This window comes from Podarcis vaucheri (genome assembly GCF_965113315.1).
Source record: "Podarcis vaucheri genome assembly, chromosome: 14".
In the NCBI taxonomy this organism is placed as follows: Eukaryota; Metazoa; Chordata; class Lepidosauria; order Squamata; family Lacertidae; genus Podarcis; species Podarcis vaucheri.
In genome coordinates this window covers 25,881,314-25,991,212 of record NC_138752.1, presented here as the reverse complement: position 1 = coordinate 25,991,212, position 109,899 = coordinate 25,881,314, and the positions used below count along the sequence as shown (strand labels likewise).

At 45.1% G+C, this 109,899-nt stretch overlaps 7 protein-coding genes across 14 annotated transcripts in view; 3 read left to right on the top strand and 4 right to left on the bottom strand.

The window, feature by feature from the left end:
* The first annotated feature begins 8,503 nt into the window (after nt 1–8,503).
* SLC51B (SLC51 subunit beta) lies at nt 8,504–16,119 on the top strand. Its single transcript, XM_082198892.1, has 5 exons — nt 8,504–8,739; nt 10,973–11,063; nt 13,520–13,669; nt 14,767–14,857; nt 15,573–16,119. Exons 2-5 carry the CDS (start codon nt 11,024–11,026, stop codon nt 15,793–15,795), a joined length of 504 nt encoding a protein of 167 aa, XP_082055018.1. The 5' UTR covers nt 8,504–8,739; nt 10,973–11,023; the 3' UTR covers nt 15,796–16,119.
* A 401-nt stretch (nt 16,120–16,520) lies between these two features.
* On the bottom strand, nt 16,521–33,755 carry RASL12 (RAS like family 12). The gene is made up of 6 exons (XM_082198832.1): nt 33,276–33,755; nt 28,812–28,936; nt 28,047–28,103; nt 22,579–22,652; nt 20,815–21,005; nt 16,521–19,983 (listed from the first exon to the last, which is right to left on the bottom strand). Exons 2-6 carry the CDS (start codon nt 28,927–28,929, stop codon nt 19,599–19,601), a joined length of 825 nt encoding a protein of 274 aa, XP_082054958.1. The 5' UTR covers nt 28,930–28,936; nt 33,276–33,755; the 3' UTR covers nt 16,521–19,598.
* A 6,838-nt stretch (nt 33,756–40,593) lies between these two features.
* KBTBD13 (kelch repeat and BTB domain containing 13) lies at nt 40,594–59,710 on the top strand. Of its 3 annotated transcripts, none has more exons than XR_014213420.1 (2): nt 40,594–44,057; nt 59,666–59,710. XR_014213420.1 is itself a non-coding variant. In XM_082198659.1 (1 exon), exon 1 carries the CDS (start codon nt 41,132–41,134, stop codon nt 42,491–42,493), a length of 1,362 nt encoding a protein of 453 aa, XP_082054785.1. In that variant the 5' UTR covers nt 41,005–41,131; the 3' UTR covers nt 42,494–45,984. The 3 variants fall into 3 exon arrangements, 1 of the variants encoding a protein (XP_082054785.1); XR_014213421.1 differs by lacking the exon at nt 59,666–59,710 and adding an exon at nt 48,564–48,668; XM_082198659.1 differs by lacking the exon at nt 59,666–59,710 and having other exon boundaries at nt 41,005–45,984.
* UBAP1L (ubiquitin associated protein 1 like) lies at nt 46,395–68,236 on the bottom strand. The gene is made up of 6 exons (XM_082198647.1): nt 68,172–68,236; nt 63,319–63,473; nt 59,637–60,428; nt 53,561–53,770; nt 48,698–48,796; nt 46,395–47,934 (listed from the first exon to the last, which is right to left on the bottom strand). The coding sequence occupies exons 2-6, from the start codon at nt 63,448–63,450 to the stop codon at nt 47,800–47,802; spliced, it is 1,368 nt and encodes a 455-aa protein (XP_082054773.1). The 5' UTR covers nt 63,451–63,473; nt 68,172–68,236; the 3' UTR covers nt 46,395–47,799.
* Nucleotides 68,237–69,642: 1,406 nt separating this feature from the next.
* PDCD7 (programmed cell death 7) lies at nt 69,643–75,983 on the bottom strand. Its single transcript, XM_082198620.1, has 5 exons — nt 74,303–75,983; nt 73,581–73,719; nt 72,209–72,445; nt 71,287–71,374; nt 69,643–70,675 (listed from the first exon to the last, which is right to left on the bottom strand). The coding sequence occupies exons 1-5, from the start codon at nt 75,209–75,211 to the stop codon at nt 70,558–70,560; spliced, it is 1,491 nt and encodes a 496-aa protein (XP_082054746.1). The 5' UTR covers nt 75,212–75,983; the 3' UTR covers nt 69,643–70,557.
* A 1,797-nt stretch (nt 75,984–77,780) lies between these two features.
* Nucleotides 77,781–106,493, bottom strand: CLPX (caseinolytic mitochondrial matrix peptidase chaperone subunit X). Of its 3 annotated transcripts, none has more exons than XM_082198503.1 (14): nt 106,280–106,493; nt 103,121–103,245; nt 101,796–101,913; nt 89,291–89,445; nt 88,614–88,773; nt 87,226–87,267; nt 85,681–85,857; nt 84,410–84,574; nt 84,096–84,184; nt 83,193–83,357; nt 81,164–81,463; nt 80,782–80,874; nt 79,093–79,199; nt 77,781–77,901 (listed from the first exon to the last, which is right to left on the bottom strand). In XM_082198503.1, the coding sequence occupies exons 1-14, from the start codon at nt 106,347–106,349 to the stop codon at nt 77,811–77,813; spliced, it is 1,857 nt and encodes a 618-aa protein (XP_082054629.1). In that variant the 5' UTR covers nt 106,350–106,493; the 3' UTR covers nt 77,781–77,810. The 3 variants fall into 3 exon arrangements, with proteins under 3 accessions (XP_082054629.1, XP_082054628.1, XP_082054630.1); XM_082198502.1 differs by having other exon boundaries at nt 103,121–103,281; nt 106,280–106,492; XM_082198504.1 differs by lacking the exon at nt 87,226–87,267 and having other exon boundaries at nt 103,121–103,281.
* A 3,048-nt stretch (nt 106,494–109,541) lies between these two features.
* Nucleotides 109,542–109,899, top strand: part of SPG21 (SPG21 abhydrolase domain containing, maspardin) — a 22,998-nt gene continuing 22,640 nt past the window's right edge. Inside the window, exon 1 of one of the 4 annotated variants that reach the window (XM_082198784.1) lies at nt 109,542–109,839. In XM_082198784.1, the coding sequence (XP_082054910.1) occupies nt 109,822–109,839 (18 nt within the window). In that variant the 5' untranslated portion in view covers nt 109,542–109,821. Of the gene's footprint in view, nt 109,883–109,899 lie in introns of all 4 variants that reach the window. The other 3 variants (XM_082198786.1, XM_082198785.1, XM_082198787.1) reach the window with 3 other exon arrangements.

The window sequence follows — 109,899 nt, the reverse complement described above, 5'->3', positions numbered from 1 at the left end:
TCCCCCTCCCAAGAACTAAGCGACAGCTCCGCGGCTTCCTTGGCATGGCCGGCTTCTGCCGGGCATGGATCGCCGGTTACAGTGAAATAACGAAGCCCTTAACTGTCATGACGCGCCAGGACCACCCAGATACCTTAGTCTGGGAAGATGAAGCTTACAGCTCTTTTGAACGACTAAAACGGGAACTCAGATCTGCTCCTGCCCTAGGATTACCCGACTACCGAATCCCTTTCAACCTGTTCATCCACGAGCAAATGGGGGTAGCCTCTGGGGTCCTAACCCAACCATTCCGCGACCAAGAGAGGCCAGTAGCATATTATAGTCTACAACTTGACAATACTGCCAAAGGGGCTGTCAGTTGCCTCAGAGCCATTGCGGCCGCCGCGGTCCTCCTCGAGAAAGCCCAAGAGACGGTTCTGGGCCACGAAATCACCCTCCACGTTCCCCATTCAGTCTCAACCCTCCTAACCCTAAAAGGATGTCACCATTTCTCAAACTCCCGCCTCAACCGCTACGAAGCCCTCCTACTAACTCCAACCAATGTCACCATTAAACGTGTCAACTCGCTAAACCCCGCTACCCTACTACCCCTTCCCGATGATGGCACCCCGCATCATGACTGCACCACTATAGTCCGGCAAGCCGAAAAGCCCCGGGAAGACTTAGATCATCTTCCCCTGGAGAACCCGGACCTAATATTATATACTGATGGTAGCTCTAAAGTAATCGACGGGGTTAGGAAGACTGGGTACGCGGTGGTCTCCGACTTCGAAATACTAGAGTCAAATCCAATTAACTCTCAGTACAGTGCCCAAGCCGCCGAGCTAATTGCGCTGCTGCGTGCCTGCGAGATTGGTGAAGGGAAGCGGATAACCATTTATACGGATAGTAAATACTGTTTCGGCTTGGTGCACACAACTGGCCAAATTTGGCTCCAAAGAGGCTTTCTAACCGCTGCCGGGTCTCAAATCTCGCACGCCGCCCTGGTTGAGCGACTTCTCACAGCGATCCACCTACCTGCCGCCATAGCCGTTGTCCACTGCAAGGCCCATACCAAGGGCAGGGACTCAGTTTCTAAAGGAAACAGACGAGCCGACAAAGCCGCACAGATGGCAGCCTTACGCACCCCTAACAACGAATCCGAGTTCCAAGCCCTCCAACTGCCAGCAGACCTAGACCTCACAGAAATTTACAAATCTGCCCCAGGGGATGAGAAGGCTACGTGGGAATCGATAGGTGCCACCGAACAACAAGGTATCTGGGTCCTCCCCGATGGAAGAACCGTCCTTCCAAAGGCCTGGACTCCAAAAGTAGTGAGGTTTCTTCACCAGCGGACACATTGGGGAAAAGGGAGATTAATGGAACATGTAATTAGATTTTGGTACGCACCCGGGATAGCTGCTGCTGCAGCAGCAGCATCAAAGAATTGCATTACCTGCCAGCGGTTCAATCCTAAACGTGAACCAAGGAGGCCGCCAGGAGCCAGACCATGGGCCTTTGTCCCCTTTGAGAACTTGCAGCTTGATTTCATTGATCTGCCCCAATGCCAAGGCTTTAAGCATGCTTTGATTATAGTTGACCAATTTTCCTCGTGGGTGGAGGGATTCCCTTGCAGAAAGGCCACCGCATCCGTAGTTGCCAGGGCCCTCCTACAGGACATTATTCCCCGCTATGGCATACCCCGTCGCCTAGACAGCGATAGGGGGACCCACTTTACTGCAGAAGTGGTGCAATTAGTGGCCAAATCACTCCAAATCAAATGGGACCTCCACACCCCATACCACCCACAATCTTCTGGCCAAGTGGAACGTATGAACCAGGAAATAAAGATACAGCTGGGCAAACTTTGCGAGCTCACTGGCCTAAAATGGGTCAATGCACTCCCACTGGTTCTTCATAACATCCGCAGCGCCCCAACCGGACGTTTGAAACTCTCCCCATTCGAACTCTTATTCGGGAGACCTCCTCCCGTCTACAACACTCTATTCCCACTATCGGAACTGGAGCTCGGGGAGGCAGAACTTACTAATTATGTTATTCAGCTCCAGACACAGCTACAGCGTCTCCACCACTACGCGGCCATCGAGGGACAGAATCTTCCCATCGACGTCCACGCTCACTCCTTTCACCCGGGCGACTGGATCCTCGTCAAGGTCTACCAGAAAGAACCACTCCAACCCGCGTGGGAAGGTCCCTACCAAGTACTCTTGACATCGCCAACCGCCGTGAAAGTAGGTGAGAAGAATTCCTGGTTACATCACACTAGGTGCAAGTCCTCACCCCCTCCACAGGAGACGGAAGAAAGCAACGGCGAGGACTTCACCTTTTCGACTCCACCGGCTTTACCGACCTCATATATTGACGACGACGACCAACAGACCGGACCAGCGGATCGGGGCCAAGGTCGGGCTCAACAGACCGGACCAGCGGATCGGGGCCAAGGTCGGGCTCAACAGACCGGACCAGCTGATCGGGGCCAAGATCGGGCTCAACAGACCGGACCAGTTGATCGGGGCCAAGGTCGGGCTCAACAGACCGGACCAGACACCGCGACACCCAACTGGACGTCCGAAATCATCCCAGATACCAACACCATCAAGCTACGTTTCAGACGCGCCGACAACCACGCTTGACAGCTTGCTTCGTTTGACAGCTCCATTGACAGCTTGCTTCGTTTGACAGCTCCACTGACAGCTTGCTTCGTTTGACAGCTCCATTGACAGCTTGCTTCGTTTGACAGCTCCATTGACAGCTTGCTTCGTTTGACAGCTCCACTGACAGCTTGCTTCGTTTGACAGCTCCATTGACAGCTTGCTTCGTTTGACAGCCCCATTGACAGCTTGCTTCGTTTGACAGCTCCATTGACAGCTTGCTTCGTTTGACAGCTCCATTGACACCTTGCTTCGCTTGACAGCTCCATTCACTACTTCCTTCGTTGACAGCTTCGCCTTTGACAGTTCATCTGACAGCTCCGTTCAACAGCGCTATTTGATACCTTCGCTTTGCAGCCTCACCCTGTCAGGCGCCTTCGTTCGTTCACGCATCCGAGCCATGCGCCTGGTCACCACCGCCCTTCTCCTCGCCACCTTATCCTGGGTCACGTCTACCTCATCAGACCATTGCACAGGATTACGAACAAACTACCACTTCTTGGACTATCATGAGGTCGAGACGGGAAGGTCTAACCCTGATCGAATGGGGGACTTTGATTTCTGCCTTCCCGAGTCCCGGACCTTGCTACGCCATTCCCTAGTTCCCCAACTCGCCGAAAACGAATATTGGGAACTTTTCATTCGAAACAAGGATTTACATCGTATCGGCTCTGCGGCTCTCACTCTTGACCACTCCTCTTACCGGCTGACCTGCAGAAATGGGACTTACCTTCTTTACGAGAGTGGAGAGGTCTCGCAAACCCCAAATTGGACCGAAGTCGAGACAGGAGGGGCTACTCACGCTTATACGGAATCAAGCCACCCCTCTGGAAACTTGATTTTCGGCTTCCAGTGCCTCCGCTCCACCCCAGAAACCCGGAAGCCCCAACTCCAAGGACTCTGCCTACGGCGGTTCTGCTGTCTATGGGACTTAGGGGTCACTCATGAGTGGAGAGGGGCTGAATATCTCGAAGGGTGGCACCATTCTTTACACCCCTCGCGCTCCCCCTCATGGGACCACGTCGGACCCCTGCGATGCGGCGGTATCGCCAGGGATAGGCGACTACTGAACACCACCGACCCCCTCCATCCGGTTGGCACAGCACCCCGACAATTCGGCGCCGACTCGGCACTCCCGGGAGAAGACCTCCTGTCATCCTGGGAGCAAAACTCCTATATTAAGCTTCTCAGCCAGGTGGCGAAGGAGTCACCCTACCCGGACTGCTGGATTTGCGCTCACGCACCCAGCCATCTCCAACAGAGCCTCCCACTGGTCCCTGTACCAGTGACCTTAGAACAGTTCCGTTCCGGAAATGTTACCTCCTGGAACCTGACCGCACTCAACTTAACACATCAATACCTCTACCTCACCGGCCCTACGAAGGGACCCCTTTGCCGCAGCTTCTCAGGGGAAGGAACCTTCATCGGATCCAGTACATGCACCAACACTCTGGAAATCCTACCAACTGGACTGGTCACTGTCTCTAACACAAGGGACTCCCGAACTTTTCCTAACCTTACTGTTGCCTGGGCCGCTGCGGTTGGACACCCCTTGGACTGGAAGCCACAACCCGCAGACATCATGCTACTACAAACCTTTGCTTCAGGCCGAATGGAATCTTACCTCAGCGGCCTATTCTGGGTGTGTGGGCACCGCGCTTATACATGGGTGAGCCCACACATGTCCGGATCCTGCTTCATCGGCTACATCGTTCCCGGAATTAGAATATTACCACACCTACCGCCTGGAAGACAACGAAACAAAAGGGAGCAAAAGGAGCTGTCAGACCTGTCAGACGTTGCTGCGAATGGAGAGACCGTAGGCCGAGCACTCTTCCCCGCCTACGGTGCCGGTTCAAACCACGTGGATATTCTCCGACTCACCGACATCCTCCTTAAGTTCATGCAGGAGGCGACCCAGATCACAGACTCTCTCATGTCGGAACTATCCGAGGTAAGACAATTGAGCCTACAGACGAGAATCGCGACAGACTTCCTCTTGTCCAGTCAGGGAGGCACCTGCGCATTAATAGGCACAGAGTGCTGCACATACGTGACTGACCAGACCTTAAATATAACTGGACATTTGAATAATATCCATGAACTAGCAGGGAAGCTCCACGACATCCAGCATGAGGGGCTATCCGATGTGGACTTATGGGGATGGTTGCCCAAGCTGGGATGGCTCAGACAACTATTGAAAGTCGTGTTGTTTATCATTTTAACTGTCTTCCTTTGTGTCTCTATCTTGTGTTGCACTATGCATTGTATTACCCCTTGCTGCTCTCTCCTCCGACATTCTGCTTCTCCTAGTTCCTTTCCTCTTCGAGCCTATGCCCGCTCCCGACATGCTCCCACTTTCCCAGACTATGTACAGATGAGGCATTTAGGAGAAGGTGAATACGAGATCACCGAAATTTAGCGCTCAAATGGTGCGGAGAAAGGATTTGCAAGTTCTTACAGAACTTTAATGCAAATCTATCTCCGAATGGGGGACTGATACGGACCGAGGGGGGGTACCTATTTCCCCCCTTCTTCTTTGCTGTCCGAGGCGATGACCTCAAGGGTACCACCGCACACCCACCCTCGAACCCCCTTCACCGTTGCACAAGCACCACACGTTTCCCAGACCTTTTCCTGAGCGAAATAAGCTCGAATATATATATATTCCCTATCCTTTCCTATGCCTATCTGCGCTCCATACTTAGAATGAGTAGACCGAGTGTTTCCCTTCTCCGCTTATTCCTATGGCCGCGCTTTGGCCAATCACAGCCATGCATTCGTCCTGCAGGAGCTAGCTCAGGGAGCTCTTGCACGCCTCATTTAACCTCCTGACGAGCTGCTGACGGCCCCCCACGGCGAGAACAATAGAACCGAAACTCCCGACCTCGTAAAACTGTCAAACCCTTGTTACAATGTATCCATTTCTACAAGAATGGATACATTCTGCTTCCGCTTTTGATCTAGGCTACGGAACGGACTGAAAGTCATCAGAACCTTTCAAAATTCATATAAAATCAACCACAGCTCCAATTTTCTTGCTCTTGGTGTCATTCGACTCAGTTTCCCCAGGACTCCATGATGTTGGCCGACTCCATAATCCTCGAGACGGCAAGTCACGTACACAGGAACTCCTTAATCCTGTCAGATCGCTCTGCCCAGCCCGTCCCCGGGCAATACCAGGTGGCAGACAGCGCATATCAGCAACCCATTGTCCCACCGCCACCGGTACTCATGAAATGTGTATTTGTGTATGACCCTCGCTCTGCATATTCCCCCCTCCCTTCCCTCAAATGTAAATTAGTGTAACCCCACCTTTCTCTGAGATATTCATGATGTGTGTAATATATTCATGATGTAATCTATGAAACCCAACCTTCCCATAATGTATTCATGACGTTCCGCGCACTGTGTTATGGGACTTGGAGGGAACTTTTAAAAGTTTATGTCGCCCCATTCTCGGGGTTCAATCTCGCCTTGAACCTGTTGCGCAATAAACTTGGATCTTCGCATTTTGCTCCTGCGTCCGGCTGAGCTTCCTTTTCTTCCGCTAGAATCCACGGACTTGGTCCGATTGGCTGGGTGGCAGGGTAAATACGCACCCAGATTTTCCGTAACAGCAACTATGTTTCTGGTGAGTAATCTTTCACGCAAGAATACGCAGGCCTTTTGCTTGCAGTAAACTTTGCCTGGGCTGGTATTTAGAAAACACAGTAGGGAGTGTGCCAAACAAGGCCAGTGAAGGGTGTAGGAAGAGGGGATGTGAGCTGAGTGAGGGTCCCAGGGACCAGATAGAGGCCCAGACCTGAGGTTTCCCACCCTTGATTTAGAACATTTATATAACACTTTCCCACAAAAAGTTCTCAAAGTGGTTAAGAGTGTGAAACAGGGCAACAATTGAAATGGGTAGTCAGCCCAGTGCCCTCCAGATGTCTTGGGCTACAACTCCCATATTTCTTTAACATTGCCAATTCTAGCTGCGGCTGATGGGAGCTGTAGTCAACAACATCTGGAAAGTACTACATTTACTACATCTGGCTTAAAACCTCTGAATTCTAATGGTTCCATTACAGCAGCTCTTCTGAACTTTGTATCCTTCTAGAATTCAAAGCATTCAGATGGTTTGAATTTCAACTCCAATAAGCCCCCACTCAGCATTGGGATACCAGCGGTCCAACTAGCCTTGTCTTTCCTCTGCCAACAATAAGGGTTTACCCACACTTACCTTTCGCTTTGCTTAAAAGCTCAATGTCCAAGCCATGGGTGAAGCCAGGATTTTTGTTAGGGGGCGAAAGGAGCTTTCTTTAGGAAATCAAAGTTGCCCCCCTGTCCCCTCCCCCTGGCTACGTCCATGGGTACAGAGGATGGGGAGGAAAGGGGGAAGAAATGAAGCGATAAGCAGCCTTTCATGTGAACAACTCCAAATCCTTACCTAGTTTGGGGTGAGGAGTCGCTTATTTTTATTTTGGGACTGCTCTTTTGTGCACTCATGGTAGATCACAAAAGGTGTATGTGCACATGCAAACAAATACCCAAGTATCTCAGCTTTCCTGGCTTGGAGCAACACACACACACACACACACACACACACACACACACACACACGGCTGCTGTTTTGTGCAAATCTGCTAGATTGAAAAAGTTGTATTAAAAAAAAAAGTAAAGGTATGTGCTTACAGGTAAACAGATAACCCGTGTGCAAAGCCAGCCCACCTACGAAGTGGCATGAAATAGCTGCCTCATGGGTGCCTCCTGCCATGCCCACACTTCTGCTAGAGAAGCAGTCCCAGTATAGGTGCTGATTTCCTACTGATTTCTTGCAGGATCTTGCAAGATCTCATCAAAGTCTTGCAGGAGCAAAAGGAGAGCAAAGGATCTTATGAGATTTGGGTGAGATCTTGCAAGCTCCTTTAGGGAATCAGGGCCAATGCCAGCACTGCTTCTCCACAAATGGCAGAGGTGGCACAGCTTGGTGGTATAGCTGCAGTGCCACCGACAGGTGGTGCCGTGGTGGTGAGTGTCTCACTGGTGGTGGTGGGGCAGAGCAAGGTAACATTTCCTGTTTTGCCTCAGGTGGCAAAATGGGACTTACCACCTCAGGATTCCAGAACTTACAGTTGTCAGTTCTAAGGGAAGGACCCAGGTGGGGCTTGCTAGCTCAGGAAGGAGGTGTGTGATTCCTCAGCTGGAATAGGCTCAGGATAGGTGAGGGTCACATGCCTCATCAAGCCCAAAATATACAAAAGGAAAGCTGTCCTGGCCAGGCCAGTGTCCATTGACGCCAGTATCCATTTAGTCCATGGGTAGGCAAACTAAGGCCCGGGGGCCGGATCCGGCCCAATCGCCTTCTAAATCTGGCCCGTGGGTGGTCCGGGAATCAGTGTGTTTTTACATGATAGAATGTGCCCTTTTATTTAAAATGCATCTCTGGGTTATTTGTGGGGCATAGGAATTCATTCATTATTTTTTTCCAAAATATAGTCCAGCCCCCCACAAGGTCTGAGGGACAGTGGACCGGCCCCCTGCTGAAAAAGTTTGCTGACCCCTGATTTAGTCCATTGACTAAAAGGTATGCATTGTTCATTACCGCTAGCTGAAGGACTTTATGCTGTATAGATAAGTGCCACTATTATCCACAGTGAGAGAAAGATAATGCACCAGTTTGCTTTCCTCCATGGTTTCATTTCACGATGGCAGAAAAGTAATTTCTTTTTCCCAGAGGGAAAAAAACCCCCACCGTGGACTCTCTTAAGTGAGCAGGGTAACAAGTCAATAAATTATGAAGCCCCAGCTTTTGGCTTGGGGATGAGTTTATTCACCTTTGGTTTGGAGCTGTGGGTGTGGACAGCTCAGGGACTTTACAAATTCCTCTCTTCTGTGCTTAGCTCCAGCGGTCCTTGGCTATAGCACAGGAGAATGAATGAGTGTGTGTGAGTAACAGCAGCCTTTGCAACCAAAGAGTCATTGCTGAGATTCTCACAACAGACCCCAGGCACTGAACAGCCCAGAGGGGCAGCATCTTCAGAAAGCTGATTCAACATAACACTATCTTCTCATTGATTCCTGAGCACAAAGGGCATACTTTCTGGTAAGATCATTCTTAAATGTTTGCAAAGGGGAATGGGATGAAACCAAGAAGGTGTGTGAGGGAGGGGAAGAAGGTAGTTGGTTTCTAAGAGGAGAACACTATTATTTCTGTATATTATGGTTACTTCTAATTGCTTAATATACTTTTGAATTGTTATTCATTTGATATGTTCTGAGCTACCTAGGGGAATAATTTTCTGGGAAAGTGGCATACAAATGAACAGATGGTGATGATGACAACTAGAGCTCAGATTTGCAGTTTGGGCCCCCAATTCCCAGATGTCAAAGAGATCACTCTGACTCCTCAGTGGGAAGGTAACGCATTTTGCCAAAGCTTAGAGATGTTTCTGTCCAGAGTTCCTTGAAATGTTCTTAAGCTTTATAACAGGGATGGGGGTGGGGGGCAAGGTAGTGCCCTCCAGATGTTGGTGGACTCCAACTCCCATCATCCCTGACCACTGGTTGTGCTGGCTGGGGTTGATGGGAGTTGTAGTCCAGCAACATCTGAAGGGCACATCCCTCTTTGGTCCAGCTTTGTCTCCTCCTTGAGTGTCTTTGCCCAGTTGGACTGTGTCTTTGTACTGGAGAATCCCTCTTGCTTGCCTGAATGGAGGACAGAGAGGGGTGTGGTGAGTGAATGTAAAAACTAGCCCCCCAAAATGTAAAATTTACATTTGTTGCCCCACCCACCCCAAAAGGCTGGCCAGAAAGGAATGTGGCCCTCGGGCTGAGGACAGCTCCTTTCGTGATCTAACTTTTTGGTGTGCTCCTCTTCTTTTGCACTTAAGTCTCCCTGATTGAGAAAGGCATTCTGAAAACCCACACCATATATTTTAAGTACATTGTTTCCCCCTCTGAATCCCGGGACTGGTAGCTGCAGTTCCTTAAGGGTGCTGAGAACAGTGGCTCTGTGAGCAGTAAACTACAGTTCCCAGGATTCTTGTGGGGGGGCGGGGTAAGCCATGACTGTTAAAGTGGTATGTATGCTGTGGTTGTCACTACACAGACATATAGAGCCATGCACAGCTTATAACACTCTTTTCTGTCTCTATAACTGCAATAGCCTCTTTTGGCCATGAAAGGTGAACTTTGACCTGCTATGAGATTAAATCCAGGGGAATGTAGCAAGAGGGAAAGTGATAAAGGAGGTCACTAACCGCAAGGATGCGTGTTCTTTGCCCTGGGTAGAAACTCCTTGATAGTGATGACTCAGAGCCAGCGGGTAGCAGCCAATTGCAGCTTTCTGTGTTTGTGGCTCAGCTTGAGAGGCAATGATGCTTCTGAATACCAGTTGCTGGAAACCACAGAATGGGAGAGGGCTCTCGTGCTCAGGTCCTGCTTGCTGGGTTCCCAGAGGCATCTGGGTGGCCCCTGTGAGAACAAGATGCTGAACTGAATGGGCCATTGGCCTGATCAGCAGGCTATTCTTATACTGAACATCTTTAAAATGAACCTGTGTCAGAAATGTTGCTGTGGATGGGAGGAGTACAGATTTTAAAACTTAGTGGCTGGAGTGCTTTGTGAAAATTTGATTGTGTACCCAGAGGTGTAGCATAAGGTTCCAGATTTTTTTCAATGAATCCGGGGACACTTGTCAACTTCCTACTAAATACAGTGGTCCCTCTGGTTGCAAACGGGATCCATTCCGGAGGCCCGTTCACAACATGAAAAGTGTGCAACCTGCAGTGATGCGTCTGCGCACGCGTGGGTTGCGAATCACCGCTTCTGAGAATGCGTGTGACGTCATTTTGCGCTTCTGCGCATGCGTGAGCGGCGAAACCCAGAAGTAACCCTTTCTGGTATTTCCGGGTCGCCACGGGATGTAACCTCAAAGAACATAACATGAAGCGGACATAACATGACAAAATCCATCTACAGTCATACGTCATGTCCCTGTAAATCCGGGGACTGTCCCTGGGAAACGGGGACATCTGGTAACCTTAGTGTAGCAGCCTCTGCCAGTGCCTAGGGTAGACACAAGTTGTTGTACACTACAAACCTCCATGCCACCCAAAAGACCCCCATGGTGCCCTATGGCCCCCCAGTGTGGACCGCCCCCTCCCCCCGGCTACTGTGTGTACATGTGTGTAGTGGAATGGAATGGAAACATGTTTTCCTCTTCAAATCTCATGGGCTTTGCTGCAATTGGACCCTGTCTCTTGTGATGCTGTCCATTTTCAGAATATCAATAATCTGTAAGCATATAAGCATATTGGTTCCCCTCCCCCATCTAGGTTCTATTTGAAGATCCTTTGAAAGAAGACTGGAAGAGTTCCTGCTGCATCATGAACACTTTCTGGGCAATCCTCTGTTTTGTGGTGTATGGTAAGTATAGGGGTGTGTATAGAAACTAGGAGAGGATATATTTCTTAGGTATCATCCTTCCTTACTCACGTTTGTGAGTTCAGCAGAGTACACCCCTTTGCCAGCAAAAATAAGGAAGCTGTTGATAAGCTAGCTTTCGCTTTTTCATTTAAGTACCGTATTTTTCGCCCCATAGGGCGCACTGCCCCCTAGGACACACCTAGTTTTTTTGGGGGGGGGAATAAAGAAAAAAATTTATTTCCCCCTCCCCCAGGCACGGGTCTGGCGCGGGGGAAGCCCAGCTTCCCCCGACCCCAGCCCCCAGAACAGCCTGCTATCCACAAGCCTAGGGAGCCGCGCCGGTCTCCCCAGGTTTGCGGAGAGCTGTGCGAAGCCCGTGCGCACTCTTCAGTGCACCCCAGGCTTCAGAATGCAGGCAGCTCTGCGCAACCTTTGGGAGCCCGGCGCTGCTTCGTGCCGGGCTCCCTAGGTTTGTGCAGAGCTGCGCGAAGCCTGGAGAGCGAGAGGGGTCGGTGCGCACAGACCCCTCTCGCTCTCCAGGCTTCAGTGAAAGCCTGCATTCACCCCATAGGACGCACACACATTTCCCCTTCATTTTGGGAGGGGGAAAAGTGCGCCCTATAGGGTGAAAAATACGGTATCTAAAGCCATTTGCACATTACAAAGTATGTATTTTATCAAAGTAATTGCTGAACTGAAATACAATTAAGAAGAATTGCTTATTAATAGTGATTTTGGGGGGGGGGAGTCAAGAGAGTGGGGACCTAAGCTATAGCTTGTTTAGCTTATACGTAAATCTGGCACTGGCCTTAGAGCAAATGATCTGTTATCTGTTTGTGATAAAATAGATGCCTTACACAGCACTTGAAGGTAAATCTTTACTCATATTTGTGTGTGTGTGTGTGTGTGTGTGTGTGTGTGTGTGTGTGTGTGTATGCAATGTTTTTCTCCCTTGAGTCCAAGAGAGGGTTTAGTCATTTTGCTTTCAAAACTCCTCCACAGCAGTGCATAAGTTATTAATCCAAACCTTGCCTGTTCTCAGAAACTCCTCCAGAAGGTGTCTGCTTGAAGTCACCCCACTCAACATTCTTAGTCAAAAAATCAACTAACGGAATAATCAACCAACTGCCAACTGCCAACTGCCAACTCCTGTCTTTAACACTATTCACTATATGTGTACAATGCAATAGAGTACAAATACTAGCATGATCTGTCTCTGTCGCATCTCAGCCTGGTCCAATATCTTGTACTGGGATTAAAGAATGTCAAGTGAGACAGCTGGGAAAGGCACTTCCATTTCAGGATCTGAAGAACCTCACCCAACCTGAAACAAAGAGTCCAGGCCAGTGAATGAAACAATTGTCAGAGAGCTCTATAGACGCGCAGGCACTCACAGCCTGGGGAATTATAAACTGTCCAATGCATTAACCAGATTTAAAACCCAGTCACGGGTTGTGTGTCCAATGTAGCACCAAATTTATGTCACTTAGTGGTATACAGTAAACCCACAACTTACGCAGGGGTTACGTTCCAGAGATTGCACCCAAAGCTAAAATTGTGTATAGTCAAAACACATCTGGTTCGGTGGTGGGTGATATTGTCCAATTCATTCCCCCCCCCCCCGGAACTCCACTCCCTTTCTGTTTTTTAATTTTGTGCCACACATGTAAAGCTGAATGAGCACAAGTTAAATTCGCGTAAGTTCTGGGCTTACTGTAGTTGCTCTGTTGATGTCCAGTGGTACCTCGGGTTACATACTCTTCAGGTTACAGACTCCACTAACCCAGAAATAGTACCTTGGGTTAAGAACTTTGCTTCAGGATGAGAACAGAAATCGTGCTCTGGCGGCGCGACGGCAGCAGGAGGCTCCATTAGCTAAAGTGGTGCTTCAGGTTAAGAACAGTTTCAGGTTAAGAACGGACCTCCGGAACGAATTAAGTACTTAACCCGAGGTATCACTGTACTGTTTTGCACCAGTGTAACATTGTTGCACAAGACGTTGCACCAGTAGGTTGTTGTTCACCTTGTTGCACAGTAGAACACACAATCTATTGTGCAGCAAGTTTCCATTGGCACTGCTGCTGTGTTGGAGTCCTCTGCTGCGTGACATTAAAACTCATCTGTTCACTAGCACGAAAGCCCTGGCGCTAGCGGACAGAGAATATTGGGCACAACTCCATGTCATGATGGGCCGGTTCCGATTACATTCCCATAACCTGGTGCCTTCCCAAGGCTTTGGATTCCAGCTCCCATCAGCCCCAGCCAGCAGGGCCAGTGGTCAGAGGTAACAGGAGTTGCAGTCCAAATAATGTGGAGGACTCTGGGTTGGGAGGTGGCTGAGTTACAGTGTTGTTTTAAAGGTTAAATACAGAACCAAGGGACAGTGTTTGATAGTCATTACAGCTCAGGGTTAAAGCTATGACTGGAAACTCATTTTGTGCTGTTCTCTCACCCAGCAGTGAACACAGACCTGAGTGGACACTCTGCCCTGGCCATGTCTAGCCCACACGCTCAAGATCCCCCAGAGATCAGCGGTAAGCCTGAAACAGAAGAGATGCCTTCAGCGATGCTGCAGGAGCTGCTATGGTTCTTTCGGAGAGAAGAATGTGAGTTCTCACAAAGATAGCTGTGGCGTTTGCCCTCCTAGGTGACATCCTGCTGGGTCATAAGGAAGGGGTTAAATGAGTGTCAAGTGATTGGCAAGTGGGAACCCAAGGGGAGGAGTTAGAGTTAGTGTTGTTAAGGAGTCAGTGGGTGTTAGAGAAGAGAGAGGGAGGATAAGTCTGTGGGTTGGGATAGTTTGATGTGAGAGAGTGAGAGAATCTGTTAAGAGGAGTCAGATAGACAGTTGGGATAATCAGTCAGAAGTTATTAGGAAGGTATAGGCCAGTAAAGAAACTAAGATTAAGAAACTGACAAGAAAAATTATCTGAAACCATAAACTTGTTAATGCTTATAAAATAAACTTGTTTATTTGGTTTAATGTTAACAACTGTCTGGACTCCGTGTGTACCCGAGAGAAACGGGTTGGTGACAGCGGGGAAGCAATCACAGTGGTGGCACAGGGATCAATAGACTGTCAAATGTCCTGGGACCCTGTGTGATCGCCACAATAGGCTTGTTGCAGAATTGTCACTGATGAGTGTTGCAGGCCCTATGGCAGTTCCCACATCACACATTCTGTGTAATAGCTGAGTTTCACACTTACAGAGCTTTTCACATGTAACCTTCGACGTGTGCACAGCCTGTGCATGCAACAGTTGAGCTGAACAAGTTACCAAATGTATGCTCCTCCACACATGCACCCGTCGATGTGTAAGAGAGAGCTTGTACCTGTTTTCAGTGCAATGTGTGGACAGTCTTTCTAAGACTCAGAGCGTGGAGACTGAGAGCCCAGGGTGGAGCTTAGAGAGTGAATTAACAGTCAATCTCTCTTCCCAGGGAACTCTGGGAATGGTAATTCTTGAGGGGAACAGGTGCTCCTAGCAACTCTCAACACCCTTAAGAAAACAAAGTTCCCAGAATTCCTTGGTGGAAGCTGTGACTGTTTAAAGTGGTACAAAGGTGGTTTAAATGTATAATGCAGAAGGAGCCCATGTTGGAAAGGCAGAAAGGGTGGGACAGGCTGTGAGAGAGACAGCCGGACAGCAATTCCCAGGAGCTATTGACCCATATTATCATGGCTCCCTGTTTTCTCTTGCAGCAACTACATGGAATTATTGCATTCTCGGCCTTTCAGTGCTGGTTCTGCTTGTAGGCATAGTCCTCTTGTGGAAAAATATTGCAGCAAACAGGTAAGGATAATGCCAGAATGGAGGGTTCTTATGTAATTCTCTCCTCAGCTGGGCACGTCGGCTTGCAGAGTTGGAGCTGGAGATGAGGAAGAAATTTGGTTCAGCTTACCGTATTTTTTTGCTCTATAAGACGCACCAGACCATAAGACACACCTAGTCTTTGGAGGAGGAAAACAAGAAAAAAAAATTCTGAATCTCAGAAGCCAGAACAACAAGAGGGATCGCTGCACAGCAAAAGCAGCGATCCCTCTTGCTGTTCTGGCTTCTGGGATAGCTGTGCAGCCTGCATTCGCTCCATAAGACGCACACATATTTCCCCTTACTTTTTAGGAGGGAAAAGTGATTCTTATAGAGCAAAAAATACGGCACCTTTCAATACAAACTTACCTCATTTACACTTCCTGAAAACAATACTTGAAAGGAAATGCATGTTTCTGAACTTTTTCATATGTTTCTCAGGATTCTTTGGGAAAAGCCATAACTTTTCAATGTGGTGTGATAGTGCAGAGGGGTTGCAAGTTGGAGCTGTGCAGAAGCACCAGCCATGTAGCCTGAATACTATGGATGTGTCTCTGCTACAGACTTAAATGGGTTTGAGCCATTTTCTATCCCCAGGAAACCTTGAGAAATATAGTTTTCATTCTCTTCCTGCCTCAAAATTAATCTGAGCCTGATGAATTTATTTTATTTATTTCTTCTCCTCCCATCCTGCTAGAGCCCAGAAGATTGCCCTCATGCACCAAGAAGGGTATGCAGCTGGCCAGCCTGATGAGACGGAAATGAAGCAAGCTTTTGTGCCTTTGAAGGAAGATAACAACTCTGGTTCCCCCCCTGAGAACTTCCTTCCAAAGGTAGAAAATGCAGGGCAGGTGATGATCCATTGGAAGGATGGGAACGTTACAACCATGTTTGCAGATGCGCCTGAAGAGGATGCATAGGGTTACACAAGATTGCCATTAGTTTTTTGGAAATTGGGTTTCTAAGCAAAGCAAAATTCATCAACTGGACCCAAAGTAGCTGCAAAGGGGGGAGGTATTAATGTTACATGTGGTGCAAGGTACCAAATTGACTATTTCTATTCATGCAGTGGGTGTAATTATAATTTAAAAGTGCTCCTTCAGATTTTCTTTACAAGGGGTTTGAGATGAAAAGAGAAAGTAACTCAAAAGTTCCATGGTCTGCTGTACATCAAGGAGTGGAGGGCAGGTATTATTCTGTACATCTGTATGATCAATAAATGCTTTCCATATTTTCTTAATTTACCATTTGTCCCCTTGTTACATTTTGTGTGTGTTCATTTCTCTAAAAAGGCACATTGCCAAACTTTTTGGTACTACAGGTCAATATTGTTTACATTCCAAAGGGTCTTCCAGTTCTGAGCTACATCTGCTTGTGCAGGAGGAAAGAAGCGTTAAGATGATCAGCATGTATAATGACTGAGCTATCTTAAGCCCGTTATGTCAGTACCCCTTGCATCTGTTTTGCTTTTCTTTCTCTTTAATTTGCATTTTCAAAAAAGCTCAGTAAAGGGGAGAAAGGGGGAGAAATAAGAATTTAAAAGTGCAGTTTAAAACGGTGAATTCTGAAACTGAACTGGAGAGAGTGACCAGAATGTCCAAGAACATGGAATGAATGAATAAATGAACACATTTTCATTACAAAGTTACATATATAGCTTTTATATACGCAAATGGAACCAGGAGTGGTAATTAATCCCTATGAATGAATGCACAAGGCTTTGGTATTACAGGATCCTAGGGCTGAATAAATCAAACCCTAAACAGAGAAGGGGAGGGGGAGGGGAAATTGCAATTGTGCCAACAAGCAGAATGAAACAAAAGATTCCACACTTGGCTTTCCCAAAGTTTCCTTCATCAAAATATTTTCCGCACCAGTTGGGTGAAATAGCAATGCTGGATTTAAAGGTCACCGCTCCCCAAGAAGCATCAAGATAGAAGCTAAAGTTGGTTCTGCACACACAGCCCACTTCCTTCCTACTCCTCTTGCGGAAAAAGAGAACAGATGGGGAAATAAATCAATGGTCTTTATTATGAAAGTGCCGCGCTGGTTTTCTTCACTCTTAGTTTCTTGGTTACCTTTAGAGCAGCATTGCTGCATGTTGTCATTTGATTGCAAAATAATTTGGGGCAAGTGGGAAACAGATCAGACTTAGAAGGGAAAGAGAAGAAAATGAAGGCATTCTAAGCTAAGGCACCATTTAACTCATTACTTCAGTTGAACAGGCAAAATGATACTGGGTGTTTACCAAGGTCAGATCTAACTGATGCTGGTTTTGTACTAGTTTAATTGCCATCTCTTTCTCCCCACACCCTTCCACTGCCTGATACTGAGAACTGGAGTTTCACCAGGCTTCTGTACATAAGGCTATAATGGAGGATAGGACTATCAATGGCTATGCTGTTCCTTCAAAGTCAGAGCCAGTTGCTTGGAATCATAGACGTGAAGAGTGCTGCTGTTCCTCTAAGGCAGCGGTTCTCAACCTGTGGGTCCCCAGATGTTCTTGGACTACAACTCCCATCATCCCTGAGCTTTGGGTTTGCTAGCTAGGGGTGATGGGAGTTGTAGTTCAACAACATCTGGGGACCCACAGGTTGAGAAAGGCTGCTCTAAGGTCTTACTTGTGGATATCTTCTAGGTTGGCCACTGTGAGAACAGGGTGTTGGATTAGAGGGGCTTTGGCCAGATCCAGTAGGGAAAATCTTATGTCCTTATTTTGAGAGCACTGTTGCACTCAGGTCCTGCTTGGGAGCAGCTGGTTAGCCAGTGTGAGAACCAGATGATGGGCTAGAATGGGCTTTTACCTTATATTCCCCTATTAGAAACCTCCCAGCCTCACTCACAGATCCTTCTCTGGACCCCAAAACTAGTTTAAGGACAGAAATAGATGGGACCTCAATGGCACAGATGCAGTTGGCATCTTTGTTCTTGTGAGGTGTAAGCAGCAGCCACAATGGAGCCTGACCAGCTCTGGTCTGTTACAGGGTGGGTTTGGGGCATGCAAAGATTGTGAAGTTTTGTTCTCTCTCTCCCTGCCACAGTCCACAACTGCCCCTTAGAAGCTGCTATTTGCATTTCAAGGGAAGCTCTCTTTGCCTTGCACAGCAGGAAAAGAGTGGAACTTACCTGCCCCACCACTGCAGTATTGAGGCTATTCAGGTGTCTTTGGGGCTGTTTTGTTTACAAGACAAAAAAAAAAAAACTTTTTTGAGGTGGGTAGCAGCAATGTGGTCCAATGATGCTTGTTGTCATGTCACACCTCACCCACTGTTGTGAGTGAAACTTAGCGCGGCATGCAGGGGTGCCAACTTGAATAAAATATTTCAAGGGGGCCCGGGTAAGCCCTGCCCTGCATAATCAATCACAAGATATGGCACACACAAACACCATTTGAATGGCAATGCCCATTAACTTGGCCCCTCAAATATTTTATTGGGGAGTTGGCACCTATGGTGGCAGGCCTGTATCTTAGCCATAAAGCCAGAGTTCTGTGACACTGCAGTGTGAAAGGAACATTAGAAATCAGTTCAGAAGGGCTAGCAGGAGAACGAACACAATACTCTCCGCTTCTGAATGCACTTTAGGTTTGCAGTGTGTACTTGAATGTGCTGTGTGTGTGTGATGCCCAGGACAGATTCTCCGGTTTGCAAATGTGCCCATAGGCCAAAAAAAGCTGGTGACCCCTGCTCCAGGAGCGCTGACGGAAAATGTATGCAAGGAACGATGTGCCATTCTTTCACCAGGGGGCTCTGTGTCCCTTTAGCCTGTTCTTTGGCAGTGCGTTGGAAAGCTGGACGTGGAGGCATCCTCAATACCCAAACAACAGGCACTTTTTGTTTTAACGGCACATGCATCATGTGCTCCTTCCCACACACCCCAGCACATTTGCCTGTCCTCCTGCTATCTCCATCTGCTATCTCCATTTCCTAGCCTATCACACACACAGAGATTGGCAGTTACAAAATGCCAATCAGAATGCAGACAAACTTTGTAAGAGCGACAAAAGTATGCAAGTATGCAATGCAATTTCTGTCGGTTGTAAGGTATCCGTGCGTTAGGTGCAGAATTTGAAAAAGGTCTTGGAGCAGCGTCAATACTAATCCTGGTCAAGCTGCATGCAGCACAGTCGCTTAATGCCGTTAGCCCTGCAGTTTTGGCATCGGCATAGCAGGCTCTGATGGAGGAGGGAGAAATGGGGTGCTGACCTGGGTTGGACTTCAGTCACTTTGGAAGGGGGAGCAGGGGTGTCAGCTCTTCCCGTTTGACCTTCCCGAGGAGTAGAGAGCCCCAGTGGAAGCTGGGGAGGATTTTGATCAGCCGGGTTGAGGGAGAGCAGAAAGCAGCACAGCAGTGACTGAACTGGAGCCTGAACAGGAGGGTGCAGCCTTGTCGCTGAAAACCACTATTGTTGGAGATGTTAGGTCCCAAAACAGCAGCCGCTGGGAATCACAAATAGGGAGAGTTGCTGTTCCGCTCATGTGCTACTTGTGTTTTCCCCATAAGCATCTGTTGGTCACTGTGAGAACTGGTCACTGGACTAGATGAATCTTTAGCAAGGCTCTTTTTATGTTCCCAGCATGCTTTGCTCTAGTACGAGAGACCACACGGAAAGCAAGGAAGGCCAGTACACCAGCCTTTAAGATGGCTGCTGAGGGTTAATGCAGTCACGCAAAAGGGCCCCAACTTGCTCTCCCATCCTGAAGCAGCCCTTTGCAGGCTCCCTTCAAAAGATCTTAAATCCCTTCAGTAATGTCAACGTTGGAGCCTTCCTCTTGCTCTGGGCCCTGGAGGATTTTACCGTGACCAGCTTGGCCTGGGCCACTGAAGGGATTTCCTTGAAGTTCACGGTGGAGAGAGTGTTGTAGGTGCAGCTGGCCAGGCCGTGCTTGGAGGCCATGGCGGCTGGAGGGACAAGGTGAAGGGACGGCTTCTCCTCGATGATGAACAAGGGGCGGACCGCCATGTGCCTCTCCATCTCCCGCCTCACCTCACGCACCGCCTCGTGGAACATGTGCTGCACGGATTCAAAATCCAGGCAGGCCGAGACTTCGTAGAAGGAGGAGCCATACTTGGAGGCCAGAGAAATCCCCTCAGCTTTGGTCACCTGCCTGAGAAAAGAAATCAGAAATGGTCACTCTCCAACAGACCATTTGACCTACAAATAACCCCTGCTCAAATGGTGCTCTGGGGGTCTAGGCACTGCAAGGCCTGGGCTAGGGACTCTGATGGTGGGTGAATCTGGCCATTTTTGTTTTTCTGTTTCTCATTTCTCATTAAGTTCAGTTCTCCACATTTCAATTTCTGAGTTTGTTTTTTTGTTTTTGTTTTAAAGTCCTCAAGACAATTCATAAGATTTTGTGTGAACTGCTCCTAATAACAACATTTTTGCAAAGCATGCTTTCGCTAATATATTCCCTTCTTTCATGAATTTTTGTATGTTATTTCGCATGCATTTTTATGCACACTTCATGCTAGCGTATGGAATTTTGCACACTTTTCTCGGCTGGGGAACTGCATGGCAAATTCAGAGAAGTGAGAATTTTGAAAGATGTCTGAGTTTCAGTTTGCATATTTCAGAAAATGCAAATTAAGTATGCCACTGCATAGGTCTGGCTGATAGATCGTGGGGTTCTGGTTTTCTTAAACTAGATTCAGAAAACCTGAAGTCCCCCAGCCCTGATATAGGGTGCTCAATTTTACATCATCATTTGAACTAAGCAGCCTGTTTGGGGGGCGTCAGGCTTCTTCATCATTCTCATTTATGGGGAAGGGCCATAAGTCCATGGTACAGCGTCTTGCCTTGTATGCAGAAGGTCCTAAGTTCAATCCCTGGCATCTCCAGGCAGGGCTGGGAGTGATTACTCCCTGAAACCCTGGAGAGCTGCTGCCAGTCAGTGTAAACAGTAATGGTCTCAGTAGGTGCCTGCTTAAGGCATTACCTGTATTGTTCCATGTCCAGCTTGTTCCCCACCAGGAAAACTGGAGATTCATGCTGGGCATTTTTCAGGTGCAGTGCTATGATGTCCAAGTATTGCTGGCTTCCCTCAAAGCTCTTCCGGTTGTCAATGCTGTAGACCACCATGAATGCGCTGGCCCAATTCAAGTATCGCTCACAGCTCACTGGCACATCCTAGCAGGGAACCAACCACATGGGGATCATTAGTGACTATCTGGGTGGTCACTGAGGACAGCATGTTGGACTAGATGGGCCACTGGCATGATCTAGGAAGCTCATCTTATGTTCTTAAATTGCATTTGAAAATTTATTTACCAATCCCATGCATATCCTGCTCTTCCTCCTCAAAAAGGAGAAAAAAATTAAATGAAATTTTCATGGGTGGCTGAAAGTTGTTTGTGATTTCATTCTACAAATCATCTTTCCAGTGGTCCATACTCTGCAGCCTTCCTGGGTATCCATGATGAGAAGGCAACATGAGACAACTCCTCTCACTGGGCTGTTTCAGAACAGGAAATGCAGGCACCTGGGGAGGCTGCAGAATGCTGCGGTATAACTGCCTCAGTACAGATGGTAACTCCCATCTTCATTTTAACCTCACAACAAACCTGCAAGGTTGGGTAGGCTGGAAAACGGTGACTGGTCCAAGGCCATCCTGTGAACTTAACTGCTGTGTGAGATTTGAACCCAGGTCTCCCCAAGCCTAGTCCCACACTGCACCAAGTACGCTGAATGGCTCTTGGTGTAGTGGTTAGAGTGTTAGGCTAGGGCCTGAGAGACCAGGGTTCAAATCCCCACTTGGCTATGAAGCAACTTGCACGGTACCCATAAGAATTTCACAGCCTCTTAGCCCAACCAATCTGACAAGGTTTTTGTTGGGATTCAAGAAGGAGGGGAATCCATGTAGGCCACCTTTGGCTCTTTGCAGAAGAAGGTGGGGGGTATAAATGCAACAAATAAATTAAACTTCATAGCTGTTTCCTCCAGGAATTTGTTTATCCCCGCCTCCCACCCCTTTAAAAGCAACTAAGGACAGCAGCACAACTTATAACAGCAGTGAGTTCTGCAAGTTGGTCACAGGAGTTGTTAGAAGGGCTTCCTTTTCTCTGTTCCGCCTCTAAACCAATGAATGCCACTGAGTGACCCTGCATTCTAGTGCTACGAGGGAGAAAGAATTCTCTCCATCCCCAGACACCATGTATAATGTCAAAAATCTGCATCGTGCCTTGTTATTTCTAAACTGAAAAACTTTCAAAATGCTTTGGCTGTTACTCACAAGAAAGGTGCTGCAGGCCAGCTGCTAGCAGCTCCCCTCCTCTTCCTCCCGCTTTTGTCCATTGTTTGCAGCATTAGAAACAAGAGCCATTATGCAATTTGACTCCTGGTGTGCCTAGGGCCAACTAATCCTCAGAGCCTTATAAGAATGGGGCATTTTGTTCCTGTGCTAAGATAGGCTTGCAGGCTGGCTTTGGCATTCATCCATTTAATCTGTCATTCTGCCTTTCAAAAGAAGGCAATTAAAAGAAGCTTGGTTTTAAAATAAACCCTACTCTATTTACCTGACACTGTCCCTAATAAACTTTAAAAATATTCCAGGGCAATGAAGAGGAGAAAGAGGCAACTTGACTCCAGTGTCCAAAGCAGAGTGTGCCTCTGGTGAACAGAAATGCTCAAGTTCACAGTAAGATAGTGCATGAATGGTGCAGTTGCAAAGGAGCCTTTGTGCCAGGACTCAGTTCTCCATTACCTGGTCGGCTGTATCCATGACCTTCAGTAGAACTGGTTGTTGGTCCACCACCTCTTCTGAAGCATATGTGTCCTCTGCAAGACAATGTTTTTTTTTAAAAAATGGCATTAATCTAGAAGCAGACCAGCTTCTAAACCCAAACCCAAGCCATTACTAGGGTGGTCAACAGGACTGCAATACCTCAATGACTTCCTCTCTCCATATAAACCTACCCAGACTCTGAGATCATAATCTGAGGCCTTTCTTCATGTGCCTCCTCTATTAGAGGTCCAGAGGGTGACATCGCAACAATGGGCCTTTTCTGCAGTGGTCCCCCATTTGTGGAATTCTCTCCCTAGGGAGGTTCGCCTGGTGCCTTCATTATACACCTTGAGGCGCAAGGCAGAACATTCCTCTTTAACCAGGCTGATTGACATCCAATGCCCTTTAAAAGTGTGTTGGGGGGATTATTAGGTTGTTCTTGTTCTTACTTTTATTATGCATTTTGTGTTTTTATCTTATGATTTTATCTTGTGAACCACCCTGAGACCTGTGAGCATAGGGCAGTATATAAATGCAGTAGTAGTAGTAGTAGTAATGAGGAGGAGGAGGAGGAGGACTGGGCTCCTGCACCTTTGATAGTTGCATGACCAGCTGGAATCTTCCCTTCTACACACTATTAAAGGTTCAGGAGTCCCATCCACTTTTCCACCCGGCTACCCTCAAGCAACATGCTATGTCAGAATGGAGCCTTTCTGTCCAGGATTCATCCAATACTTTTTTCTGCTTGAGGCTAAGTGAGATTCCATCCCATTCCATGGGCAGAAGCCAATTAGGCAAGCAGTTGATCTTATGTCAACACTGGTGATGGGACAGAACTGTGGGTTCCACACAGCTCTGTTTTCCAAAATGTTGCTACTGCCTGCTTCCCCCAGCCTCTACCCCCTGAGTGGACCCCTCCTTCTGCTTCTCATGGTAGGGCTAGCCCTGCTTCCATCCCACCATAATCAAAGCTAGATGAGCAATTGGCTGCAAGGAGAAGCCCTCAATATGTCTTTTGTCTCCTGCCACCTGGAAGGCACCAGTGATGTGTCCTGGGCTTACAGGCTGGAGTGGCTGCCTTCTGCTGCGTCTTCTGTGCTTCAAACCTAAACTGGCTCCGTCACGTTAAAAATGCAAAAGTAGAAAGTATCAAGTGCTTGACAGTCATCTCGGTCCCCTTTGGACCGATTGGCCAAAACATTGGGATCTGGAATCTGCTTCTTGCTGAGAAAGCAGGTAGAAATATTGCCTGAATGTTTCCTCTTGAATCAAGAAAAGAGATGAGGGGGTAGAGAGACAGTTATAGTTAGTTAGTTAGTTAGTTAGTTAGTTAGTTAGTTAGTTAGTTAGATGATGGACGGACGGGTGGATGGATGGGCAGGCAGGCAGGCAAACTGGCAAACATAATCTCTAGCCCCCTTTCCTGGAATCTCTACATTCAGGAAAGAGATTTGATAGGTCCAGACCTTTGCCACCTCTCACACACACCCGGCTCTCTGGCTTTCTCCTAAATTTTCCTCTCCCCATCCCAGGCCTCTGGGCTTGACTCAGAATAGTCACCTGCCAAGAATTTCTGCAAGATTACATCTCAACTGTCTTGTCACTGACACACAGATGAAGCTGTTGGCAGCCTGAGCTCTTGTTCTCTGCAGATGCATCAATTAGCAGGGGAAAAAATCCCAGGTCTGATTCTTGGTCCATCTTGTTCAGTATTGTCTGCTCTGACTGGCAGCAGGGTTTGAGACAGAGAGTCTTTCCCTGCCCTACCTGGAGACGCCAGGGAATGAATCTGGAAGCTTCTGCATGCAAAGTGTGTGCTCTTCCACTAAGCCTTTCCTCCAGAATCAAGCGAGATCTCCCTGCTTGTATACATACATACAGCCAGATCCTTGGTCTATCTAGCTCAGTATTGTTCACACTGACCAGCAGCAGCTCTCCTAAGTTACAGCTCAGAGTCCTTCCCAACCACTGGACCTTCTTCATGCAAAGCAGATGCCCCATGACCAAGCTAAGGGCTATCCTTTGCCCGTCTACAGTTTCCCTGGTTAACTAAGCAGTGCATGGGGTTGCAAAGTTTATTCTGCAAGGACAAAAGAGCCCCTAGCTCCATCTTTTGAAGGGTTTCCCCCGCAGTCACCAGGGACCATTTTCATCTCAGAGGATGGGCATCCCAGAGGACAAGAAACCACACTGGAAATTCCACCCCACCTCTTTTCTGGATTGCCCCAGAAGCTGGACAATAATGACCTTCAAAGCAAAGGGAAAACTCTCTCGGTCCAATTAAAAAACATTTCCATGCCCTTTTCATTGCTCTGCTAAATGAATGCCCAGTGATTCATCTAGCAAGATATTTCCGCAGAGTAATATTTTCACAGAGACTTCAAAACTGGTGCAGCGGCATCCTCCACTCCTTTTGTTGAAAACAAGGTTATAATTGCCGACATTTGAAGAATGAATATTTGGGAACACAGAACCCATTAAAGTGAGGAGGCCTTCAGATGAGTTCCTGGGTTTTGCCTGCATGCATAACTCGCCATAAATCATTTGCGGCTCGTTACCGTCCCCTTTGAGGTTGGCCTATTAAAAAAAGCAGCCCTGTTTGCTTGAATGCAATCAGTGGGAAAGTATGCTGGAAATGTTTAACATTGGCAGCATAAGGTAATTGTGAGCGCTGAATTCTGGCCCAGCCAGACCCATTTGTTTTTAGAAAGAAGACCCCTGCCAAAGTTAACACATTGCAGGTTTGTGCATTCAGATAGAGCTGTTTCTGCACCATTTAGACTATGTTTAAAAATAAAAAAAGGAAGAGAGGGAATCAGGTATCTATATTAGTGTTTAGGCTGCTTTCAGAAGCAAACCCATGGAAATGCATGGCAATCGCATCCTTAAAAGTTGCATAGAAAAGGGACTCCGTATACCGCAGCTTATCACACTGCAGAATGTCAGAAATGCTGTACCCTCAACCCTTAAAAACACACTTTCAATGCAATGGCTTGGAAGTAGCAAGCAAACCACAGATTGGACATTTGATCTGAGACCCCATCTGGACTATAGATTTAAAGCAGTATCGACCCACTTTAAGCAGTCGTGGCTTCCCTACCCCCAAGAATTCTGGGATCTGTGGTTTGTACGTAAAGGGTGCTAGGAAGAGGGAATTGATTGTTAAATCATTTGGGGAATTGAGAGTTGGTCTCCAAACAACTCTCAGCACACTTAATGAACTATGGCTCCCAGGATTCTTTAGGGGAAGACATGGCTGTTTAAAGTGGGATGATACTGTTTTAAATGTGTAGTGCAGATATGGCCTGCGTCCCATCTTCTGGTACCTTTCTTCTTCCTGTGTCTTCTACGCACTGGCGGAAGAAGAGGAGTGCGGGAAGAGTGCTGGGCGCCACGCCCCTGCAGGTGGTGTGCCCCACCCCCGGGACACATGCCAGCCCTGCCCCCACCTGCTCCCCGCCCCCGCCCCCCAGTACTGGAGCATGAAGCTCTGCCACTGCTTCTATGCACACCCCTGATTTACTGGTTCTTGGCAAAACATGAGAGGGTCTGTGTCTGTGGTAGAGCAGCAGAAGATGGCAATTTCAATTCCCTGCCATTTCCAGAAATTGCTGGGAAATCGAAACCTCAGAGAGCCCATATCAGTCAGTGTAGCCACTATCTGGACAACCCTGTAGCACAGAAGTGACTGAGATGTGGCCTCCCAGATGTTGCTGGACCGCAATTCCCATCATCCCCAGACAGGGATGGTCAGTGGTAATGGAAACTGTAGTCCAACAATCTCTTCAGGTTACCAGGTTGGGGAAAGCTGACTATCGCTGCCTCAATGAAATGTGCATGCCGTCCACAAGCCTCCCAGCTCACAAACAGTAAAAGAGAGCAACACAGAGATATTTAGAGGGTTTCATTTTATATCCTGGCTGCCTTGCCTTTGCTTGCTACACAATCAGTGTTTTCCATCTCTGCTTCGTCCCTTGGTATGTGCTCTAAATTTGGCAGTTTGTTTTGAAACAATGGCGGGGAAAAACATCGCAACTTAAAATACCTTGGAATATTTCCGGACAAGCTCTCCCCACCCCCCCCACCCCATCTCGCCATTTCTCCGAGAAGGCAGATGGAACGGTGGCTGATGTCCCACAGAGACCCAACAATTGGGTCTCTTTTCTGCTTAATTATTACTGGACACTTCTAGGACAAACAACCCACCCCCTTTTTTGTGTCTCTGATGAGTCCTTGTGGGTGAGAGTTGCAGGTTTGACCCAAGTGATCTCAAAGTGCTATTGCTCTGTTCATCCAGGAGGCAGATAAATTGTCTTTGCATAAATACTGTTACGGGTTCAGGGTACCCTACCCTTTCCAATTCCAGGATCCAGCAGGTGTTAAAATAGAAGTCAGGCCAGTTTCCTGATGAGATAATCACCTGAGAGATGGGCCATTAAGAGAACAAAGGAAAGGGGACTCTGTGCCAGATGCCAAAAGGCTGGGGCCCCTCCCTCAATTTAGGGATTGTTAGAGGGACAAAGCCTGAATTTAGGGTTGAGTTTTGTTGTGATGTGACTGAGAAGCAAAGCAGCAAGCTGCAAAGCCGGAGAAGCAGAGCAATAGTTGATCCAATAGTTAATGCTGTGAACCCCTCCATTGTAGGCTCAGGTAAACCATTTATCATAAAGACACCATAGTCTCCGCTGTGCCTCATTTCCAAAAGGAAATACGAACCCTGGGTGGTAAGCACCTGGAATCTCACACCGCTCAGAGACTGGAGTGGCATGCAACGATACTTATTCTCAGAGGCACATTTAGAAATACAGTGGGGTGGAAGATAAGTTCCTCTGAGGGAAGGGAGGCACTTCCACCACTGCCCTCCTTTACCCAATTGAAAAGCAAACTTTTCTTGCAAAGAATAGAGAGAGCCAGTGTGGTGTAGTGATTAGAGTGTTAGTCTAGGATCTGGGAGAACAGGGTTCAAATCACCACTGGGTGACCTTGGGCCAGTCATTGCCTCTCAGCCTAATCTACCTCACAGGGGTGTTGTTGGGATTCAGTGAAGAAGGGGAGAACCACCTTGAGCAACTCGGATGAGAAGGTGGGATATAATTGCAATAAATAAATAAATTTGCACAAGCAGATCTTTGGATTTTGAGCATTTGGAGGTAGATGAGCCCCATGCCTGACTCCATATAAGGCATTGTTTCTAGGAGTCCTAAGGTTTCAGCCAGGGACCTCTCCCAGTCCTACCCAGAGATGCTGGGGGTTGAACCTTAGGCCTTCTGCATGCAAAGCATGTACTATATCACTCATCTATGATCTTTCCCCTAATGATAAAGCAAGATTCTAGGCCTCATGGTTCTGAATAAAGGACTGATTTAAAAATGAACATAGGAAGAAGGGGAGGAGGAGGAAGGAGGGGTGCAAGGGGAATCCATGAGATCAGAGCAAGGTCTTCTTACCTAGGTTAGGATCATATTCGCTTATAAACCTCTTGGTTAGAAACTTCACTGTCAACGCTGAAAGAAGCCAGAGAAAGAGAGAGATACTTAGTTCCAGCAGTGAGTCCTCACCAGAAGAGGAAGATTATTATTTTATTTTATTGCTGAAATGGATGAGAAAGACCTCAGTTTTGCACACAAGGAATGGACCCTTCTGCTTGGGACCCTATCCTGCGAAGACCTACCTTCTAGCCTGCAAGCAGTAGACATGAAGAGAGAGCAGTTCCGCTTTTGAGCAGGTGCATGGGCAGTACCACAGCTGGGACTACTGCGGCAGATGGTCCCAGGGCATGATGTGAGAGCTCATGGGACCATCACTTTGCTAAAGCTAAAGCAGATTGGGGTGTTTTTGAGGAGTAGCTAGCCTGTGGCCTTCCAGGTGTTGTTGAACTACAATTCCCATCATCCTTGACAGCTGGGTGCACTGGCTGGGGCTGGAAGTTGATGGAATCCAACAACATCTGGAGGGCCACAAGTTAGACAATCGTAGTCTTATCAGTGCCTGGTTAAGTGAGCTCCTGGGAACCACATGAACATCACTTTGGGTTCCAGGATGGACGAAAGCTGTGATATAATGGGGGGTGGGGTTTTTGTCCCTTTTCACCACCTGAGGAGAAATGGGAATGTGCTGCTCCCTGTGCGAATTAAACAGGTTCAACTTTACAAGTGAGCTGAATTACAATTTCTTCCCCCTCCCTACTCTCAGGTCCCCCAACATCTCCTAACCTGATTTTCCAGATCCTTGACACCCCAATATGGCCACGTTGCATTCCTGGGGAAAGGTGTGGAGATGGCGCTCATTCGCACAGTGGGCCGTCCGAGTCTTGCTGAACATGGAAGACATCCTCTGGCTGTGGGAACAGAAACAAATTTGGGGACATCCTCCGGCAGTAATCAGTTCGTTTTTTCTCTTTCCAGCCTGTCCCGTTGAGACAGCCTCAAGTAACAGTCACACTACATATTAAAGCACCAGGATACCATTTTAAACAGTCATGGCTTCCCCCAAAGGATTTTGGGAGCTGTCATGTGTTAAGGGTGCTGAGAGTTGGTAGGAGACACCTGGTCCCCTGCTAGAGCTTCAATTCCCAGAATTTCCTGGGGAGAGGGATTGATTGTTAAACTACTCTTGGAGTTGTAGCTCTGAGAGGGGAATAAAGAGACTAAGGTCTCCAACTCTCAGCATCCTTAACAAATTACAGCTCCCAAGATATAGGGCTGGCATATGTCCGGGAATCAGGCTCTAAAAATGGCGTCCGTGTTGATTTTTGCTGAATCTGCAAAATGTCTGGGAAAACCTGGACATATGGGCGAGTTGTTGTTGTTGTTGAGTTGTTTAGTCATGTCTGACTCTTCGTGACCCCATGGACCAGAGCACCCCATGGGCAAGTAGAGCGATTTAAAAAGGGAGATGTTCCCAATAAAGGCCAACAACTTTGACCAGATTTTCACTTTGGGGAATATGGCAACCCTAGGACACACTTCTAATAATTTTAATAATTTGGTTTTTCTTAATTGCACAATAAGCAGGCACGCTGCCAGAAGCACAAGCATGTTCACTAATTCCTTGGTGGATATGAAGTTCAAGGTAGAAGTAAACTGGGGGCAGGATACCTAGTGGACTGCCCCCCCCGTAGTACATACCAAGCTGGTTTTGAATATATTCTGAGAAGTCCCTGCAGATCATTCCACAACCAGCCAGTGGTCACAGAAGCCGGCCTTCTCGATGACATCATGCGCCCTCTGGAATGTTCTCCCTCAGGTGATTAAGGAGGCAGATATGGTAATGACCTCTGAACACCTCATGAAAACTTATACCGGTATGTTGTTTACTCCAGATTTCCTGGACTTGGACTCTTAGTTTTTTAATTATCTGTTTTGTAAGCTGCTCAGTTTAATCTGTGATTTGTACTTCGGGTCTGTTTTTCCTTAGCTTTTAGGAAAGCTTGTACTTTTCTACAAATTGATACCAATGTTTTGTTTGATTGCCTCAGAGATAAAAATTTTTATTAAGTGATATTTTTAAATTAAATAAATAAATGGTATGATTTACTGTTTTCTAGGACAATTTCTTTCTTCTGAAATTGTGAAAACCAAGCTGTTACAACATCCCCCCAAGGCCCTGCTGTGCACTGTCAATGAAGACTAGAGTTTGTCCACAGAACTGGCATGACATTTTCAAAGTCTGTGATGTCAGAGTAGCCAACGTGGCAAACCTGTAAATCTTGTTGAGCTACAATTCCCATCAGCCCTGTACCCTTGGCCATTCTGGCCAGGGCTGATGGGACCTGTAGTCCAACAAGATATGGAGAGCACCATGTTGGCTACCCCTGCTGTGGGGTGTTCACAAAATCCCATTTGTGCTTCTGCTCAGCGGGCACGATAGGTTTCTTGATAACTTCCAAGCCTGCTTAGAAACGTAGGAACTGCTTTCTACCACATCAGACCATGGTCCATCTTGCTCAGTGCTGATTGGCTTCAGGGTTTGGGGCAGGAGTCCTTCCCAGCCCTACTTGAAGATGTCATGGATTGAACTGGCGACCTCCTACATGCAGAGAAATGTTCTAGTGTTGAGTTATGGTCACTCCCCATTTTGTCCATCTAGCTCAGGATAGTCTGCATCAGGGGAAGTGAACCTGGTGCCCTCCAGGTTTCACTGGGCTCCCATCATTCCTGTTGGACACATTGGCTGAGGCTGATGGGAGTTGTAGTCCAACAATATTCAAAGGGCACCATGTTAGTTGTCGGTGGTCTACAATGACTGGCAGTGGCTCTCCATGATTTCAAAAATGGCTGTCTCCCTGCCCTACCTGGAGATGCTGAGGACTGAACCTTCTGCAAGCTAAGCATGTGCACTGCCATTGTGTTACAGATCTTGAGAATGACCAGCGATGACGATGGCGGGACAAAGAACATTATTTGAAGCCCTTGTTCCATTAGCAAAAGGATTTCGGCTTGTGCAAAAAACTTGCCCCTCTTCTCTCATCTCAGGTGCCATCCACCCTCCCCATATCTGTTCTGAAGAGTTGGGGGGAAACCCCAAAACAGATTTAGGGGGTGCATGGGGACTGCAATGAATCTGGCTGGTGGATGGTGGTTTAAGCCCACTCAGGAACAGCTGTGGGCAGGATTCCTGCATTGCAGGGGGTTGGACTAGATGACATTCAGGGTTGCTTCCAAATCTGTGATTCTATGGGGGGAGGTAGAGAACATTCTGTTGCACAAACAGAAATCCTTGCACTAATAGAACGAGTGGCTTAGCGCAGCTTTGGATGCAAGTCAAAATGAAGATGTGTGTTCATCATAGGAAATGATGCCTCCTTCATGCCACTCTTAACTCTTGACTATCTCCTGTCTAACAAAGTAAGAGGCTTTGAGGATCAAGTCTGGTCATCATGAAAAACAAGGAACATCTGACTCATTCAAGGACTTCCTCCAGTTCTCATGAGATGAGTTAATTTTCTGTCCTTGGCATAAAATTACACTCATCCCTGGCAAACTGGGGATCATTAAGGGATCTCTGCTTCCCACGATGGTCTCCAGGAAACCACTTGAGCAAGACATGAAACCAACAGACTTTCCTGCTCTTACAACTGTTAGCCAGAAGCGCAAATGTTCTCAAACCTGGACATTTCCCATTCTCATGATCACCTCTCTGAACTGGGTGTCGCACACCCTTTCCTAGGTGGGAAGGGAACTCTTCAGGGCTTGCTTTGTGGACAGGGAGCAGAACTTTCTGCACATGCCCAGAGGCCCTGCCTGGTTTGTCATTCCTTTCCATAAGCTGGCGTAGAACCCTGGATCTGGAAACAGGGTCCAAAGCTAAGTCCAGACGATGATGACTGGCTGAAGTGAAGCTCCTGTTTGCATCTCAGCTCCCAGATTGCAGCCTTACAGCTTTCAAGCTGACAAGGTCCCTGATTTTAAATCATTAGCGATGCACTTAAATGGTGCTTCATGGAGGGAGGAGGTCACTGCCCCAAGGACCTTACAATCTAAACAGCAAGCAACAGTTATGAGGGGAGGGGAGAAAAATGTAGAGGCTAGGTGAGCAAAGGGTGACTGGCATTCTGTAAACAGGTTTCACACCAACACAGTAAGGCACATCTGTCAAAGCACTCCTGGGTGAGACTGACACTGACCTGGTCAAGCACTCTGTTTCTAAGCAGATCCCTCTAGAAAGCTCACAAGCCACGGCTATAGCTCTTCTGAGATGTCTGCCTCCAATATCTGACATCCAGAGTTAGCTCTGAATATGAAAGTCTGAGAGCTGCAAATAGGTAGACCAACAATTCATCCCCTCATCCAGCCCATAATTCTCTAAAAGTCTGGTGGTGACTGGCAATATTTTCTTTCATAGAGTATTGAGGCTGATAGGAGAGATGCAACAAGGCCCAGAGTATGCACCCTTGTTTCCTGTGCTCTACTCTTCCTCCTCCCTCCTGATCTGTTTTCCTTTAGTGTTGTGTCTTTTTAGATTGCAAGCCTTGCCTTTTTCTTTTTTTCCCCCAAAGAAAAAGACAATCGTAAGCTGCTCTGAGAACTTTCTTCTTCTTTTTGGATGAAGAGTGGGAGATTTAATTTATTTTGATAGATAATTTTAAAAAGTAACTAGAACAAGCAGAATGCTGTAGAAGTCTAGACAACCTGTTCAAGCAGAGAAGACAGTGGGGCAACAAAAAAAGCCCTGCAAGGACATCTATGCCTCAATCAGGGCATCTGCGCCGCATGCAGAACGACATCTCCAGGTAAGGCCAGAATGTCCTCTGCCCAAAATCCTGCAGAGCTGCTGCCAGCCAGTGTAGACAATACTGAGCTAGATCACTGGTTTAACTCTGTGTAAGGCAGATTCCTATGCTCCTATGTCTTAAATCCATTGGCTGACTCTTCCCACCCCTCATTCAACCCCACATGACACAGGTCCCATGCATTCCTTCCTTCCTTTTGGCCTCAGGGTCACAGAGATTTGGGAAGCTGCCTTATTCTGAGTCAGACCACCAGGTCCATCTAGATCGGCATTGCCTGCTCTGGCTGGCAGCCGCTCTCAAGGATTTCAGAGGGAGGGTGTTCCCAGACCTACCTGGAAAGATGCTGTTGGGGATTGAACCTAGGATCTCCTGCATGCAGGGCAGATGTTCTACCACGGAGCTACCAAGAAGTAGCAAAAATGGACCACCACCAGCAGTAGCTCACCTTCAGATTAGAGCTGGATCGCCATGGGACCTCTTGGCAAGACACAGTCACTTGACAGCCACACATCCACAACTGTTTCCACCTTCGGGCTGCCGAGAGTCCCTCTCCAAGGCCTCCCTCCCCAAATCGAAGCAGGGAGTGAGCAACGAGGAGGGCTCCCCCCCTTCTCTCTCACCGCTGGGAACAAAGAGGCGTCTGCTTGCTCCCTACAGCTGCAGGTCACTCCGATTTGACTTGAATGAATGAGGCAGAGGAAGAGGAACTCCCGTTCCCTGAGACTTTCGCCAGCTGAGCTCTTGCCAAACTCCTTGTAAGGAAAGCTGCTGCCTCTCCTGGCCTCTGATGGACAGAGTTTCCCATCAGCAAAGGGCAGGCTTAAGAGGAGGAGGCCTTTTCTTCTGGGCGAGTAATCAACATCATATAAAAGATGCCCAGAAAGGGGGAAGGGAATCTTTCTGGCTTCATTCTGAAAGTAGAACCACCTACATGCCCCCACCGCAGCAGAGCCATCTTTTTCAGCCTACCCTGTGTCGCAGGTTGATAATAAAGCTTTCCTGAGATTTTCACTATACAATAAAAGGCACCCACCCACCCACAACCCACACAAAGAATAATAAAAAGAAGATAGAAACAGACAAGATTTTCTCTCACAAGTGCATCCCATCCTTTGTCCCATTCTGAAAAATATATGCCCCCCCACCAGCTATCACCTAGGAACATCTTTTTCTTCTGACAGCCTCTCACCCTGTGAGATCTCCCCTTCCCTCTCTCACACAGGGTCCTTCAAACTGTCCACCAACTCCGTCTGTATGCAATTCTTACCCAAATACAGGTTGGTTGGTTAATTTAGGCAATTAAGAGATGAAATGATAATGCATTTATATCATTATGCATGGCAAGGAGAAAATGGGTAGAGACAAGGGCAGTGGTGTAGGAAGGGGGGCAGAGGGGGCGGGCCACCCTGGGTGCCACTCTGGGAGGGTGAGAAGATGGCCCCGGCCTCCCCCCAGCTATAGAGTGGCCGAGGGTGCCTGCAGTCTGCATGGGTGCCACCCTTGCCTTGTATGTGAGCTTTAGATAGGGCCATGCACCTGTTAGAAGGACTCCCCAAATTTTTTGGATGCATTTGGAAATCTAACAGTATGTTTTGGGCACTGCAAAATGCCCATTTCGCAGAAGGAAAAGTGGTGAGGCTCAGACTCCTCTCCTCCAAACAGGCATACGCCCCCAAACAAATAAAACGCAGAACATAAAGTGGAAGCAGGCACCCCCAACCAAATAGCCCCACCAAGGGCCAATCTAGCTCAGTATTGCCTACACTGGCTGGCAGCAGCTCACCATTCACACTTGGAGGTGTCACAGATTGAACTTCGAAGCTTCTGCATGCAAAGCAGATTTTCTACCATGGAGCCACAGTCCTTCTACACAACTATTAAAAATTGTGGTAGGCATATTAGTCCTTGCGGTGGACTGTGCAAGTCCTTGTGTATGGACTGCGCATGTGCCCAGGGTGCCCATAGGGACTGCACCGCCCAGGGTGCCGGAGAGGGGAGAGGGTTCCTCCACCACTGGACAAAGGTGGTTGTTGTTGTTGTTGTTGTTGTTGTTGTTGTTGTTGTTGTTGTTTTCTTTCTTTCTTTCTTTCTTTCTTTCTTTCTTTCTTTCTTTCTTTCTTTCTCTTTCTTTCTTTCTTTCTCTCTCTCTCTCTCTCTCTCTCTCTCTCTCTCTCTCTCGACACTAGAATTTATGGGCATCCATAAGTTGGATGATTCAGGACAGAGAAAAGAAAGGACTTCTTCATACAGTTGCACAGTTAAACTGTGGAACTCACCCCCGCAGGAGGCAGCGATGACCACCAACTTGGATGGCTTTAAAGAAGGACTGGTAAAATTCAGGGATGAGAAGTCTATTAATGGCTACTAGCCAGGAAGGCTGTGCTCTGCCGCCACAGTCCGAGGCAGGAATGTTTCTGAATGCCAGTGGCTGTGAATCGCAGGAGGTCCTGCTTGTGGGTTTTCTACAGGCCTCTGGTTGGCCCCTGTGAGACCAGGACGCTGGGCTGGATGGGCCACTGGTCTGATCCAGCAAGGCTCTGCTTACATCCTTATTTTTTCAAAGTTTGAAGTGAGCACTTGCCAGCTCTTTATTTGGACAGCTCAATCCCGGTAAGCGAAGCGAAGGCAGCAGCATCGAGAGACGGCTTGGCTCAGGGAAGTGACCCCGACGGCATCTGTCGCCAGGGCGGGGAGGACTTTGCAAAGCAACGGAGCACAAATATTTAGGAAGGTAAAAGCACTGCCATCCCTTTCGTCGTGCCAACACGCGCCTTTGGGTTGGCGTCTCTGTTTTGTTTTCTATTCCTGGACTCAGAGCAGGGCTCCTCTTGGCTTGGATCAGGGCATGTGTTTTGCATGCAGAAGGTCCCAGGTTCAGTCCCCAAGAGCTCCAGTTAGAAAGACCAGAACTTGTCAGGCTAGTAGAGAGCTCAGTCTTGCAGAGAGATGCTTTTTGTCTGCGTAGGCAGAAGCAGCTCAAGGCTTGGCGAACTAACAGAGGATGGGGACTCCCATTGCTGGACTCCCATCAGCCCCAACCAGCATAGGAGTCAGGGAAGATGGGAATTGCAGAATCAGAGAATTGTAGAGTTGGAAGGGACCCTGAGGGTCATCTAGTCCAACCCCCTGCAATGCAGGAATTTTTTGCCCAACTTGAGGCTCAAACCCATGACCCTGTGATTAAGAGTCTCATGCTCTACAGACTGAGCTATCCCAGGTATCCTTCCTATTCCAGCAATATTTGGAAGGAGCTACGTACGCTGGCTATGCCTGGACTAATGGTCTGTTTTGCTGGCAGCTCTGCTGACAAGAGTGTCCCCTGAGGACAGTTGCAAGTCATGGGAGAGGTCAAGGCTTGCTTGCAAGTGGAAACTATGGACGTTCAGTGTGCAGCAACACCACATCACAGGGAGAGTGTCCATGGATTGCTCGACACAGATGGCAAAGCCCTTGCCTTGTACGTGAGCTTTAAGTTAGGGCCGTGCACCTGTTAGAGCAGGGCTCCCCAACTTTTTTGCATGCATTTGGAAATCTAACAGTATGTTTTGGGCACTACAGAATGCCCATTTCGGAGAAGGAAAAGTGGTGAGGCTCAGAATCCTCTCCTTCAAACAGGCATACTCCCCCAAACAAATAAAACGCAGAACATAAAGTGGAAGCAGGCAACCCCCAAGCAGGCACCCCCAACCAAATAGCCCAACCAAGGGCCAATCTAGCTCAGTATTGCCTACACTGGCTGGCAGCAGCTCACCATTCACACTTGGAGGTGTCACGGATTGAACTTCGAACCTTCTGCATGCAAAGCAGATTTTCTACCATGGAGCCACAGTCCTTCTACACAACTATTAAAAATTGTGGTAGGCATATTAGTCCTTGCGGTGGGCAGAGCAGTGAATCCAACAGCATAATATTTTCATTGGGACCAACTAAGAAGTCACAACAACTTGGCTGAGTCCTTGTATCGTGCTTGCTGTTTGTATAATGCTGCTGTTGCTTTTGGATGTCATCTACCAAAAGTGGAAGGATCCTGCAGTCCTCCTTAGCATCTCCTCACTCTATTGCCTAGCTTTAACACAGCCTTCCCCAACCTGGTGCCCTCCGGCTGTTTTGGACTAGACCTCCCATCAGCCGTGGCCAAGATGGCCGTGCTGGTTGGGGCTGAAGGGAGTTGTAGTGCAAAGCAGCCGGAGGGCACCAGGTTGGGGAAGGCGGCTTTAATACCTGGCTATGGTGGTTGATGTCCAAGAAGGGAAACTGGGGCACCTCCCACTTCCCCAAACATTGATACAGGGATACAAAGGCGCCAATCAGATGGGCGGGGTATAAATAGTAAAACAGTAGTAAAATAGTAGTTGTAGTAAAGCAGTAGTAAAGTAGTAAAGGTGTAGTAACATTATAGTACAGTACTAAAGTTATGGTAAAGTGATAGTAAAGTTGTAGTGACATTGGAAAGCCGACCCAAGTGGCTGGGGCTACCCAGTCAGATGGGCAGGATATATACAGTAAAGCTGTAGTGAAGCAGCAGCATCAGTAAAACAGTAGTAGTAGTAGTAGTAGTAGTAGTAATAATAATAATAATAATAATAATAATAGTAGTAGTAAAGTAGTAGTAGGAATACTAAAGTAGTAGTATTAAATCAGTGGAAAAATAGTAGCAGTAAAGCAGTAGTAAAGTTATAGTAAACTTAAAGTTGTATTAGAGTAGTAAGTAAAATGGTATTAAAGTAGTACTAGTAAAGTAGTAGAAAAGTATTGTGGTAGTAGTTGTATAGGATGCCCCTATTTTCATCAGAGAAATGTTGTAGGGTATGCACTCCTATCAGAGGTCTCAGTCGTGCTTTGACAGCATGCAATTATGGGGGGGAACACGGCAAACAAGGGCAACACAGATAAGAGTGGAGTGCTTTGCAGTGACATCACATGGATTCTCCATAAGGAATGACCAAGCAAATGATGTCCTAAATGACCAGTGTGGAATCAGACAAAGAAGAGGAGAGGAGGGAAAGGGGCGCTCTATCACACTTTGCTGCTCACGAATTCTGGCAGACATCCTCCTCCTTCTGACACGGCAGGCTAAACACTGGAAGATTTACTTGAGTGCGTGTGCGATCTAATTGCAGCCATAAAACCTCCTGGAATGAAAAAGAGGAAACTGGGACACTTAATCTTCTTCCCTGCAAGGAGAAGGGAGATTCACTCTCAGGGAAGGCAGCAGCGGAAAGAAGAAAACCCAGCGGCCGGTAGCAGAGCTGAGCCAAAATTTCTCAAAGGACGTTTTTCCTGAGAATTGCTTCCTCCCACCCTCAACATTATTATTTACTAAATTTATATAACACCCCTCAGCTGTAGATCACAGTTTACAACACAGAAACACAAAAGGCATATAATAATATTAATAATAATAATATTACCAATGCCCACCACAGTTTAAAAGGCTGTAGAATTTTTAAAAGCCAAAGTCCTTGTTGAAGAGGAATGTTTTTGCTTGGTGGCTAAAGATATGTACCGATGGGACCAGCTGAGTCTCCTTGGAGAGAACATTCCACAAATGCATAAACGGGAGGCCACAGGACAAGAATAGGGGGCCACAGAGGAAAGTGAGAAGTGAAGAAAAAATAATTGTTTAAAATCCTGATTGGCTGGCTATCCACTTGGCCAATCACAAGCGGGTAAGGGGGAAGTTACCAGGGCCTAGCGCTCCTTTTTGCCATGTGTATTTTATTAGAGCAGTCCTGGTTTCTTTCCGGCGGGAGAGGGCAATCGCTGAGGCTCCCATTTTGACCAGCAGAGCCCGCGATCCAGAACCCCCAGGTCCGGTAAGTGCGATGGTGGGATGGCAATGGATAGGGCTGGGCGAGCCGGAGCTGCCTGTTGCTGCCACCAGTTCTGGGCCCGGTGGCAGCCTGGGCCTGACTCTGCAAGGTGCAGGGTGTGATCCACCCCAACGACCAGAGGATCAGGGCCTTCGGATGTTGCCAAGAGGCGCAGGGCCTGTCGGTGGCATCAGCCCGGTTCTGCAAGGTATGGGGTGAAATCTGCCCCAGCGCCTAGCCAAGCAAGGTCATTTGGTGCTGCTGACTTGCATCTAGAAAATCACTAAGTGTCTACTACTCAGAAGAAAGCCACACTCATTTCAGTGGGCCTTACTCCCAGGTAAGGGTGTGGGGGGCTATAGTGGTTTATCTAGGCAGCCAGGGCTCCTCCGGATGATAAGATCTTTTTGCACCAGGTCATTGAGGACCACTTGCTTTTTGAAAATTCTCCCATATATACAGAACTCCCTGTGTGGCTTTTTGGACTGTATCTGTAGGTTTTCCTCTCTGTGTCAAATAACTGCGGTCTAATAAGTGTTGTTTATTTTTCATAATACGTGGAAGATGGAGCTCCCTCAGGAGGTTCTCTCCTTCCTTGGAGATTTCTAAGCAGAGGTTGGATGGACGTCTGCCATGGATGCTTTAGCTGAGTTTCCTACATTGCAGGAGTTGTACTCGAAAGATGACCTTTGGGGTCCCTTCCTGCTCCATGATTCTATGGTTTTTTTTCTGCTTCAACAACATTTCATTATGTTGCCATAACTGTATTCTGTATAAATTTTAAAAATTATAAACAAAACACGTTCTATTTACATGCAAAACATTTAAATACAGTGGTACCTTGGGCTAAGAACTTAATTTGTTCCGGAGGTCTGTTCTTAACCTGAAACTGTTCTTAACCGGAGGTACCACTTTAGCTAATGGGGCCTCCTGCTGCTGCTGTGGTGCCGCCACGCGATTTCTGTTCTCATCCTGAAGCAAAGTTCTTAACCTGAGGTACTATTTCTGGGTTAGCGGAGTCTGTAACCTGAAGCGTCTGTAACCTGAAGCATCTGTAACCCGAGGTACCACTGTAGCTACCTTTCTGCCGGTAGGATGTGGGGGCATGGACGTAGCCAAGAAAGCCAGGTTAGGGGCCAGGCTTTCATTAGGGGGATAGAACCTCCAATTTGTATTGATTTTTACTTATGGGGGGGCAGCTGCCCCCTGCCCCCTCTTGGCTATGCCCATGGTGGCACCACAGGAAGGAATCAAGGTCGGAAGGGGCCCACAGTCGGAAAAAGGTTGGGAAACACTGGTCTTGGAATTTCAGTGACAGTTAGTGGCTCTCCAGAGTTTCAGGCAGAAGCCTTCCCAGTCCAGGTCAACTTGGAGGTTTTCTCCCACTGTGCCCTGGAACAGTGTTAGTTTTGGGGCTTCTTGCACTGAGTGATGGATTTCTTCTACCTGCCCATGGTGCAATGGGTATCTGCATACTCAGTCCTAGCTGGAGAAGCTAGGGATTGGAACTGCGACCTTCTGCATGCAAAGCGGTTGTTCTGCTATGGCGCTCTGGCCGTTTCCAAAGAGCTGCATGTCTATCCTTCCTCGCTGAGCCAATATTTTGCACTCGGCCCTCGATGTTGAACTCTGAAGTGAGGGATGAATGAATTGGTTTCATTTTTCCCCAGTATTAAATTCAGTTCTGCTCATTCCTCCAGTGATTTGCATTTTTTTAAAAAATGCTCATGAAAATTCATTGGCCTTGAATTTTTAATAATTAAGCACATTTTTGCATGCAATTCTGCCTAGATCAATGCATTTTTTTGTATGTGATCTTTCTCTGATATGTGCATTTTATGCATACTTTCCCTTAGTTTTTTTGCACACATTGCTTCGCTGGAGAGCAGCATTGCAAAATTCGGAGAAACAAGATGTTTGAAGGATGGCTTTGAAACAGCCAATGCATTGTTTCAGAAAATGTGAATTAGGCTGGTTTGCCTCTTAATGCGAATGTAATTGAACTTCTCCCCACAACCCTACTTAGTGTTCTCATTAACCCCCCGCTTTCTATCCAGGGCTTTCTAAAAGCCTAATGTCTGCCTTCTCTAGACCCTGTGAATGCCACCTCCCTTCAGACTGCATTCACCTTGAATTGGAAGTGACCTCCAGTGATCTGTGTAGTCTCAACACCTCTCCCTCCCCCCCAAAAGCCACTCCTTTGCATTGGAGTGGAGCAAATGTTGTAGACCTTACTTTGGAAAGACCTGGGGGGGTCCTCATGTTGCTGGCAGCCTCGGTCACATGAACCACAGCTATCTTTAGAAGAGGGTATTTATATGACAGAGTTTGCAGCTTCTTAGCTACTCAGACAGATACAGGAAGATAGAAATCACACCCACCGTGACATAAATGAAGAGCCCTCTGATCTCTGCAGAGCAGTTGCCGACAATGGACTAGGCAGTGCAAGAGCTCCCGTGACGACACGGGGGTAAGCCTTGGCTGGGCCATGCAGCCCTCGCTGGATGAAAGGGTGCGGATCCAGGTGGAAGAGGAGTTTTTCTCGGTGGACAAGGCTCTCCTGGTGGAGAACAGCGAATACTTCCGGGCGCTCTTCCAATCCGGCATGAGAGAGAGCACCCAGAAGGAGATCCAGATCAGAGATCTGAGCGCCACAGGCTTCGCCGTCATGCTGAAGGTCCTGGAAGGGGAGCACCCGATCCTGAGCTGCGAGGAGAACCTCAGGGCAGTGGAGTGTGCCTCGTTCCTGCAGGTCAAGACCCTGGCCAAGTACTTGATGTCCTCCATCAATACAGACAATTGCATTCTGCTCTACCAGGCAGCCGCCATCTTTGGCCTCTTGGATCTCTTCCATTGTGCCGCACTGTACATACGAGACAGTTACTCGGACCTGGAGGAGTACCTCGACTGCCTCTCTCCAGACCTTCTGGATTATGTGGAGTCCATCATCCCCAGCACGTTTGTGGCGGTAGGGGCTCACACGCCCACCTTTGAGTTCTTGGAGGACCTCTCAAGAACTGTTTGCTACCTGGATGAGGAAGGTAACACCTGGAGGACACTTTCCTGCTTACCGCTGACGGCCAGCACATTCCTAGCTGGCATAGCCACCTTGGATAACAAGATTTACATTGTGGGCGGGGTCTACGGTTACAACAAGGACATTGTGAACCGGAGTTTTTGCTATGACCCGATGGCCAACGTCTGGAGCGAGTTTCCCGGGCCCCAGCAGCTGCGCTATGACTTCACGCTGACAGCCCAAGAGAACAGCCTCTACGCCATAGGTGGGGAGTTTGGGAAGGCTGCCCTGAAGTCGGTGGAGAAGTTTGACATCTCCACCAACACCTGGAGATTTGTCTCTGACCTCCCCCAGCCAACCACAGCGGTGCCCTGCGCCCAAGCGATGGGGCGCATCTTCGTCTGCTTGTGGAAGCCTCTCGACACCACCATGATCTACGAGTACAAGCCTCAGAAAGACGAGTGGCATCCCATCTCCACCCTCAACAGGCCTCAGAGCTACGGCCACTGCATGGTGGCTCACCGGGACAACCTCTACATTGTGCGGAACGGGCCTTTCGATGACTTCCTGCGTTGCATGATGGATTGCTTCAACCTGACCACAATGCAGTGGACATCTCTACCAGGGCAGTATGTGAACAGCAAAGGGGCCCTCTTCACGGCTGTCATCAAAGGGGACACAGTCTACACGGTCAACAAGATGCTCACTCTGATGTATACCATAGAGGGGAACACATGGAAATCCAAAAAGCAGAAAGCTGGTTTTCCAAGGGCTGGTTCTTTGCAAACCTTCCTCCTCAGGCTTCCAAAGAAAGACCACAGCATCGCAACTTAGAGAGCCGGTCTCTGCTAGATGAATTTCTCAGGGACCCACGTTGCCTTCCTTCTATGCCAGACGTCTTGCAACACCACCAAATTAAAATCCAAAGGTTGTGAAATTACCCCAGCTTTCAGTCGACACTCTCTGCACCTTCTGGGCCAGCAACATTTCAAGGCAGGAAGCTCAGGGCTAGCTTGCACCAGAAGCAACTGTAACGCAGCTCTCTGCTCTTCCAACTGCAGCTGGGCTTGTGGCTTCATGGGCCTCAAGCAATATGGTTTCCACAGACTTATTTGTCATACCAAACAGGGCCAAGTAGAAAGGAGGCAGCAAGTGGCAACCAGCAAGCAGGAGGAGCCAGTCACTGGCAGGAAGCCAGCAGCACTAGGAGGAGATTTATGCACTGAGGGGATCATGTTCATTTTGGCCTACGCCCAGCTGAGTGGCGGAATCTACCTCTCACAGAACAAGTTGGCAGTACATCACACCATTCAAAGTTGGAATTAGCAATTTATTAGCACAAACCCGACTGAGTGTCAGGCCTAATAAGCAGAGCAGCTTATCTCCGGTAGGTCTTTACCCCATGAATCAGTTCCTGAGACTGAAAGTTCCCCGCCTCCCCAGAGCCATCTAAGTCGCTTTCTATCCAGGGCTTTCCCCAAGCAATCAGAGACCGCACCTGCGTGCAGCCAATCTCCCATTTGCCCTTTTCATGCCTCTCCTGGTTCTGGGAGCAGCAGGAAGGGGAGACACCCATGACACTTCACTAGCTTGACTTATCTCTGCCTCCTGGCCTCCCTCCTCCCACCCTCCTGCTTCATCTTCTGCCTCTGATTCTGGACTCTCCCAGTTCACTAAACCCTGTTACCTCTTCAGCTTCTGAAACTTCCTCCTCCTAGGCTTCTCCCTCTTCTCCCTCTGACTACTCATCATTGTCCCACCAACACTCCCCAGTCTCTGAGCCTTCTTGCCTTGATGTGTGTGTATTTTTCCTGTTGGTTCCTCCATTCGTCTGCGCCAACCAGTCCATGACTCTACCATTGTTTTAGTCCATCTTGATGAGTCTCATAGGAAGTCAGGCCATTGCCTATGTGATTCACCATTGTCTACATGGCTTGGGAGCCGCTCTCCAGGATTCTAGAATGGAGGTTTTTCCAAGCCCTACCTGAAGATACCAGGGATTGAACCGAGGACCTCCTGCATGCAAAGCAGGTGGTTGACCACTGAACTGTAGCCTCACCGTCCCCCCTGGACATAGGAAGCTGCCTTATGCACACCATTGGACCATCTACCTCAGTATTGCTGGCACCTCTCCAGGGTTCCAGAATGCTTTTCAGTCTTTCCCAGCCCTGCCTGGAGATACCGCTGGAGAATGAACCTGGGACTTCCTGCATGGAAAGCAGGTGCTCTGTCATGGAGCCACAGGCCTTCCCCTTCTCTTCTGCTGAAGGTGAAAAAGGATTAGGTGGTGCTCTCTAATTCTCAGAGTGAAAAGCTGCTGACATTAACACGCACAGCTTTTAGAAGAAGGGTGTTTCAGGCATCCCAAACTGGAGCACTGGAAATGTAGACGTTAAAGGTCAGTAACTGAACTACATTTTGAGAATGTCTTTTTTTAATTGACCACAATCAGAGACAGTTAAACATGCTTAAGTCCCATTGGTACTTAAGACAAGACCCATCTCTGATAACTTTCAAGAATACAGAGCATTGATTTGGTTTGACTTTTAACCTGAGATGGAAGCCATTGATCCCAATTGTCTTTCTTTCTTTTTCTTTGAAAGAGCTCTGGTTTTAAATTTGTTAATTGGTCAGATTTGCTTGGTGTTTTTATTTTGCATACCACTTTGAAGGCACTTTGTCAAGGCCCAAAGTACGGTTTCTAAACCTCTTTTTATAAAGAAATACAGAAATAGTTCAACCCCGAATGAAGTATTGCCCTGTGCAGAGTGTTGTGGGTTTCTCCAGGGTTATGCCAGTAATATCTATACCCTGCAATGAAGTTGTGTTTCTAAGTTTTATATGCCCCACAATTCAGTCTGTGGCAGACTTTAAGTGGTTAGGAAATTAATAGCTTCATAATAAAGCACAGACTGACTCAGATTCAGGGTTGAGCATACTGATAAAACCTTTTCCGTTTGCATCCAAAAGTTTTGGACTCAATCCAGAGAGTGCCGTTTTAACAAGCATCATTAATTATGCCCAGCCCCCAAAGACGCAGTTAAGCCCAGACCATCAATCCTTTGCAAGCATCTCCCTGCTGATATTCATCTCTTCAAATAAGAGGAGGAAGGATAGTTTGAGCTGAGCCACAGCTATGGAGCACCAGGCATTTTCCTTGATGGACTGTGATTGAAGCCAGACTTGCTGTAAAAAAGAAAAGAAAAAAAGCCCCACATGCAACTCATGACTGTTTTTGGTAACGGCTGCTGATCTGACTCCAGCTTGCCAGTGTTGTTCATGTTATGTTCTGTATGTTTATAGAAGCCTTCAGGCCCTTGACTAGGCTAACTTTAAGGTCATATTATTTATGCCACAAAAATGAGCAGGCTTGATTGACAGCAGAAGTGGCTCACCAGGTGAGGCGGAGCCGCTAAGCTAGCCTGGCGGCAGGTGGATTGCTCTTGCTGACGGTTAGGAAAAGCAGAAGGCAGCAGGGAGGTCAGGGAGGTGCAAACTCAGTGGCTGAATAAACTCTGCTGGTGTGTTTCCACCCCACCAACCTTCCCACCGTCTCCCCTACTCTCTTGCCGTAGCAACAATGACCCACCAGCAGGGAGGCTAGTGGGGCAGTTCCACCCCACCCAACAAGCTGCTTCTGATCATCACTGTACTGTAGTGATTAGAGTGTTAGGTGAAGGCCTGGGAAACACCTGGGTTCAAATCCCCACTCAGCCACATCATCTCTCACCCTTACCTACCTCAGAGGGTTGTTTGTGAGGATATGATGCCAAGAGGAAGAACCATGTACACTGCCTTAAGCTCCTTGGAAGAAAGGTGGGATAGAAATGTAGCAAACAAATAATGATTCCGTGTCTGCCCGGCCACCCTGGGAATTCGTAGTTCTGCAGCAGGGAGACAGAGATGAACAGAGCATTCTCTACATTCTCATGGGAAGCTGCTTTAGACCGCCCTTGTTTTAACTACTAAATACTGAAGGTGTGTCTCTACCCCCTTTGTTCAGCCTGGACGCTGAGGTCCAGCTCCAAGGGCCTCCAAGTTCCCTCACTGCCAGAAGTAAAGTTACAGGGAACCAGGCACAGAGCCTTCTCGGTAGTGGCACCTGCCCTGTGGAATGCCCTCCCATCAGGGTGTCAAGGGTCAAGGAGATAAAGAACTACTTGACTTTCCGAAGACATCTCAAGGCAGCCTTGTACAGGGAAGTTTTTAATGTTTGATTATGTTTTTATATCTGTTGGGGCAACCTGGTCAGATGGGTGGGGTACAATTAATAAAATTATTTCTTCTTCTTCTTCTTCTTCTGCTGCTGCTGCTGCAGCAGTTTGGAAACCTGGCAAAAACTCTAGCTCTGAAACAGAGATTGGTAGGTTGGAAGGCAGGGAGGCCAGTAGTAGGTGAAGCCAGAGTCAATGAGAGGCAGAGCCAGGAGCAATGAGAGGCAAGGCCAACTTATTCCCATCCTCTCTCCCTGCTGAGTTCTACAAGGGCAAAACTGGGGCAACGGAGGAAGCTGACAGGCAGGTGGGGTTGGCTGAGGACAGACTATGCATAGTGGGGCAGGGCCCCCATTTGCCACAGAGGAGCAATCTCCGCTGCTCTGAACATTGTCAGCCTTGTAATACAGCTTGTAAGCAACGGGACGGCAACGTGTCAGGAAGGAGGTTGGTAAATATTAAGTATTGCCCTGGGCTTTCATCCATCTCTCCCTGAAATAAGAGCACAAACACACCAGCTATTGGGAACGTGCCGTTTTATTTGAGAGAAATATGCTGTACCTATGAACCTCAAAGGATGTTTGTTTTCTTCTGTTACATTCAGCTGAATATCATATTTGTTTCCCCTTTCTCCTTTAATAAGAAACACAAATACTTTTTTATTATTTGGCTGAAAGACAAACAGGTATCACTTCGCTGTATCTCAAGGAAAGACAATTGGGCATTCACGGTGGCAGGAAAAAATAAAGAATTGATTGGAAACAGTCTTGGTTTCTTATTTCAAATAAGGAGTTGATGCTCAGCCATAATAAGCTGAAGACTCTGAGCCCCACAGTAAATTATGAAGTTGCATTCCCTACCCTGGAAATCCAGGTATTGTGGTTTGGGGTGTGTGTGTGTGTGTGTGTGTTGGAGGATTGTACAGTGGGAAGCTACCAGCTTCGCTCAGCCCACTTTTCAGAGAACTCTTAGGTCTGTACAGTCTTTGATGGAGTCCATTAAAATCCAGTGCATCATTGAAATAAGTCAGGGCATTGGCCAGGAAATGGGAGCATGGGTATGCCCAAATGACCTGTTTATTGAACATTCACCCTGATTTGCTGGCAGAAAGCTTACACAGGCTACACCCGGCCTTTATTAAGCATTTGTTCTCACTTGTTTCCAGGGTGGTTTTGTGGCAATGAACATTCATCCTGAATCCATGCTGAATTGCTTGCAGGGTATTTATGCACCTTCCCATTTATCATTCACCCATCTTGCACTTTTCAATGCATCTCTCTACCCCCCAAGCCCCATTTTCCTAACTTTTCTTTCTTTTTAAGTGGGTTTGTTGTTCCGGGTTAACACATGCGAATCCATTTTCATTGCACAAATCTAAACCTCCCCAAAGTGCACTGCAAAATGTTGGCAACCTGGAGGCACCTTTAGGCTACAGAAACATCTTAAGCCACGCTGTGGATCTGTTTGCAGACAGGTGCAGGTTATGCAGAAGAAGTTTGTGTTAAAATGTTGGTCTTTCACAAGCCTGAGCAGTGCATGTGATGCAACTAGAAGCAATTCCCTTGCAGTGACTTTTAGACGCTCTGCCTCTTGACTAGCATTTGCTACCACAACATGGAGCAGGGTGGTCACTAACTTAAATGCCTTTTGAAAAGAGAGGGTTAGAAGAATTCAGAGGTGGCTATTAAAGATGACAGCATATAGAGCCTCACTGTCCAGAGCCAGTATACTTCACTGTACCAGCTGCCAGTAAAAAGCAATGGGTAAGCCCTGTTTATGCACTTCCCAGAGGCAGGTGGCTTGATCCAATGGGATTTTGGCTGTTCCAGCTGGGTTCTGACATTCAAAGCTTGCTCTGAATCACATGCCGTGGGGCTTATGGCATGTTCTGCCCTTTCTCAGTATGGAAAAGGGCCCTCTTGCCGCTCACTGGGTCCTTGTCATGAGCTCCTCAAGCGCCTTGTCTCTGTGGTTCTCGCACAGCAAGAGGACTTCTTTGATGTCTGCTTGCTGGAAGCCCATGTCGTTGAACTGGACCAGGAGGTGAAGGAATTCTGCTGCCTGCAAAGAGACGCAGAGTGAAAAGTCAGGGATCGGGGGGGGGGCGGGGGGCGGACACACAGTGCACGTCCCACAACTGCTTCACTTAGGACAAAAGCAACTGAAGATAAACAGGCCTGGTGAAGGGGCTTCAATGTTCAGATGGATGCTTGAACAAGGCAAGCAACTCCCCTTTGCCCCTCCGATTGAGGGGGCTGGGACCATGCGACGTCAGCACACCCTGCGGAGTGTGACGTCAGCATTCCGTGGGGTGTGCTTGCACACTCACTGTGGAATTTTGAGGGGGCTCTGCCTCCTCCTTGAAAATGTGGGGGGCCCTTGCCCCTCCAGACACCTCCCCCAGATAGTGCCCCTGAAACATGGTGTAGATGCCTGCAGAGGTCCAGCCCCATATATTTTGGCACCTGAGGGGAACCAAAAAACAGCACACCCCCTTCTGTGGAAGAAGGGGTGAGTAGAGATCTACATTGGGAAAATTTTGAGGGGATAAAGATCTAAATTGGGAACAATGGGTTTTCTTCTTCTTCTTGATTTCACTGTTTTACCTTTCTTAAACAGCTTTGAGGGTTGTTGATTTTTGCTATCAAGCAGTGGATAAAGAAATAAAATAGATTTTTGCTTATTTTTAGCTTATACAGCCCCAAGCAGCTCAATGCCAGGGTTATGAGAGGAAACTGCCAAGCCATTTATACCCCCTACTCGGTCCCTGCACCCAGCAGGAGACCCTGTGGCTGAAGTGCAAAAAAAGGGTGGGCGTTCTGACCTTTTCTGAGTTCTGGAACATCTCCATGGCTTCTTCGACCTGAGCCTCCTCGTAACCCTGCTTCAGAAGTTTGTCGCAGGCACTGAGGTAACTGAGGAACTGTTGGGGGAAGGCAAAGGGGAAGTTAGCTTGCTAGCACACCATCCGGAATCAGGGCTATTACTTATGTATTGTATTTGTATCCCACCTAAGTTCCTCGAGGTGGCATACATAGTTCTCCCCCTCCTCATTTAATCCACCCTGTGAGGTAGGTTAGGCTGAGAGGCAGCGACTGGCCCAAGGTCACCTAGTGAGTTGCATGGCTGAGTGGAGGATTTGAACTCTGGCCTCCCAGGTCCTTGTCTGACACTCTAACCCAGGCTTCCTCAAACTAGGCTCTCCAGAAGTTTTGAGACTACAATTCCCATTGTCCCTGACTATTGGTCCTGCTAGCTAGGGATCATGGGAGTTGTAGGCCAAAAACATCTGGAGAAGAGTTTGAATTTGGATTTGATATCCCGCTTTATCACTACCCGAAGGAGTCTCAAAGCTGCTAACATTCTCCTTTCCCTTCCTCCCCACAACAAACACTCTGTGAGGTGAGTGGGGCTGAGAGACTTCAAAGAAGTGTGACTAGCCCAAGGTCACCCAGCAGCTGCATGTGGAAGAACGGAGACGTGAACCCGGTTCTCCAGATTACGAGTCTATCGCTCTTAACCACTACACCACACTGGCTGAGTTTAAGGAAGCCTGCTCTAAGCACTACACCACACGGTCTCTCTATCTACCCACTCACCCGTCCTTGTAGATAGGGATGGGTGAACCTGTCAGTTTTGTTTTCTCTCTGTTTCTCATTTTCCCAGTCTTAAGTTCCGTTCTCTCCAAGGGAGGAGAATACCACCACATCCTATTCTCTCGCTCTTTTAAAAACAAGCCTCTGGCTTCTGCTCTTCTCTCCCACTCACTACAACCCTGGTCACAATCGAGGTAGACCCACTGAAATTAATAAACAAGGCCAGCTTAGGACTATAAATTCCATTGGGTCTAAAATGAGCAGAAATAAGCTGCATGCAACCCTGTGTTCCCCCCACTCCCTATCTTCTAAAATGGGTTATTAGTCTGATTCAAAAATAACTCTGGCAAGAAAAATAATGCAGCTGTCCATGTGTTAAGTTCATAACTTTACGATTAACTAAAGATGGAAGATGAAAGTATTATTATTATTATTATTATTATTATTATTATTATTATTATTATTCCACCTTACATTCGGGGGCAGTGCTTTTTTCCTTAAAAAATGTTTAGGGGTACTCTCATTTCATCTGAGACTCAGGAAACACCATGACAGGAAATGAGGCCGCCATCGGGGGTAGCAACAGATCTGACGATTCACCTTGCTAGAGAAGAAACTATTTTTCATAAAAACAATTGTTAGTTTCTTCTCCTGTTAGATTCACAAAATGTTTAGGGGTATGCATCCCCCCCCAAGAAAAAAAAGCACTGTCCAGGGGTCTCAGGGTGGTTCACAGAATAAAATCAAGATATAAAACCACAAAACACATAATAAAAACAAAAACAACAAGCATACAAAAGAAAGAAGAAACCATTCCAAGGTAGAAGAAACCTGGAGAAATCTACATCATCAACCTTGCAAGAATTCTCTCATCCTATCCCGAAATGCATGAAGACCACATTGAATCAGACCCTCTGATCTTTTCATTTCAAGGATCCCGTCAAGGTGATCTAGATCCACTGATGGACATCAGGTGATGCCGTTCCTGACCCACTCAGATCTGGGGCAGCCTCAAACATCCTGCATGCTAGGAGGTTATGCAAGGATGGGGCCAGAGATCTGCCTGGGACACTCTGAGAAGGGCACTCCGACACTCCAAAGGGGTGATCTATTTTTGGCTTCCCCCATTGTTCTTGGAGTGCTGACAGGACAATTCCCAGTGGCACCCCTCCTAAATGCCTCACATGCTATTCATTCCCAGTACACAAACACACACAGGGGGGAATCAGCAATCCCTGGAAAAAAGGCTAATACCGAGCATTCGCTTGCAGCAACAACCACCACAACACACACACACACACACACACACACACACACACCCAATTCATTGCAGGCAAACAGCATCCTTCTGTAGGCCTGAAGATGGCAGAGATAGCTAGAGGACTGAGTGATGGGCATGAAAGGCTGGCATTCAAAATCTGTCCTTAGCCACAGACTCACTGAGAGGGCCTTGGCAACTCCACAGAGCTTCACTGTGGCAAAATGGAAAGAACCACACCTCTTTCTCAGGAGATTAGGCAAGGAATAATATGGATTGGAGGGGCTTGTGCAAATAAAAATGACTGGTGTGTTAATAATTCATGGCAGACTTCAATGAACTTCAGGCAGGGGCTAATATAGCCCTCCAAGTCTCTCTCAGACTCTCCAAGTGTCCCTAATTTCCGGGGAGAGTCCCGGATTTACAGAAGCCATCCCCCAGTTTCTGATTTGATCCCAGAATGTCCTGCTTTTCCTTAGAATGTCCCTATTTTCATTGGAGAAATGCTGGAGGGTATGGAGTTATGCAACCCCCCACCCCGCCCCGAGCCAAGGAACTAAGTAACTATACAGTGGTACCTTGGGTTAAGAACTTAATTCATTCCGGAGGTCCGTTCTTAACCTGAAACTGTTCTTAACCTGAGGTACCACTTTAGCTAATGGGGCCTCCCACTGCCGCCGGAGCACGATTTCTGTTCTCATCCTGAAGCAAAGTTCTTAACCCAAGGTACTATTTCTGGGTTAGCGGAGTCTGTAACCTGAAGCATCTGTAACCCGAAGTACCATTGTACAACCTTTAGAAGACATCTGAAGACAGCCCTGAATAAGGAAGGTGTTTTTTCCTCCAGTGTTTAATGTTTCATTATGTTTTTATATATCTTGGAAGCTGCCCAGAGTGGCTGGGAAAACCCAGTCAAATGGGTGGTGTATATATGTATGTATGTATGTATGTATAAATAAATAAATAGGATGTTCCTATTTTCATCAGAAAAATGTTGGAGGGCATGCTCTCTATCTGGCCCCATGGACTCTTCCTGAGCCACACCCTTCATTGGCTTTGTTTTATAACCTCCACAAGTGTTTTTGCCTGGCTGGAATGTCTGCATAAACTCTGATCATGCCTCTTGCTTGCCTGCATGGAGGATGGAGAGGGGTGTGTTTGTGTGTAGAAACTAGCCAACTGTACAAATGTCAAGTTCGCAGTCATTGCTCCACCCACTTTTCTCTCTTCCCTGCCCCTCCCCCCCCTTATGCCCTCCAACATTCCTGGCCTGGAAATAGGGACATTCTATTCTACGTCAGTATCACTGCTTGAACATTTCAACTGCTTGAACCTGGCCAAGCACAAAAGTTATTAGAAGAAAACACACAAAGCTGCAGCATTTTAAGCCCAGAAATCTTTGAATTTATGTATTGCGTTTAGAGAAACCTGGGGGAAAGGAATATCCCAAATCAATACATACTAGCAATTATACTGATGTAACAACAACAACAACAACAATTTTATTATTTATATGCCGTCCGTTTGACTGGGTTGCCCCAGCCACTCTGGGTGGCTCCCAACAAAATATTAAAACACCAGTCATTAAAAACTTCCCTGGACAGGGAATAGAATGCCCCTATTTTCATCTCAGGGATGGTGGAGGGTGTGCACTTCTGACACACAGCTTCTGGAAGGCTTCCTGGAAGTAAATGTGCCCCTGCCTGCAAAAGATCCACCCACTCTAGTCTACAATGACTGACAGCAGCACCCTCAGACAGGGGTCTTTCTCACCCCTTTCTGGGGTTGCTTGGGATTGAACTTGGGATTTTAGCTGTTGTTGTTTTTGTTGTTGTTGGTGGTGTGGGCCCTTCACCAGCAGGACCCAGGGGGGGTTACAACAATTTAAAATTCATAATTAAAAACAGATCAGATAAAAAAAAGATTTCAGTCACAGGAATAGGGTGGACTCTGAAAACACATGAGGTCCTCCTCCGAGGGTGGTTTTCTTCTTTTTTAAAATACATTTTTATTAATTTTGACATACAAATTATAAAACATACCACACATATTATTACAAATACATTCTTTTTGGACTTCCATCAGAACCTCCGATGATCTTCCATCTTAATCACTTTTTATGCATTACTTAATGTTACATTGTCTTTACCTCTCTTAGCCTATCATCTCCCCTTCTCCAATTTTACAATATTTCTAACATTACTCCTCACAGAACTTCTTCCAAGGGTCTTCTTCTGGCCTCCTCACTGCAAGAAGCAAAGTTGCAGGGAAACAGGCAGAGGGCCTTCTCATTAGTGGCGCCCTCCCTGTGGAACATCTTCTCCTCAGATGCTAAGGAAATTAAGAACTACACAACTTTTAGAAGACATATGAAGGCAGCCCTGTATCAGGAAGTTTTTAATGCTTTATGTTTTGCTATGTTTTTATATATGCCATGGATTATGCATTTCCTGTAGGAAGGCAATGTGTGGTTTCATGGCGTTTATGTACAAGGTGATGCATTTTCTTTTGATTGGCTTTCCCAATCCCCTCACATTTAGTGCAATGGCTTTTAAGCTAGCCATTTTGTATGTCTATTTTATAAGATGCTTCCTTTCCAACCTGTCTGCGCTGCCCTGTGTCCCTCACCTTATATTGTCTATCCAACCTAGTGCATTGTGTTTCTGCTGATCTTAACACTCATGTGAGTCTGTGGGGAAGAAGGTGGTATTTGGGGCCTAAGTCATGTCTATGAGCTGTGCTCCTGAGCTGCGGCCTCATGATTCGCACTCACTGCATTCACAAACAACGTTTTTCCCTGGTGTTCAAGAGAAAGGAACCAGCCTCCACTGACCTGACCCAAGCTTTGTCTCCCAGTCTTCTGCAGAGCAAGGATCGCCCGGCGGATCGGATAACCCAAAGCTAAAACGGGCTCAATGAGGTCGCGCTCCTCTTGGCTGAGCGCCGAGAGCAGGTCAGCTGTTGAGTCAGGATGAGTTCTGTGGGAACCACAAAGCTGCTGCACTCCAGGAGGGGGTGGAAGGCAGGAATAAGGGCTCAGGGACTGGGGGGGAGAGAGAATAAAAATAAACATAGATCATAATGCTGGTTAATTTACAGACATCATTCTGAGAAATTCTGTACTCTTCAAGGCTTTAAAAAGGGTTTCCCCCCTGCCCCCTGGGTTTGTGGGTGCTCAAAAGCATGGCCTGGAGTCATTAAATTAAATTTAGTCAGACCACAGAAGATGCCCGGAAAATTCCCCTACTTGGAACAACCCCCCCTTTTGGTTTTCTGACTTTAGACATCCTGTTTTAATCATCTGAAGTTTATTTCAAAATGCGAGTGACCCTTCCTTGGATGGGAACTATTATTATGTTTCCAAGGAGATGACAAAGGTTGATTTGACAACAATGGAGACTGGAAATGTGTTTACATTCGAAAGCAAAAAATTAAACCTGCATCTGAAATGGATGTGCTCGAAGTGCTTTGTCGAGACACTTTTGTCCAGTTTGTTTGTTTTTTTAAAAATAATATTTATTGAAACACAAAAACTTTTAAAATTACACAGAAAAAAGACAACATTACAAAAAAGAGAAAAAAACACAAAAACACAAAAAGAAAAAGAGAAAATAAAACCATCACTTTCAAATTCTCAATTTCCGTTACCTTCTTTCCATGACCTCCTCCTCCTCCCATCTCTTGTATCTTAATTAATAATTGTCACAGCAAATCCTTTCCATAATTCATAATATTTTATCATTACATTACCTTACTCTATTTATCATCTTGTCTTATAAAAACGACCTTAGAGCTTAAAACTTAAATCTTTTTTACCAACTTCTCATAACCATTACCTTTTTGCCAAATTCTTTAGACATTTTTACAAGAGCCAAGTAATTTCATCTCAACATTTTCCCAAAATTCATAAAACATTTCTAGTAGTAATAGTATAAAAAGATACAATAAAATAAAAGCAATCCAATCTTCTTCCAGCGTCCCCTCCCCCCGGGTCCCGGGATTGTCAGTCTTTTTTTGTCCCATTAGTCTGGCACATTAACCTGGTGCTCTTATATCCGAGGCCTTTAAATCTCTTCCATGTCCCTTTCACAGCTCTTCTTCATATTTTCCTTTCACTCGCAAGAACTCCAGCTTAATAGTGTTTTTGATCCTTTTCAGCAAATCAGCCCTTTTCTCACAGTCCAGGCTAAGCTCCATGTGATGTTTAAAAACATATTTCAAATTCCCTCCAAAATTGAAAGTCCCAACAACTCCAAACCTCTGATGGCCCATTACCAGACTCAGAAAGTCCAACCATCCCTGCAAAGGGGGGTCAGTCCAACCCCTCATTTCCAGTTCAATCCAAACTTTATCTTTCCAAATCTGGTTTTTTTCCAAGTTCATTTATAAGATCCAAAGGCTCATTTTCCTGCTGGGCCAAAAGTCCCTCCATCCCTGGCATCCCAGATTCAGCAAGGTCCTCTTCTTTCAGTTGTTCTGTCATGGCACGCTCCTGTTTTGGTTCCTCGGTGGGCTCCATATGATTTCCCACTACCTGTTCAAAGGTTCTGGCCGCATTAGTCATAAAGTCCATCTTCTGACTTAACTGATCAAATAGGGCACTTATTTTACAGAAAGCACCCAACAGTGCTTCTGAAGGCATTGTCCTGCAAGGTCACAGAATTCTTTCCCACAGTTGTAATCAGTAACAGCCGCAATTTCCCAGGATTTAGTTACAATTTCATAGTTCCCCTCTAGGGGGAAAAACTTCAGATTGTCCTTTTCCTTGGAAACAATAGCAACAGAGTTTCTTCTTTAAGATATTTTGTCCATATTTGTTCTTTTGAAAGATGAAAGGAAACAATGGGATCACAATATTTCCCTCCTTTTAACTATCTGTCAAAGCATTTGTTTCTGGTCAATGAGCTTCAATCATCAAATCTGACGCCCCGCTCCAGGGTCAGGACAGTGGAAAATTACTTTACTGGCAGGGTTGTATCATGCTGGGACCAGTTTAAAGACTGGTGTTTCTTTCTAACACTTCTCCGGAGCGGTGCTGAGTTAAACAACTCAGTAAACGTCCCCCTTCTTCTCCTGCTTCCGAAGGGGGGTTCCACAATTTTGAATGATGAGAAACGATCCTTTAAAAGTGATTTTTAAGGCTCTAGTTTACGTTGTCTTTGCTTTGTTATAACTACAAGAGAACGGAAGGGTGACTTCCTGTTTAGCCCTTTCCGTTTCAGTACCAAATTAGGGTAAATTTTAGAGTCCACGTTCCTTTTGTTTTGCCAATTCTTGTTTAAAATCCAGGTATTTAGCGTTCCAGTACTCACGGTTAGTTATTTTCGATGCCAAATTGTCCCAGGAAAAAGGCAGCGCTCTCTGGCAACGGCTGTGTGGCTTCGCTCCGCAGAAAAAGCAATCGACTCACAGCACCGTGCCACTTCCCCCTCTTCACTTCAGAGCCCGTTTCTGGGTTCCTTAGTGGGTTGGGGGGGTGCTAAAGGTGCCCGCCGAGTCCCACGGTCACAGGCTTCATCCGCCTGTGATTTTCAGAAGGGTCCCCGCTACGCCGCAGCGGAAAAGACCCGTTTCGTGCGGAGCTTGTCCCTCCAGTTCAGAGGGAGTCTGCCATCACCGGAGGCGCCACCCCGGAAGTCCCCACTTTTTGACCAGTTTTTAAACTGGAGTCAAAACACTGGCAGGGTTGTATCATGCTGGGACCAGTTTAAAGACTGGTGTTTCTTTCTAACACTTCTCCGGAGCGGTGCTGAGGTTGAGCAGCTCTACCACCAGGGCTGAGAAACCATTTTGGGCCTGAGGGAACAGCCTTCTGAGGGCCACATATGAAAGGTGGGTGGGGCCAGAGGCAAAAGTGGGCAGAGCAATGGATGAGATTCTTACCTCCCTACAGTAGGCTGTATTCCAGCCACACAAAAGCCAGAGGTTTCTATACCATCTCTCCATCTTCCAACCAAGTAAGTTGGAAAGTGCATCGCAGTTCAATGCAACGGTTGAGTTCTGTGAAGTTCCTCTACATCCAAGATGACTGATTCAGACCAGTTTAACTTAACTCTCAAAGCTATCTCCTGAAGGGATGTGAAAAGTCATGCCAATGCCAATTAAAATTGGGAACACCGAGAGAGAGAGAGAGAGAGAGAGAGAGAGAGCTCATCCTATAGACAAGAGTGTAGTTCCCAGGGTCCCAAAGCCATGGCAGTTCTACTGATGGTTAATGCAGATGGGAGTCCAAATTAAAACCTGGCATAAGAACCTAAGAAAAGCTGCGCTGGATCAGACCAAGGACTCACCTAGTCCAGCATCCTGTTCTCACAGTGGCCACCCAGTTGCCTCTGGGAAACCAGAAACAGGATCCAGGTGCCACAGCAATTCTCCCCACTCGTGACTCACAGCAACAGGCATTCAGAGGCCTTACTTGCCATATGTCTGGGTTTCCCTGGACATTTTGCTGATTCAGCAAAAACCTGCCCAGACACTGTTTTGACAGCCCGATTCCCGGATGTGTCCGGGAAAACTGGGTGTATGGCAGCACTATATTTTACAGCAGCTGGTCACTAAGCAGGGAGCCACTCTCAAGGGTTGGACCCCAGAGCTGCCTGCCGCCACTGCTGCTTCCTTCTAAGAAGTATTTTCTGAGAAACAATCCCTTACGTGTAGGTTGAATTGGGCCAGGCACACAAGGACAGCAAGGTCAATGGGGAAAGGAGGCGGGTGGCTGCTCACAGCCTGATCTCCTTTCCAAGAGGCAGTCGCTGAAAGACGTCAGCAAGGCTGGAGCCTCCTTGCAGCCTTGGGGCTTATCTCCTTTGATGGATTTAGGGACTACTAGGTGACACGCTGCAAGAGAAGGATAAGGGCTCAGCAAGAGAGATTCAACAGGTGTCCTGGTGAAGAAATGCACGTCCTCACATAGGGTGTCAACCAGCCCCTTGTTAATGACATTTAGAACCAGGCAGCTGCATCAAAAGCCACCGCCTTCTCTACAGTGCTCAGATTGGCAGAGGGGGCCCTCTTTGTAGTTCCACTGCCCCCAGAAGCTTGGGGGGGTGACTTGGAAGAGGGCATTGCCTATGGCAGGTCCTCAATTGGGGACACCCCCCCCCTGAAGTGAAAATGGCACCTTCATTATACAGCTTCCAGTGAATGCTGAAGACACTTCTTTTTATCCTGGCTTTTGACATTTGAGATGTATATTTTTAGGACCACCTTGAGGCCACTTGAGGAAGGTGCCATCCCCTCGCCTCGCTGAAGCCTCCCTTATCTGGGGCTTTCAGCGGCACCCACAAATCAGCAACGATGGTGGGTCCTGCTGATATCTTTCTAGATCTTGTGGAGCTCTTGCAAGATCTCGTGGAGTGCAAAAGATCTGGCAAGGTCTCACCAGAAGATGATGCTGAGTCCATGCTTGCTTTGTGCTTTGGGCAGACAAGGTCTGGAGAATCTTTTTCATCCCAGGGGCCTTGTTCCATTCTAGGCAACCTTTTGAGGGCCACATGCGTGTGGTGGCCGGGGCATGTGGTAGAGGCAAAAATTAGCAGAGCAACAAATGTAAACTTTACTTTTTGTACAATAGGTTGGCTTCTACACACCCTTTTGAGGTTCCCTACTCCTGCTCTAAACTTTTTTCAAATATGGAATCTGCCTCTAGCCCAAGCTACCCCTACCTTCAGTCAAGCTGCAACTCACCAGTGAGTCCTGACTCAAGGAAGCCATATCTGGGGGCCAGATCCTTTATGCCTGACCATCACTTAATGATTGCAAACCTGAGTGGCAACTGGGTGTCAAGTAAACCACAACAGATAACAATTCCAGAGAGGCTTTCCTTAGGTTTTTGCACCACCTCAGAAGCAAAGCTTTGCAATGGGGTTACTCTGCTGCCAGGAAAATCAATATCCGTGCATCTTAGGCTTCACTCTGGCCAATTTGCAAATATTTTCTTTTTCGTGTGCATAATTTAATTGTCACAGAAAAGGGGAGATGCCGGTGACCTGTACAAGAGCTTCCCACTTTGCCATCACTTACTTGTGCCCAGAATTTGCCACATGCAGCAAGACCTTTTTAGCCCAGCTGGGTAAGCAAGCAGGCTGATTTTCAACACGTTTCCATTTTCCATTTTTTTTAAACTCAAAAAGTCTAAAATCCTGGCATTAGGGATTGGGGAGAAATATGTTTTGGCTGATATTTAAACATGAATGTATCAAATGCATACTTCCTGTCAAAATCTGAGAACCAAAACACAGTCATTTATGAAAATTTGCATTTATCTGAATTTTGCAAAGTAGTTATCCAATCATCAGTGTTTACAAAAATGCATATTTTGTGGGGAGGGGGATAAAAATGAACATGCTAGTGAAAAGGAAGGACAGAAATATTACCAAAAAGTGCTTGCAAAAATGTGTATATCAGTCAAAACTGCAAACAAAAATGTGTTTGTTAAGAGAAATTCACACTAAAATTATGAAGAATTTTTAGGATGATTTTTCTTTAAATTTAGGATATTACTGCAGAAATGTGGGCAACTGAATTTAGGGCTGGAAAAGTGAGAAATTGACAGAACTTAAATTATCTGATCCTTCTGTCCCTACCTGAAATTTTAGATTGTGAAATGGAGAGGGAGAAGGAAAAGAAGCAGAGAAAAGTGATTTCTTACTGCAGTTGTGGACTTGTGCTTTTGGTTAGGAGGGACAAGCGCCGCAACAGTCAGTGGCTGTGGGTTGCAGCATGGCTGAGAAACTAAGAGAACCAAACTGACAGATCCTTCCATCCTTACCTGCAATTTTAAGACTGTAAAATGGAGAGGGGGTGGAGAGAAAAGAAGAAGAGGAAGAAGAGGAAGAAGAGGGAGAAGAAGAAGAAGAAGAAGAAGAAGAAGAAGAAGAAGAAGAAGAAGAAGAAGAATGATATCTTACTGCAACTGTGGGCTTGTGCTTTTGGATAGGAGGGACAAGCCCCGCTACAGTCAGTGGCCTTGGGCTACAGCAAGGAGTCGTCGGTGGTGTTGGGGCAAGAGTTCCCACCAGAGACACATCAGAGGTAGGTCCATATCTCAGGTTCCGGCTGCTCCGGGAGCGCTGATGGAGGGAGAAAGCTCTGGACGCCAAGGTGGGTTCCGCTGCCGTCTGGTTCCTCGGGAGCATGAAAGCTGTGAGCTTCTTCCTGGCTCCTTCAAACTCATGCTTCACGTTGTTAAATAAAAACGTAGATTGCCTCTGCTTGACTAGAGGAGGCTTTTGGCTGATGTTCTCCGAAGGGGTGGCCAACAGCACCGGGGAGGTCTTTGGTCTACATTGGGGAAGACTCAGGAAACGAGGCAAAGTGCCAGGAACACGCTTGGAGTCAGAGAAGGGCTTTTCTTCACCGTCGCTTTCGACAGAGGAAGACAAGGGAGACTCCTCACCTTCGGAGCACCCTTGCTCTTCCAAGCACCCATCCTTGCTCACCTTCTTAGCCAACCTGCTCTTGTTCACAGTGCAGCTGAACTTCTCCGCCGCAGCGCACAGGTTGGCACACCGTCGAATGGGTACCGCAGCCGTCAGTTTGCGGCCTGCTGCCTCTGGGAAGCTCTCTTTCGAGTCCAGCAGCAGCAGCCAGCAAGGCGGAGCCGTTGGGACGACGTCAGTGGTCACTTCGTACCAAGGGATGTCTTGCCGAGAGGCGGAGTCTACCCAATACAGCACCTTCTTCTCCAGTGAGAAATCGTGCTGTGGGAACAAAAGAAGGAGAGTCAGCATCTTCTTGGCCTTGGGCTGTAGCTGGAGTAAACAAATGAGCGAAGGTTGTGAGCCGGGACTTGAGAGCTAAATCACAAACCAGATGAGGTCACCTGAACCCAACAGGACCACCCACTCCCAAGATCTGACTTTGCTAAGAACTTCAAAAAGAACTCTGCTGGGTCAAATCAAAGCCCTTCTAGTCCAGGGATGCAGAACTTGTGGCCCAGAAAATGTTCCTGGACTCCACCTCACATCACGCCAGTCATCATGGCCCAGTGGTCAAGGATGATGGGAGCGGTGGTCCAGCAGTATTTGAAAGGCCACAGGCTCCCCATCCCTGACCCAGTCCAACATTTTATTTTCAACAATGGCTAGCCAGAGGTTTAAGAGCCTTACAGGAAGGCCATGGAGGAACTATAGTCAAATGAAATCGTGAGCAAGGTCTAAATAACAGGCAAGGGAAGGAGAATAAATAAATGATAAATGAAAATAAATGTAGATACAGTAAAGGAATACAGCAGGAACATCACAGATGTAAGGGTGCGAAGTCAAAGTGTAAGACATTATTATACTGAAAGTGAATTGAGTAATGTCAAATTCTGTGTAAAAAAACTAATAAAAATTCATATATATTAAAAAAGGAAGGCCAAGGAAGCAACATCTGTACTTTTTTCAGCACCTTCTAAGGAAAACATTTTTGTATGGGCAACTGTCCAGATATGTAGAATGTTGACATGTATTTTAATCTGTTTTTTAAGTTCCTCCTTGATTTTAATTATTTTTTCAATGTTTTAGAGAATTGTTTTTAGCTGTTTCTTACTGATTAGTTCATTGTTTTATTTTTTTGTAAACTGCTTTGAAGTGTTTTGTTTTGTTTTTTACAGTCAAGTGGCACATAAATTTTGTGAACTAAATAAATAAAACAAGAATGCATGCAGCCTTAGGAAGAAAGTTGTTTCTCAACACAATTGTGTGTTTCAAAATACAACTTGTGTGGAGTGAAAGCAGACATGTGTCAAGGTGGTTTCTTAGAACTCTTTCATCCTCTCCTCAAAACCCTGAATATAATAGCAGAAGATCCACTAAGACGACTCCTAAAAACACCAATCTTCCAGAGCACAATAATGCTCCCTAGTGGCAGGATAAACTGGACACAGGGCTTGATAGGCGGCAGAGGAAGATTGCTTTAGCTTTTCAGACCCAAGTTTCCAGGCGACTAAAAAGTCATCTCCATACAATGTTTAAAACCCCCTGGCAATATTTGTAACCTAGGAGATATTGTAAACATTGCACTCTGGGTCTATGCTACAAAGACTGTTATGAAAATACACTTCAAAAAGCCTGTGGAAAGTTAATTTGTCACGGATTTGATTTGCATATATTGCAAGGGAGCAGGAGAGATGTGCTTCACTGACACTCATTAGGCAATTTCTTTTTTTCCAGCTAGCTAATGTACTGCAAGGACTAATTCAGATGCAGCACTGAACCATGACTTGGTGTTACAAGAACAAACCTTTAATGGCATTGCCAGGGCTGGATTTAGGTTTGATGAGGCCCTAAGCTACTGAAGGTAATGGGGCCATTTTTATGTCCAGCTGTCCTTTGTCAACAACAAATTGTCGCTGTTTTTTGTGTTGAATATGTGCTATATAGTAATTTATGGACCTAATAGGTATCTAAAGCCATCTGCCCATGTTGCCATGCAACCAGTCCATGCAGAATACAGGCACCCTATATATAAAAATGAGCAAACCAGTGATATTTTAGGGAGCAGGCTAGCAGGTGGGGCCCATTACTAACATTGTAGGAGCCTACACAACACAAAACTCTGTTGCTGTATGTAGGTTTTATTTTATTTGTTTTTTATCTATATTTCAGAAATATAGGTACAGAAAAAGCCTGTACCTCCAGGCTTTTTTCCTTTTTTGGGGGGGACCCCCAAGAGAGTGGGGCCCTAAGCTATAGCTTGTTTAGCTTATATGTAAATCTGGCACTGGGCATTGCTGTTCCTCCACTGCTGGAGTTAGGGTGCCCTGCATACCAGCTGCAGGAAATCACAAGTGGAGAGGCATTGCTGTGAGAACAGAGTGCTGGACTTGATGGGTCCCCCTGGGCCTGATCCAGCAGCCAGCCTCTTCTTATAATGTTAAAGGGAGTTGCTGGACACTCCTTCCTCCACCTCCTCCCCCCACCTTGATTTGAGGTAGCCCATCATTTGTGGCTTTGTCCAAACTATGGCTTGTGTTTGCCCTGCAAATGACAAACTGGAAACCAGCCCCAAACTGTGAGTCCTAATCCTGGTTGGATTAGGGCAGGGGTAAGCCCCGTGTTCATCAGGTTTGGGCAAAAAGGTGAATCATACTTTGCTTCAGAGCAGCAAAAAGTGAGGAAACAGTAATAAGAGAAGGAGGAATGTGCTGCTCAGAATCTGGTCCTTGAATGCTTATTATTGTAGTGTGATTCTGGCATTGTAAGAGCCTAGAAAGCTGCCTTTTACCAGCTTGGGCTATCAATCCATTGAGCTGCGTATTACGAACATTTTCTGGCAGCAACTCTCCAGGAGTCCTCAAACAGGAGTCCCTCCCAGACATACCTGGAAATGCTGGAGATGGAACTGGACATCCCTGAACTATGGTGTCAAGTTAAAGGCTTTCAACATCAGCAAAATGTTCCTCCCAGGGGTAGGAATGTACATATAAAAAGCCTGTGGAGCCTAGGTGTTATTCTAATTTATAAATTTCTAGACCTTAAGAATACTAAACTAGAAAATGGAAATGGCTAAAGAGTCAGTAATATGAAAGAATAAACTTTTTCCCAAAAAACAAAACATAAAAAATCCCCTTTAATATCCACATTTGGAAGAGATTTATTTATTTACCATTGCACACATCAGGACCTCCGTGCAATCAGGCATCTCAAACTCAGCCGCTGATACAAAGTTTGCCTCTTCTGTGGAGTCGTCTGCAACGCTTATGGTCACTCTGAAAGGTACATCTTGCAGGCAATTCATGGCTCCCCTTGTTACATTACACTCTAATAAAAAATAAGAAGATTGATTGGACTTAGTTACTCCTTCTGCTTCAGCTCCTCCTCAGTGCCTGGGGCTGATCACAGAAGTGGGGAACCTCTAGCTCACAGACCTAAGCCCAACATGTGTCCATTTGGCTAGTGAGACCATTGCTTCCAAGCCACACATATAGGATGTCAGGTCAGGTGTGAGGCAGGTAAAGACATGGCTCCAAAGAAAGAATCAGAAACTTAAAATAAGCTACCAATTGGTCCTTTGCAAGTGAGGTTTGCAGACACTGATTGGCACTGACAGCAAGCCCCAATGGAATCAGCTGCACTGGGGAGTCCTGCATCAGGAACGTTCTCCTGCAGCCAATGAGAAACGGTGCTTTGCAAGGTTGGCTATGCAAGCACCAATGGTCAGCTGATCACAGGTGCTAACAAAGCCCTGTGCTTTTGATTTCAAACCAGGGAGGCAAAGGAAAATAGGTCATTGTGATGTCAGGGGGTTGGTGAGTGTCTGAGCTGTCGCACTTCAGATCACGGTTTACATGATGGAAGGCTCCTCCACAGTAAATAAAATAATACCTGACAGTACCAAACTACTGAAGGCTTTTCACCAAAGCCAGACTAAATGTCTTTCCCTCTGCAGTGTTGGATGGCAGGCTGAGAGGAGTTCCCTACCAGGACAGACTTTGCTCGTGTGCTCAAGACATTGATTCCATAAAACATATTTTATTGCATTGTGCAAAATATGAGCAAGCCAGGGCTGAACTGATACTACCCTTGCTGGTACCTTTCCCGGGAAAATCAGAGGCTCACTATGTCAGGTTCCTACTGGAAGACCTTACAAATGTTAGAACATTAACAGTGGCAAAGTTTTTATCGGTGGTTGCAAGATCAAATGAGCCCTATATTCTAAACAAAATGCTTGTTTAACCTGGAGGTAGGCTGTATGAATTGTGTATTGTTTTGTAATGATTTGTTGGGTCTCTGGACCGTGATAAAGATTGATGATGATGAAATAAAATGAGATCCCTGCCAGTGGCGTAGCATGGGGGGTGCAGGGGGGGCCAGCCACACCGGGCACAACATCTGGGGGTTAGGGTTAGGGGGCGCAAATCCACGGGTTAGGGGGCGCAAATTACTTGCCTTGCCCCGGGTGCTGACAACCCACGCTACGCCACTGATCCCTGCATTAAGAAAACTAGGATGTTGGGGGGAAAGTGCATTACCCTTTTACCTAACAGGCTACTTTTCAACATGGAAGGAACACATTTCAGTATAGAGCATTTCATTATGAGTGTTCATCCGCAGTTTGAATCAGCATAGCCCCACTGCCAGTGAGGTCAGTTTGTTCCTATTTAGCTCACTTTCTTGTTTATCTAAAATATTATGTCCTTCCCTTTGCAAAATCAACTTCTTACTTTAATAAATGGTGGTTTGTGCAAGTGGCCCCAAGGTAAAAGGAAGTAGAGTGGGCAATATTATTGATTTTTTTATATCAAAAGCCTTTATGGCAGAAGTTGGAAACTTTTCCCCATTGAGTACTGTGTTACAGTGGTACCTCGCAAGACGAATGCCTCGCAAGACAAAAAACTCGCTAGATGAAAGGTTTTTCCGTTTGCGATTTGCCTCGCAAGACGAATTTCCCTATGGGCTTGCTTCGCAAGACGAAAACGTCTTGCGACTTTGTTAAACCGTTAAAACCGTGCTTCGCAAGACGAAAAATTCGCTAGACGGCAAAACTTGCGGAACGAATTAATTTCGTCTTGCGAGGCACCACTGTATATCAAATAAGATATACCGGTACTCTGCGGGGCGGGGCAGGGAGACAAGCTGGAAGCAGGTGAGGCAAGAGCAGCCAGTCTCCTGTTCCCAAGATCCTCACCATCTCAACACACTTTAAAAGGACTGATGCCTTTTGAAAGCCAGCTTCTTGCTTTTCAAAAGCTCCTTCTTGCTCTCTGGGACACATTTTGAAAACTGCACTATAGCCACCTCTCACGAAGAACAGCTCAAGATTGAATGGCAGCATAAAATGGACAAACTCTTCTCCTGCTTGATAGGATTGGCTTTGCATAGGCAGCAGGAAGCTTGGATTTTGCAGAACTCCTCATCAGCCAGTGTCGGCAACTTCTGATCAACAACCTATGAAATTCAGAAGCCTGTGTACACCCGATGAACAATGTTATTTTACCCACTTTGCACCTTCCATTTCTTAACTGATCCTGGCGAAGATTTGTTAGCAATCCCCTTTGCCTCCTCCTAATTTCTATGTGCTCCTTCAAAAGAGTGAAGCTCCTCTATGGACTTATTTTTTTTTTAATGCCACTCAGCTATAAATTGGTGTTTCTAATCTCAACAGGATTTATTGCTGGGTGGCTAATGCAAAGTCTGTGTCTCCTGGTGCTGGAGTGGAGAAGCCAGATGGGCGCTTCCTAGCTCTGCCATGCTGCAGAGCTAATACATTCCACATGCAGCATATCTGGAAGGCGACCCAGGGCTCAGACCATCTGCTGAGATAATGCGAATGACGCTTTCCACATAAGCCACAACGTACACAAATGTCACAGAGGGAGGTGGGCGGGGGGAAGAAGCAAGGAGTAAACGCAATCAATGACGAGAATGATTTATCGTTGCGATTTCGTCTGCTGGCTCTGCGACTTATTCCTAGTTTTAGCTACATGTTTTATATCATTTAGGTAGCTTAATTATATTATTATTATTTCACATGTGCTGGCACTGTAGATTATGGCTCTGGATCAGACAGTTGGGATGGTAATTAGAAGAAATGATGGCAAATTAGAGACTTGGGCCACCCATTTTCTATGCTTTCATAAGATACACAAACAGGCTAGCAGTGCATCACTGCTCCTGTGCATTAAGAACAGCCATTGTAAAGGGGGAAGTTTTGTAGCTGCAATTTCACCTGACCTCGTCTTTCATCCTGGATATAGGAGCAGGTGGTCCTGGTCTAATCACAGGGCCTCAGAATAACTTACTGTTATGGTTTGAAGGGGGTCAGTCTGGGTAAGACCCTGAGTTCCTTCCAAACTTCGGATTTTGTGTATGTGGGGTACATACTGTAAGATGAAACCTGACAAACCAGTTCTTCTGGCTTTGGCTAGCCAGTTAAGTTCCACTCGTTACACTCAAAAGAAGTTGCTATAAAGACAACCCGGTGGGGGTCTATCCCTACCCCACCTGGCTGGATGCCACCTCATCCAAGGTGAACTATAGGCCAAGGGGAGGCTGCGTATGAGAGAGCTGTGTGAGTTTCTTGGCTGATGCTGGAAGCTGGAGACACAAAGATATGTCTGACTCTGTGCTGGACTTGGGGTTCCCCTGGAAACCTAATGGGGAAGCAAATCTGTTGGGGGCATTCATATTGCGAGCCACTCTGTCCTGTGCTCAGGCTGTATATATCTGTAAATAAAGCCAGATATCCTAAAGACACCAGTCCCTGAATAAGCAAAGGAACCTTGGAGTCTCCCACTGCTTGGAGACTGTAGTACGCAACAATACTATTCTGTTTCCAATTATTTCCACTGCCACATAATTGTTGATCTTAAGGGGAAAGACACTTTACAACTGTACCTGTAGCAATTCAAGGAACAAAGGCATATAGCCCAAGCCAGGTTCCCAGATGCCTAGAGGCACTTCACATCATATACATGCAAGTGATTGAGGGGGAGAATATACTTAGGGTTGTATCCAATGTTGTGCATATGGAGTTCTGCTCACACAACAGGATTTCCCCTTATCCTTCTCTCCTGATTAGAGGGTCATAAGGGAGAAGAGGGAGGAGTTCCATTGGGCAAGTGGAAGTTTGTTATGCAAGCAGAATGATAGCGCTGGATAAAACTCTTAGGAACGGTGCCCCTTTTAGAAACAAACAAGTGGCATTTCGCTTAATCCGGAAACTAGCAACCACCCTATAAGATACCTAGAGAGGCAGTGCTTTTTTCTGGGGGGGGACACATACCCCTAAACATTTTGTGAATCTTTGTACTTTTGTCCATTTACTGTATATATTTTTCACAATTTGAACTATAAAATGGTGATTTTCTTGAGTCAAAATGAGAGTACCCCTAAATATTTTTTAAAAGAAAAAAGCACTGCCTAGAGGGTACTAGAATAGCACAAGATGGTATTAAACAAGTGGAAACTATTAGATAGGGACTCAACAAGGCATCCTCTTTTCTGTGCCAATTTAAATTAAGAACTAAACATTATGACAGCGTTATAAAAACACCACTGCAGGTAGGGGGAGAGGACTGAGAAACTTGCAACTAGGGATCACTAGTTTTCGTCAAAATCCACCAGGCAAGAGAAGTTAACATGCGCTCCAACACTATCTAGCAAGACTGTAACAGATAACAAAATGGTAGAAAAATAGCAAAGAATTTATAGGGAGACTACTAGGCCACTGAAATTTATCAAGCAGGTGTAGCAAAAAGCTTTTCACCAAGTAAAACATGTTGTATCTCATAGTGAGGTATGAGCAAGCAGTTGTGGAGAAACAAATCATACCTACAAGAAAGTAAGGCCATAGCTTTACATATAGAGGCTTGAGTATTTACTTCATTGCATAGCAGGACTTTGACATTTTATAATGAAAGCAATAACTAATTCAAATTCATTTTTCTACATCTTGAGGGATAACTTTCCATTTCATACCATTCAGTGCCTGCATTTCCTTTGCAAATTTAAGCTTACCTTAAGAAGAAACCAACTAGCTGCTTGTGATGCAGGATAGAGGCACCTTGTCAGCTCTCTGTCCCATACTTGGAAACTTAAGTGCCTACAAAGGAGGTCAGGTGAATGCCTGGCTCCCTTTTCTAAAGCTACTGATTAGAGCAGCTTAAGGGGTTAGCTTGCATCATCAAGTCTTCCAAAAGAGTAAGAAGCCTAGCCACACATGTGAAAGCAGCGCCAATTTTTATGAATTGGTTTGAGGTCTTACTAGTCTCAAGATACTAATTCAATGGAGTTGCTTTAGAACACACATGCATGTTACTCTGTCTGGTAAATAAAATAAAAAATAAGGCAGAGATAATGTTAATAAAAGGGCAAGTTTTTATCTTTAGCAAAATGGTATTTCCTAGTAGTTATTGCACTGTGTTCAAGGTGCTGGAACTGGTGTAAAAACCACTATTGCTTGCGACCAGGATACATGAAAGACCATCTCAGTCCCTACATAGCCAACCAGTCAGTGTTCTGCAAGACAGGAGGTCCATTCTGCATGATGTTGGAATTAAGACCTGAAGCGTGGTGGCACCTATCCTTTGGAATTCCCTACCACTGCGTATCAAGACAGGCACCTTGTTTCTTGGCTTTTTGGCACTAGCTAAAGACGTTCTCTTTCAACAAGCCTTCTAAATTCTTTATCCTGGTTGGCATCTGTTCTGAATCTGAACTGATTTTAGGCATGTTCTTGTTTCAAACTCCCCCCCCCCTAAAAATTCCCTATATATGCAATTCTTGTAACTGTGTGTGTGTGTGTGTGTGTGTATGGCATTATACTGCAAGTTGCTTTGCGAAGGAATTCATAAATGAACATAGTAATAGCTGACACTGTCCATTACCAAAGGACAGTGTCAAACTCCAATAGCTTGCACTGACCTTTTCAGTTGGGAAGAAAACCATTTATTTAAAAATGACAGCTACAAAGAATGTGAACTGTTCTTTATTTTTATTTTTAAGTACAAATAAAATTCATCTTTATTACTTTGTGCTACAAACAATTCTTGACAATGTTTCACATTGCATTCTCTCCCCTCATCACAGGCACTTATGTAACCTTGTTTCAAAGAACAAAAGAATAAAGAAAAATTCCCTCAAATTTGATGTAACATTTTGGTAGATATTTTTGTAACAAGCTGCTAAATTTAGTATCAGAGGTCAAGTTACACTGAAATGTTTGGGAAAGGCCGTTTTCTTTCCCCTGAACTAAAGATTCAATTGATACAGAATATGATAGCCTATCAACATATCATCAGTTATATTGTGTCAACAGCATTTTTTTTTGTCAATGACAATCCCACAATGTTCTGCAACCTTCAAATAACAGGGGCCATGGAGAATATGTTACCATGCTAATGAAGTTTATTTTACAAGGTTTGTAAACATTAGATGTTCAGGTTTTTTGGTTCACATGCACAGGAACTGTTTATGCAACACCAAATTAACACAAATACCCTAACTTGTATCACTTCTCTAGTGTTCTTACTTTAAGAGATGATAGAAAAAATGCTTTCCTGAGTATGTACATCTTATATGCACATTTTAAAAAAATTAAGGTGCAAGTTGCACAAAAAAGCAACGATGCTATTAATTCTCTCCACGTTGTTTCATCTTAGTGTTTTCGCTTTTAAAACCACTACACCAAACTTGCAAGGAGGCGATAATTGACCACATCTGTCAATTCACTTAAGTAACAGCACATAAGACCAAGATAAACACGGAGGCAATTTTTAAAATGAGAGTTCAAAAAAGAGCTGAAACTTGAGAACCAGGATATGGCTCTAAAGAGTTCAGTGACAGTCTTTAATGTTGCTTCAGGATTATTACCTGATTTCCCATGAAATGTCAGAACATTAAAAACACATGCAACAATATTTAGCAGCTGCATTAAGTTATATGGCCCTGGGATTGTATTTCGCCTCAGCAGGATGCAGTTAATGACACAGGTTCTCAAGTTAGGTTTTGCTGCTACACATGCCCATGACAAATTAATTTCCCTGCTATAGATGCCGTTGTCCAGAAATAATACATTTAAAAATTCTAAGGAAAAATGTCCTGCTTTTAAAGTTCGCAGGAGCAGATAATGTGCAATGCTGTTGTAATTAAATTCCTCCAAACAGTGTTTTAAAAAACAAGATCTGAAGCAAATCTCTGCCAGGGTAACTAAGCAGAGATTCACATTTCCGGAATACATTTTTTGGGGGGCAGTATTTGTCTTCTGAATCAGCTGTTGCATATTCATCTTATGTATTCTGTGCCCCTGCTTTATAAGAAAAAGATTCAGAGTTTTTCAAGTTCAAAGGAATTAATGAAGTATGCTTTATCACTTGTGTTGCTATTGTTTTAGACTCTGAACACATCATCCAACAGCTGTAGCCCAGATGTCACTAGAAGGTTGACAGGGAATGACCCATCCTGGTGGGATAAAGTTTCCTTCAGGATGATCTGTAGGCACCAGGTATCGATCCCATTCATGCCTTAAACATAATAAAGTTAGTTATGCAGCATATTGAGTACTGTGTTCAATCCTCCTGAAATCTTAATTTCCCACCATTAATTTTACAACTTAAGTGTTGATGTGAGTTGGGGAGACGAGTGCAAAGCATTGTGGCCACCCAACGGATCCTTGTCTTTTTTTTTTTGGAAAATTCTTTTTATTTTATTTCTGACATATACACCAACATAAAAAACCACAAACAATCCAAAAAGGATAAAAAAGAGAGAAACGGATCCAACGGATCCTTGTCAGTGGACAGCATTAGAGACATGTTTTGCACTGTCCGCTACTACAGTATCCCCAAGTACCTCATAGGGGTACATGGCATCCCCTAACTTGTAGGGAAGTAAAGACATGGCTCTTGGGAGACCCAGTAAAGCAGTCTCTTATTCTTGGTAATGCCACTATCTGGGTCCAGAGGGAAGTTTTAGCAGCAACAACAGTTTTGCTGACTGCAACTTGAACAGTAACTGCTACAACAAATATCCGATAGGAATTAATACTACACCACAACGTAAAAAAGGAGGTAAGTTTCAAGATTTGATAAAATTGTTACAGCTTTATTTTTACTACAACACTGATTAAACTTACCTGATCTGGATAAGAGATGGCACAGAATACTCAGCCTGCAAATAATACTGTGTGAAGGGCTCCAAAAGGCGGGCAAGGGGAAATTCCTCTGTAAAACAGGTTAATAATTAAGAAAAACAAGTGCCATGAAAAACTACCAGACACAGAAGCATATCCCAAGAATGTAAGCCATACATTATTTGCTACAGAGAATACTAAAACTGACTGTTATAATACCGTTACATAAAATCCTAACTGGACATGTTGATAGAAACATAGGGATTGCATAAATATATTAAAAATCAGGAAGTAGCTCCCATCATTTTATTCTATGACTCTCTGCAATCAAATATTGCCTATTGAGATTAAGAAGGTGCCTTCAATGTACTATTTTTGGTGCCTGCTAAAAACATTCTTGTTTAGATAAATCTACCCAGCTGCTTGAAGTAATTTTAATCTGTTTTAGTATTTTAACTTTTGTATGTTTTAAAATATGGTTGTGAATTTTTCTCGATTTTATCATTGTGCCTTTTTGTAAACCACTTTTGAGAATTTCTACAATCAAGAAGTGTATAAACTTTATGAAATAAAATAATTAAGATTTAAACATAAACTATCTCTGGTGTGGGTTGATAGCTGGAGAATACGCCTGCATTGTAAAACAAGCACTTGGGACTGTATCCAACATTTTCTGTCAGCTACTGTGAGCGGATGGGTGAGTTTTAATGTTACGCAATAGAGGAATCCAACACAAGTGTTTCACTAGCAGAAACACACTGTGCAACAGACTGCACAATTTGCTGTGCACCATTTGCTAGCAAACTGCTTATGTATTCTCTTGCACAACAATGATCTGTTGGTGCAAAACATTTCACCAGTGAGACAAGTATAACTTAGCACTACACTGAATACAACCCCTGAGAAACAATACGCTGAATGTTACCTGGATCCCCAAACAGTTTTGAATCCATTTCCCGCTTCTGCTGCAGAAGTTTCTCCTTTTCCCGCTTCAGCTTCTTTTCCATTTCTCTTTTCCTTTCCTCTTCCTGTTCTCCTTCCAGCATAACCCGCAGAGCTCGTTCTTCAGCTTCATAGAGTTCAGTGCGTGTTTTTATCAATGCTCTTAAGCTCTGGACTTCATTCTCGAAGGCTTCATCTGCAGCTGGGGGTGGACAAACACCTGCAGCAAAAAAACAGAACAGAAACCACAACCCACACCAGATTACTTGACTTTTCCTCCACATACTGATCCAGAATAGTGAAATGCATGTAAACAAGAGAATCAAAGCATCCCCACTGGTGAGTAATCTTGCTCTGAGGTGGCATCCTCACACACCCTATCTCACTTGCTTTTAACAGGGTGGTCAGTTGCTTGGGTGCGTATTATTTCCCTCTCCCTCCTCTCCCCAATTGCATGTTTTTTCACTGTTCAAGGACAGAGGAGGAACCAGGTGCAGTAGCTAACTTCACTGAAATATGGTATTTATGAATTTTACATTTTATTATATAGCCCCGAAGAAAAATGAACACTTAACATAACAACATGGAACATAAAAAACAAACCTGTAGAAGCACCTGTGTTTGATTAAAACAAAAACAAAAACCAGATAAGCAAATGTGTATATTGTGCAGTAAAATACAAATTACGTTGAATAAAAACTGGAAACTTGTGTTTATTAACTGATTTCTTCACTGCCACCTAAGAAGACCGTCTGTGAATTCCATAAGTGGACATATTGGTGTGTCGGCTTCTTGTGTGTCAGCTTCTTCATTGTCAATGAAGGAAATAGTCTTGCAAAGTTGTCTTAAATGAGTCTATAGCCTTGGGTCTCTTGACGTCCTCAAATAGCTTGTTAACTTTTCCATTATTGCCATATTCTACAGCTCTTCATACCAGAATTGAAGAATTAGTCCAGCTGCATCTTTTCAATGCTGGGTAATAACAAGGTGTGTTGACACTAGCATACAGCATAATAGGTCACTGGAAGAGGCATCCCTTATGCTGGGTATTTATAACAAATATTTGCAAAAAACATAAATGCTTCAGAAGTTCTAATGGTTTCAGTGCCTTACAGATGCTTTGAGTGCACTTCATCCAGGGCAGGATGCTATGCTTTTAACCAAATATTTGTTTTAACAATACAAGTCTTCCAGGACCTAATTTATATATTGAACAATATTTTATAAACAATACATAAGCAATACAAGCCTGACTGAAATGTTGGAGCCATTACACAAACAGCTTTTCAGCTATGTTTCAGCTTATATGTAAGTAAGGAGTATAAAAAGCACATGCAATTCTGAGTCACGTTTACCTTTCCTCGCTGCTGCTTCTTTTCTTAGTTTCCTAAGCTTTTCTAAGCCACGCAGGATTTCTGCCATACGTTTTGTGTCTGCTTGTTTTTTCCTTACTTCAGATAACACACTGTCTGCAGCAGCTTTAAGTTCTTGTTCCTATATGGGCAAAAATATGAATAAAGGAATTAAGAACACATGTAAGAATGTAAGAGAGTTGTGACACATGCACACTGGTGTAGAGAATAACAATATTCTCTCTAGAGAGTACAGATTCAGCAGGTGCCTTGTTTCACCCTTTAAACACCAGCTGAAAATTTTCAGGCTTATTTAGTCAGTGAAGAATACATCTTTCCAAAATAGCTGATTTGAAACCTTTTTTTAAATGACTTTTATTGAATGGTTTTATGTATAATTGCTATTAGCCATGCTGCTATTCTTAATTAGCAGTATATATTTTATAAATAATTATTTAGCACTATTAGTGCAGCTAATAAAACACATGTAGTGTTCAAAACAATTCAGTTTGCTATTCCCTGCAACAACCCAGTAATGTAGGGTCCTATCTCAACACTGCAGGTGGATGTGAACAACAGAGGTTTGCCTAAAGCAGAGATCCTGTGCCCTCCGCTGGACTACAACTCCCATCAGCCCCTTCCAGCACGGCAAACACAGCCAATAAACCCCAAAGCACCGACTACCCTGCGGGGAATTCGTGGGCATCCCTCAAAGCGCAACCCACCCGGTGCCTCTCCTCGACTTCCAGGGCCCGCCTGGCCCGCCAGCTCTCGATCCGCGCCTCCCTCTCGGCCTCGCGGGCCGCCTCCTCCTCGCGAGCGGCCCGCGCCTCCTGCCTCCGCGCTTGGCGCCGCAGCCTCTTCTTGCGGCTCTTCTCCGCGTGGCGGCGCAGCTGGGCCAGGGGATCCTCCGCTGCTGCCTCGACCCGCAGGGGCCGCACCACCTCCCGCAGCTCCGCCAGCCGGGCCTCGGCCTCGGCCACCTCCTCGGCCTCGGCGTGGTCGTCCCGCAGCCGCCAGGCTCCGCACAGCGCTGTCACCTGCGCCACCAGCCGCAGCGCCTCCGCCGCCAAAGGGCCCGCCTGGCTGGGCTTCAAGCCGCGCGGCTTCGGGGGAGACGCGGCGGCGGCGGTTCCTTCGGTGCGGCGGCAAGCCAAGAAACGGCTGAGCCATTGCTCGCTCTCGTCGCCGCCGTCGCCTCGCCTCAGGCCGCCGGCTGAGGCAGCAGCGTCAGGCCCGAGCGGGAGCCTTGGATTCTCCCCGGCCACGAACGGCAGCGCCTCGGGCCTCCATTGAGGCGAGGGCCGCTCCGGAGGCGGGAACCTTGGCTTCTCCCCGGCTATGTAAGGCGGCGCCGCGGGCCTCCATTGAGGCGAGGGCAGCTCCGGAGGTTTCTGCTGCTGCTGCTGCCATGGAGGAGGGGGCAGCGGCGGCCGGAATGGCGGCGGGTAAGCGGGAGTAGGAAGGCCTCGGCCATCCGCCGAAAAAGGCGGGAACGGGGAAAGAGGAAACTGAGGGTGGTGAGGCGGCGGCCCGCCATAAACACCCTGCGGAGGAGCCCCCGTCGGCGGGAAGTAGTGGGGCTGAGGGGGCCTCGCGAAGGATGAGGGGAACGGCGGCGGCTGTTGCGACATCTCGCCCCCCTCACGCCTCAAGGGGCCTAGTTAGCAGAATGGGACGCCGTCCCTCTCGCCCTCGGACATCGCTTCCGGTTTGAAGCGGAAGTGGTGGCGACAAGAGCGGCGCCCCCTGTAGCTTAGGAGGAATCCGACACCTGTCGGATACTGATTTTAGACTGCAGCTCCCGTCAGCCGCACCGGGACCGGAATGTACTAGCAACCTTTTAGGTGCATGGCAAGTTATGCTGCTTTGCCCCCAAGCACCACACATACCCCGTCTCCTTAGTGCACTCCTTACCCCCCACCCCCAGGTAAAGCATTTTACCTATTATTCCTAGCCAACAATGGTATGCTCAGTTGCAATTACTTCAATAATGGACAACCTAAAGCCCCTCATTTCTGTGAGACTTAACATTCTGTTAAACGCATAGGAGAAACACTACTAGAAATCTGGGAGGAACAGGAAGTAATATTATTATTATTAATTTATTATTTATACCCTGCCCATCTGGCTGGGTTTCCCCAGCCACTCTGGGCAACTTCCAACAGAACACTAAAATACAGTAATAGATATAGGACGCTGCAATTATTATTTTTAAACCACAGGACACCTAGTTTGCTTCTCCTGCTCCAAACGACATGGGTTTTAAGAAACCATTGTCTGTGTGCTCTTGGAGGCATTACACCAGTTTCTAGTCTCATTGCCTAGCAGCCTGCAACTTCAGAATTAAGAAGAATCATTCATAACAAGCTTGGAAAGGATTAAGAATCAAACAGCCCAGTTGCTACACCCACCCAACGCACTTGGTGGCCAGTGTCAAGTTTAAAAAATATTCTATCAGTGTGTAAATGGAACCTAGTTCAGCAAAACTTTTATAAGCGCACCTCAACATGAAGGAAGGACATCAAGCTTATAGGTACAGATTTTAATTTCAGAAATGAATCAAAAACATACACGTCCTTTTGTGTTTTTACAAATACTTTACTAAAGGATCAAGTTAACTTTTAAAACAAAGCAATCTCTGCTTTGCTAAAAGATTTAAAATAACAAGATGCAGACCGGCGTTTTAAGCTTATAACTTAAATAAGAATTTTGTGCAAACAGTGACTACTGATTACATGAAAAATATTATACAATTATATGCTACTTTCTTGTGCCTCTTAATGTTATAAGAAGGTAGGCTGGGAAAAATACCTGGCACCAAAAAACTGATGCATGATGGTTCCAGTACGTTCAATAAAAAGTACTATATTAAAATATTGGCATAGAATTTTCTATATTCTATGGTCTATTTCTTCCTGTAAACCTTTGTTCTGTCAAAAAAAGGTATAGCAAGTTCCTGGTTCATCTGTTCTCGTAATATCCATTTTTTCCTCCAAAACCTACATGTGATATTTAATCAAGGTAAGTAAAAATGAATGAACCCTTTGGTATTATATCCAATTATTTTTAACACATTACATTAAGTTTTTCGTAAAGTGGTGCAGTTTGCTCTAAAATAAGGTCAATCCACAACCTGTTTATTCTAGAGCAATCCCGCTGGTTTGACTAATATGGAGTTTGGGGACCAGAAAGTACTGTCCTAAATCTTTCATATCCAGTTTTTAAGGGCAGTTTTCATCATAAACGAAATAAGTACCTCTAGCACCCACTGCATTTAAAGCAGAAAAGATATTTAGTGCATACTGAATGGTCTTTCAAACAAAAGTAGATTCAAAATATTTGTGTTATGTTTCCCTGCTCAAATTGTGTAGTATAATTATTGTAAAATTCCTCAACTATTGGCAATACCTGCATTGCACTCTAGAACTGAAAAAGCTAGGGCTGAGCTGAAAGTTCTTCAGGAAATGCATTCAGTAGAAAAAAGGAGCTTTTGAGGGGGGCTGATGTTTCCTCAAAATTTTTCTTTTTTTGTACTGGTTCACAGTTTGAAAAATAACCTTCCCATTGTTCCTAGTAACTATGATGTTGCCATGCAGCCAGATTGTTGTCGTATGATGGGAAAAAGCTATTTCAGTGTATTAGCATTGTTTGACTGCAGTGACTGTTGTCACACAGGCTTGTAGTTGATCAGATCTGGCTATGTCATTGCTACTGAGATGAAATCTAAATTGGAACAAAAAATGGCACCAGCTGCAGCTGACTGAAGTTGAGAAAAGAGGGTTGCAATGGTGCACTGCTGCCTTCATCAAACTGTTAGGATGCAGTGCAGGTTTTGTGTGTGTGTATGTTTTGGAGGGGGTGCATTAACTTTTCAGTGCTCCCAGTGGTAATAAATGGCCAAAAAAGTGCTCCAAAGGAGAAAGGGATTAATTTTACCTTTTCAGCTCAGCACTAAAAAAGAGAGCATTTTTTTTAACTGAACAAAATATAATATACATTTCATTTCTGAACATTATGTCACTGAAGTCCAAGTGTCCACCAAAAAAAAATAAATCAGTGTGATGTTACGCAAAATACTTGATCTGATTTCCATTAGCGCTGCCAACATTTTCTGAACATGTATCATATTCAGGAGAGATCCAATGTTATCAAATAGGCTAAAAAGCCGGATGTGGTCTTAAAAACAAAATCCCAATTAAGTGCATTTTCTGCAGAGCATTCTGACAGCATTTAATTGTTTGCAGCATCTGCTTGGCGAGCCCAGTTTTCTTCTTCTACTCCTGAATCGTATTCTTCTTCAGAAGCATCTTTAGCTGGAGCCCTGCAATTAAACACAAGTAGGATCAAATACAGTGGTACCTCTGGTTGCAAACGGGATCCGTTCCGGGGGCCCGTTTGCAGCATGAAAAGTCGGCAATCTGAAGCGCTGTATCTGCACAGGTGTGTGCTGTGATTTGGCGCTTGTGCGCATGCACGAAGTGTGATCTAGTGCTACTGTGCATGCGCAAGCAGCGAAACCCAGAAGTAACCCTTTCCGGTACTTCCGGGTCACCGCGGGACACAACCTGAAAAAACGTAACATTAAGCAAATGTAACATGAGGTATGACTCTACTTCCATGTAATGTCTAGAACAGGGAGCCATTTCAGCCCAGTTGAACTTTTGATACTGATCGCCAGGACCACAACGCATCTTTACCTCCCAACTTATATTCTATAGTAGGGATGTTGTAAACTGTCATGTACTGAATCAGATTGTTGGTTCACTGACCGGCAGCAAAGGAAAAAGGGAGTCTGCATGCAGAAACAATGGCTCTTTCTCCGAGTACTTTTAGCAGAACGGCAGCAAATAAATAACTATTAAAAGAAAATTGCTACAAAGTAGGTGGAATTGCTGTTCAAGAATCATCGATCTACTGGTCTCTTGGATCAAGGAGAGAATCAGTTCTGTGGACTGTTGCCTTGAAAGTCCATTAGAAAATGAAATGGCAACTTAAGTCTGCACTTCTTGTAATCTTTTTATCCTAGCAACGCACACCAGAAATAATGGACTCAAAACTGAAGCAGGAGGCCTGACTGGATGGTCACCTATGGTTACTTCCTACTCTAAATATAAAGTATGTCCACCACTGGAGGTAAAGTATGATGCTCTTTGAAGGTTAATTGCTTTTTTTAAAAAAAAAAAACAACCCCACATTATTATTAAAATTAGTGTCCTTTCAAAAAGACAGCTTTCAGTAAGATTCCTGCTTCTAATTGGCCTAATGAAGCCTCTTTGAAATGCAAAAATCTGGCCTTTGAGTTGAAAATACAAAAATGTGAATATTTATTAGCCATTTTGTTCAGCCTGTTTGTGTTACATGCTAAGCAGCCATCTACTGTAAAAGGTAGCTTAAAAATATAACTGGAATTTAAAAAAAATATTAAAATAACTGTGAAAAAAAGTAATTGCGAAAAAGTGTTTTTGTTTATTTTTGCATCAAACCCAATCTAGTGTTGGAAACCTGACATTACCTGACGTATCCGGGGTCCTTCTTTCCTTCCACGACATCTTTGTCAACCTCCACACATACAATGTCAGAATTGGGGACTTCAAACATGGGTTCCAGCAGTAACTTTTCCTAAGGGGTAGAAGGATAAGCATCAAGGTTTTGCTCACACAATCCCTCTTCCAATGAACACCTAGCAATAGACAGTTTGCTACAACCACTTCTCTGCCTGAAAGAGGCATAGGGCAGTAGCCAACCAAGCTACTATAGTAAACCTATTGAAATTAATGGACTTTAGTATAATGTTCATTCATGTCAACCTCTCTACTTAGTAGCTAAATAAGGTGAGAGCTTAGTTGACAGACATTTGTCAGGAATCCTATCACAGTGCTACTTTGCCAAGGCTGCCATCAGCATAGCTACTTTCTTCTAACTCCACCTTAAAAACAAGGTGGAAGGGCTGTAGCTCAGTGGCAGAGCACATGGTTTGTATGAAGGTCTCATGCAGGTTCCCTAGCATCTTCAGGTAGGCATGAAAAAAGACACCAGAGACCTGATGCCAGTCTGTATTAGCAGTGCTGATCTGGATGGACTAATGGTCTGACTTGGTGTTGGGCAGCTTCTTAAATGGCCCTACCACAAGGCAAGGTGAAACAAGTGCTTGAAAGTGGTAGATTATGAAATCAGCATGGGCGACGGAATAGAAGACAGACATAAATGACCTATGGGCAGGATCTACTGGTAATGTTCTGTGCAAAATCCACTCGAGCTGCACAGGACCGTAGAGCTGTTGTGCAACTCATTTAAATGATGCATGTGCGGGAAGTTGTCTAAGATGCAATTACGCTTCCAGATTCCACTCTAGCCATTCCAGGCCAGCCCTGCTTCAAAGCCACTTCTTATGCAACCTTCAGTTCTCTGCTTTGGGCCAAACATTAATTCCCTGCCAGTCTTGCTCTTCCTCCAAATCTTTGTTTTTGCTTTTTCCACCTCTTTGACTTGATTACAGATTTATAACCTTCCCCCTTTTATTTAAAATAAGAAGTACTTAGTCAACAAAATAAAGATCCAGAATTCAGTCAATGAGAAAAGCAACTTCCACCATGATGGGAATAGAATTAGCACCACCATTAATATGCTTTTGATTTCACTACTGCATAGGAAGACTCCATTTGTTTGCAAAAAGATTGCATAAGATATGAGCTTCCTCATAATGCCCATATTCATTTTCCAATAACATCTTTGTCTGATACTAGTCTTGTAATTTTGGCATTTAAGAACCCCAGCATTAGGTAAATACATACTGCTGTCATCATAATAAAGCAGCTGCTCTATAGCTTCAGACGCCACTCCTTTTAGTACTGTTAACAAATATTTTAGTGTCTAAACTCAGTCTTTCTTCCAGAATATGTAGAACTATCACATGGCACGGTCTCTTTGGGACTGAATCACTTTAGATTGCTAGGAAGGCTTTGCAAGTTGGAAAGTCTTTAGGTAGCATGGGCTAGGATGAAAATGTTTTCCCCAAGATGAGATTTCAAGCTGTAGGGAAGATGGTTTTTGTTTTTTAACAAGGGTAAGTGAGCCACTAATGATCTGATTTCTAAAAATCTCTTTGTGATTCACCTCCCAGGGCAGACAGTGGGATTTCAATAAACACAACTAATGGTTATGTCCTAGATCATTGATACCAGTGAAGAGAAACTAGCCTTACCATTATAGATCGAAGACCTCTTGCACCAGTCTTGCGGTCTAAGGCCAACCTGGCTATAGCCTTTAGGGCATCTTCAGTAACATTCAATTCACACTGGAAAATGCAAGACAAAAATTACACTCTGTGGTTCCCACCTCCCTTCCTATGGAAACTCTAATTGCATTTGGACAAGCATAAATTAAATTTGGAGTCATTTTTCCTTTTGTTTTTCAGCAGGTAATGCAGTCATCATTTAATAGAGCTGCATATTAATCACAATTTTTCTAAAAATCAATCTAATGTTTTAATGTGTCCAAGAGAGAGTCCTGCTCTTTTGGAAACAAAATACTGGTAACAAGAAAGAGCCCTGAACAAGTCTCAAGTAGCAAGAGAAAATCCAAACCTTGTCCATGCTGAATAATGCCTGGTATTGGGGAATCACTGCATTCCGAGGCTCAGTAAGAATCCGTACAAGGGTTTTCTCATCAAGGCTGTGCAGGGGAACCACCACTGGCAAACGCCCCACAAACTCAGGGATCATGCCAAATTCAATAAGATCTCGTGCCTCCACATGCCGAAGCAAGCGATCTTTTTCTTCCATATCCTGCTGAGTGCTGGAATCTCCACCTACATTAGCCAGGTCTGCAGCTGCTGCAGCCCTTCGGCCCTTCCCCAGATTTGATGGAGTTCCGAAGCCAAGATACTGCAAAGAGCAAAAAGAGAGAGAGAAATATAGACTGCATTTAAGAAGAACGTCCCAATTACATTATGTATATCTATCTTGTATTTGAATAGACACATCAATACGTGGTGGAACACTTGACCACCTTAGTTGGTCTTTAAGGTGCTACTGGACAGTTTTTTGTGTGTGTTTTTTAATTTATTTCGACTTAACCACCTTATTACTTGAACAGCATTTGAAAAATGTGAAATCTTTACCACTCTTTCCACAATGAGCTTAGAGTGGGATTTCAACCTCCCAACAACCCTGTGAGGTTGGGTAGGTTGATTGTGGCTTATGAATGGGATTTGCGAGATTTGAACACACAACTTGTGGGATTTGAACCCATAGCCCAATGCAGCAATGACTATATGCACAAGTTCTTGTGGCTCTAGTTTTTCAATATAAAAGTATTATAATTGTCAAGAACTAAAGAGTTTTATAGAACAGTAACATTTTTCATCATCTAAAATGCCCATATGTAGTTATGTCAACCTGACCACATGTTGATACTGGAAAGTGCCCTTTGGAAGACAAGCACATGGGATCGCCAGGCTAAAAATAAAAACACAACCCTCAACCCTTAGCAAAGCTAAAATATAGGCATTTATATGTTCTACAGTTGTGAATAAAAAGTATAATCCAGTGTGCTAGATAAGCCAAATGGGTGGCAGCTCACCCTTGTGCCATCCTTATAGGGATAACAGCTGCAGTTGTTGAATGCCAGGTCAGCTTGGAGTTAAGACCTCCCTCAACCATGATCTGATTGTGGATGAGGAGGCAGTTCTCGTCTGTGTCACTGAGACCTGGGTGGGTGAGCAGAGTGGAGTTGGTCTCACCCAGTTGTGCCCACTGGGGTACTTGGTGCAGCCATCAGGGAAGACTTGAGGGTCAGGGAGAGGGAGTTGCTGTGATCTATAGAGATTCTCTCTCTCTCTCTCTCTCTCTCTCTCTCTCTCTCTCTCCAAGCTCTATTTTCAGTTGCCGGGGTGGGGATGGCAATCTGAAGTGTGTGTTTCTGACATTGGGCAATCGGGACAGATTTGATTTTTCGTTCTTGTTTTTATTATGTCTTTTGTATTTTTATCATGTATTTATATGTTATGAACCACCCTGAGATCTACGAATGACGGGTGGTATACAAATTTAATAAATAAATGAAAAACGCTGAAAGGCAGCCACTTTGGGTCTGCAACAACATGCCCACCACGGAAGGCCTTGGGTAATGTATTTCATAGCACAATGGCTCCGATCCTTTCCAGAATAGCTACCAGCAGTTAAAACCAAGTGTACCTTGCATGACTAAAGGTAAAGGTAAAGGGACCCCTGACCATTAGCTCCAGTCGTGGCCGACTCTGGGGTTGCGGCGCTCATCTCGCTTTATTGGCCGAGGGAGCCGGCGTACAGCTTCCGGGTCATGTGGCCAGCATGACTAAGCCGCTTCTGGTGAACCAGAGCAGCGCATGGAAACGCCATTTACCTTCCTGCTGGCGCAGTACCTATTTATCTACTTGCACTTTGACGTGCTTTCGAACTGCTAGGTTGGCAGGAGCAGGGACCAAGCAACGGGAGCTCACCCTGTCACGGGGATTCGAACTGCCGACCTTCTGATCGGCAAGTCCTAGGCTGTGTGGTTTAACCCACAGTGCTACCCGCGTCCCTTTTACCTTGCATGACTAAATTGTACAATTTTAATTCCACATCTCCTTACCTTTTCATTTTTCCTCCGGCTGATAATTCTGTCAAGACCATTAAAAGCACCAGAAGCCACAAAGAGGATGTTGGTTGTGTCAACCTGCACAGTCTCACCACGTAATTTACGGGAGTTCTTCTCTGGAACATTCACAATTGTCCCTTCCAGTAACTTTAACAAGCCCTAAGTTAAAACAGGAGAGGGTTTAGCAATGTATTCACAATGACATGGCAACCTTGTGCTCAGGGCTGATCGAGTCAACAACCTGAGCCATTTGGATGTTTACACAAGTCAGCCAGGGCTTTGAAAGAAGCACCAGTCATATCAGCTGGAAAATCCCCAAAGCTGTCTGCAACCCATTGGATCTATCAGCCTCTGAGGGCAGACCATCCTAATAAGTCCCCTGCTTCTGCAGAGGGGAGAAGGCGGTGAGGAACTAAACCTCAACTGGAAGTGATCTGAGCATGGCAAGGGACTGATGTCAATACCTCCCACCCTCTTCCTGCCCAGTTGATAAAACAATGTCCAGAGCGTGGTCTGCCAATGATATGTTGAGACAGCTCCATGCTTGTCATGGCAGCCATGAAGTCCTAAGCCACCCCAGAGCCAATTGCCGCAGCCTGGATGTCGAAGTGCCCCCAAACTGGCAGGTGTTTGAATGCCTCAAGCAATGGGGTGGGAGTATGCCTTCAAACTCTACTCCTGGAGCTTCCCCTGCAAACTCCTTGGTGAGGAGTGAGTGGGTATGGCTTCCTGATAGCTGGGCCAAACTGGAAGGCCTGGAGGGCCACATTTCATCCGCAGATTGGAGGCTTCCCACTCTTGAAATAAAGCATGGCTTAATGTTACATGCAAACTAGGACAGTCTATCTAGAGCTTGATAGTTCCTGACAGAGCAGCAGCAAAGCTCTCGATACTCACTTGCTGAACGCCTTCTCCTCCCACATCACGCAACTGATGAATGCCTGGCACGCTGCCAATCTTATCCACTTCATCCAAGAAAACAATTCCTGTAAATTAGAGGCAATTAATGTGAAGAGCATTTGGGTTGTGCAAGAAGGACAATCTGTACACAGTGAAGGCCATCTTTTTAAAAAATAGAACAATATGCTGTGGCAGTGTTATGAAATGCTGCCTAATGCATAAGAAGAACAACCCAAACATTAAAAGAACAAATTAAAAATGTATGTGAGGCTTTACTGGCACCTTCAGCGGGAAGAAGGGCCCAATTTTACCTTGCTGAGCTTTTTCTACATTGTAGTTTGCATCCTGCAGTAGTTTTGCAATAACAGACTCAATATCTTCTCCCACGTAGCCTGCTTGAGTCAAAGTGGTACAATCACAGATTGCAAAAGGGACATCCAGGCATTTTGCCAGAGTCTGAGCCAGCAGGGTTTTACCTAGGTTAATATATATATACGTTATTAACATTCACTTAATGGCTTATTTTTATAAAATTTAATTATTTTCCAGCAGGAGTCAACTACCAGTGATATTTGCTTTTGTACTAGCAGATCTAGAAATTCAGGTAACCTGGCATGCCCAACCATTTTATGCCTACAAGGTTTATTATACAACTAGCAGGCACTTAAGGAATACCATTATACTAATCCAATAAAGTTGTGCATATTTATTTCATTTTTGCAAAAATGACTATAATGCTATGGTCAACTTTTTATTTAAAACACACACACACATTTATAGTCCAAAGGAAGGGTTACAAGATTAAGTAAAGAGACCATTACAGTTTTCTTGCTAATATGAAGGGTACAATGCCAAGTCCATTACTTTATTTACATTTTCTTTGAAATAAATAAAAATAAATAAAAGCAGCTTATGATATTATCAGCACCTAGTTTACAATATGTTTATAACACTAGATGCAGTGGTATGTGTATTATTGAATTAAAAACTTTGCCTTTAAGCTATTACAGGCATGCTGCTATTTGGAGCAATCTCTGCAGCTTCTCTTGACTGCCATATTGGACAGATGGAATCTAAATGTTAATGAAATATTAGACTCAGAAAAACTGTCAGCGTGATAGCTACTTCTGTAAGATGTGAAGTACACTTCTTCAGGAAGAAACTGCCTTCTCTCTCTCTGTTCTTACCTAAAAAGGAACTCAGTCAACTTAAAGGGTAGCTAGTCCCCATGTAAAGCTCCTTCCTAGAGCTCCTTCCTAGAATTTTGCTCAAAACTGATGTAATTTACCGTATTTTTTGCTCTATAAGACATACTTTTTTCCTCCTAAAAAGTAAGGGGAAATGTGTGTGCGTCTTATGGAGCGAATGCAGGCTGCGCAGCTATCGCTGAAGCTAGAACAGCAAGAGGGATCGCTGCGCAGTGATCCCTCTTGCTGTTCTGGCTTCTGGGATTCAGAATTTTTTTTTCTTGTTTTCCTCCTCCAAAAACTAATTGCGTCTTATGGTGTGTCTTATAGAGCGAAAAATACAATCTACCTAACAACCTGAATGTTATAACAAGGTACAACACGCCCTTACAAACCTGATCCAGTTGGTCCAAGCAGCAAAATATTACTTTTTTCAAGCTTGATGTCATCATGAGTTGAATCTAACACTTCGCCTCCTCGCTTTTCCTGGGGCATCTGTTGGTTCACCTGCTGCTGCATTGACGCTCCCAAAGCATTGCCATGGGGGCTAATACCAGCAATCTGGAGAAGTTCTGAAATGTACAAGTCAAATTAACTGAGAATCAAATTGACTCAATCTAGATTTGTTTGAGACAGCCTGCAGAACATGCACATATTTTTCCAGACAACTCCAAGTATTGTTCCATCTACCTGAAAATCGAGAGAGACCATAGCATCTGAAAACCAGATTGCAACACACATCATCATGGGAGGATTTAGATTCTAACAAATATTTTGGAATAAAGAGATCAGAAATATTCTAGTTGAAGTGGAAGTTTCTCATTTCCCATTTCCATACAAATTACTTTATAGGCAAATTTTCTTCTGAAGGTAATCAGAAGTCCTTCAGGTGCCACAGTAATGGGAAAAATGTTAAATGTTAAATGGATAATAGAGATCCATGATAGTGACTCTGCAAAAAGTTACCCAATAAAAATATCGCAGGCAAGAATTTCTTTTAATTCAGGCCCATCAAGAAAGGAAAGAATTTGACATTTAGACATACCTCACTGGATACTTCTTTAGTTTTGTAATTTAAATTAAGTGACTCTATGCTGGAACTGCACAATAATCTAAGCTCTAAACTTCACATCACAGCCATTGTTAGTATCAGATCCACAGGAAGTTTAAGCTTTCACTTACATATCAAGTATTAAAATTATTTCTAGAAGTTCTGAGGAGGTTTTACCTGCCTTCAACACACCGTGTTGAAGTAAAGCGAAATCATCCTCCTTTTAAGACCCTCCCTAAATCATAGAAGAGGAACCCATTGATCTCCAGATTCTGTTGGGACTCCAACTTCCATCAGCCACAGCCAATATGGCCAATCATCAAAGATGATGGGATTTGTAGTAATCCCACTACATCTGTAGGTTAACAGGTAACTCACTCCTGGCGGAAACACAGAGGTATTGTTCTCACAGCCAACCTGTGTCTGGACTGTACTACTGCAGATTGCAGGTGAAGGCTCACATGTCTGGATCATACTACATCAAAAAAATAAATTCTGCCCCCCTAGAAAGCAATCCACCAGTACCCTTCTCCCTGGCATGGTAGTTTTCTATATGTAGGTATCCTGCCCCCATAATGTTGGAGCTTTCTATCACATGGGCTTCTCTCCCACAACCCAACCTGAAGTAATACAGCTATAGCACAATGCTGACCATTTCTACTAAGCAGTAAGTCCTGCAGAATTCAATCAGGCTTAGTCCTGGGTAAAACTGCAGCTCTAGACACAGGTTTTCTACCTCAGTGAGAACTAGGCCTGAGTGGCTATTTAGAAAATGAATGCAGTCTGGATTTGCTGTATTATTTTTACAGAGTCACAATTAAAATACTGCTCATGTTTCAATTCAGGCAAGGAGATATTGCAGAGGAGGACATGAGGAGAGCCCACTTACTTGTAAATCTGTACTCATCCTCCCGTCTTCTGATTTCTAATTCTAAGAGAGAGGATGAAAACAGTAATACGATACATATATTTATATATGTATAAATGTATAAATGAAAAGAAAAGCATGACACTTTCTTCACCTCTTGCCCTCTTCTGAATACAGGTTTATGGAACAATTGATTTAATTTATATTGCAAGAAAACTCCTCCGCAAACATTCAGAATTTTAACAGCCTCCCTAATTTTTTATCTTAAAAAAAAAGGAATGGAAGTCAGTATTAAAATAGTTATGCTAAAGAGTTGATATTAGTATTTGTAATTTTAAAATGGAGTTGGGATTAAAAAAAGCAAGAGATACAAAAAATGCACACACACAAAAACTCTACACTTGCAGTGCAAATCTTATACATATGTAATCCGAAGGTGTATTATAGAAAAAGAAAGAAAAAGAAGCCTTGCTAAAATTTAACAGCATTAAATGGGTCAAACACTTCTTTTATGAGCCAGTTGGATGTTTGACTTTTTCTGGGAACAGCAGACATATTTGTCATTTTGAAACCTCGCTTAATTTCAGAAATAGGAGCATCCATAAGAGATCACACTCTCCAGATGCCATCTATCTCCAGGTGTAAATTTATCTGCTCCAACATGATAAGAACCCTTAATATATTTTTAGCATTCAATTACTGTTTCTGGGTAGCAAGCAATGCTGGTCTTTATCAGAGTAGACTCACTGAAACCAATATACTTAATTTACTTAAGTTCATTCATTTCAGTGAGTTTACCATATGACAATCAGCTGCTGTCATATGTAATTTTAAAAGTGAACTAGGGTCCACTCTGTGATGCTGGATTAAAGTGACTTTGCCCCCTAAGCACAGGAGAGTTAAATTAGTTTTTTTGTTCCATGCATACTACCCACCATTGTATTATGGGCTGTCTTTCCATATATCTGAAATAACATTACTTTTGTTCTATATCAGGGGTGATAGTCTATACGCAAATAAATCTAGTTGTCCATTAAGAATATTCTTGCCCCAATATTCCTTTAATGAAGGCAACTTATTCAAACCTATTACTTAAAAGGATTCTACTTTTTGATTCTCATGTACTGAAAAAACTGAGGGAAGAATATAGTGTATGATAAGTACGTAAGTAAAAGTCAGCTTTCAAAAAGGTTCTAAGAAAGAAAAACTCCCTGTTAAACTGCAACAGTGCAAAAATTGAGGCAGAAACAATCAAATAATTTGGGTTGCCAATAATCTGTCTATCCCGTGGACAAATCACCAACACTGAAACGATAACAGAACTTGGCACCAAGATCACACAGGGAGGAGACAGCATGACTGATGGTGCCAGACATATCTGCACATACAATGTAATATGAAAAACAAACCTCTTGGTGTTAAGGAAGTTTGCTTTTCAACTTCAGCTTGCTGCCTCAGGTTGGCAGGGATATTGTTGTAGATTCTTTTATAATGATTATACACTGCGACCGAAAGCACCTTCTTGGCAAAACACTGGCCAACAACATACTTGTCGAGGTAGTTATAAATCTGGCCGGAAAAAAAGAAAAGAAATAGTCAACAGATCCCCTCAAGGCCAAAGAATGTTTAGTTAATAATACTGATCACTTTAAACTCACTTCCAGTGGGGTGATGGAAAATCCCACACTTAAATTCCCAATATATATTTTTGCAGGAAAATTTATCCTTTGAAGGTAACCAAGGTCTTTGGTTTCCTCCCCAAATCCTGGGAGCACACAAACTAGGGATTTTTTAAAGTAGTGGTGGTGGGCTTATATTGCTGAACTGCATCAAGAGCCCTGTTTTTCTTCCCAAACCCTTTAAGAAAATTTAAAGGAACAAATGAAGCTTATGGGTGATACCCAATGTAAGCCATACTTAAGAGAAGTCCAGTGACTTCATTGGGTCTAATAAAGAGTATGACTAACCTTGGATATCACGCTATGAAAGCAGAATAAAGCAAAATTTTGTTTGGCTTTGTGAAAAAACAAGTCACGAAACTTCAAGGCAAGATAATCAAAGTCCAGTCAAAGAAAAAAGGCTCTACTTTTTTTGGTGGAGGTGGTGGCTTCTGTTGGAAGGCCAACTTCACAGCTTCGGCTGCAGATTCCGGTTCTTTAATGATGCTCTTCTTGGAATCCGCTTCTGACAACACGACGAAGAAGTGGTGGCATTTTTCACATTTCACAAAGCGGGTAGAAGCTGAAAAGGGCATAAACACAAACGAGACAATAGTTATTTAGTGACAACTGATTTATCCAGCAGTTAAGAGTGGATTAATGCAAGTAAAAACTTATGGGACAATTGGAATGCTTTAGAGTGTGGGTGGAAGACTGGCCCATGGTTTGGCTGCTCCTTCTGGCTTAAAGCCTCCCCTCCCCACTCCATTTGCAGCTTGAAAACAACCTACCGCTGGAGCAAATGGGAGGCTGTTTTTAAGCAAAACCGCTGTGCAGGGAGGCACTTGAGGGGATCACTGGATACCCCCCTCCCCCTCTATGTGTTGCACACACCCCTCCTAAAAATATCTAGCCCACCTCATGGCAATTGAGCCTGAAGATTACCTTCCAAGAAGCCCCACACCCAGCTGCAATCTTCATGAAAATCACCTGCCTCCCACTGGAAATTAAGACTTTTCAAGTCCCATTACTGGGGAAGGGAGAAAATAGTGACAGTCTGCATATGTGTGTGTACGTGCACGCACGCACATGCACACACACGTGAGAGAGAGTGCAAATATGAATATGTGCATGGTGTGCTTGCATATGTGAGTGTGCGGTGTGTGCAAGAGTGTGGGAGGGCTAGCCCTACCTCTTGCCAGATCTGACTCAACCTGCTTTTGCTTTGGGCCACAGCCATCATTGGCATGTGGCCCATGGAAGGTTGTTCATAAAGGAATGTAGCTCCAAGCTTGAAAAGATTCCTCACCCTGGTTTATAAGTTCATGTTTTTCAATTTATCTTCCAAAGCATAGCACCAATGAGCCATTTCATGCACAACAAAAAAACCCCTTCAATATTATAGGATTTAACCAAGGTTCTATTTTAAACTCAAATCTTACAAGTGATTTCCAAACAACTGGCTCCGCCAGTGGGCCTGTGTTGCTCCACTTTTACCCTGCCCCACCCTGGTAAGAGGAAGTGCTGCCGAGGCCAGCAAGCCACTATTATACATTGAAAAAACTACACAGTTCACTGTCTCAAAAGAATCAAGGAACACCACCTCAGTTTTCTGCATCCAAGGAACCTTTAGCTTAGAAAACACAATACAAAACATCAGGGGTTTTTTCTATGTGTCTGAGGGGGCTTTTGTAAAGCACCGTCTGGATGGGAAACTGTTAAGCAAATACAATAAACTAAGCTCTAAACTTGGTCTCTTCATTAGTGGGTGTTGCACTCTCAACCCAAGAGGGAAAATCTCCCCACTCGCAACTGCTCAGTCATACTAACTGTGCAGTAAACACCGCGATCCTGTGTCCAGCATGTAGAATGGGGCCCAAACAGACTCCCAAGGCACTTATATGCTGGAGGACGTTTTGGACAGGTGAAGTGTAACTAGAGCTAAGAGCCCAAGGCCTGAAACAGGAGATCAGCAAATCCTTTCTACTTTCCAGGAAGAAATCTTACACCAGTCTTTCCTGATGTAAAACTAACTTTGTGAAGCACTAGGAACATTCTCTGAGGACAAGAGGCTTATTATTCAGCAACACAGTTTCAAGTTGTGTTGTTTTCCCAACTGGCTTTTTCTCGACATTTTTAGTGACTTAATTACTAGGATTGTTTTAACTATGTTTCCCAAAACAGACAACACTCAAGCAGGACCTGAAGCTTCCAGTTTTGTGGGATGCAAAGTGGCTTATATTTGATAAGCATTTTTGTGTTCCGAGATAAATGGGGAAGAGCAACAACTGCAAAGAGTTATTAGATTTTTCTTTCAAGAAGCAACAGTTACTTCCTCAAAAATGACACATTGTTTAATATTATGGGATGAGTAAACATGGATATCTTATAGGAGGGGTTCCTGGGCTGTGGGCTGCAAGCTTTAGTCAACAGCATGTCTGGATTTGTAACTGAACATAGGATATGGCACATCCACCACATTAAACATTTGAACTGATCTAAATGTATTGTTATTGCTTCTTTTATTTCTTATATTTCACAATATATAGGAAATAAAAGAAGCAATCAATTTAAAATCATACAACAATTAGCACAGTGCATTAAAATTGCTACAAAAGGCAGAAAAATCATAAAGTGGTCCACCTGCCAAGACCCTCAGCAATTTTCAGGAGGTTTGTGGGAAAGAAAATTTGGGAACTGATGTGTTAAGATCTGGTTCTAAGTAGCGACAGTTTAGCTGAAAGATGAGATAATTGATTCAGAGCAGGAAAAAAGAAGTACCTTAATACTGGGGTCTGACTTACAGAATAAGAAATGTAGAGCAAGTGAAGCGATATATTTGATTGCATCTGCATAGAATCATAGAATCATAGAATCATAGAGTTGGAAGAGACCACAAGGGCCATCGAGTCCAACCCCCTGCCAAGCAGGAAACACCATCAGAGCACTCCTGACATATGGTTGTCAAGCCTCTGCTTAAAGACCTCTAAAGTAGGAGACTCCACCACACTCCTTGGCAGCAAATTCCACTGTCGAACAGCTCTTACTGTCAGGAAGTTCTTCCTAATGTTTAGGTGGAATCTTCTTTCTTGTAGTTTGGATCCATTGCTCCGTGTCCGCTTCTCTGGAGCAGCAGAAAACAACCTTTCTCCCTCCTCTATGTGACATCCTTTTATATATTTGAACATGGCTATCATATCACCCCTTAACCTCCTCTTCTGCAGGCTAAACATGCCCAGCTCCCTTAGCCGTTCCTCATAAGGCATCGTTTCCAGGCCTTTGACCATTTTGGTTGCCCTCCTCTGGACACGTTCCAGTTTGTCAGTGTCCCTCTTGAATTGTGGTGCCCAGAACTGGACACAGTACTCCAGGTGTGGTCTGACCAGAGCAGAATACAGTGGCACTATTACTTCCCTTGATCTAGATGCTATACTCCTATTGATGCAGCCCAGAATTGCATTGGCTTTTTTAGCTGCCGCGTCACACTGTTGGCTCATGTCAAGTTTGTGGTCAACCAAGACTCCTAGATCCTTTTCACATGTACTGCTCTCAAGCCAGGTGTCACCCATCTTGTATTTGTGCCTCTCATTTTTTTTGCCCAAGTGCAATACTTTACATTTCTCCCTGTTAAAATTCATCTTGTTTGTTTTTGCCCAGTTCTCTAATCTGTCAAGGTCGTTTTGAAGTGTGATCCTGTCCTCTGGGGTGTTAGCCACCCCTCCCAGTTTGGTGTCATCTGCAAATTTGATCAGGATGCCCTTGAGTCCATCATCCAAGTCGTTGATAAAGATGTTGAATAAGACCGGGCCCAAGACAGAACCCTGTGGCACCCCACTAGTCACTCTTCTCCAGGATGAAGAGGAACCATTGATGAGCACCCTTTGGGTTCGGTCAGTCAGCCAGTTACAAATCCACTGAGTGGTAGCATAGTCAAGACCGCATTTTACCAGCTTCTTTACAAGAATATCATGGGGCACCTTGTCAAATGCCTTGCTGAAATCAAGGTAGGCTACATCCACTGCGTTCCCTTCATCTACCAGGCTTGTAATTCTGTCAAAAAACGAGATCAGGTTAGTCTGACATGACTTATTTTTCAGAAATCCATGCTGACTATTGGTGATCACAGCATTCCTTTCTAGGTGCTCACAGACTGTTTGCTTAATGATCTGCTCCAGAATCTTCCCTGGTATTGATGTCAGACTGACTGGGCGGTAATTATTTGGGTCCTCTCTTTCCCCCTTTTTGAAAATAGGGACAACATTTGCCCTCCTCCAGTCTGCCGGGACTTCGCCTGTTCTCCAGGAATTCTCAAAGATGACTGCCAGTGGTTCTGAGATCACATCTGCCAGTTCTTTTAATACTCTTGGATGCAGTTCATCTGGCCCTGGAGACTTGAATACATCTAAACTAGCCAAATATTCTTGTACTATCTCCTTAGTTATTCTGGGCTGTGTTTCCTTTGCTGAATCATTTGCTCCAAATTCTTCAGGTCGGGCATTGTTTTCTTTATCGGAGAAGACTGAGGCAAAGAAGGCATTGAGTAGTTCAGCCCTTTCTGTGTCCCCTGTTTGCATTTCACCATCTTCTCCTCTGAGTGACCCCACAGTTTCTTTGTTCTTCCTTTTGCTACGAACATACCCATAAAAGCCTTTTTTGTTGCTTTTAACCTCTCTAGCAAGCCTGAGTTCATTCTGAGCTTTAGCTTTTCTGACTTTGTGTCTACACGTGCTGGCTATTTGTTTGAATTCCTCTTTGGTGGTTTCCCCCCTTTTCCATTTTTTGTACACATCCTTTTTTAATCTTAATTCAGTTAAAAGTTCTTTAGATAGCCACCCTGGCTTCTTTAGGCACCTTCCATGTTTCCGTCTCATTGGTATTGCCTGTCGTTGTGCTTTTACTATCTCCCTCTTAACAAACTCCCAGCCATCATGAACTCCCTTTCCTTTAAGTATTGCTGTCCATGGGATCTCACCCAGCACTTCCCTAAGTTTTATGAAGTCGGCTTTCTTAAAGTCAAGAAATTGAGTCCTAGTATGCTTGGCTGCTCCTTTCCGCTGTATAGTAAACTTCAGAAGAGCATGATCACTCGCGCCTAATGATCCTTCCACATCTACCCCACTAACCAGGTCATCAACATTGGTTAGGACCAGATCTAAAATGGCTGTTCCTCTTGTTGCTTCTCCCACTTTCTGGACAATGAAGTTGTCTGCAAGGCCAGTGAGGAATCTGTTTGACCTTATGCTCTTGGCTGGGTTTGACGTCCAACAAATATCCGGGTAATTGAAGTCCCCCATTACTACTATCTCCCTTCCTTTTGCATGCTTGGCCATCTGTTCCAGGAAGGCATCATCTATGTCCTCCGTTTGGCTTGGGGATCTATAGTAAACTCCCACAATGAGGTCTCTGTTATTCTTCTCTCCCTTAATTTTGACCCAAATGCTCTCACTTTGGCTTTGAGGTTCTAAATCTTGGATCTCTTCACAGGTATACACATCCCTGACATATAACGCCACTCCTCCTCCTTTCTTGTCTGGTCTGTTTCTCTGAAATAGATTGTATCCCCCCATTATTACATTCCAATCGTGGGACTTATCCCACCAGGTTTCAGTGATGCCTATTATGTCATATTTAGTTTGCTGTACCAAGAGCTCAAGCTCATCTTGTTTATTTCCCATGCTTTGCGCATTAGTGTACAGACATTGAAGTCCATTAATCATTCCCCCGTGTCTCTTATTTAAGGATTTTTTCCTCCCACCACTAGGTCCGCGTGCTGTTTGCTCCATTTGGTCTATGACATTTGGATGATCATCTTCATTAATTGATAGACTCCTACCTTCAGGAGCATTGTCTCCCTCCCCCACATTAGTCAGTTTAAAGCCCTCCTGATGAGGTTTCTGAGATTTTTGGCAAAAACATTTCTCCCAACCGTTGTGAGGTGCAGCCCATCGCTTGCCAGAAGTCCATCTTCAAGAAACTGCAGTCCGTGATCTAAGAATCCAAACCGTTCCTGTTTACACCATTTGCGAAGCCAGCTGTTCACTTCCACTATTTTCCCCTCTCTCCCTGGGCCACGTCGTTCAACTGGGAGGACAGACGAGATGACAATTTGTGCATTTAGTTGCTTCAATTTCCTGCCGAGAGCCTCGTAGTCTCTTTTGATCTTCTGGAGGCTATTGCTTGCAGTGTCATTGGTTCCCACATGAACCAAGAGGAAGGGGTATTCGTCAGTGGGTTTTATGATTCCTTGCAGTCGTTCAGTTACATCTTGGATCTTAGCCCCGGGGAGACAGCACACTTCCCGAGACATCTTGTCAGGCCCACAGATCACTGCTTCTGTTCCCCTCAGTAGGGAATCCCCTATCACCACTACACGCCTCCTCTTGGGTTTGGTCGGGGTTCTTCCGTGAGCTGTCCGTTCCAAGGTCACCTGCACATTCCCTGAGGACTGACTTTGCTGCTCGTCTTCATATACCTGATCGACTGTAATGAGGGAGAGATCCTCAAATGGAGTCTGCTCTTCGTCTTCCATGCTAGGGGAGAGGACCTCAAAGCGATTGTGTATTTCTAGACAATCAGAGTGGACCCTGGGCCTCCTACTTCTTTGAGTCACGTTTCTCCATATATCTGGCTCCTGTGTTGGTGAACAAGCCTCCTTCTCAGGGGAGTCCCCTGTCTCCTCCTTGGTGGGGACGGTGTGCTCTGTTGCTTCCAAGAAGAGCTCCAGCTCTCTAATTCTTTGGAGCGTAGCTACACGTTCCTCCAGTTGCTGGACTTTGTCTTTTAATAGGGCAATCAACATGCAATTGCTGCAGGTAAAGCTGCCTGCAACCTTTGGCAAGATGGCAAACATTGCGCAGGAATCGCAGGCGACTGCAGCTGTTCCCTCCCCTTCCATCATGAGATCGTGTTGTTGGGGGTGGCTACAGAGGTCCTCCATCATAAAAAGCTTGAAGACAGGACAAATAACTTCCCCCACAAAAAAAACCCTAGGTCTCCCCCAACAAACGTTTGAGACTAGCTCCCCTAAATCTAAAAGATGGGTATAACTGCGCGCGCCGCTATCTGCAAATATGTGATCTCACATGTACAAATGCCACGTTTAACTGGCTCTCTCTGTATCACAAAGATAGGTACTGGAATTCCACAGGGTTGTAATATGAACAGGGGAAGCCAATTCGGGCCAAGCTAGACAAGATGTGGGCAACATTATTGGCTGCTCATGTGTCTGCCCCATTCACAAACAAATTAATCACGGGTGTGCTGCCAAGCTTTCTGTGGCTGTTATGTGCATTGTATTATCTGTTTTAATATTCTAATATATTGCTTATATGTATATTTTTAATGCTCTGTAAGTCATTTGGAGACGTTCAGGTAAGAAGCAACTAACAAGTCAGGTAAAAAAATAAATAGAAGCGGGGCAAAGGGGTCTAATTTTCACAACCAAGTTTGCACAGAGCTGAACCTTTCCCTGCCTGCTTGCTTCCAGCTTTAATGTGCCTGGTTCCAATTCCAAAGCAACTTGGACTTTTTTTTGGGGGGGGGAGCACCTGAAGCAATGAGGCACAGTGAGATAAGGCAGGAGGTGTTGCAGGGTTCAGCTTCGGTCATCTCTGTGCCTTTTGATGTAGAACACAGACATACCCACACTTTATACACAAATGAGAAAAGTGCAAGAAGGGATGTAGGCGCCGCAGGCATGCCCAGTTTGTTTCCTGAATTATATTAATCCAATAAACAAATATCTGTGATAGAGTCACAGAGCACAGAATAGATGGGAGTTTCTATTTTCCCAGATACTAGAAAGACAGGGACCTTGGGTCACTGCCCAAACCTCCTGTCCCTATATTTTCAACTACATAACTTTCCTCTGCTTCTTTCTTGAAGACCCATTATGAGCCTAACACGCTGCCAGAGCTCTAGAAATGGAGGGGGCACCTCTCCATGATCCTTTTCTTTCTCTGTAGGATAATCTTATTTGTGTGTCCAAGAGCACAAGTGCACAGCCACGCAAACAACAACAGAGTTTTGTCATCAGGGTTGTATTTCCCATTTATATATGCTATCACTCTGTGATCCAGAAAATAAGCATGTCCGTGTTCCACTGATGAGGAAGATTTCTCCACAGCACAGAACAAAGCAGCATGAGGATGCAGCAGACACTGTGTTAATTAGATTGCAATTAGTCAGGCCCTGCTGAGAAGATTCGTGTTCCAAAAGTCCCAGCAGGGATAAAACCATAAATGTCGAAACAAACAAAACTGTCTACTAAAGCCGATGCCTCTCTCCTCTGTCTATTCTACAGAGATCTAGCAATGCGCAACCTAAGCTCCACCCAGATTCCACCTGTGGTCCTCAAATGCCCTCAAGCCCAGGAAGAGAAGCATGACCGCCTCTGCGTCTAAGACCAGTCACATGAAAAATGCAGTTTCAGACCTTTGTACCTTTAAAGGCCTTTTGATAACTGAGATCACATAGTCCAGTACCACAGCAAACTTGTTTTTGACCTATAGAAACCCACACTATATTTGTTGACAATGTATTTATGCTTGTTGGAGTCTAAGTCAATGAGAAGACGCTATATATATATATGCAGGTTTTGGTGTCTTCGGGTGTCTTCCCGTGTAAGAGTCGGGGTGTCTGTGCGACGTTTCGACGAGGTCTCACTCGTCATCTTCAGGCTGGTGCTTTCGGCTTCTTGTTACTGGAACAGAGCAGAGTCTGGTGTTTGAGTTCCTATAAATACTGTTGAGGGGTGTGGTGTATAGCCTCCAACGTTCTGGGCAGAGAGGAAGTTCCTAGATTAGTGTGCCTTTTCTTCTTTTGTTCCTTAATTACTTGAGGGATATCTTGGGTGATTTCATGAGTGATATTCTGAATACCACTGGGTGGGTCATTAAGTGTAGATTAGTTGCTAAAGCTTTCGTGTCTTGACCTCTTGAGCTTGTGAAGAGTTTTTCTGAGAAGATGGCTGTGCTGCATTTAGTTGTGCTCTGGCTTGGCTTCGTGTATAGGGGCTGCACCCCCCTGCAATCCCTACACAGATCTGGCTGGCACAAGGCACAAAACCACAGCTCGCCCCTATACACGAAGCCAAGCCAGAGCACAACTAAATGCAGCACAGCCATCTTCTCAGAAAAACTCTTCACAAGCTCAAGAGGTCAAGACACGAAAGCTTTAGCAACTAATCTACACTTAATGACCCACCCAGTGGTATTCAGAATATCACTCATGAAATCACCCAAGATATCCCTCAAGTAATTAAGGAACAAAAGAAGAAAAGGCACACTAATCTAGGAACTTCCTCTCTGCCCAGAACGTTGGAGGCTATACACCACACCCCTCAACAGTATTTATAGGAACTCAAACACCAGACTCTGCTCTGTTCCAGTAACAAGAAGCCGAAAGCACCAGCCTGAAGATGACGAGTGAGACCTCGTCGAAACGTCGCACAGACACCCCGACTCTTACACGGGAAGACACCCGAAGACACCAAAACCTGCATTCCTGTACCCGTGAAAATCTACGAAAGCAAATATATATATATATATATATATATGTATAAACAAGGGGGGAGGAGAAAATGTAGAGAAGGTAGAAGTCAAAGGAAAATGAAATGCAAAAAAAATTTGAGTGACAATTAACTGAAAGCAGAACTGAAAGCAGCAACAGCAGGCCCAATCAGGCCTTCCCACAGCAGTGACAGCTCTGTTGGGCCGCCTCCTGCTGTATGACGTCACACACGCGTGCCGCCCCCCCTCCCCACATTGGGTGGAACCTGGCACCTGTGTTTTTGTTAGCTGTGTGGCTCCATGGGGTCTGAACTATTTTGCACATATGAACTGTAGGGGTTGGTGGTGAAGTATATCTGATCCCCCAAATCAGGGCTATCTGCAGGTTTATAAAATCTAGAAGTAAAAAAGGAGTTAAACACAACGATAACAATCATGTTCATTTTTGACCGCAATGGCAGAATGGTAACAGTAATAATTTAGGTTAGAAGTTTAAATTGATTCACTCTCCGCCCCCAACTTCAAGGCCCCTTTGCTAAGCAGTGAGAGGTTCAGCCAGCTAGTTAGCTTTTTGCACTACTTGTCTTGCAGTCCTGGGAGGTTTTCTTGCCTTGAGTAGCAAGAGGGAAGGGAGATGGAGAGGATGGGTTAAAAGACTCCAGCAGCAGAAACATGCTATCAACAGAGAGCAAAATCACCCTAATGTGTCAAATGCCTGGGAGAAGACGTAAGTTGTTACCTGGCACCAAAAGGATGTTACTGATAGCACCAGATGGACTTCACTGCGGAACAGCATTCAACAAGCAGAAAGTCACAACTGAAAAGGCCCTTTCCTTTGTTGCAACCCTCTGAACCTGCCTCAGGAGGTCTCAAGTGAAGAGTGAAGGGAGATTTGTATTAGGAGAGATGCTCTGAAATATATTGTTTCATAGTGGAAACACTTGTGATTCGACATTATAAACAAACAAACAAAAGAATAGTTCTGTTGGGTGAAAATAGTTCTTGGCTTTGGTATACTAATTAACAGATGTAATGTGTGGTAACAAAACCATAATTTCAGTTCAAGCCACAAGTAACTGAATTGCCAGAAAAAATTGTAATCCAGCTGGAAGGAGAACAAGACTTTCCACAGCTCCACATTCAAGGGAAGGTAAAAGGTAGACTACTGAATCACACGGAAAGATCTCAGGTAACATCTAGAGTGGAGGGAATCTTCCAATTAGATGGCTTTTTGTACTACAACCGTTAACTATTCTTACTACTAGAACTTGTGCAGAGTCAAGAGACCATGAGAGCTCAGGCTTGTTCTGATGTAACATTTGTCTCCTCTGACACAACACTGGAATGACTTCTACGGAGGCATGCATAGCTGAATAGATACTTCCACATCCTGCACTGGTTTGTAAAAATATTAAACTTCTTAATTTCCTGTTTCTATTCCCCACCTCCAAACCATGGGCCTCGGTGCATATTTTTCTAGCCCTGAATATTAAATGTTATTTCAACATCTCTACCCACTTGAGTTTTCAGGCAATATCACACAGAGAGGAGGCAGCAGAAAACAAGAAATCTGCTGACAGATCACTCTTGCAAAGTTCACATTTCAGTTCCAGATCCCTATTCCAAGGAAATGATAGGCAGACAAGCCTATCTAACAACAACAACAACATTGTTTTTGGATGCTGTAAGCCAGCATAGGGTAGTGGATACTGTCTCACCATTCAGTCATAAACTTCAATATTCCTTAGAATGGCTTCAAAACAGGCCAAATTAGCCCTTGTCCTGAGGGAAAGGGTTGCAGATCAGTGGTACAGCATCCAGGTTAAAACCTTGGCATCTCCAGGCAGGGCTGGGAGAGACTCACTGGAGAGATGCTTCCATTCAGTGCAGGCAACACTAGATGGACCAAAGGTCTGACTCTGTATAAAGGCAGCTTCCTAGGGGCCATTAGGAGGCTCTGACTAGTGCCTTTTTTTGTTTCTTCTGCTGTGATCATTGCTGCTGCTAACTAATATTAATTAATTAGCCAATTAAATATTTGTTATGTTTTTATATAGGTCTTAATAGTTTCCTAGTCACCTGGGAGCCTTTTAGTAAAAAAATTAAACAAACAGGCTACCAATATTCCAAACAAACTGAATAACTTTGGGTCACACACAGTCACTTACACACCAGTCAACTTCACTAGATTGTTGTGAAGTGAAATGGGATAGCCCCCTGCTCTGCCCCATTTACCACCCTGAACTTCAGTCAGGAAAGACAAAAAAGACATGTGAGAAATTCAACTGTCATGTGGAAACTTATCCCTTAAATCTTCCTAAAAGACACTAGCTCCTCAAGTGAGATTAAAGGTGTCAACACAAAAATAATCTTGCCTACTTCCAACCATCTTGACTACTGGGGGAAGCCCATTTATATTTCTGATGCAACATTAGCTAGAAAAAAAGAAAATTCATTCTGACTCTGCTTTCTGGGCATGTTGAAAGCTGTTAGTTGCAAGAAAAAGGACTGAGTCAGTGTTTGTAGTGATAAGGTGCAACTCTCCTCTCTCAAAACCCTGGAGTGCCTTTTATCACGCCCCACCCCTTCGGTGGAGGAAAACCTGTCTATCTATCAACTGCTGCAGACCCAAGATGATGCCAAGGAGGAAAACCCTGGGAAGCCATTAATCTTCTTGCAATTATGCCTAACAAAATCCTGCTTCTTACAACTCCACCTCACAAACATGGACCTGACACATGAGGAGAGGCACAGGCAGCAAGCAGCAGGTCCAACAGGATTCCCGAGAAGTTAGTAGGAAAGTAGGAACAGGCCAGGTGCCCAACAAGAGGTTTCTTGGATCCAGTGCTTTTTTTCTTTAAAAGATGTTTAGGGGTACTCTCATTTTGACTCAAGAAAATCACCATTTTATAGTTCAAATCGGGAAAAATAAATACAGTAAATGAACTTAAGTACAAAGATTCACAAAATGTTTAGGGGTATGCATCCCCCCCCCCCAGAAAAAAGCACTGTCTGGATTCCATTTTTTAACCCACTGGGAACCCGAAAATGTAGAATCAGGTTGCTGGAGAATATGAGCAGCAATTATTATCATTATTATTATTTTAAGATGCATACTTTGCTGTTTGCTCACCATTAAGGCTCTCTATTCAGAACTGAGCTGATCCAGCAGAACAGAAGAAACACAATACCATGGGGCAAGGTTTATATTGGCCATACTGTACACGGCTATAAGATATTTATTCCAACTCCTGGGATGTTACCTTCAACCTGTTCCAGAATCAGCTCTTACACATAGTTAAACGCACACACATGCAACTTATCATTCAGAAGGAATAATTTTAAAAACCCTAAGTTATAAATAATTTTCACAAAAAATGCGAAGTCAATCTACAGAGCCCCCAAAAGCCCTGCTACAACTTACACACAAAGGTCTCCACATGTGTGCATAAGTCACCACACTTTGGGCAACGCAGCTGGTTTCCGCCTTTGCCGGAGCCTCCAGAACTTGACTTCTTGCTGTTGCCTTCACTAACAGTTTTCTAATGGAAGTAAATAAAACAGGATTTGGACTGTTAGAGCCAGGCAACAGATTTACAAACTTGTTGCACTTCACATTATTCCTCCTCGCCCCTGCCTCCGTCAGCATGTTCACCCAACTAGAAACAAGGTCTCTGGTTTTACCTTGTCCACCCACCCATCCCCGCCTGCCCGCTTCACTCCAAAGTTCCCTGCTGTTTTCTACACAAACATGGCAGCCATGTCCACCCTGTGAAGCTGTTGTGTATTCTCATATATTTCTGAGAAGTTTCTTAGCTCACTAAAATATAAATCATTCATGTGAAGAGGTTTCTCATTAATATCAATGAAAAAAATATAGAGATAAAAAAAAACTAAAGGAGTCTGGAAGCGGCACAGCAATTTGTGCAACTATAAACAGTGCCAATTCTAGATTTAGGACAGCAAGAGGGGCTCCATGCCAGTCTCATGGCTACCCTTCTGCTTGCCCCCTCCCCCTAGGCCCAATCCTGAAATTTCTCAGAGGGGAAGCACAAGTCACTGCTCCGTCTCCTCATTCCTGTCACTACTTATATGAACAGAGAATACAGGTCAACTTGAAGTGACAGCAAGGAGGAGCAGGAACAGGGCCAGGAGGCTCTGGGGGTAGGCAGTGGGGCCTCAGCAGGGGTGCAGGCTTTGAAGGTGCCTGACAATAATGATCCCTGATGTAAGGATTGCATTTCAAAGCTAAAGCAATCTCTCTCTCTCAAAGGCCCTCCACAATTTCAACATGTTTTGTCAGGAAAGAAACAACACACATACCCCAAAGTATTGAATTTAAAGAGGAACAATTTTTTATGATTTTATAACTAAGCTTCCTTGGCTCAACTCAGACATCATGTCAAACTATGTATCACAGTCTAGAATCCAAATCAGGATTTGAGCGTTCACATGCACAAGCAACTTGGATTCATTCATAAGGCTATCTGCAGTGCATCAGGGTCTTTATCCATGGTTTTATGGCATCTCTACACAGTCATTCCCAATTTAGTGTTATCCAGTTGCTATACAATATATTCACTTAAATAGCAGAAGCACGGATTCAAATTGTGGCCAGAAATCATGCTGAACAATTTCTTTTCAAGTTTTTAGGAAGCTTCTAAATTTTGGTTTTTTAAAAAGAGAAAAACCTAAGTACTGTGAACACTTTTTTTTGAAGAACAAGGTCTACGGAAAATGCTTGCATACCTTACTCCCATCTCCTGAACCATCTTTGCTTGCACCATCCTTTGAAGCAAAATATGCCGGTGTTTCAGAGAAAGTTCTCAAGGGAATACTTCTTAGTGACCGTGCTTCAAAAGTCCCAATTATTCCTAAAACAGGAAGGCAAGAACGGCCACATGTAATACCTGCAAAAGAAACAAATTCTTTTGTTTTGCAAAACAAACTCAGCCCACATTGTAGACAATCTACCATCAATCCAGCTAAAGTCACTTATTAGGAACTTTGCTCCAATGAAGTCACTGCATCTCATTTCCACCAAAGGTTGTGACCAAAGGACTCTTTCACCTTCCACAGCTATCAAAGAGCAAGTGTTCATCATATGGTGTGTGCCCTCATTCAATGTGCAAATTGTTTTAGGATCAGAGTGATTGCTGAGGTAGTGGGACTGGAGCAGATGTGTTGCCATATCGATAAGACCTGCTGCAGGCTCACCTATTGGTTGGAGAATAACCTTGTCATGGTGCTCCTAAATCAGATGTAAGGACATCAGTGAGACACTCCAATATGGATATGTATGCAGTTGGGTCATTATGCAGAAGATTCGCAAAGAATAGAGATTCACTGCCTTTGGCTATGAACAGAAAGCTAGCAGCCCCAGCCAGTATGACAAATGGCCTAGGCAGGCATGGCCAAAGTCTATTTCGGGGCCTAATCTGGCCCATCAGTTGGTTTAATCCTGCCCCTGTGGTAGTTCTAAAAAAAGGTTGACAATTTTGGTCAGCCCTCATGCATGCTCACTTTATCAAATCTGGACCTCTTTGAAAAAAGTTTGGACACCCTTGGATGGGAGCTAGAGTCCAACATCTGGAGGGCCACTGATTAATCAGTGACAGTAAAGTTTAGTCAGTAGGCTGAAAGTTAAGAGGTGATTAATGAAAAATAAAACCTTTTCTATTAACAATGTATGGTAACCTTTCTTTGAGAGATTCTAAGTTTACCCATTTTTCCAAATCTGAAAGAAATCATCAACATATGTACTGCACGGAATGAGTTGATTCATAGCAACTTAAAACAGCCTTCCCATGTGTTAGACAGCCCTCTTGTACAAACATAACATGTTGCTCAGACATTTATATGTCCTACCTTTTTAAATGTTAAAAATCAAACCAAGGAATCTTACAAAAAATAAAAAACCACAACAAATTTAAACAAACTCTTAGTACAGTCAACTTGCATGTGGGTTATGTTTCAGGGATAGTCTGTAAAAACACGTATAATCAAGCCACCCCCTTGGAACTGCCCCAAGCAAGCAACGTTACCTTCTAGAGCCTGTGTACCAAACAGGTATTACACCCCAAACAAGGCAGAGCACTTTTAAGCTCTCCACCTTGCTTACTGGGCTCTGTTGTGAGAACCTCCCAGAGCCCAGTATGCAAGGTGGAGAGATAAAAGCTCTTTCCAAACCAGGAAAACACATTGCAGAAAGAGCTTTTAAGCTCTCTGCCTTCCATAAGTTTAATTTGTGTGATTTCATCTGGTTGGGCTTCAACAGCACAGATACATGCTTAACACAAAATAAACTGCAGGAGGAAAGCAGCCTCACAAAAGGTGTATAAGCAACAAAGGCTAACAGTGCAATCCAAAGTACATCTACATACTCAGAAGCAAGTGCCACTGTATTCAGTGGCACTTAAACACGGGTAACTCTGCATGGAATTGTAGGGGTAAGGCTGCAAATACTAAATATACTTTGAAACCAATGGGAATGTTATCTGTATAAATACACCTAGAATTCTGCTTTAATTCATTAAAGCACTTCACAGAAGTTACTTCAGTACTCTTAACAACTCCTCTGCTAGGCAGATCAGTATTATCACCCCTCTTATTTCAATTTACAAAGGGGGATGGGTGGATGAAGCATTTGTTGCTACTTTTTTAAAGGAAATATATTGTTGGACCCCGCATTTGGATGGTGTTTATTTTCCCTGCCTGAAAAGATACATAGACACTTTACAGGGTTACAACATATACCGAAGGCCAGCAATTAGGTAATAAATAAACTATGGACCCAGCCTAAAAGCCTCCTAGAGAATTTGTGGCAAATTTCAACCAAAATTTGAGCTTTTAATTTATTCCAGAATTTATAAACTACATTCAGGGAATACCTGAGCAGGGTATACGAAGCATAAAACAGAATAAAAATGTAAACAAGAAATAACAAGACCAAACAAGATAAAAAATAAACAGATTTGGGAAGGCCTGGGAGAAATGTTTTCAACAAACACCAAAAACAAAATGCTGGAGCTTGCTTCACTTCTAATGGAAGAGAATTCTAGAGAACTAATGATACACCCCAACCCTTGCAAGGGAAGGCTCTCCTATTGTTTTTTATAAAGTTTCTTTGAATGTATTTTATGGTTATATTTATTTTCTCACGACCAGCTTTGGTCTTATTTCGTACCCTGACTCAAAGTATAATTAATGAATTATGTTTTTTAAAAACAGCTAATACACAATTTATGTAGATTTAATCAACAAATCTACACATTCTGGCACACTGGGCTTCAGTTCCATGAAAGCCTATGCCATAACAAATGTGTTAAAACTGCAAATCCGAACCTCACTTTTCCTAGGCTAAAGCCTCACTAAACTCAAAAGGACATACTTGTTGAGCAAAGATACATGGTTAGGATAGCACTGAAGGTGCCACACAATACAATCCTTGAATTGTACCCAACATTAAGTTATACATACCCACTGAGGTCAATGGACCTGAATTAATCGTGCCCATTAACGTCAACGGGCCTACTTTTGAGTGGGATTTGGATACAAACCTTGTTGTTTTGCTGCAAGACATTATTAGGACAGGTTACCCCTCTGAAAGCTGACAGATAATAATTAAATTGCATCCATCTGGAAGCCTGATGGGCTATAATAAACAAATCCTACACCTCTGGAAACTGCTGGATACTAACAAATTAAACCCGACGCAGAAGCTGATTAAAAAAACAACAACCGTAAATAAATGGTGTGGGGGATATTTTTTTTGGGGGGGCAGGCCTAGCTTGTAAAGGGCGGGGCCAAGGCCTACCTGAGGGGACGGGAGGGGGCCGGCTCTAGGCCGCGACCAGGGTGAGCTGGGTTGGGGGGGGGAAGGGGAAAGGGCTGCCCCACCCCCGTTACCTCTGCGCGCGGACGGCAGCGAGGAGCTGAGGAGCCGCGCGGCCGCTGCGCAGGTGTTACAGGCGGCCATATCCGTGGCCCCGCTCCTCCTCCTCCTTCCAGCCGGGAGAGAGCGCCTGGCGTAAACAGCTCGGCCTTCTCCACGACCCCACCGACAGCCTCCTTCTCGACGACCTGTGTGGCGTCACAGGCCCCTGAGGAACTGCGGCTCCCGGCATTCGCGGCGCCCAACCCCGGGGCGCTGGGGGCGGAAGGGAGCGCGCGATGCTTCCTGGGACTAGTAGTCCAGAGAGCGGGGAGGCGGATACATAGGCGGGAAGTGCGGCGGGGGGCGGAGGGAGAGAGATAGTGCATGATGGGAGTTGAAGTGCGCAGGGCGCCGTAGCCTTCGACTGGGTAGTGTATCAATGGCAGAGTAGAACGGAGTTTTCCCCAATCTCATATAAACAGTGCTTTCCCTCCCTAAAAAATGTTTAGGGGTACTCTTATTTTGACTCAAGAAAATCACCATTTTATAGTTCAAATCGGGAAAAATAAATACAGCAAATGGACAAAAGCACAAAGATTCACAAAATGTTTAGGGGTATGCGCGCCCCTGCGTACCTCCAGAAAAAAGCACTGCATATAAAACATTAACCAACAGTAGTCAGGTTCAGTCTGATCTGGACAGTGGACCTCCCATCCATGGCTGCATTAGCCCATCCAATGAATAAAACACAAGCAACAAATAATTTATAAACTAAACATTTGTGTAGGGATTGCTCCTTAGTTTTTCCTCTCCTGAAGATATCTTGCAAGGCAAAGCTCCACTAATGTGGGGAGAGAAGAGAAGGAGGGGTCAGTTGACAGGCCCTCTGTTGGTTTTGCAATGTACTTTCCTGCTCTTAATACAGGCACCAATTCCAAATGATGTGTGATTGCCGACACGGGTCCTTCTGGACCTGGAAGAAGACAAAATGGGCAGAACAGAATGGGACAGAGCAGAATGGGAGCCGCGAAATGGTCACCATCTGCAATGAGAAAAACAGCTCGGTTTAAACTAGGCGTATCCAGATGTTTTGGGTTGAAGCTCCTTTTAACACCAACCACAACCCTTCTAATAGTTTAACATAGTGTGGAATTATTGTTGTAAGTAGCATTCAGTTCCTTTTGTAAAAAAAGAACAACTAATAGATTTAATTAATAATGATGATGATACTAATGGTTAGTGTCCGAGTAGGACCTGGGAGAACAGATTTCAAATCCTCACTTGGCCATGGAACCCACTGGGTGACCTTGGGCCAGTTACTGCCTCTCAGCCCAACTTACTTCACAGAGTTGTTGTCGAGATTAACTGAGGAGTGGGAAAACCATGTATGTCACCTCAAGCTCCTTAAAGAAAAAAGGTGGGCTATAAATGCAATAAATAAATAAATACATAATTATAGGCATACCAATTTAGGCACAGCAGTTGCTGCAGCACCAGGATCTTATCCTGACAAGGATAAGGAGGCTTGTGTAAGCATCTCTTTTCCAGACTGCAGCTTGTATCTCACCTATTTTCCCTACCCTGCAATGAAGCTGCAGGATTGACATTATAACAGAGTTAACACAGAGGGACCAAATACATAGAGCATGGGTGGGCCAACTAAGGCCCAGGGGCCGGATCCGGCCCAATCACCTTCTAAATCCAGCCCGCAGACAGTCCAGGAATCAGCGTGTTTTTACATGAGTAGAATGTGTCCTTTTATTTAAAATGCATCTCTGGGTTATTTGTGGGGCATAGGAATTTGTTCATCCCCCCAAAAAAAAATAGTCCGCCCCCCCCCCCCACAAGGTCTGAGGGAAAGTGGACTGGCCCCCTGCTGAAAGAGTTTGCTGACGCCTAACATAGAGTAATGATTAACATGAGGATGATTTTTATTTATTTGTGTCAACTGGGGGAAAATGATTCATAGGGAGTGTAGAAATTAAATTTATCAGAGAGCATATGTTAATCTTCACCTCTGGGTGGCAGGCACCACCCAGTTTTTAGGTTAGGTGAAGCTGGAATATTTCAGTAACAACTTCCCTTGTCTACAGCGAACTTCACACAGTCCATTTTGTAACAACAATATCCCCACAAAAATCAACAGGCCAGTTTTGTAAAAGTGCCACCCTGGAATAAGTAATTTTAAGGTCTGCAGTCATAGTTATAAAACTAGGGCCCATAAGAGAGTATATAAATAACTCAGCTTCAAGTATTCCAGAAGGATAGTCATATTAATCTGTTATAGCAAAAACAATAGAAAGTATTGTGGCACTTTAAAGCAGTTTTCTGCACAGATTATAACTTCCAAAAACCCCAGCCACCATGACCAGTGGTTAGGGATTATCATCTAAAAGATCTGGAAGGCACCAGGTTGGGGAAGGTTGCCTTAAAGACTTAACCATTTTATTATGAAATAAACTTTCATTGACCACAAGGCGCTTCATCAAATGTAGGAAGCATAATCCTAAATTGGCAAGCATGTATACACATGGAAAGCAAATACAAGCGCAGTACAGACGTTAATAGTTAGATAACCACAGATTATGACTGCAGTCTAAAATTCACATAAAGCCCTGGATTGTGGATTATATTAACTATGCTGCATTAATGTACTGAACTCTTATAGTTTTGGACTAGGGCTAGCAAGAGCCATGTTCAAACTCCTACTCAGCTTCAAAGCTTGCCGGGTGCCCCCGAGCCCGTCACTATCTCCCCCAGCCTAACCGGCCTCACAGGGTTTTTGCGAGGAAAAAATGATTCAAGCATAACTGAGTCATAGCGCCTACTGGGAGCCCCTGGGCCATATACTATAACTATATCTTACCCCAACCTACCTCACAGGACTGTTGTGCGGATTTTAAAATAAAGGGGTGGTTGATAGAATCGTGTGCGAACACCCTGGAGAAAAGTCAGGATATAAACGCAATAAAACAAACAAACAAACAAACAAACAAACAAACAAACAAACAACATATATTCGGCATTTTAAATTGGGGGGGGGAGTAAGAGAATACCCTGTAGCCCTGTTGCTGGACTCCAGTTCCCATCATCTCTACCTATTGGCCTTAGTGGCTGGGTCTCATGGGAGTTGTAGTTCCTCCAAAGCCAGACGTTTGCGCCCTCCCCCGCCCCGTGTGCGCTTGCGCGTAAAGTGATTTCCCCCGTCCCACTCATTTCTTCAAATCACGTGACAGAAGCCCTTCCGCCTCGGTAGCTATGGAGCCTGTCGAGCTCAGGCTCCTTCCATCGGGCCCTTGCCCCTTTTAGGGTGTGTGTGACGTCGAGTGATTGGCGTGCGCCGTTGGCCCGCGCCCCGCCCGTTTGGGAGGCGGGGGCGGGAGAGCAGCGGGGTTGGCTGCTTGAGGGCGCCGCGGGACGAGGAAGAGGCGACGGCGGCGGAGGGGGCTGGGAAGATACCACTGACGTGAGAAGAGGAGGGGGGGCGGATACGATATTCGGCTATCCCTCAACACCCCCCACTCCGCCCTGTGGAAGATCCGGTAAGAAATGGATCGGGACCTCAGTGAGGTCGATGGGGTACAGTGAGGAGGTGCGTGTATTGCTGTTGCTACCTCCTCCTGTAGATGAGGGAAGTAAGTTTCCAAGGGGT

Coding starts and splice junctions, on each gene's coding strand:
- PDCD7 (XM_082198620.1), bottom strand. CDS start 75,211: ATGTCGCAACAGCCGCCGCCGTTCCCCTCATCCTTCGCGAGGCCCCCT. Junction 72,446..73,580: donor AGAAGCAGCAGCGAGGAAAG/GTAAACGTGACT, acceptor TTTTTGCTGCAG/GTGTTTGTCCACCCCCAGCT. Junction 71,375..72,208: donor AAAACTGTTTGGGGATCCAG/GTAACATTCAGC, acceptor CCTGTTTTACAG/AGGAATTTCCCCTTGCCCGC.
- UBAP1L (XM_082198647.1), bottom strand. CDS start 63,450: ATGAATTGCCTGCAAGATGTACCTTTCAGAGTGACCATAAGCGTTGCA. Junction 60,429..63,318: donor AGGTCCTGATGTGTGCAATG/GTAAATAAATAA, acceptor TTGTTCCCACAG/CACGATTTCTCACTGGAGAA. Junction 48,797..53,560: donor GGAGACAAAGCTTGGGTCAG/GTCAGTGGAGGC, acceptor TTCCCCCAACAG/TTCCTCAGTTACCTCAGTGC.
- RASL12 (XM_082198832.1), bottom strand. CDS start 28,929: ATGTCTTCCATGTTCAGCAAGACTCGGACGGCCCACTGTGCGAATGAG. Junction 28,104..28,811: donor TCAAGGATCTGGAAAATCAG/GTTAGGAGATGT, acceptor GGCTTCTTTCAG/CGTTGACAGTGAAGTTTCTA. Junction 22,653..28,046: donor CGAATATGATCCTAACCTAG/GTAAGAAGACCT, acceptor ATTGTCTTGCAG/AGGACACATATGCTTCAGAA.
- SLC51B (XM_082198892.1), top strand. CDS start 11,024: ATGAACACTTTCTGGGCAATCCTCTGTTTTGTGGTGTATG. Junction 11,064..13,519: donor CCTCTGTTTTGTGGTGTATG/GTAAGTATAGGG, acceptor TCTCTCACCCAG/CAGTGAACACAGACCTGAGT. Junction 14,858..15,572: donor AAAAATATTGCAGCAAACAG/GTAAGGATAATG, acceptor CCATCCTGCTAG/AGCCCAGAAGATTGCCCTCA.
- CLPX (XM_082198502.1), bottom strand. CDS start 106,349: ATGGCCGCCTGTAACACCTGCGCAGCGGCCGCGCGGCTCCTCAGCTCC. Junction 89,446..101,795: donor ACATGTGGAGACCTTTGTGT/GTAAGTTGTAGC, acceptor TGCCCTTTTCAG/CTTCTACCCGCTTTGTGAAA. Junction 81,464..83,192: donor GCCGGAGGAAAAATGAAAAG/GTAAGGAGATGT, acceptor TGCTCTTTGCAG/TATCTTGGCTTCGGAACTCC.
- KBTBD13 (XM_082198659.1), top strand. CDS start 41,132: ATGCAGCCCTCGCTGGATGAAAGGGTGCGGATCCAGGTGGAAGAGGAG.